The sequence below is a fragment of the Garra rufa genome, chromosome 20 (assembly GCF_049309525.1).
Source record: "Garra rufa chromosome 20, GarRuf1.0, whole genome shotgun sequence".
NCBI lineage: Eukaryota > Metazoa > Chordata > Actinopteri > Cypriniformes > Cyprinidae > Garra > Garra rufa.
Genome location: NC_133380.1, coordinates 15,567,924 through 15,712,102, shown reverse-complemented (window position 1 = coordinate 15,712,102; position 144,179 = coordinate 15,567,924). Strand labels below are relative to the sequence as shown.

The following is a 144,179-nucleotide window of genomic DNA, read 5'->3' as shown; positions in this document are numbered from 1 at the left end:
GCTGGAACGGCAATTAATACACAGAGAGACGTAAATCACTGACAAGCTACGCCAAATCGCGCTCAAAATCGCATTCGATTTTGAGCGTGATTTGGCGTAGCTTGTTAGTGATTTACGCCTCTGAACGCTCCAGCTGAACGCAGCTGAACGCACGTGATGGAGATTTACTACTAATCAAAGTACCGGCTTCATTGACTAAACGCGCCTCACAACATCGTTCGATTAATCGTGCAGCCCTACTTATATCCTAAGGATTTTTGGCATAAAAGAAAAATTGATCATTTTGACCCATACAATGCATTGTTGGCTATTGCTACAAATATACCCTTGCTACTTACTAGGGATGGGTCACGATTTTCGAATATTCGATTAGTTGATTTAATTACCGAATAGGTTTGTGCGATTATTAATTTCCCCAAGTGTTCGGTGATGATGCGCGGGGGAGGGTGGCGCCGCCAATAACGCACTTCAAAGCTGTCAAGGACAACAGAAGAACATGATTTCTAATTCTAATAAAATGAATGAGAATGAAGTGCAGTGCAAACTCTGCCGTGCGAGGCTTGTTTATCATAGTTGAAACACAATGCAAAGGCTGTTCTCTGCGGCCGGAATATCTCAAACAAAACTCTGAATGGAAACGTGAAGATGCGCATGAATTGAAAAAATGCGCATAAAACGTATGTGCAAAATTAAGTAGGATAGACTTTTTGTCCGATAAGAAAAAAATGTGCATAAACTACAATAAGAAAACTTTAACAGAATAAATGCGCTTTAAAAAAGTCATGTGATTTTGCACGACGGAACGGGATAACTTGACTAACCATCTTGTTGCACAGCAATGTTGTTTTAGTGATTCTGAAATGCTTCCTGCTGTCACTTGCCCACCACGGCACCAGCCCCGCCGTCGTTTTGATTATTTTATTTTTAGTAATAAAAATCATTTAGTTCAGTTAGAGAACAAACAGTACAATTGAGAACTGAACGCGGCTGCTCAAAGCAGTCTAGTCGCATCTGGGGCAGGAGTCTGATTTCATCACATGAGGAGTGCAAGTCGAGTGAGGTGAGAAAGGCAATATGTTGGCAAAAGATTTAGTTTTTAAACGAAATGCAAAAGTGTCTGTTTTAAAAATAATTTGACTGCTGCCGTTTATCTAAAAGGTGATTTTGGAAGCTCATTGGAAGAACATTCGTTTATTTATTTGGTTCCACCGTGTTTGCTTATGTAACAGTTATTTTATTTTTGTTAATAAATGAATAATTCTATGTTTGATATAGACTAAATAATTTTGTCGTACTGTTTTGTTGATGTCCATTCAATTAATTGACACCGAATTGACGCTAAATCGAAAGTAAAATGCTCACGGTCTATTTAAAGCCATTTTAAATCAAAGGAAAGCGTGGGAACGAGGGAAAACTCTAACGAACTATCCCCAGCATTTTTTTTAATGCTATGAATGTTCATGCTCATTTTTAAAACAGAAATGTCTTGGCTTATGAGCAGCTGAATGCTAATCGATGGACTGTTACGTTAATAAGTGCCATAATTCGTTTATGTTTATTTATTATATTAATATTTCAGCAATCATACATTACAACCATTTAATGGCTTATGTTAAGACAGATTTGTTAAGACAGATTCTCAAATGAATTAAACAGTTTGTTATCATACACACTGAAAGTGTGAATGGTCTCGTGTCCTCTCTCTGTTTATGTATGTGCGTGCATACACGGGAGGGGTGCGATTTTCGAATAATAATCGAATAATACCCTGCGATTATCGAATAGTATTTTTGCTTAAAATGCCCATCCCTACTACTTACGACTTGTTTTGTGGTCCAGGGTCACACATATTCTCACATGTTGGGAAGAAAATATAAACTATATTTGATATTAATAAAAAAACTATAAATCTAATTTCAGTAATTAGTTGCATTGACAATATTTATTACTCATAAGCACATTATATAATTGTAATATTTATTTTGACATGCTTTGTAACACTTACTGTATACAATCTGCATTAAATGAAAGCACAAAACCAATTTAAGACAGGAAATGTTGCTCTTTGATAGGCTTGAATTTACAATTGTTTACAGAATTCATTAGCAGGAAAAATATGCCACATATTGTCAAGCCGTTTCATATGCACAGCGCACATTGAGACACATAAAAAGACTTCTAAAACCAAATAAATAAACAGAGAGACACTCTCCTACTGTGAATTAACAATCATTATATAACTCCAAGCCTTGTCATCTCATTAAATCGTATGCCATCTGCAGCACACTTTTTAAAGTTCCTTACTTTTCCAGATCCTGTGAGGGTTCTTAATTCTGGGGCGAAATATTAGAACGCTAAGCCCCAGCAACACACATTTTATGACAGGAGTTCCAATTTGCAACTAGTTCTGCACCAGTAAACAATATCCCATGCCTCTGCATTGCAACTAATAGATCGATGCCATGAGCCATAATAGCACAAAAAAGCAATATTACTCAAATATCCACATATCAGCAGAGGAGTGGATGGATGCATTTTCCATTTTCATGCATTCACTTTATCCTTTATATCACAACCTCGACTTTTTATTTTTTTGTGTGGTAATCAACATTATACCACAAATGCTACTAATTAAATTTAACTTATATTGAACCCAGAATATTCCTGTGAGCCATAGCTACCTGTGGTTCACATTCTTCTAGCCCAAGCTTCATCGAACATATTTAATATACACAATCACATAGAGTATTTCCAAGGGAGCAATTTTACCAGTCACACATGCCTTCAATATTTCATTGCCTCACAGCGGATCTCGTGTTTGTTTACTCCTCTCATCTTAGTATTCAAATGGCAGTGTTACACGGCCACCCAAGGGTTTCACAGTCCGTTCTCCACTATCCGAGATGGATGCCGCTCCTATATGGAAAAACACATCACGGCCGGCACATGTTCTGCTTCTGCCCAGGGCTACTCTGAATCCTATTCATACACTTAATTATCCATCACGCTGGAGATTGCAATATGCCATTTGCAGCCATACAAGCTGCAGGTTGCTGAACCTGAACAAACATTGTAAGCATGCTACCGCTTGCTACGCTTTCACAAAGACATTGTGACATTGATGTTTTCTATGGAATCATTAAACGACTCATTATATTTCTAGGAAAACATATAGGTGACCTGTTAGATTGAGTGATTTTATAATCTACCAGACTAAAAGAATGAAACTTTTTTTATCAAAGAGAAGGGAGAAGTATATTTGCAGCCAAGGATATGCACCACCTCTGGCAGCAGTGTACTGTACATCTGCCAGCCATTGATTTTGAGTTAGTGATGTTAGTACACTGCATAGTGAACGGTATGAGATTCTAGGCAGTTCCCTTGAGCAATGTCTCCTCGTCTAATATAAACTTGGCAACAGTGATATTTCCCTTTAGGAAAGTACCATACAAAAATTGGCTTCGAAACGAGTGTAATTTTTTTGTACTGTCATAAAGGGGATTACAAACTAAATCTAAGCCTTTGTTTGGAAAGGAATGGGAAAAATGTCTTCAAGGGGGTGGTTCACCCAAAAATTAAAATTCTGAAAATTTTCAAACTTAAAACATGAAACTTGTTCATCATCACAAAGCATTTAAGTAACTTCAGTAAACCTGGATGCTCAATTCTGGATTACATGGATTACCCTGGATTACCAAATATGGATTACTTTGATTTTTTTTTTTTTTTCATTTAGTTATTTTGATGCATGAAAGACTTGGTTGTACGAACTTTCAATGGAGCTCAATATTAAATACAGAAGAATATTTAAAAAATATCCTTTATCTATATACACATACATACATTTTTTTTCATCAGATTTTCACTATTCCTTTAAAGGGATAGTTCACCCAAAAATAAAAATTCTTTAATTAATTGATCCTTTAGAACCCCCCCCCCCCCCTTAGATACCGTTGCTATGTCCGACAAACAATGTGCTTTCAAACAACACGTTCTCACGCAGTGAAAAATACATTGCAGAGCAAAGAGGAAACTGACAACACACCGAAAGACAAGAAAGGTTAATTCTGGTATGAAACAAGGTCTCAGCTTTAAAATATTGTAATTTAAGAAATTGTGTCTGTTTAACATGTTGTGACAGATCACTGTATTGCCTTATTAGATCAATCGACACAAAAAAAACATGAATGAACATCAGAAAGTATGTTTGTTTCAACCGCAAAACGACATCAAAACACACAATGTTTCAGGTTTAAGTCTACCAAAGTTAATCTACTCTCCTGTCTGATTTGTTTGTCAGACAAAACAGTGAATTCGGCATTATGATCAAGTTGTTTGCGAAGGGTCAATTGGCAGTTTATAAAGTTAAGGCGTCTTAATGATGGATTTGTTACTTGCATGCAGCTTTTTAATTCACAAGATGTTAATTAATGGACTTAATTAATGAAGTCATATGGATGAACTCTTATTGGGTCATTCTGTGTCAATTCAACCAGAGGTCCCCAGCTCAAATTTTTCATTTTGCTAATATTTATTCTGAAGAAAGATAAACATGTATAGTGCTGAAAGTCAAAATATTAAATGTCATGGATAAATAATTACTGGGTAATCCACTACTTTCGAAATGGCAATTTTCACCTTAGATTTAGAGTCAAGTTACAGGGGGTTAAAAATTACTTCCGAAAGATGGCAGCATCATTATCTAATTTTTACACAGAGATCGGTAGTTATATTAGTTAAAATTTGTTGACTTTAGCAATCTTAGTTGCATTATGTGCCAATGGTGACCATTCAAAAATAGGGAAACAGCACCTTTCAAAAAATTCTCTCCAAAGGTTGCATGCCTGTAACTCAAGAAGTATTAAAGATATTTTAATGCCCTTTTAGATACTGAGTCTTAACAAACTTTCCTTTCGGCATCTTTATTTTTAATGCCCTATGAGATTTGGTTCCAGAGATATTGGAATTCCAATTTGGCTCCAGAAGTAAATTGTTAAAATGTACACATTCAGTGGTCAAAAACCAAATGTTTGTCAGTTTAAAAAAATATGATACTTCTTTTATTTTAAAGAGTAATGTCTGAAGAACAAATAATGTTATAACTGGAGATGTATCTTGTTTCTTTCTGTCAAGACCACTGCATTGAATATACCTGGCTGAGTGCCATAAATATACTTTTTACAATTTGCATGCCTATAACTCAAAAAGGAAAGATACTGCAATAGGATTTTAGATTCTAAAAAAATGCCATTTTGACCTCCCTCTACAAAATAGTGGACTACTCAGCAAATATTTATCCATGACATTGAATATTTTGGTTTTCATCACTATACATGTCTATCTTTCCTCAGAATAAATATTAGCAAAATCTAAAATTTGAGCCGGGGAAGTTTGTGAAATTTGGTTGATTTGACACGGAATGACTGTATTCTGACGGCACCCATTTACTTCACTATTGCTGAACAAGTGATGTAATGCTACATTTTTCCAAATCTGCTCTGATAAAGCAGCAAACAACACATTTTCACTATTCCTTTAAAGGGATAGATCACCATTCTGTCATCAATTACTCACCCTCATACTGTTCCAAATCCGTAATACCTTCGTTTATCTTTAGAACACAAATAAAGATATTTTCGATGAAACCCGAGAGCTTTCTGACCCTGCATAGACAGCAACGCAACTGCCACGTTCAAGGCCCAGAAAGGTAGTAAGGACATCAGTAAAATAGTCCATGTGACAAGACTGCACATCGAATAGACAGAAGAGAAGAAATTGTTGAATACAGTCTTTTTTTTTTTTTTGCACAAAAGTTTTCTTGTAGCTTCATAACATTATGGTTGAATCACTGATGTCACATGGACTGTTTTAACAAAGTCCTTACTACCTTTGAGAACCTTGAATGTGGTAGTTGCACTGTCTTGCGTTATCTTAATTTGTGTCCCGAAGATGAACAAAGGTCTCACGGATTGGAATGACATGAAGGTGAGTAATTAATGACAGACATTTTTGGGTGAACTATCCCAATCCAACCAGCTAAAATGGCAAAAGTTGAACTTTTGACTGCTACGTCCTATACAAATATTTACTGAGGAAGGTGCCACTTTGCGAATATTAGATCATTCCACACAAGCATTGTATCAAATGACATTTGTATACAAAATCACCTAGAGATTCTTCACAAGCCATTTCAGCCTATGCTACAATTGCCAGTTTGCTGCGGTCAGCACAAAGCCGTGAGCTGACGTGGCAAAGTGCTTCGTGACACGAGGGCCAGCAGTCGGCTGCAGCAAAAAACGCCGGTCTTTTAACTCTCCACAGCATTGTGCAGAAACAATGCATACCAAACACAGTCCCCTTCTAAGGTGAAACGCAACACACAAATCATTGGCTGAAGTTTCATTGCCTACTACACTTCCACGCTCTAAATCACGGTGCGTGCTTGCAAGCAGTCACAAGCGATAATGGCACCAGCCTATGAAAAAAAATATGGAGCAGCTAGGAAACAGATTGTCAGTGCCGAGCTGCAAGTGTAGAAATGCTCTGTTATGACTTGGCGATCTCCCTGTCAGAGACACTGACTGGTGGTGCAAGAAAGACCAGCCAAGCTAAACACATGCTGCTTCCAGCTTTGATTTCGCTATTCAACATTCAGACCCCTTTCAGAAGTCGACAAACTCATATATGTTTAAAACATAAAGTGCCAACAGAACGAAATAAAAAGACCTGTCTGTTTTGACATGAATAGCACCAGAGATTTGAATTTTTTTAAGGCAGCAAGCGAACCAAAAAGCCATTTCTGCTGCAAGAAAAATCTTTGTTATATGTTTGTGGAAAACATCTGATAGTGATGCATTGATGTAATCGATTTGCCCACAAAACAAAATTTATCAGTGACAACTTCGCCTTTGTGCAGATGTACTGTAGTTACCAGTCAGAGGACTGTTAATGGACAGCTGTGCCAAGAAACCACCCCTCAAGAAAATACTTTTGTTGCAATCACCTGGATGTTTTAAACATCTCGAGTTAAGCTATACTGACAATCCTCCAGTTGCTCTGCAGTTGTGAGAAGCTGCAGAATAACCACAGTGGTCTTTTTTCTAATTCTCCTTTGGTGTTAAACCCAGAGTCCATCAAATCATAAGGATGTGGGAAGATTTAGCGGATGATCTTTACAAATCCTCATGAATTGAACTACTCTGGGTTTAACACTGTAGGAGAATGAGGAAAGGGCAACTATATTGACTACCATCTATATTTGCTTGCTATATTTTGAAGATATTTTGAAGAGTGCTGGTTACAAGTCAAGTTGTGTCTGTGATACTCTCAACACTGTATCTCAAATGTGGCGTAATGTGAAGTCATCTTTCCCCTTTTTCTTTTGGTATTAGACCCAGAGTCTTCAGATACTGCTACATATAACAGATCTAGCTTTGTGACTATGCATGCCCCTCTCAAAATATGCCAGTTCTTCACACTTCTAGTTATTCTTCTGTTTAACTTTGGCTGCAGAATAACTAGAGTGTTTTTTTCCTCATTCTTCAGTGGTGTTAAACCCCAGGGTCAAATCATGAGGATGTGAGACGATCGGAGAGGATGATCTTCTCAAATCCTTGTGAATTGAAGGACTATGGGTTCAATACCAAAGGAGAACGAGCAAAAGTACTTCACATCACAGGCAATCCCAATGAAGCATGCATTTAAGATGTACTGCCATAAAATCACAGATACAGCTTTGTGACTTTGCACGTTCCTCTCAAGTTATGCCGATTCCTCACTCCTCAAGTTATTCTTCAGAATACGTTCAGCTGCGGAATAACTGGAGTGCACTTTTTCCTCAAACTTCTTTGGTGTTAAACCCCAGAGTCAAATCATGAGGATGTGAGAAGATCTGAGAGGATGATCTTCTCAAATCCGTGTGAATTGAAGGACTATGGGTTCAATACCAAAAGAGAGTAAGAAAGAAGGCAGAGTTTTTCACATCACACACAATCCCAATGAAGCATGCTTTTAAGATGTATTGCCATTAAAACCAGATACAGTTTTGTGACTTTGCAAATTCCTCTTAAGTTACAGCGATTCCTCACATTATTCTTCAGAATATGTTTAGCTGCAGAATAACTGGAGTGCTCTCTTTCCTTAAACTTCTTTGGTGTTAAACTCAGAGTCAAATCATGAGGATGTGAGAAGATCGAGAGGATGATCTTCTCAAATCCTCATGAATTGAAGGACTATGGATTCAATACCAAAGGAGAGTAAGAAAGAAAGCAGAGTACTTCACATCACAGGAAATCCCAATGAAGCATGCACTTAAGATGGTTTGCTATAAAAATCACAGATACAGTTTTGTGACTTTGCAAATTCCTCTTAAGTTACAGCGATTCCGCACATTATTCTTCAGAAAATGTTTAGCTGCAGAATAACTGGAGTGCTCTTTTTCCTTAAACTTCTTTGGTGTTAAACTCAGAGTCAAATCATGAGGATGTGAGAAGATCGAGAGGATGATCTTCTCAAATCTTCAAGAATTGAAGGACTATGGATTCAATACCAAAGGAGAGTAAGAAAGAAAGCAGAGTACTTCACATCACAGGAAATCCCAATGAAGCATGCACTTAAGATGTATTGCTATAAAAATCACAGATACAGCTTTGTGACTTTGCACATTCAAGTTATTCATGACAAGTTATGCCGATGCCTCACTCCTCAAGTTATTCTTCAGAATATGTTCAGCTGCGGAATAACTGGAGTGCTCCTTTTCCTCATTCTCCTTTGGTGTTAAACTTAAAGTCCTTCAAATCATGAGGATGTGAGAAGATGATCTTCAGAGCGGATGATCTTCTCTAATCCTTGATATTTGAAGGACTCAGTTCAATACCAAAGGTGTCTGAGAATAGAAGATAAATTCACATCACAGCCAATCACAATGATGCATCCATTTAGGGTACACTGCTAAGAAAAACTTATTTTATGAATAGAAGCACTTTTCCACCTTCAGTGGTTCCAGTTTGTGGTTCAGACGGGTACAATTACAAACCATTCTCTGCTCAGATTTTTCATGTTATCTAACCATCCACTGTTATGAAACACCTGTAGTGATGTAAAGATGTTTTGCTAGCATAATACAGCATTTTCTATGCACTTTTCATCATCATCTGCAGATGTTCTTCTTAACTAATCTGGGAATTTTTTTTAGTTTCTATGTGTTCATCTCTGGTTAAACACATAACCCCTTCTGCATTTGATGATAAACCTTTCATCTTTTACTCTCTGCTTAACAGGTGCTGTGTCTTTCCTGTGCTTTAGCAAAATTAACACACAAAAAAAGGAAAAAATGCAGGCTTAAAGCCTGGAACGTGATCAGCCTTGATACAGTGCTCACTCTAATGTTTACCAACAGGACCACGCCATCTACAACACTTGCATCACCCAGGGAACAACAGACATATGTTTAAAATATTGTAATCCTGATTTTGTAGCACCGCAGTGAAAAAAGAAGCTACAACATACCAGCGAAAACCGTTCAGGAAAAAAGAGACTAAAGCGAAGTGTGCGCATATTATGAACAGAATTGTTTTGACATTCAAGCAGGCACAGATAAGTGAGGCATATGCAAAAAGCAAATAGCAAGTGGGAAATAAAAATGAATTGCTAATGTTACACCACAGAGCTCAGTCATTATAGAGCCAGGAATAAAATAAAATTATATCTTCCCTGATCTCAAGAACGGTACAGAACAGATACAGTATTTCACTCTTAAAGAATCTGCACTCCTTATAAGAAAGGTGAAGGTGAACGCCAAACTTTCTGCCTCTCTGCACTGAATTACAACACAAGCTATTGACAAAATGTACTGTAGAAAGTGCAAGTGCAGCTCATGAAACAGCCCCATCTTCTTTAAAAGGTTACCGCTTTGCAGAATAAAACATGAATTCACAACATAAACTGTAAAAAAAAAAAAAAAAAAAAAGGAGAGATCATGATTGATCAGCCAGTGCATTTGCATTACAAGGTCTAATGTGAACACTGCATGCTCACATACAGCTAAAATCCAAATCCACATGAGGCTTAGAAATGCCACATGTCTGGGGAGAAATGTATGTTCCTGCCTCATCCAAACACTCATGTAAATTTCCATAAATATGCCAGATAAACACTTATCTCTTGCAATGAATCCTCTTGGAAATCCTAACACTGCAGCAAGCCAGCAAACCCATCATGTAGTGAGGCACCAGAAGCTATGTGAGCTCCTGATTGTCAACATAATAAAATAATAGCAGATTAGAACACTTAGGACACCATCTTCAGAATAGCATTGTGACGTAACACTCTAGTACAAATGGAATCGAAAAGGAATTCCTAATGGGGAGTTCATCTCAAACATTCACAACAGGCCATAATACAAGCCATAAAAATACAGGCCATAATACAAATAGAAACATCAAGAGCTGACAAGAATATAGATCATTTTCATGACACATCATCGATCAGCCATATTGGCAGCACGGAATGTAAACAATGCCACTGAACCGAACAAAACTCACATATTTTGCTGATTATTCCTGCTAAAAATGTCATTTATTGTCATGTTTTAGGCTTTACTAATTGGTTGGACTGGGGAAAACATTAGGAGTAATATAGACTGCCAAAAGTTAAAACAAATCAAAGAGAAAAATGCATATAACTGTCTGGGAAACAAAAGGCATTTGTGGTTGGCCAAACTGAACCAGGATTTCCAGAACAAGAATCTTGACAACATTTGTGTTTGTTCTTATCATTTCTGGTTAGGTACGTGAAATATTAGGCTAATATCTTATTTAATACCACTCGTAGGTATCTTTACCACTTATTAACTTTAGTTTGTCAAAATATTGCCCCATTCCTGCTTACTAAGTACTTCTCTATATGATTTGGCAGCTTCCACACTTTTTTTCAATGGTAAATTAGCCGAACATATTCAGAAGACAATTAACCATGAAATCCATGCTGTACATCCAAATACCGCTAATATTGCTGTGCATCCAGGTAATGCTGCCCTAAGTGCAAACCCTCTACTAAATGAAACTAGCAAATGTTTGCCATTTCAGTCAACATATTACGTTAGTCTCGTACAAAGACTGACTGAAATCAATTAAAACCATCGCAGCTGCAAAACAGATGTTTCGTGACCAGTTCTCCTAATTAAATCTTGCGTTTTGTTATAAAAAATAATTTACAATTACTTTTGTCACAATAAACCTGGCAGCTTTCTTACTGTTTACACATACTGATATGATACTTACTTAAAAATGCTTTCATCAGCTTACAGATAACTCATATAATTTTTTTTTCTCAGGCGGATCTCTTTAGGGTGTTTTCACACTGCACTTAACCCTGGGTTAATGCATTTTCAAACCTGGGTTACGCTGCTTTCCACCCTGGGTTATACAACCCTTGTTCTTGAGAGACTGTAGCCTTAACACGTTGTTTAGCACCTGGCAACCCAATCAAGATTTGCTTCATTAAATATTCATGAGCTTTCTACAGTTCGCAGAACTTTCACACGCTGTTTCTGAGGGAAACATTAAACATGTCAAACTGAAAATGAAGAAGACACTGTATTTTTGCTGTACTATATTTTGTAAGGCTATGGGATCTACTTGGCAACATTTCCACACGTGGACACGCCGTTATTAAAACAGGTCGCTTGCCGTGTTTGTCCAATCATCGTTGGCTACCTCATAAATATGCAAATAAGAACATTAACCTGTGCGCAATCTCAAAACCTGACAGCCCAGGATTAATTACTAACCCTGGATAAAGTATGAACAACAGTGTGAAACACGGAACAAAACAACGTAGGATTACGTCTGCAGAATGACGGTGGGTAAACAATTTCAAGTGTCAAAAGCCCATTTTAGTCTTGTCAGAACTGAACGCCGTCGACATGGGGTGTGTGTCCACGCAAGCTGCCTATGTACTATGTGCCAGCATTTTGTGCGTCGGGAGGGACCGTATTATGCTTTTAATGTCTTTTCTAACTGACTGCTGTGCTCCCTAATATATTCACTTTGTTAATATAGACATGCGTTTTATATAAATAAACACGCCCGGTGACATTTGAGTGGTGGCATTTACTCACACCCAAAGCCGTCCCGCTAAGCGAGTCCGTCCATTGTCGTTGAGACCCACAAATAAACACTCCTGATCATAACTAGTATTCAAATAGCGCCATGTACAGCTGACATGTCTGCTTAGTTATTCCATTCATGCACAGTCCAAACGAAACAAGCAGTGACAGCTTGGCAAAAGTGGGACTCTTACTTTTCTTGGATCACATTCTCCTTTATGGACCCCAGCGTGGGGTGACTGTTGCCCTGTTGTTGCAGTCTGCAGGTGGCCAGGTGCCTCTGGTGCTGATCCTTCAAGCACGCGTTCTCTTGACAAAGATCACACACTTGCTGTTCGAGCTCTTCAATCCGATTCTTCTGCTTCTCCAACAACTCCTGTTGGGTTTCGATGATTTTATTCAGCTCTTTCAGGTACTCCGCCGCCTTGCTAGGGTTTTCGGTCGGGTTCTCCATGTCGATGTACGCGAAATGCCCGTCCATGGGGCAAATTCGATCCGCTGAGCTGGGTTTACAGCCGCTCCGCCATTGTTTATGTTTGCTGGTACTGCTGACTGCTGTCGGCGCTCAGTACTGAGTACTGAAGTTGCGCTCAAGCGCTCGTCCGCTGCAGCGCGCCGTCCAGAGGCTCTGCGCTGCGCCACAATAACTAACCCGCTCCGTGGATGGTAAATCCGTTTAACCCTTCATTGGGAGGACTGCTAAGGTAAGCAGTGTTTACTGCACTGGCAGTATCTCTATTTATCTTGGTACATTATTACATATCAAAAGTAAACATTTTAAAAAGTATGAACAAACATGTTTGTTGGTTTTATCTGGTTCGAGATGATGTTCACCAAGGCTATTTGGTCAAACGAGTCTGCTAACTAGATCAAATGCTATAGCCTACAACTTATAGAGTTGTTTGCGTACCAAAGTAACGTTGGCAAGCTAATCTTCCTGAATATATGAAAAAAAAAACTCTCAAACCAGTCTAAGATGGTCTTAACTGATCTCCAAGCTTCAGCAAATGAAAACCAGCAAACAAGGTTTAAGATGTTGTTTCAGTAGATATTGTACTGTGAAGCCATAATAAATCAATGTGAGATCAGAGGGATCTCATGAGCCCAAAGTAACTCATGTCAGCTCTTTAAACAAGTGCACTACTCATCCTATCCAAACATCTCCTGCAACAGAAGAGAGGAGCCAAGAGAGGAGTTACATTTTCATGCAATGACTCATTTTCTCTGGCACACTGTCAGTGAAATTATGTTCCGTGCTCGTTAAATCATAAATGCTTAAACTCCAGCTATTGCTTGTCATCTAAGAAATGTATAATTTATAGATCAATGTACTCATATATTCTATTTATTACAGTACCTGCAAAATATATAGGGTTAAAATAGCATACAATTGTACACTATGCCAGCAGCTCCCTCTGTGTCTCAGTCCTACAAAGTGCCCTCTGGTGGTTGTCTTTGGCAATAACAGAACGGGATTGCCCATTTAAGATTGATCTTCATGCCAGTTGGTGCAATGGCATAATGAAACCAAAACTTGATTTACTTGATTTATTTCTCAATCTGTCTGCATGGTGATTGTCTTATATAATTCATTACAGTTACAGTTGAGTTTGCTTGGTTAAGATGAATAAATAGTTACATGCCACCATCTGAGTGTTTCAAATAACAATGAAAGATTGAATTTGTAGCATAAAAGAGAGAAATGACTAGGCCTGGGAATCTAATTATAACATGTGTCCAGTAAAACGCATAGCATATGCAAGCTGCCAAAAAAAAAAAGGATTAGGGGAACTGTTTATCTTTCCAATTGTCGTGATAGACAGTGCCGAGGCATATGCTGTTTGGTGCTCCGGTACCTGTGCGTTGTGCTGCTAATGAGGGAGAGACACCAGATAATGTGCATAATTCACACTTTATCCTCTGTGATCACTAAGAAGCTGTCTTCATCAAAGCGTCTGCAATGATGACAAGGATAGGCTGAGTTTTACCGTAAGACAGTCTGCCTTCCTCAAAAATGAATGTATTTTTAGAAGCCTTTGTCTTCTCTTGATTCATTTTTCAAATTTTTGGATTGTTTCTAATTTTCTTTAGCAGATTATTTCATGCTTTGAAAATTAGAACTAGGACAGGAAAGGTCATGCGTTGTAAACACTCACTCACACACACACACACACACACACACACACAAATCTTCTTCCTCATTATGACCAGTCACCTTTGAAAAAGGTACCTTTCCAGTAATTAAAGATTCATATATCAAACTGCCCAGCTGAATTCCTCTGTATGCATTGATAACATTACATAAGGTCATAAAGTGCCAACAGCCATAACAATGAGCTTAGTCTGCATCGATCCAGACTTAACTTATGACCTTAAGGGAGAACCAATGCAGACTAAATGAAAAATTCTGTCATTAATTACTCACCCTCATGTCGTTCCAAACCCGTAGGACCTTCATTCATCTTTGGAACACAAATTAAGATATTTTTGATGAAATCCAAGAGCTTTCTGAATAGACAGCAACACAACTGACACGTTCAAGGCCCAGAAAGATAGCAAGGACATTATTAAAATAGTCCATTTCCAAAGGTTCAACTGTAATGTAATGAAGCTACGAGAATACTTTTTGTGTGTGAAGAAAACAAAAATAACTAATTTCTTCTCTTCCGTTTCAGTCTACGACGCTTGTTGATGAGAGTACCATGACGCATGGTGCGAAAGAGAAAAAAATTAGAACTATTGTCCTAACTACCTTTCTGGGCCTTGAACGTGGTTGTTGCATTGCTGTCTATTTAGGTTCAGAAAGCTCTTGGATTTCATCAAAAATATCTTAATTTGTGTTCCAAAAATGAACAAAGGCCTTACGGGTTTGGAGCGACATGAGGATGAGTAATTAATGACAGAATTTTAATTTTTGGGTGAGCTATCCCTTTAAAGCAGTGTAATTTGGTGACACTAATGTCACCAAATGGAGCCACAAAAAAATTTACAACCACATAATTGTTGGCACTGGCTATTTTAAAATTCTAAATCAAGTACAGCTCAGTTTGGATGAGCTGCCTAAGGAAAAGCACATCATATCTTTTACAGCTTCTTAAAATGTGCATATGCTATGATGAAATTGTGTCTCAGACTCTTTCAATGCCTTTTTTTATTTTCAGCATGGTGTATGTAAGCAATGGCTATAATGGCATGCAATTCAATTTCAAAACAGGAATTATTTTCCAACCTTGCTGTTGTGCTGTCTCAATCATTGAGAGGCAACACCAACTACTGCATCTCAATGTCTGATGTTTCGAGCGCATTTCCTCTGTCTGATTCCAAACAGACTGTAGCCTGAAGGGAAGCTGTCATCTAACCGCCTTCCATCTCTCTCCCTGTCTATATCCTCATCTTCTCAGCCTGAGCTCTTATGCCATCTTCTTCAGTTCTTTGAGTAATTTAAACTCAGCTAGAGTTCTCATTCTTAAGCATTTCATTAGCCTGACATTCAGATGGATGAGCATTTACAATAGCATCATGTAAGTGCACTTGTTTTGTGCCTGAATACAAAAACTTGCTTAATTGCACTTGATAACAAAAGTGAAAAACTGTATTATTCTTGTGTATATCATTATAGCCGATCATATTTGAAAAGCTTTTACGGACTTGTTGCTGCTCATGGCTGTGTTTGCATTATAATTTTGTTTTTAATTTAACAAAATCACAAACATTTACTCTAGATTTATATAAGTGGTGCTCAAGGGCACAAAAATAATCACATTAATGGCATACTGTTTTTACCGCACCTCTTATTGAAACAGCATTGATTTTTCAAGTAATGGTGTGCATTTTTACATACTGTTCACAATGGCATTTCCAAAGTGCAGTGTCTATAGGGCATACTGATATGGGGCAACAGAAACTAAATGCACCCGGTGCTCCTTTGTGAGACTGACAAAGCACTTCAGAATATCCTCATGACTAGGGCTGGGTATCGTTCCAAAATGTTCGATACCGATACCGATACCGATACCCTGAATTCGATACCGGTTCCGAACGATACTTTTTTCGATACTTTTATTTTAAGAAATGTATTTTAACAAGATTACTTTTTCAGGATGTTTGTGACACTTTCACATCAGGCTTATCTCTAAGACCAATAAACAAAGGAACAAAAGCACAAAATGAACAAAGTGTAGTTAATACAATATAACAGTGAATGTTTTTTTTTTTATAAAGTTCAAACAGTTTTAACTCAATCAGATTTAAGTATTTGTGAGGCTCACTGCTGCTTAAAGGTTTAGTTCACCCCAAAATTTAAATTCTGTCATTAATTATCTACAAATGAAGATATTTTGGATTTAATCCAAGAGCTATCTGATCCTCCCATAGATAAATCTTTGAATAAAGTTATTTTTGTTTACTTTGCACACAGAAGTATTCTCGCAGCTTCATATAATTATGATTGAACCACTTATATCACATTGACTTATTTTGACTATGTTTTTGGTTCCTTTCTGGGCATTGAAAATGCATATCCAGTAAATATAGGAGGATCAGAAAGCTCTTTGATTAAATCCAAATGATCTTCATTTGTGTTTTGAAGATAAACAAAGGTCTTATGGGTTTGGAACAACATTAGGGTGAGTTATTAATGACAGAAATTCATTTTTTCGGTGAACTAACCTTTTAAGATCACCTGAAATCACTCAACAGTTCTTCAGAAAAATTAGCATGTAGCACCGATATTGATTCTTCATGGTCGATTTTGATTGCCGATGTTTTACAAGCAAATAGGCTGATTCTGAAAGCCTTTTTAATATATTTAGTTCACACCTTAAGCAAGGGACAAGAATGAATGATAATATGAGTACATGAACAATGTTTATTTTCTCTATTATAGGTACAACCATTTAAATTAGAGGCAACCACTGCATTTAGATTAAAATCTAAATAAATGACAAAATATATTACAGTATAAATAACAAAAAATAAACGACACAGTTCTTTCTTAGTCGTGTAGACAATAAATACAGCTATAATCAAAATAGGCTACTCTTTCAAAATTCAAAGTGCAAACAGAGACCGAATCTTCAAGCATGATACAGAGCTATTAATAGACAACTACACAATTTATTAGCCCACATACTAATAACAGCTTCAATATTTTATGTAGCCTAATTTGCGCGCATTGGGGAGTCGTTCTCTAAACGTGGGGTATTAAAATAGCTTTAAATGCGTGTGCGCGTGTTACTTTTGGTTTCGTTTCAACGATCCCGCGAAACTCGGCGGAGATGAGCGTGCATTCTACAATACAAGAGATTACTTTAACAAAACCTTTTGAAAGTGGGAGGACACACACGGGATTTTGAAAAGCGTGTCCCCAGTGAAAATTACGCCCCTGTGTGAGTGCAGCTCTGCCGCTGAGTTATCGTTTGATGTGAATGTATGTCGCGTTGTACCTATACTGAGACTATATTGAGACTGAGGCGCCAGAATGTGTCTGGTGTTTTCTCATATTTGACGTGTTGCCAGTCTTGGACGCGATAACCTTTTTACAAATATTGCATCGCACGCTGTTGCCGTCAATATTGGCATAATGTAGCAATACTTTTGATCGCTTATACATCGTTTGCGTTAAATTTATGCTATGCTTTAAGTATAGTGTACATTACAGCCTCACATTTGACAAGCTCTGGGCGAGTGGGCGTAACCGCCGTAAACTATTGATTTTCAAGGCAGCCTCGCCGCAGCTAATCACCAGCATTTGATCTGGGCAAGTTAAAGATACCGCACGTTTTCTAGCTCACTGACGTTGACAAGATTATATCCTTGGGTATCGAAATTTGGTACCGAACGAAAATGATTTTTTCGATACTCGATAGTATCGAGACAATTCGGTCGGTGCTTAAAAAGTATCGAACTCGATACCCAGCCCTACTCATGACATTGCCAGGGAAAACTGCTTTTCTGTCAGTCATGTTTGACTATTTGAACCACACATTTAAATATTTACAGCCATTCATTGTCTGTAATGTAAAAGAGGAAAGCATTTTTTAACTTTCAATTTTCTTTTCATAAACCAGTGCTGTCTGGCAGATGGGCCTGCAATGAATGCAGGCCAACAACATTAGTCCAACAATTTCTGAACGAGATAGATAATGTCATGTTTTTTTATTGTTGAACTAAGACGCAAATGCAGAAACTCGGTCTAATTTACAATACATTCTTCTTAAAATGTATTTTTAAATTATGTTTACACATTGATATTAGCTAAATCAAAATGTATCCTATTTAGTCTTTTAATATGCACAGTTTGTTACAGGAGAAGTTTACTTCCAGAACAAAAATTTACAAATAATTTGTCACCCCCTAATCCAGGATGTTTATGTCTTTCTTTCTTCAGTCATAAAGAAATTATGTTTTTTGAGTAAAACATTTCAGGATTTCTTTTCATATAGTGGACTTCTATGGTGCCTGTGAGTTTGAACATCCGAAATGTAGTTTAAATGCAGCTTTAAAGGGCTCTAAATGATCACAGCCGAGGAAGAATGGTCTTATCTAGTGAAACAATCAGTTATTTACAATTTATATATTTTTTAACCTTAAATGCTCTTCTTGTCTAGCTCTGCTTGTACTCTGTGTATTCTGGTTGAAGACTGTTAAACTGCATTTTCACTATATGGAGAGAAATCTTGAAATGTTTTCCTCAAAAAACATAATTTCTTTACGACTGAAGAAAGAAAGACATCTTCTCTTGGATGACAAGGGGGTGAGTACATTATCTGTAAATTTTCTTTCTTTAAGTTTGTAGTTTATATGTAACCCTGGAACACAAGACCAGCTATAAGTGTCACGAATTGAGTCGTCCTGTTATTAACTCTTGCACTACACATCATGGACTTCAGCCCCCACAAGCCACTGCACTAATCACTGCATTCACCTGCTCCCTGTTTCTCACTGCACTGATCACTGCTCACACCTGCAGCTCATTCACACACACACACACAGCTGCAGCTCATCACACGGACAGCTTATATGCCACTCACACACACAGCTTCCTCGCGAAGTCTTGTATTGCCCCGGCTGCATTTCTAAGCGTTTTCCCAGTTTCCTAGTCTCCGTGTTTTCAGAGTTTCCTAGTTTATTCCTGGTTTTGTTTCCTGTTTTGCCTTGTTTTCTCTGTTTGTTTCTGTTGTTACTTTGGACTGCCCATTTGGTTTTTGACTCACGCTTGGTTACTGGTTTACTCTCTGGATTATCTTCGCTGTTGTTGTTTGCTGGTGTTGACCCTGTTTGCCCCGACTACGATCTTGACAATAAAATGCTGCAAATGGATCCGCACGTCTCAGTCTGACTCCCTGTTACAATAAGGGTCAAGGGTGTTTTTAAATTGAGATTTATACATCATCTGAAAGTGTTAATAGCCTAAGCTCTCTACTGATGTATGGTTTGCTAGAATAGGACAATTTGGCCGAGATACAACTATTTGAAAATCTGGAATCTGAGGGTGCAAAAAATCGCCAAATGAAGTTTTTAGCAATGCATATTACTAACCAAAAATTAAATATTGATATATTTACGGTAGTAAATTTACAAAATATCTTAATGGAACATTATCTTTAATTTATATCCTAATGATTTTTGGCATAAAAGCAAAATTTATCATTTTGACCCATACATGCATCGTTGGTTATTGCTACAAATATACCCGTGCTACTTATGACTGGTTTTGTGGTCCAGGGTCACATATATTAGGTAAAGCTTTCCTTTCTTTCTCAGTGGAAGGAAAATATTGTAGAATATTCACTCAGAAATTGCTAGTATATTTCACAATGAAATACAAAGAAACAGCAAGTAACAATAAATGAAACGATTAAATTTTAAAGTAGAAAGACTGAAATAGTATTTTCTTGTAAAACATGCTCCAATAACTCTGTTGTATTTATAGCTACTAAAAAATATTAAGTGCACCAATACCTCTTATTTTTCAATCTCGCCATACAACCACATATCTTGTAGTTACCGACTAGCGAGTTTCAGCCCTGATGGTAAAATACACCATTATTTAAAAGTGTCAGTATCACAAAAAGCTAATACTAGCCTAAAGAAAAAACTAAATAAATCTCAATAAAAGCAATAGGACAAAAAATCTAAAGTAGAACAAATAAATAAGAAATGCTACATACATTGTATAAAGAAATTAAATGTATAAAAACACTGCATATTCCTCACTGTGTAAATTAAATATACTATATAGTTCTTATTAAAGTTACAAAAGTGATTTTGTCAATAGCATTGAGAGATTCTCTCTTTTGTTGTTTGATTAACATAAATGATAGACAGCAGGAATAAAAGACTGCCGTCACTTTAAGAGCTGCCCAGATCCAATATACTGTTACACATGTGTTTTCTTTTTCAGCTGTTTCAAACCTAAATTACTGTGTTACAAGGATACTTGCGAAGATGGGCATTTTGACACATACAAGTGTGTGTATTTAACCACTCAAGGCCTATAAATCAGCAAAAATAACTCATTCAATACTCCCGTGCTATATGTGCTCTTAGCCGGCATGCACATATAGTGAAATGAGTTCTCTTTCACTGCTGATTGCATTTGAACTACTTAAAAACACTTGTTTTTAAACCGCAATGCTTAAAAATGTGTGCAAACGATTTTTTTTTGTGACCACATAGCTCAGCAACATCATAACTGTGATAGAGACAATAGTCCAAAATCTCAACTGGCTGACAAATTTTTACCAGTTAATCGTGTCTACCGGTATACTGCCCATCCCTAATGTGATCAATGTTTCACTAGTGATCTTTTTTCTTTATCCAGGTCATGTTTTCCTGGACTGCATTCACCAGCCAAGCAACAACCATAGAGATGAAGTGTTATGCTAACGAATAGATCTCCAGGTAAATTAGACCTCTCTGCTTTCCTTCATTATCTAATCAATTCCTGATGAATAAAATTAACCCCCGTCCTACATATTTCCCCAGTTTCATTTAGAAATACGTCAGATTAAAGAAGTAAAATGGGATGCGAATGGCGTCATGTTGACTTTAAGTTTCTCAGTGTTGTTTATGGCCTAATTGAATCTTCACTTAGACTATTACTCTACAGCAACCTGCCTAAACAGCTGTCAGACTCACATAACAGACTCACATCAATCCTGTTGGCACATTAGCGCGTTACTGCAGTCTCTGCCTTTTTATGTGCATTGAATTCTTTAGCAGCATCTCAGTGGAAGACTCATTTGATGTGGAATCTAGAGAAATGTTCAAAAAATACTGATGAGATTTGAACCAAAAATCATTTTAGAGTGATTACGTTGCTTCTCTTATTTATCTATATGTGTTTTATCCAAGTATTGCACAAAACAGAATTCACAGCGTTTTATGCAACACAATTCTGCATTGCTAATAAAAGAGGGCTGTGCAAGACATACTATAGTCTCCTCCTGACCGCACCAGACATTGGCAATCCTTCTTAATCGAATGCAATGAAGCCAGTTCCGCACTGCCCATCTGCTGTTGTGCAAAAACACACTCACGGATCAATTACGGCTGAGGACCTGTAGGTATATAGAAAATGAGAAAATGAAAAATGAGGTACATTTTACTAACAATCATTAAGAGGAACTAAATGGTACAGATTCCATGGAAACTGTAGCTGTATTGCAACCGCAGCGAGGCCTTTTGTGCTTCTGTGGCCCTACTGACCTCTATAGTGAACATGAAGAGAGATCCTGGTTAGGCATGTTTATTCATGTTTTTCCCCCAGCCTTTGTATCATACATATCTCTAGACTTTGCTTTCATTGCCTGCTGTTGCAGCGACAGGATACATTCAAGTCTTGAGACTAGAACAGTGACACAAGGTTGTCATACATTATATAGAACATAATACTGTTGGTTGTGTGTGGTTAGATTAAAGGTACTCTAGGGTTGGGTTTTGATGTCACGATTCAATTCTGATTCACAAGCCTGTGATTCAATATTGATTATTTTGGATATATATCAGGTACAGTACATGGCAAATTTTCTCAAGGAAAAATAAATCTCTCAACTAATGTTGTAAAATATACATGAGAGGCAGTTGGTACTATGTTACTATAATATTAATTAACTGATTTGTATACAAACACATACATTACACTCATATAATAAAGTTACAATTACATAATATATTTCTACTCCAATTCGTTTTTTCAAATATTAACATTTAAATGGTGGCTGTCATCAAAACTTGACGGATTTATTTAAACAGGCTGAATTAAACACTGAAGAACAGTACACATTTTAATGAATATGTTATATTGTCCATATGTTTAGCAAAATACTCCTTTCTAGAGTTTATTTTTATAGCTGACTAGCGTATGGTCAGCGAATATATATTTTTTTTCTGAGGGAACGTAAATGTGCCGTTACTTGACACATTGTTTACGAACTGTTATATTGACTGAAACCCCGATAGAGCGAATACATGAAACGGGATAAGGTTTTCAGTAAGTTGTACGCTTTCCTTTTACATACCTTTGGATGTTTATTCATGTTTATGTCGTGCTGTAAATGTTTGAAGCGGAGGAGATGATCAGTTCACGTCCGCTTCGTGCTTCCGCTTGTCTCGAACTGAGACTCTACAGCGACCTGTCAATCATCATTAAGAATGAAGTGTATGTAAACTTATGAACGGGGTCAGTTTTATCATTTCAACTATTATTTTCTTTGGTCGACTATATGTAAATATCTTTTATGTGAAATATCTTATTCATGTCAGCACTAAATAAAAAAAAAAAATAACATGCATTTTGTATGATACCTCTTATTTTGGTAAAATAGTTTTTTTTTTTTTTGGCAGAATCTACAAGGTGTAAACGTTTGACCTTAACTGTATATTAACACGTGAAATCAAACTGGTGGCTTGCAACCAAAGTTCATGTTGAATGAAAATTAGAAAAAAAACATAGATGTGAGCAAGTGGTGATTTGTTGCTGTCCATTTATTAAACCCACATTGCATGACTGTGCCTCAACCTCTGATGTTGGCAAAATTTCATCTGAGGTAAAATTTGATCACAATTTGGTCATTAACTGGCTGTCGGCAAATATGTCAAACGAGCATTTAAAGATTACAGAGTTTTGCCTAGGAACAGAGAAATCCTTTAGAATTTGCAAAAAAAAAAAAATGTCTCAGATGGTTAAATTGTGGCTAAAATCTTAGAACATGAACCCAATTTACTGTAAGAAAAGTCCTTAAAATACAGCCCATTATATACATATTGACATTAAGGAATATTCCCACAGATTCTTCACAGGTGTTTTCCATTTTTTTTAATAATAAACCGCATTGTGTTGTTGAAGGAAGTGTCCATAAACTTTAAAAATAAAAATTCATTTTTATTTTAGTCATTAATTACTATCTTTCTGGGCCTTGAATGTGGTAGTTGTGTCGCTGTCTGTGCAGGGTCAGAAAGCTCTCGGATTTCTTTAAAAATATTTTAATTTGTGTTCCGAATATAAACAAAGGTCTTGCAGGTTTGGAACGACATGAGGGTAGATTAATTAGCAACAGAATTTTCATGTTTGGGTGAACTTTCTTTTTAATGGTATTTTTCTGTCAGGATATTCTTCTTATTTGGATTTGTTTTCTTAAAATTCATATAAATCCTCAATCTGGTTTCAAGTCTTAATCTGTTACCTTCATCTCATCTATTTAATTGAAATCAGCATGTGATCTCACAGCTGATCACGCAGACAGACCGCTTCAATGTTACTTGTTGTTTTGTTTTTTCTTTTTGTGGAGATTGCTGTGCATGTCACACCCCCGTTCGTTTTACTGTGTTGCTTGCTGTGTGTACTGATGTTAGAGGTAATGTTGCATTTAAAAAGTTTCTTTTCAAAACTTACTATGGCTGTTTACCAGCTTTTAGTTTCCCATTCTTGGTTTTATTCAAGCTGATGGATGGTTACCTCATGGGGATTGTATAATGCCTTCTAGTAGACATACTGAGAATAATGAAGCCATTAACTGGGAATCTTGTGCTGTTGTTCAACGTCTTTTTGCAACCTACAGTACCTAAGTACTGTCATGTGCATAATGTTTTAGTCACTTGAACAGTCTTATATGGCTGAAAAACTAATTTTCAACCATTAGCACAGGCCCTTCAAAGGGATAGTTCACCAAAAAATGAAAATTTGATGTTTATCTGCTTACCCCCAGGGGATCCAAGATGTAGGTGACTTTGTTTCTTCAGTAGAACACAAACGAAGATATGCCAGACCACGTTGGCGCGTTACACATCAGCTGTTGTGAATGCGCTCAGGACAGTTGGACATTGTGGTGGATCAGAGGTAAAGAAAAAAATATATAAATACTGTGTAGTTTCTTATACAGACTGATTGTTTTGTGTGTTAAGACCTCAGTGTATCGTCACGAGCCGCAGAGTTTAATTTGGTTTTGTCTGTGTATGCTTTTTTGACTCTCAAAGCATTGGATCCCATTGACTACCATTATATGACTGATAGACTGCAACAGTTTGAGTTAAAAATCTTAGTTTGCGTTCTACCGAAGAAGGGGTAAGCAGATAAACATTACATTTTCATTTTTGGGTAAACTATCCCTTTAAATCCAGTGCATGACTGGTTTAGAACAAGACCACTGTTCAAATCTGAGATCAAGGTGGTCTAAATTTGTGTTAGAAAAGCAATTTTCTTCATTCGCACCTTCACTCTGAATCATTTGTCCTTTGTGTTTGAATGAAGTCTTTAAGTAGCTGTGCAAGTATGGTTATGGCCTAAAAATTTACTTTTAGTTTGACAAACGAAAATATAGGTTACAAAGCACTGTGACGCATCCTAAGTTGTTTTTTTTTTCTTCCCCCAGTGTGACATAGTCAAGTGAAATTGCCATGACTCTCACAACACATTCAATTTTTATGAACATTTTGATAAAAAAAGTGCCTAAAAATCTCATCTTATTCAAAAGGTTTGCATATGAAATCTATTCCTTTTGTGAACGCAAGATTTGGATATTCAAAGCTGCAATTTAGTGTGATTACTGTAATTGCATCGGGGTGTCATTGAGCACAATGTTAAAAATGGCATCCTCTCGAGCACAGTGGAGGCATGGCTGAAACAGCAATATAAGTTGAAGATAATGGTGATATATAGTTTTAAACTGAGTCAGCAAGTTACAATGAGGACTGCTACTTAAAATTGAGACATATATCATTTGAAATTGCAATTCAAAGAGGAAATACAACAGCATGAAAAGTTCCTGTTTTGAGTGATTACATTGTAGCACAACACAAAGCAAACTAACTGCCTGCCTCCTTGCCTGGAGAAACGATTCACTCATCAGCTAATCAGGCAGCTTGATCTTGGCATAGAAGCTGTGTTGGGAAAGCAACTCATAATGTAGGTCAACTACAGTTAAACTACCCTTTTAAGAAGTAGTTAGATAATTAGATAATTTATGTGACACACACAAAAATATAATTATGGTAACAGCTTTAAATTAAGCATTTACTTAATTAACTTCATTTTACAGTAAATACATCTAATGAAACAAGACTTCACATAAATGTTTAATCAAAAACATTGGCTCACCTTCATGCCCTAGCATTTGGACCAGTTCTTACTATTAAAAGGATAGTTTACCCAAAAATCATTAATTACTCACCCTCATGTTGTTCCAAACACATAAGGCCTTTGTTCATCTTCTGAACACAAATTAATATATTTTGGGAAAAAAAAGGTGCTTCACGATGCCATAGAACAGTGTTTCTCAACTCCAGTCCTCGGGACCCACTGCTCTGCACATTTTGTATGTTTCTGAGTCTGACACACTCAGTTCAGTTCATGAATCTTTCTACTAATGAGCTGATGATCAAAATCAGGTGCCTTAAATGAGGAAGACATACAAAATGTGCAGAGCAGTGGGTCCCGAGGACTGGAGTTGAGAAACACTGCCATAGAAGAACCTTTTTGTCCAAATGGTTCCATAAAGAACCTTTAACATCTGAAGAACCTTTCTGTTTCTCAAAAGGTTCTTTGTGGCAAATAAGGTTCTTCAGATTATAAAAAGGGAAGCAAGAAATGGTTCTTTTAAGAACTTTTGACTGAGTGGTTCTTTGTGGAACCAAAAATGGTTCTTCTATGGCATTGCCTAAAGAACCTTTTGAAGCACCTTTATTTTTTAAGAGTGTAGACAGCAATGTTCAAGCCTTAGGAAGGTAGCAAGGGCATTGTTAAAATAGTCCATGTGACATCAGTGGTTCAACCGTAATGTTATGAAGACAAGAATACTTTTTGTGCTCAAAAAAACAAAAATAACAACTTTATTTAACAATATCTTCTCTTTCGTGTCAGTCTCCAACACGCATTCAACACGTGCGTCACTACTTAAAAATATAGTTACTAGTATAGAAGATATTACTATGCTTTTTTGTTAGCTGCTCCCCAACGCTCCTTAGGAGGTACAACCAGGAATTTAAATTTCATAGCTGTCAGAAAGAAAGTTAACATTACAAGGAAGCAAACCGAATAGAGTTCCACCAAATTTTCTTTAATGCTCCCAACATACTTCACACCCTCAAAGCATGTTTAACAGGGTGCAAGAGTTGAGCGGCAGTCAGCATCTCCTCTCTGACCTTGTACAGATAAGAAATTGGCTTTGCCTTTGCTGAGTGGAAGCTGAGAAGTGAAGCTTGTCCAGGTTTCCCTTCACAGGAAAGGACAAAATGTCACAGGTCGCAACGACTCGTCTCTCACTCTCACAGCAATTCAGTTCCTGGTCAGGGTCCAGTGGCCGATTGATAAACTAATGTGACATTTCTTTGGATCTCTGCTTCAGATATAAACCAGCCGTGTCTAATATCTAAAGGTGTTATCATCGCTCAAAATATATATAGGCGCTATGTTCTTTTATCAGAATCAGAATGAGCTTTATTGCCAGGTATGTTTACACATACTAGGAATTTGTTTTAGTGACAGCAGCTCCACAGTGCAATAGAGTGACAGTGACAAGACAAGACATAGATTATAAAAAAAGAACAATATACAAGTACACAAGACAAAGTGCAAAGTGCAACATAGCAAAAATACAATATACAGAGTATGCCATTACTAGGTACGGGTATATTAGGTGCAAAATCGGATGTAAGTAGTTATTAATAAATACTGAGTAGATTAATAAAGTGTCTAATAGTGCTGCATGTTCCACGTTTACTGACAAGTGTTCATGAGATGGATTGCCTGGGGAAAAAAACTGTTCCGGTGTCTGGTCGTCTTTGTGCTCAGTGCTCTGTAGCGCCGACCAGATGGTAACAGTTCAAAGAGCGAGTGTGCTGGATGTGAGGGGTCCAGAGTGATTTTGCCAGTCCTTTTGCGCACTCTGGATAAGTAGAGATCTTGAAGGGTAGGAAGGGTTGTACCAATGATTCGCTCAGCAGTCCGGACTATGTGACGTAGTCTTCTGAGATCAGAATTGGTAGCTGAGCTGAACCAGACAGTAATTGAAGTGCAGAGGACGGATTCAATGATGGCAGAGTAAAACTGTTTCAGCAGTTCCTGTGGCAGGTTGACCTTCCTCAGCTGGCGGAGGAAGTACAGTCTGTGCTGGGCCTTTTTCACAATGCAGTCTATGTGAACATCCCATTTCAGGTCCTGGGAGATGGTATTGCCAAGGAACCTGAATGACTCCACTGTGTTTACAGTGCTGTCCATGATGGTGAGTGGGGGGAGAGCAGGGGGGTTTCTCCTGAAGTCAATGATCATCTCCACAGTCTTGAGCGTGTTGAGCTCCAGGTTGTTATGACTGCACCAGACAGCCAGCTCTTTAACCTCCTGTCTGTAAGCAGACTCATCACCATCTTGAATGAGGCCGATGAGTGTGGTGTCGTCTGCGAACTTCAGGAGCTTGACAGAGGGGTCTTTAGAGGTACAGTCATTCGTATACAGGGAGAAGAGCAGTGGGGAGAGAACACAACCCTGAGGGGCGCCAGTGCTGATAGTACGGGTGCTGGATAAGAATTTTCCCAGCCTCACTAGCTGCTGTCTGTCTGTCAGGAAGCTGTTGATCCACTGACAGAGAGCGGTGGGCAAGGAGAGCTGAGATAGTTTGGGAAGGAGGAGGTTTGGGATGATGGTGTTAAAGGCTGAACTGAAGTCTACAAACAGTATCCTCACATAAGTCCCTGATTTATCCAGATGCTGCAGGATGAAGTGTAAACCCATGTTCACTGCATCATCTATGGACCTGTTTGCTCGATAAGCAAACTGCAGGGGGTCCAGTAAGGGTCCGGTGATGTCCTTCAGATGAGCCAAAACCAGTTTTTCAAACGACTTCATGACGACAGATGTTAGCGCCACAGGTCTGTAGTCGTTGAGTCCTGTTATTTTGGGGTTTTTTTGGAATGGGAATGATTGACGAACGTTTGAGGCAGTTCGGTACTTCACACATCTCCAGAGACCAATTGAAGATTAGTGAGAAAATGGGGGCCAGCTGGTCAGCACAGGTTTTCAGACAGGCTGGTGTCACACCATCAGGGCCTGGTGCCTTCCTTCTTTTGTTCTGTCTGAAGACCTGGCGAACATCTCTTTCACTGAAGTGGATTGTCGGAGTGGGGGAGAGCGGTGTTGTTAGGGCTGTTGTTGGAGGTGTGAATGGAGTTTTTTCAAACCTGCAATAGAACTCGTTCAGGTCATCTGCCAGTTGCTGATTCTCTACCATGCAGCGGGATGGTGTCTTGTAGTTAGTGATGGCTTTCAGGCTGTCCCACACCGATGAAGAGTCACTGGAAGAGAATTGATTCCTTATCTTTTCTGAATAATTCTTCTTTGCCACTTTGATCTCCTTTTCCAGTGTGTATTTGGCCTGCTTATACAAGACACTGTCCCCTTTCCTGTAAGCATCCTCTTTGGTGTGACAAAGCTGTCTGAGTTTTGCAGTGAACCATGGTTTGTCATTGTTGAAAGTTAAACGAGTCCTGGTAGGAATGCATGTATCCTCACAGAAACTGATATATGAAGTAACAGTGTCTGTGAGCTCGTCCAGATCGGTAGCAGCAGCTTCGAAAACACTCCAATCAGTACATTCAAAACATGCCTGTAAAACCTGCTCTGTTTCGTTGGTCCATCTCTTCACAGACTTTGCTACAGGTTTTGCCTGTATGTTGGTATAAGATGAACCAGGCAGTGATCAGAGAGTCCCAAAGCTACCCATGGGACAGAGTGATATGCATTCCTTATTGTGGTGTAACAGTGGTCCAATATATTACTGTCTCTGGTTGGACATGTAATATGTTGACTGTATTTTGGCAGTTCACGGGAGAGATTTGCTTTGTTAAAATCACCAAGAATGATTAAAACAGAGTCCGGGTGTTGTTGTTCCGTCGCGGTGATCTGATCAGCGAGTTTCTGCAAAGCCAGGCTCACGTGCGCTTGCGGAGGAATGTAGACGCTCACGAGAATGAACGAGCAAAACTCTCGCGGCGAGTAGAACGGCGTGGTGTCTGTTCACACGAGGCGTAAGCGTCAACGCTTCCCATTGACTTTGAATGGGTGACGTCAAGCGTTGTCGAATAGAATTGTGGATCCGTCGGCGGCGCTTCACTAGCGTTGCTCGCGGCAGAAGTTGAGAAATTTTTTCCGAATAATCGAAAGCCGGTTGAAAGTTTTGTGGTGTGTTCTGCCGAATGTTCAGCAGTTCGTCCCGGGTAAAACTGATTGTGTTTGCAAAACAAAAAACAGGAAAAACGAACAAAAACACAAAAACAACTGGAGAGCTACGCACAGAGGCTGCCATCCGTGGCGCCATCATGATGACATATGCATGTGCATGCATATGCATGTTATCAGGTTTATGTTGTTCTGCAGAGTTGGAATAAAGGTGTAAAGTTAACACTACTTATATATATATATTTATATATTTATATATTTATATTAGGGGTGGGCATAGATTAATTTTTTTAATCTAGATTAATCTAGATTAAATCTTGGAATTAATCTAGATTAAAATGGCTAATTTGAATTCTGCTGAAGGCATTCAGAATATGTGTGCTACCCAAATAATGACTAAAAGTAAGTCTTCGAGAACGGGCCAGGTGGCGCATTAGATCAGGCGCTCATCTCCTGTTTCCAAAGTGCATCACAAACTGCTTGACAATTGCATTTACAACATAATTACCTATACAAACTTGTGTAACCAAGTACTTCTGCGCAAAAGGCTGCACGACGTGCACGTTGCCGTTAAATACACAGACGCGCACGGGCATGGATTTCTGCGTGCAGTCTTCCATTAAACTGCGTTGCTTTTAGAAGCGTCAATTCAGTTGTTGCATATAGTTTAATGTCTTTATTTCGGGATTATCAAAGTAAATTATAACTCACGTGCCCCAGTAAAAAGGGTCTAGCAACGCACCTGCCCTGAAGCGGCTTCTGCATCCATGTTTGCACGTCTCATTTGATGTGGTAATTTCACAAAAGTTGAAGACTCGTTCTCGCCCCCTACAGTGCAATTCGACTAGGTATACGTCATCCGCGCTAAAATATCAAGGTGAAAGTCATCATATCTTGCGTAGTTTAGACCCAGCTCCCAACCCAACTTTGAGAATAGATTAACGGCGATATTTTTTTTATCGCCCGATAAGAGTCTCACGTTAACGCAGCACGTTAACGCCGATAACGGCCCACCACTAATTTATATATATTTATTCAGATAGTAGGGCTGGCCATATTGGCAGCACTGAATGTGAACAATGTCACTGAACCGAACAAAACATGCATATTTTGCTGATTATTTTTTCTGAAAATGCTTAGTTATTGTCATGTTTTGGGCTGTACTAATCGGTCAGACTGGGAAAAACATTTGGAGCACTATAGACTGCCAAAAGTTATAACAAATCAAGGAGAAGAGTGCAAAAAACTGTCTTGAGGAACAAAAGGTGTTTGTGGTTGGCCAAAATATTAGTCTAATATCTTAATTAAAACTGCTCTTCATATCATTACCACCTATTAACTTTAGTTTGTCAAAATACTGCGTCCTTTCCTGCTTACTACATCCTTCTCTATATGATTTAGCAGCTTCCACACATTTTTTCTGTGGTTAAGACAGCAGAAATTGCAGAATAACGTATTCAGTAGTACATTAATCATGCAATCCATGCCGTTGTTTACATCCGAGTATTGCCAAGTTACTTTTGATATGAAATAAAGTCCATTTTATTACAATATTCAAACAAATGCCATTTTGCCGCTATTTAATACTGTGTTTTTACCTGAATGATCCACAACTGTGTTTTTTGTTTATTTGTTCAGTGATAGTTGTTCATGAGTCCAGTTCAGTGTTTGTCCTGAACAGTTAAATTGCCTGCTGTTCTTCAGAAAAACCCTTTTAGGTCCCACAAATTCTTTGGTTTTTCAGCATTTTTGTGTATTTGAACCCTTTCCAACAATGATTGTATAATTTTAAGGTCCATCTTTTCACACTGAGGACAACTGAGGGACTCATATGTAACTATTACAGAAGGTTCAAATGCTCACTGATGCTCTAGAAGGAAAAATTATGCATTAAGAGTCAGGGGGTGTAAACTTTTAAACCGAATGAAGATGTGTACATTTTTCTTATTTTGCCTAAATATCACTTTTTTACAAAACAATAAACACTGCCCTTCAGAAGCTACAGAAGATACTTACATGTTTCTCAGAAGACAAAATAAGTTTAATTTACCCTGATCTTCAAATTCAAAAAGTTTTCACCCCCCGCTCTTAATGCATTTTATTTCCTTCTGAAGCATCCAGTGAGTGTTTAAACCTTCTGTAACAGTTCCCTGAGGACAAACTCATGAAACAAGGGACTCATGAACAACTATGACTAAACAAAAAAAAAAAAGAAGCTGTGGATCATTCAGGTAACAACACAGTATTAAGAATCAAGTGTATGTAAACTTTTGAACAGGGTAATTTATATAAATTCAACTATTGTTTTCTCGTGTGGACAATATGTAAATGTGTTTTATGTAAAATATCTTATTCAGGTCAGTATTAAATAAAAAAAAAAACATGCATTTTGTATGATCCCTCTTATTTTGGTTAAATAATTACCATTTAGCAGATTCTGCAAGATGTATGTAAATGTGACCTCAACTGTAGCGCACCGTCACCAAACGTGTCACGGATTGATGATGTAAAACTCAAGGAAAATCTTCTTGCGTAAATTAACGAGTCTTTACTGTCATACAGTTTGACATTAATGACAACTGAGATCCCACAGTGTGTCTTGGCTAATAGCTGGGATCATGTTTGTACAGTCTGACAAGCAACAGTAAAGGATTTTACAGTGTGCACCTGGCTTTATATCAGTTCAAACTACAGTCAAGAGAAAATTCTATTCCACAAACATGAAAAACTAACCTGAAACAAAGAATCTAAAAGGCAAACCAATAACAAAACAGCCAGGTACAGTAGATGAGAACCACAGTAAAGAAAACTGTTCAGAATTTCAGTAAGAAAAGCTCTATTTATACATGAAATGGAAAACAGGTACGTAATATGTCATACCACATATTGTTTCAGATTAAATGCTGATTGCTTGTCTGATGTTCGTCACTTTGCCGTTAAGCTGGTCTGATTTCAGGCCTGGTGACGGTTTTCAAGGTTGAAATACAGTGCCTTCACAAGGAATTTACCCCCCGCTGATTCGTTCTCATCCTGCTGGGCTGCAAAAATCAAATGAAAGCATATAGATGGGATTTTTCCACCAGTCCTGTAGAAGTTATTCTCAATGTCAAAATGAAATTACTATTTAGATGTTTTAAGATCAGTGATCAATTGACAAATACAACATATTCAATATCAGGAGTTCAACCACTGAACTAAATCTCACAAACTGATTTTTTTTTCTTTTTTTTCTGTATCTCACATTTAACTTTTAATTTTTTGTCATAAAAGGCTTCCATCATTTTTTTGTAGTAGGAACTGGAAGAAGAAACTACAAAGGAAGGCTTTTGTGCATTTATAAATGAGAAACGATGTATTTTGCCTTTTCAGGGCTGGAGGAATGAATGTTTAAACATACTGATTTCAGTGTGTTCAAATTTGCAGAGTGACAGGAATAAAATGTGAAAGGCAAACCAGTAAAGGCTCTCTGTCACTCTATAAATCAGCTCTAGGAGCTGGAGAGTCTTGACCTTTGGAGGTTGAGGTGTTGTTGAGGGTAGGTTCAACAGTATGCTAGTGTACTCAGGGGTGAGGGGTCCCGAAGTGCTAGGGACCTTTTGCCTTCCTCAATTTTAGTCCTACACTCCCCATTAAAATCAATTCGAACCACTTTCTCTGTGAGCCTGGATGTAGGAGGTAATAGCTCAGTTTTTAACATCTAGACCTCTACTTGTCACCGGGCCAGTCAATATTGAGCGAGTGTGGCTTAAAGATAGACAGCTGCAAAATGTACCCGTCTGTTGGCTTTTTGAGTCAAGATGGAAATATTTTCTCAATTTCAGTGTGTGTGCCTAATTTAATTTCTACAAATGGAACAATTGGGGTTTTAACACTTACTAATGATCAGCTTAACAGGACAGTTTATACAAAAAAGGGAAATTTAGTCATATTTATTCACCCTCATGGCATACCAAACCTGTATGATTTTCTTTTCCTGTGGAAAACTATTTGCACATATAATGAAAGCCAATGGGGTCCAAATTCAAACTATTTTATTTATTGTTCTACAGAAAAAGACATATAAAAGATATTCTAATCCACCTAGTCTTCAGTGACACATGATCCTTCAGAAATCATTCTAATATGCTGCTTTGCTTTTTAAAAATTGTTTATTATTATTACTAATACTGAAAACAGTAAAATCATTCTAAATATGCTAAATCTGCTGTTTTTTAAGTAACGTTTATTATTATTACCAATATTGAAAATGGTATCAGTATATGGAAAATATAATTATTTATTATACAAATTTAAATATATTTTAACATATTACTCCTTTAATCTAATTATTTAATATACAAATAATATTTATTTCATATATTTGGCCTGTAGCATGGCCAGAAAATAAGAAAATTGCCATTTTGGGGTAAATTTTTCATTTAAACTGAAAACTGAATGGGAAAAAAAAAGATAAATCATTTAATAATCATTATATTATTACTAGTAGTATTATCATTACATTAAATAATATGTTTCTATGACATTTTTCTTAAACCAAACTTTTATTTTGGCAGGTTGCTGTGAAAAACTTTAAGTTTCTGTTTGTATATGATATGATGATAGTTTTTTTTTTTAAAGAAATGTAAAATTCTCATGAAGTAACTTGTATATTGATATGGCAGGCGCTGAAAACGTCATGCACGCCTCACTATGTGTGTAGTAAACAAAACCATGTGTTTTTGCAGCTTAATATTGACAGACACTAGTCCATATCTACTTTTGATTTATTCATCCAACATTTAGCAAATTCCATGACATTCCATGTTATACAGTAAATTTAGTTTTTATGTCTGCGATTCCATATTGCGGAAATTATAGGGCCCAACTTACTATATCTCCTCCATGTTTCCACATCCTTTGCAGAATGGTTTAGTCATTACTTAGACGTCGTCTAGCAGTATACAGTTGACACAGGAGCCAGGATAGGCCAATTACAGCAGGACCGTTACTCAACCTTATGATCCCTAGATCTCACCCTCATTAAACTTCTACCCTCTTTCACATCAGCATCCCAACAGAAAGCCAATGTGCCCTGCCAGTCTCTTTTCCTCCAACCTGGGAACTGTTTAGGCAAGCTTTTATCTTCAACTCAAGACCACTGTGGTCTCAGAATGAAAAACGCCATCACTGCAGATTGCTATGTTCATTTTCTGAAGTCTTGATTCAATAAAAATTGCATTTTGCACTGCGAGGCTGCTTAGAAATTGCAGGATCATTACAGTCTAACATGATGGTCAGAGAAAACGCTCAAATTGTGCTCTGCAATTCAGAAAAATCAACAGTATATAGCAACAGTTTCTCTCCAAACACTTAAATCATTTCTCTGTCGTGAGTAATCCTAACAGCGTTAGCACTAATGCCTGAGCTCAGTGGAATCCCTGACTCATGTGATCATCACTAAAGGATTACTGATGAAAACCACTTCACACATGACTATGCCAATAGAATGTGGTGCCCGTGATTTTGCCAAGTAGGACATGCTCCTGGGTCACATGTTTTGTTCTGCATGAGGGGGCAGGGTAGTGTTGGTTAGCAATAACCTCCTGCTGGTAGATGTCATAACTACAAACTCTGACAGCAAAAATGTTCTTCATAAACAGACATTCAATTTTTTTAGGGGTTCGACGTGTAGCCTATTGTAATTGTGCCCAAGCAGGATTAGCAATCTCCATGTAAAAGTGATCAAACTGTAAATCGTACAGACTTGAAATTTTGAGGGATGTAGTACTCCCACCATCTACAACTTCACCAAGGCTCGGCCCAATTAGCCTGACGGGGGTGATACAATGATCAAAAGTAGTATTTTGCCTTTTTTTGAAAAACCTACTTTTGCGAACTAGTCCTAGGTTTTTCGCTCAGTCGAAACTAAACCAGTACAGGAAGATTCTCTGGAGAGTGAATATCAATAATTATCCAAAAAAAGTGGAATTTTCGACTTCCCGTCGAACAACTTTGCCTCTAGAACAACTGCTGTCAATCAAACTGTTAGTTAAATGCTTGATAAGTTGTGAAAAACCTACTTTTGCGAACTAGTTCTAGGTTTTTCGCTCAATCTGGCAAAAACACTGCAGTCTCTAGAGTCTCTAGGTTAGTAATTGTCCAAACAAATGTTGAAATTTACCCTTTGGAAAGCTGTAAGGGGGTCGTTTAGGAAAGAGGCCTGTCCAAATACACCCAAAAGCCTATAAAGCCTAATAAAAACTCAAAACTTCACGAAAGTTTTGGGGAAAACAGACCACAGCTGCCACTATAACAGTCATGAACATTAAAAAAACAGTATATTTCTGTGGCAAATTACCTGTATTTGCCAAATATGCTTTTTTTTTTTAAATAATTGATTTAGGTGGTTACAGGCTTGCAAATAATAGGTAATGTCTTTTTCATATGTGCTTAAGTGCCTTAAAGTGCTTGAACCTCGGTAAAATGTTTTCTTTACAAATACCCTTTTGGTCAGTAAGATTTTTTAATACATTTATTATGCAAGAATGACTTAAATTGATCAAAAGTGACAGTAAAGACATTTATAATCTCTATAATATTTACGGTTCGTAGATGCTGCTCTTTGAAATTTATTCATCAACGAATATTAAAAATAATAAAAGACTAATTATAAGAAATGCTTCTTGAAAGCCAAACCAGAATATTAGAATGATTTCTGAAGGATCATGTTGTCAGTATTTTGTCCTGTCTTGTTCTGTTCTCCTAGTGTTTTTCTCCCTATGTTTCCAGTTCTAATGGTTTAGTCCTTGTCTCCCCCTTTAGTTCTGTCTCATTTGGTCTAGTCATGCCCATATTTGTATTTCCCCCTCGTCATCCTATTATCTCGTTTGTAACCACACCCTGTCTTCAGTGTATTTAAGTCTGTGTCTGCTCACTACCCCTTGTCCGTCGTTAACGTTACATGTGCTCGTTTCTTGCTCCCGGTTTTTGTTTGTTTGTATCATTTTCAAGTGTTTTGTTTAATAAACTGTATTTATTCATTTACTCCGGTTCTCCTCCTCCATCTCCACTCCTCAACCCAGCCAGACTGTGACACATGTAACACTGAAGACTGCAACTCTTGAAAATTTAGCTTTGCCATCAAAGAAATAAAGTATTATAATTTTCAAAATTATGTTTTTATATATGTTCTAAAAATAATATTTAATAATGTTACTGTTTTTACATCAAAACATTCAATGTACAGTATGTCTATAAGAATACTTCAGCTGTTTCATAATTCGCCAGCATTACAGTATCTTAAAAAAAATAATAGCACAACCCTCCTCAACAAGCCACATGATTTGAGGTACCATTAACATCCATAGCTCAAACAGGGACGAATTATATGCAATACCTAAGGTAAGTGCTTTGTTTAAATCCCTAATTGGCCTTATGAGTAATAATAATAGCAATGTTTGCCTCAGCAAACTTTGCTAATTAAAATGAATAAAAGCAGAAGTTTAATTATCTTTATTAAGTTATAAAGTTTGCACTTTATAGTCCATTTTATGCTTATATGTGGAAGCTGTCCTTAAAACTATATCTAGTATTTTTCCATAAACATATCTTATACAATAGCAATTGTTTTCTCTGATGAGGGTGTAGCCTGGAAGGAATTTACTACAAATAGATACAGATCCACCAAGCAGAAGCCAGGAAACCTGGATCCATACCGCCGCTGCAATTGTCGATAACACCATTGTTAAAAGTCCTCAAAGCAAGCCTAATTAAGCCTGTGTTCAGTCTGTTCTTCAGTGAAACCTTGTCAGCCAATTCCAGAGGGGGTCTTTGAGAGATAAGCAGGCGATATGAGGAGTCACGTGCCTCTCTGCAGAGCGCCTTCAAGGTTTTAAGATTCATCCATTCTGTGTCTCTCTCTTCTGATCTCTAAATGAGGCGAGAAGCGATTTGAGTTGGTTCATCCCATCTGACACCACGTCCAACTAAGTAAATGAGGGCTGATGTTCCCTCCAGATCTCAGGAAATGAGGTAGCTTTCTGCAAATGCCTGCTGTCAGGCAGGCATGTGTAGCCCTTGCCATCAAAAACACTGAGCTTGGTCTTCTCTCTTTTAACAATTACGTCTTAAATCCCCATCTGAGAAAATGATGGCAGCCCTTATTATGACAGACTTTGAATCTTAATGCAAGGATCATCACGTTAGTCAATAAAAAGGGAGAGAGAGACAACCGTTAATGTGAATCAACAGCGGATCTCCATTACTGTATGACACTACATGACAAATGTTTACATTCTAGATTGTTCCCTCATTCAAGGAGGTTAAAAGCTTGGTCTCTATCATCCACAAGCTTCTGCAAATTATATAGAAGGGCTTCTATTAACATTTCATAAGCTGCTCATCGAACAGATCAAAAGAAGCGTTTGATTCAGCGCATTTGCTTGTGAAATTAATGCTGAAGCGAAGTAGCCATTTCAACGGACTGGGTCTTGTTCATATTCCCATACAGAGTGGAAAGAAATGTATTTTCTCTTAAGAAACTAAGCATTTATGACTAACTAAAACAGATGACCTTCTTTGTCTTCAGAACACAAATTAAGACATTTTTGATGAAATCTGAGAGCTTTCTGACCCTGCAAAGACGGCAACAATACTACCACATTCAAGGCCAAGAAAAGTAGTAAGGACATTGATAAAATTGTCCATGTGACAGCAGTAGTTCAACCGTAATTTTATTAAGCTCTGAAGCAAACATAACAACAAAAATAATCACTGCTGTCAATCAAACTGTTAGTTAAAGGAGTAGTTCACTTTCAGAACAAAAATTTACAGATAATGTACTCACCCCCTTGTCATCCAAGATGTTCATGTCTTTCTTTCTTCAGTCGTAAAAAAATTGTGTTTTTTGAGGAAAACATTTCAGGATTTCTCTCCATATAGTGGACTTCTATGGTGCCCCCGAGTTTGAACTTCAAAAATGCAGTTTAAATGCAGCTTCAAAGGGCTCTAAATGATCCCAGCCGAAGAAAAAGGGTCTTATCTAGCGAAACAATGGGTTATTTTCTAAAAACATTTACAACTAATCCACTTTTTAGATATATAAGCTAGACAAGCTAGACAAAAGGAGGATTTGAGGTTAAAAAGCATATAAATTGCAATTTTTTTTAAAGAAAATAACCCATTGTTTTGCTAGATAAGACCATTATTTCCTCGGCTGTGATCTTTTAGAGCCCATTGAAGCTGCATTTTGGAAATTCAAACTGGGGGGCACCATAAAAGTCCATTATATGGAAAGAAATCCTGAAATGTTTCACTCACTGGGGGCAGCCGCGGCCTAATGGTGAGGGAGTTGGGCTTGTAACTCAAAGGTTGCCGGTCCCACACCTGCCGGATTTGAAGGTGGGGATTGTGAATGAACAGCGCTCTTTCCACCTTCAATAGCATGACTGAAGTGCCCTTGAGCAAGGCACTGAACCCCCAGTTGCTCCCCGGGCGCTGGAGCAATGGCTGCCCACTGCTCCGGTGTGTGTTCACAGTGTGTGTGTGTGTGTGTGTGTGTGTGTGTTTGTTCACTTCTCACTGCTGTGTATGTGCACTTGGATGGGTTAAATGCAGGCTGCCAATTTCGAGTATGGGTCACCATACTTGACAATACGTCACGACTTTTCAAAAAACATAATTTCCTTACGGCTGAAGAAAGAAAGACATGAACATCTTGGATGACAAGGGAGTGAGTACATTATCTGTAAATTTTTGTTCTAAAAGTGAACTACTCCTTTAAATGCTTGGGAAGATGTGAAAACTTTTGCGAACTAGTCCTGGGTTTTTCACTCAATCTGGAAAAAAACCCCACTGCAGTACAATTCTCTGGATTCTCTAGGTCAATAACTAAAACAAATGTTGAAATTTACCCTTTGGGAAGCCTATAAAGCCCAAATGAAAACTCAAAACTTCACGAAACCTGGTGATAACATGCGACAGATGATTCTAAACAAGCAAAGTTTTGGGAAAATCAGACCACAGCTGCCACTATAACAGTCATAAACATTAAAAAACAACATATTTCTATGGCAAATTACCTGTATTTGCCAAAAATGCTTTTTTAAATCATTGATTTAGGTGGTTACAGGTTTGCAAATAATATGTAATGTCTTTTTCGGTAACACTTTAGAATAGGTAACACCTATTAACTATTAACTATGACTTATTAGCTTGCATATTACTAGAATATTGGCCATTTATTAGCAGTAATTAAGCACCTATTAATGCTTTATTCTACATGACCTTATTCTACATCCCTAATCCTACCCAATACCTAAACCTAACAACTACTTTACAAACTATTAATAAGCAGCAAATTAGGAATTTATTGAGGGAAAAGTCATAGTTAATTGTTAATAGGTGTTACCTGTTCTAAAGTGTTACCTCTTTTTCATATGTGCTTAAATGCCTTAAAGTGCTTGAACCCCAGTAATCGCTGCTTGTTACGCTTGCAAGTAGTCTTGTGTAGCCAGACCTTCAGACTAACAGCTGAAGGTCTGGAATTCATGGCAGCTTTCATTGGCCAATGCCGGCCCATAAGGCCGTTTGACCGACATGTCAAACAACCAATCACAGTTCGTTTCGTTCAGCGTCACGTTTTGGTGCGTGGAAATGCCCCCACAACAACAGACTGGCGTGCAACAAGTCAGTCATTGAAATAACCAGCATTGAAAGTTAACAAAGAAGAGGGAGAACAAGCAGTTAGTCAGTAATTTGTTTGCGAATGTCGCAAATGTGTATAACAACAATGGCGTCTGCATAAGCACATTTTAGCAAAACGCCGTGTAAATCAGTCTGCGCTGTTTCCCGGCGGACCGAAAATAAACACGACACTCGCGTCTCCCGGAAATCCGATCAAATTCAACTAATCAGATGACGACTTCGACATTCCTGAAGTGTTTCCAGTTAAGTGTACCATATGCATCAGACGTTTAGCCAAAGTTCCGTGGGCGTGATGTCTGAGGCTGAGACTAGCTTGCAAGTAACATTTAATTTACACATTTTTGTATTTAAAATGTTTTCTTTACAAATACCCCCTTTTTATTTTTTATTGGTCAGTAAGATTTTTTAATACATTTATTTTGCAAGGATGTCTTAAATGGATCAAAACTGACAATAAAGACATTTATGATGTTTATAATATTTACGGTTCATATAAATGCTGCTCTTTGAAACTTATTCATCAAAGAATATTGAAAATAATAAGAACAAATTATTCAACAATTTTTTTTTTCTGTGTGAGTACAGATAAATACCTAAACGTCTAGACCAGGGGTGGCGAACCCACGGCTCGCGAGCCGCTTGCGGCTCTTCAATCCGTCCACATGTTCTGTGTTTACAATCGCAGTTTATTTTTAAAATGTCGAAACTTAATTTTGGAATAAATGGATATGTATTTAAATGCATTTGCCGAATCTGATCGATTTTAATTTTTAATTTTTTTTTTTACTCAACCTCTCACGCGATTTAACATACATTAGCCAATTGACTAACACGAGTGACGTGCAGTTCATTAATATCAGTCGTCATGGCAGAGTCAGGGAAGCGTACAGCTAAGCGTAAATACGAAGATGAGCGCAGAACATTTTTATCTGTATGGAAGGATTTATCGCTTTGTTCTTACTGACACACGTGAAAGAGTTACTACGAGTAAGACCTGAAAAAGATTGTGGAAACCAAGGAATGTCAGGTGTCCCACTGAGTCAAGTAAAAGGAGGTAGGCTAATTTAAATCCATGAAAACTATTGCGTTATATAATTAGGTGTATAAGTTATTGTGACAGATATACTGTTGTTTGCGCATCTGTTGTGTGGCTCTTTGCAGTGATATTTTTTATTTTTTTTGGCTCATCATGCCAAAAAGGTTCGCCACCCCTGGTCTAGACATTTATATCTAAGAAAATAACATTATCTTAATGACATTATATTGTAATGGTCAGAATAAAGTCTTTTGTACAAGGTTCATTACATCAAAAAAACAAAAAGCAATCAAAGGCAATCATTAAACTTTACTTCTGAGCCACAGTTGGATGCTTAGCAGCATTGCATGGGATTTTTTTTGACCTGTTTGCTTAAGCTTAACCATTAAGCTCAAACTCCCAAAGAACGTCCCTTTGGTGCTCCTGCAAGCGCGTTCATTTCCGATACAACCTCCCACTTAGAGGTCCCCCCACTAGCGGGTTCCATCTCCACACTTACATACAGCACATTAGCCAATTGGTGAGCTGTCAGATGCCTGAAAACAAGGCGACAGAATCAATTTTGAGTGTCAATGCATCAGAGGATGCCCGCATCTGAGCTCTTTCCATCCTTTAACATCATGTACCCATTCCCATTACACTCTGCTGCCCATTAATTTGGCTTAGCCAAATGGAGAGAACTCATTGACAGGAATCAGGGCATGAAGGAGAAAGTGTTTAAATCACTGTAACCTAGGCTGGTTGCATTATTAGGTATCTGACACACGGCTCTGATAAGATGATTAAAAAGTAGAAGAATTGCCAGTGAAGTGCTCAATTAATCTGAAGTTCTGTAAAAGTGCTCGTCTTGCGTGCACATGAATGGTTCTCATTAAATTCCTCTGTGGATGTGAACCGTTTTAGTATGTACTACAAGTGGAGCTGTTCTGACAAAAATGACTTTATATTTCTGACCTAAGTTCACAAATATTGTTCTATAATACAGCAGCAGCCACGGCTGATGAATTGAAACTGGTGGAAAAATTATATAATGTGTCTAACTGTGTGCACGAGAGAAAATTCAGTAATTAGTCACAAGAAGTCATTTCTTGTAATTGAACAGCGACTCTCGCTATTTGGCATCTCGTTGTGAAAGCTGCAAATCCATATGCATCTATTTAAGACATAATAATGCACTTCTAAGACAAAAGTTTCTCATTTTATCTCCCTAAGGCCTGCTAATATAAATCCACTCATGCAAATACAGTAAACAATAAAAATGACTTATGGCCCAATATAGTCAGCTGTCACTCCAGTCGCTTTTTCAGTAAAACAAACCGGCAAATCTGCCTGCCTCATTATTTCATGCCCCCAAAACTGATAAACAGCCTCATAAATGAAACTACATTCATCTGCTCCTCCACAAAAAAAGTTCATTTTAGCTGCATAAAAATAGGTCCTCTAAATAAGCCAGTATTTCAGTATAATGAGGGCGAGCAGGACGTTTCAATATTGTCGCTCTTCTTCACAAACTCATTGTGCATGTATAACACGTCTTCCTTTTTCACTAAAGATATTATTTCTTCACACTTATATATCTGCGTTATTTGATTCTGAATGCATTTTTATACTGAGATGCTCTGTCACCTAGAGTTCTTTATACTCTGTTTACTCAAATTAAATGCACATTGTGTACAAGAACAGCCACGTCCAAGTCCCTTGAGAGCACAGATTTTTCAGTCGATATAATTTAGTCACTCTGAATATGTAAATTAACTAATTAACACAATCAGGTTAAGTGTTCTGTGTTTCAGCATTGAGTACTGTGACTGTAATAATCTACTGGGATGTTTCCCTTACAGTAACTAGAGAACACCCACATGTACAGGCATACAGGTTCCTCCCTTTTCAAAATTTTCAATCAGTGCGTGCCTTATAGGGATAGTTCACGCAAAAATGAAATTTACCCCATTATTTACTCACCCTCAATTCATCCTACAGTGAGGGAAAAAGTTATTTGATCCTTTGCCCACTGACAAAGAAATGATCAGTCTATAATTTTAATGGTTGGTTTATTTGAACAGTGAGAGACAGAATAACAACAAAAAAATCCAGAAAAACACATTTCAAAAAAGTTATATATTGATTAGCATTTTAATAAGTGAAATAAGTATTTGACCCCTTTGCAAAACATGACTTAGTACTTGGTTGCAAATCCCTTGTTTGCAATCACAGTTGTCAGACGTTTCTTGTAGTTGGCCACCAGGCTTGCAAACATCTCAGGAAGGATTTTGTCCCACTCCTCTTTGCAGATCCTCTCCAAGTCATTAAGGTTTCGAGGCTGACGTTTGGCAACTCAAACCTTCAGCTCCTTTCACAGATTTTCTATGGGATTAAGGTCTCGAGACTGGCTAGGCCACTCCAGGACCTTAATGTGCTTCTTCTTGTCATGCTGGAATAATCATCCACAACCCATTTTCAATGGTTCTCACCCAAGATTTAACAGTACATGGCTCCGGTGCATTTGTCCTCTCCCCTTAGCAGAAAAACACCCCCAAAGCATAATGTTTCCACCTCCATGTTTGACAGTGGGGATGGTGTTCTTGGGGTCATAGGCAGCAGTCCTCCTCCTCCAAGCATGGCAAGTTGAGTTGATGCCAAAAGAGCTTGATTTTGGTCTCAAAATCAACACTTCCACCCAGTTCTCCCCTGAATCATTCAGATGTTCATTGGCAAACTTCAAACGGACCTGTACATGTGCTTTTTTGAGTAGGGGGACCTTGTGCTGTGGGGGACCTGTGTGCTGCAGGATTTTAGTCCTTCACATCGTAGTGTGTTACAAATTGTTTTCTTGGTGACTATGGTCCCAGCTACCTTGAGATCATTGACAAGACCTTCCTGTGTAGTTCTGGGCTGATTCCTCACAGTTCTCGTGATCATTGAAACTCCACGAGGTGAGATCTTGCATTGAGTCCCAGACCAAGGGAGATTGACAATTATTTTGTGTTTTATTTGCGAATAATCATACTAACTGTTTGGCGATGGTCTTGTAGCTCATTTCAGGATTGTGTAGGCCTACAATCTTGTCCATGACATCCTTGAACAGCTCTTTGGTCTTGGCCATGGTGGAGAGTTTGGAATCTGATTGACTGATTGCTTCCATGGACAGGTGTCTTTTATACAGGTAACCAGTGTTGGACAGTAGCGTCGCTACAAGTAGTGACACTACTAGCTTAACTACATTTCTCAGTAGCGTGGTGGTAGCGTCGCTGTTTTCTGAATCAAATAGCTTTTCAGTAGATAAGCTATTATTTTGATCAAGTAGCGCGGGAGCGTCAACAAAAGCTACAAGCTATATAGTTTTCTATACTTTAAGCTCAAATCGGAAATATAACTGCTACGGATCAGTGATCCTGGGTCAGTAAGCGGCGCCACCGCCACTAAACCTCGTGGCGCCATTGGCTCGTTAAACTGTCAGTCAAACCGTATTATTCCTCCCGCCTCTCTCGTGAATGAAGTGCGGCGTGCAGTTTGAAGCATCTCAGCGTGTTTGCAGACTTGAGGTAAATAAAGAAGTGTTGATTGAAAAGTACATGTTTTCTGTATTTATAATACAGCACTGTATTTATAAAGGCTAATGGGGTTTTTTTGCATTCGAGGAGATGAGAAAAGTGTGTCTTAGTCTAGCATTTGTTGTCGACACAACCAAATTGCTATGTGAAGCGCTGAATCTTTATATTTTAGCTAAATGTCAGAAAAAAACTGAGCGCCCACATAGCAACAGAAAACTGTATAATCTGCAATGCAAAACGTAGTATTAGAACTAGTGATGTAGGAGATGGGTGTCAAATTCATTGCGAAAGGCAAAATGTTTCGGTTCGTTCTTAGCAAAAACAAACAAATTATAATAATCTTTGCTAATATTCGTGATACTTCAAACTGTTTTGGACTTTGCAGTATCGAATTATGCCTTTATGACCAAAATGACAGAATATGCTATTCAGCTGTTTGATCGTGCCGGTGTCTTATGCGCACACTATCACTGCAGCCTGTTCATTTGAAAAATAAAACACAGTCACCCAAAAGTTACACTAGTCAATTTAAATAGTGTGTATTACATGCAGTTCAGCGTGACCACCGGTCCTGTGGCACATTTTTGCTCATTTCCGTCGACGTGCATGAAGTACAAAGCTTACCCAATGCATAATAATTTCGCTACAATTCAAATACATTGCAAAAATGGATCATTTGTATTTGTGGCAAGAGAGGTAGTCTACATAAGCCCAACTTTACTTTCAGTTTCGCATTTAATTTGTTTTGGATTGTTTAGGCAAATTTATTTATTTCATCATTGTTCTGTTCTGAATAAGGTTAATGTTAAAGGATTTGTTGTGGAATTTTTTTTTTTTTTTTTTCAAGAAAGAATTCAACCCCCCAAAATATGAGATAAATCCAGCCCTGTACATGATACTGATTTTTGTTGCCAAATTGGTTTGGAAGAGTGGTTGAATAAACAATTAAACTGAACTTGTATGCCTGTATGACTGACAATTTAATTGATCACTGAGAGAGCATTGACTTGGTATGATGTTGGTTCAATAGAAAAATGAAATTTATAAAATATCTTAGATGTAGTGAACTACTTTTGCCATGATGCTGTAGCTTAACTTGCTACATTACCCAAGGCTGTAGCTTTAGTGTAGTTAAGTTTAATTTAATGAGGAGTAACTTAATGTTACTTAGCTCACTACATTTTCCAAGTAGCTTGCCCATCACTGCAGGTAACAAGCTGAGATTAGGAGCACTCCTTTTAAGATAGTGCTCCTAATCTCAGTTTGTTACCTGTATAAAAGACACCTGGGAGCCAGAAATCTTGCTGATTGATAGGGGATCAAATACTTATTTCACTCATTAAAATGCAAATCAATTTATAACTTTTTTAAATGCATTGTTCTGGATTTTTGTTGTTGTTATTTTGTTCAAATAAACCTACCATTAAACTTATAGACTGATCATTTCTTTGTCAGTGGGCAAACGTACAAAATCAGCCCACTGTAAGAGAGAGAGTGGTATTCCAATGGATGATGTAGGTAAAGCATAAGCTTCGGTGAGAGTATGCTAGTCTCATGAGAAGCAAGTTTTGTTTACAGTAAAGAAAAAACTGTCTTCTGTTGGCTTATAATGAAGCGGAAGCTACAGATTATGGTTTATAAGTTTTAATATGGATATTTTCCTACACAAACATGTTGATTCACTCCAAAAGGCCTTTTTTAACCCAGAGCTGCATGGAGTACTTTTTATGATGGATGGATGCACTTTATTGGACTTTAAAACCTCAACACCTATTCACTGACATTATAAAGCTTTTTTTTTTAATGAAAATTATATATAAATGTTTTATTAAAACTCCAATTGCATTAGCCTGAAAGAAGAAAGTCATATACACCTAGAATGGCTTGAGTGAATCATGGGGTAATTTTTTATTTTTGGGTGAACTGTCTCTTTAATGCCTGCCACATTAAATTGAAATAAATTCAGTTTTATAAAAGCAGCTTGAGACCATTGGTTTGGTTTTATTATGCTCTATTAATGTGATAACTTGTGTTATTTGTTTCAGTTTTTGATAATTTTTGTTTGTTTGTGGATAAATCATACACAATATAGCCCATGAACCTGTATTAAGAGACCAAAACAGGAATGTTTTAGCATTCACTGACAAGATTTTTCTTCTACTCCACTTTATAATGGAGCCTGGATATAAACCCCATAAATACGTGTTGCTTGAAAGTTTAAGTGTGACCTTGAGAACTACATGAGCATGAGAGTTTGGTAGGCCTATAGAAAACATTCTAATCAGATGCTGAAAGTGAGTTTGAAGGATGTCAGGTTTAATTAGGTGTCCTTGTGAATGCGAGTTCTTGTTAATAGCATTCTCATTATGGAGGTTAGATCTGTGTGTTTGTGAAATTCTGTTTACACGTTCATAGAGAGGAAAATGCCATGACCTTCAGCCGTTCCGTAGTGAACATTAAAAAGATAAAAGAGTAACAAAAATACCTATTATCGCTCATGCTGTCAAGGAGTTTGCAATGTAACTCAATGTACATAATTTAGTCTATATTTACTCAATGCCGATACAGTGATTCATACATCATAGAGGTCTCACATGAAGCCAGCCATCATCACAGGCCACAGCAAGTGCTCAATTGACCTTAACCCAATGCACTTCAGTCTCATAAATCAAGGAGCACACTTGCTCGTACTACAAGATGAAGTGTGCTTCAAATCAATATAAATCTATTTGGATTTTTGCACAAAATGCCAGCAGCCTATTTGTGGCTAGGAGTCCAACCAGCTGTTGTTTTGATCTTGGCCAATTTCCTTTCAGTTCTTGACCACAAAAACCAGACTGGAGGATCTTCCTTATAGCCTGCAGTGGGATTGAGGTACAACAATTGTATGAGACTGACAGATTACATCCGTATAATACATAGGGGTGGCAAAAAAGTCCAGTGAAAGATTGGCTTGCTCTAATAACAGGCACAGGGAACTAAACGCATGGTCAGCTTGCAATAGGGAAATCAATCGCAGGGATGAGAACAAAAGTGTTGATGGTCTTAAAAGGCATTTGTCAACAGTGAAGTGCACACTTTTTTCCAAACGCTGTGCACAAACATTAATAACAAGCCAAAGTGCTCTGTCTGTCCTTCTCTCTTCATTTTACAATCTTCCTCCTTCTTGCTTTCACTCTCTTTCACTGAAAGTGAGTGATCAGTTATAAAGGCAATGTGTGAGAGATTTCATTGATACGCTTTGTTCTGATATAAATGTAAAATTAATAGTGCTGGCCTTTCTGTTTTTGGTTACAATACAGCGCTGCTTTTAAAGAAATCGTTCACCCAAAAATGACAAATCTGTCAGAATTTACTCTTGGAAGCAAGCATCATTGGATGACAATAACTAACACCAATGTTTAAAATGTACATAATGTAAGATTTTGTTATTAAAATATCCAATAATCACTAGAACATTGTTATATATTTTGTTGACTTGTATACTTACATTATCCCAAATGTTTCCAAGAATGTATGAATGCATAAAATGAATGCATAAAAATAAAGATTTTAACTAGTGGCCCGTCCTTTTTTCCCCCAAGTGAAACTAGTGGCTCGTCCCTTGTCATCGTGTCACATGCCAGTGATGTTATACACCCTCGATTTCCGTTTTTATTTTATCGAAAACATGGACTTTCCATTTTCAGCATTTTTGTGTATTTGAATGTTTTCCATCAATGACTGTATGATTTTGAAATCCATCTTTTCACACTAAGGACAACTGAGGGACTCGCATGGAATTATTACAGAAGGTTCAAATGCTCACTGATGCTTCAGAAGGAAACACAACAGATTATGAGCCAGGGGTGAAAACTTTTGAACCGAATGAAGATGTGTACATTTAACTTATTTTGCCTAAATATTATATATTTTTTTTCATTTAGTACTGCTCTTCAAAAGCTATAGAAGATACTTACATGTTTTACAGAAAACAAAATAAGTTGAAATCCCCCTAATCTTCAAATTCAAAATTCAGCATATTGCATGTTTCCTTTTGAAGCATCAGTGAGCATTTGAACCTTCTGTAGTAGTTGCATACGAGTCCCTCAGTTGTCCTCAGTGTGAAACGATGGATCTCAAAATCATACAGTCATTGTTGGAAAGGGTTCAAATACACAAAATATGATTTTTTCTGAAGAACAGCTGGCAGTTTAACTGTTCAGGACAAACAAGGGACTTATGAACAACTATCACTAAACAAAAAAACACAGCTTTGGATCATTCAGGTAACAACACAGTGTTAGGAATCAAGGGGATGAAAACTTTTGATTGGGGTCATTTTTTAGAAATTCAACTATTATTTTCTCCTGTGGACTATATGTAAACATATTTTATGTGAAATATCTTATTCGGGTCAGAACTAAATAAAAAATAACAGGCGTTTTGTATGATCCTTCTTATTTTGGTAAATAAAAGTAACATTTAGCAGATTCTGCAAGGTGTATGTAAACTCCCATGATTCCACTCTCAAAAACGGTGTCATTAAACTACGTAGTTGTTTCTTTGTTTGTTTTGAATATGCGCCCTCTAGTAGTGAAAATTACCTGTTAAATGTATAAATAATTATCGAAAAAAAAATTGTAATATGATTCATAAGTGTGTAAAAAAAGCTTAAATGTAATGCACCAAATGACATGTCAATGACTCTCAGAAACATTTTTTTTTTTAGAAGAAGGTATCTATGATTTAGCCAATCAGCAGGTGAGCCAATAAGGCCATTTCTCTCGGAGTTGGGCCATTAGAGCTGTACCACATTACCACCAATATATAACAAAGTACAGCCCGCAGCCCATCAGTCAAATGACTCCAACGGAAAATAAACAGAATCCATCACATCCCACAGCACCGAAGAATAGAAAAAGGCACATTAAAAAAAGGAGCAGACTTTGATTTGTAACACACATTATGCAGACCATGCCAGAGAGAGTCTAGGTGAACAAAGCTGTGCAGTAGGTATGAACAATAAATAAGATTTAAACTTAAAATAGTGTAGAGCAGGGGTTTTCAAACCTGTCCTGGAGCCTCCCCTGCCCTGCACATTTTGCTTGTCTCTCTCATCTAATACACCTGATTCAAATCATCAGCTCATTAGTAGAGACTGCAAGACCTGAATTGGGTGTGCCTAATAAGGGAGACATACAAAATGTGCAGGGCAGGGGAGGCTCCAGGACAGGTTTGAAAACCCCTGGTGTAGAGCAATGACTCCACTTCAGGTCATAGACTGAAAGTGAATTGGTTTTTGAAACGATATGGAAAAATGAGATTTGAAAAAATAGATTTGAGCAAAGAGGAGTTCATAAGGTCAGATGTGTCATTAAAGTGTGACCGCGGTGGAGATGAAGCATTATTGATGGATGATGACCAGAGTACAATCTATACTCTGCTCATAATAGGCATAACTAGACTTTTGTGGAATAAAATTCATATTCTGATATCCATGAATATTCACAAGCAATAGGCTGTTAATTCAATCATTCTTTGACACGCTTTTCATTTTGTATTTATGCGGAGAAATCTCTTCGGGCCCCAATTTGGCAAGAAAACATTCGCAGTAATCAGCGGATAATGGAAGATTTTAGGTCTGAATCCTAATACCGTGGCATAATGATTTCCACCTAGTGCTTCTCTGAGATCTTCTTTTGTGCAGTTCTGCTTCTTTGCTTTCGGAAAGTTACTCTTCCCTGTTTGTTATTAACAAACCCACACAGCAGAACTCATTACTCTCATAGTGGTTCAGAAAGATATTAGAGAAATCCCTAGTTCCCGGAAAATAAGCTATTGTGTTAAAGGACTCAGAAATCTATGGTGTAAGAATGGCTTCCTGCTAAGTGTGAGTGTGTTATGCTGAAGAGGAACAGTCTGTCATTTAAATGGTGGGAAGCTTGTTTATCATCTAAATGCAATGGGCCTGTTCATGGAAAATGTGACTGTCAATTGTTAAGATTACACTGTAAAAAATGGTTTTTAATTTAAGAAATGAATTGAAAGACTGACTTACTATTTTGAATTTTTTCAGGAACGCATGTAATGCTTCTCAGTGCACTGTCACCTTATTACATATAACTTAAAGCTTCTAGAATAAAAATTTCCTGATAATTTACTCACCCCATCTCATCCAAGATGTTCGTGTCTTTCTTTCTTCAGTTGAAAAGAAATGAAGGTTTTTGAGGAAAACATTCCAGGATGTTTCTCCATTTAATGGACTTTAGTGGGGATTTTCACCCTACCCTATGTGTGAAGTCTCGGAGCATTTGTGGTTAAAAAGTATATAAATTTTATCTTTTTTTTAGAAAATGGACGATCGCTTCGCTTGATAAGACCCATGGCTTGGATTGTGTAGAGCCCTTTGAAGCTGTCTTGAAACTGTAATTTGGACCTTCAACCCATTGGCTCCTATTAAAATTGACTATGAGAAAAATCCTGGAATGCTTTCCTCAAAAACCTTTCTTTCTTCAGTCGAAAAGAAATTAAAACACCAGCATCTTGGATGACATAGGGGTGAATTAATTATCAGAAAAATTTTATTCTGGAAGTGATCTAATCCTTTAAAAACACATTTTATAGGTAATTTAGAGGAATTTGCATAATTTGTGTAATAAAAGGAATTTGCATTTTTTTGAAAAATAATTTATTTGAAAAAGATCAATTTAACACATTTTTACTAAATAAAGGTATTCATTTCTTTAAATATATCATTTTAACTTAGTATTTTAAGCTCAGTGAATACATTTACCTTAATTAATGCAAATAGCTACCTCTAAGTAACACATCGAGTTCACTGCACTTCACACGCATCCAAAAACCACTTGAGTTTTACTAGTAGTGGATATTACTCACATATCAAGGGGTTTTGTATGGAGGCCTTTGTGACAAGTACATGAGCAAGTAGGTAGGTTGTGCGATGAAACAATGATAATGAAAACCAGGGCTTTAGTTCTTTCCTTCAGTATTATTTGTGAGTAAACACAGATGTCCATAACAGCTGTTGAGCTTTGTTGCCATGTTGTCCTATAGAGATTGCCATATATTCATAACAGTACAAAGGGTGGATGTATGACTCAATGAATCGCTGTCTCCATGTAATTCTACTAATAAAATCATGCACCTGAAATTTAAGTGCTCATGAGTGCTGTTTGCATCCACACTGCAGCCTGCCGCTCATTAACTGTAAGTGGATACACCTACTCTTCCCTACTGAGCTCATTACTGGCCATATCTCTTGTTTGTTTGATGTATTGTGAGAAGGTGGACATCCACAAATGTCCAGTGCGACATGAAAGAACAACTATGCATCTTTTAAAGGATGTTTAAAACAAATGATAAGCACTATAAATCACTCAGGCGAGACAAATGCCATTTTATATTCCTGTACAAAGTTTTATGCATCGTTGAGGTGTAACAATGCCTACACACCCACCTAGTTAAATGAATACTTGCTCATTTGGCAGGTGTTTCTGGCCCTTGCTACTGCTCATTTGTTTAACATCCGGCAGCGTAGGTGGGCTGTGATCTTTTCACAGATCGACAGTAATGAACCTGCTAACTTCCTTTTCTCTGTCCCAATTTGTTAGAACCAGCTCTTAACTCTGCTTGACTATACAGCACTAGGTTTCCCTGCATCTCCTAAATAGGTCAAATACATATAAATGTGCTGTGATAGTCTTGTTAATGCGCGTTGAACATTAAAGGCCGGGACACACCAAGCCGACGATTGGCCTTCTGGGCGTCGGGTTGGTGTTTCTTTGCGCACAAAAGAAGACAGAACGGGACATGTTAAGCACACGCCCCCTTTTTAAATAGCCAATAGTGTTTTGTTTATGTCACAGCTTGGGCCAGAGGCTTTGAGCTCAGTAAAGCTGCATTTGACAGCATATGACAGTCACAATCACACCCATATTGCTATAGACGTTTTTCCTGAACATGGAAGTAAGTCCGACTCTTAACTGAAAGAATGCTTTGCATTTCCGGTCTGCATTGTTTCTAGTCAAATTAGGGTATATTCCGAGCTAATAAACTAATGTTAAACCTATTAAAATGTTTTTAAAAAGCACATGGCTCCATAGCGCCATTACTTGGCAATGTCGCAATGACCGTCATTTGTCAGTGCCTCACTTTAATGAGTGCGTAGATGACACGAAGCAGCGGACGTTAGCTACATTAAAAACAGATGGACGCTATTTGAATGGGTTCCTATGGAAACCGGAACAGAAAAGCATTCAATCTGACGTTAGAATTCGTAATGGTGGCGCTCATCGTTTACTCAGGAAAAAGGTCTATAAGATATAGCATTCTGTGTAGAATTCAAATGTGTCAAATACGATTTGTGGTTTGCTTCAACTTACACATATGATCCACTCCGTGTCTCTGGACTGGAGCAGGCTTCATTTGTTCCACTGGAACGTGTGTATTTATACTGTGTGAATTGTTCCCTATCCCCTATATAGTGCACTATGTGCCATTCACCATACAAAAGACAAATTCTGTGAAAAAATTACCAATATCAGCCGCAGCTTATTATATACTTATAGTGTAGGGGGCGGGATGTTTTAGATTCTAAAGAGCATTTGATTGGACAGAAAGTTTGATGAAAAACTAAAGTGCAGGGTGATGGTTTAAAACCGTTAATCCACATTAGCGGAAGTTAAAGAATGTAAGTTTTGAATGCTTATTGTCGCACTACGGTGGAAATGAATACACAAAGAAGAAGATAATGCAAATAGTCATTAATAATACACAAGAGGGTAAATACAGGACGGACAGGCAGGAATCACGTGTGGAGACTTAGTATACCGGACGACAAACAGTGAACTGAACACAACTAATATAGTGGAGCTAATGAGGATAATTAACCAGACACACCTGAACCAAATGACAATCAAAAGAAGACAGAAACTAGGACAAACCCGAGCACATGGGGGAAAAAACACAACAAACAGTCCTTGGATCTGACAGTTCGGCCCCCTCCCAGAAGGCATGACCACGCACCGTAGGAACAACAAAGAAAATACTCAGGATGAAGACAAAATAATTGATGTGGGATGGTGACACGGAATGGCAAAGGTCTGGCAGGAAGGCAGGCAGACAATACTGGAAGAGGTTCAGGCGGAGGACGGACACCTGGGAGGAGGATGAGGGAGTCCAGGGTGGTGATGATGGAGGGACTTGGAGCCGGAAGAGCCAGGGAGGACCCAGGATGCAGCCATGATGGCAACACACGTTGGAGCCCACGGAGGGTGGAGCCATGGTGGAGGACGGGCTGATGATTCCAGGGGGGCGACCGACGGCGGTGGAGCGGGTGGTGGTGGTGGAGCCTGGGGCAGAGACGGAAAGCTGATGAACCTGGATGACGGGGAGGATCCGGAAGGCCAAAGCAGAGCAGATGGCTCCGGCGACCGAGGTGGAGGTGGGGATCTGGAGGGCTGCAGTGGAGCCAGAGAGAAGAAGGAGCCTGACAGAGCCGGAGGGGCAAGGTGTAGCTGGAGGAGTGGAGTCCCGAGGTGGCGGATGGTCAATGACAGAACAAGGTGGACCCAGAGGGAAGAGGTAGCTCGGTGGAGCCCGGGATTCAAGAGACTGGAGGCGGAGACATGGGTTCCTCCAGCCATGATGCCGATAACACTGAGGGAGAGTTGAGGGGCTGCCAGGAGACAGCAGTGGCAGAGCTGAAGCTGGGATAACAGGAAGAGGCATGAGAGGGAGGGTGGGTCAGAAATCCAGGCAGATAGAGGGTTCAAGGAGTTCGGCGGACAGGGAAAAGACCTCCGTGGTCGTTTCCGGACAGACTGACAGTTCAGGGCAGACAGATAGTTCAGGGCAGGCAAGGAGTTCAGACGAAAAGGAATGTCTGCATATATATCCAAATCATAGTCCACTGAACTCGGCTCACCCTCATGGTGTTATGGATAACCAGAGAGCAGCACTCTACCCTGTGGCGAGCTCAGTAGCCGGCTCTCGCACCTAGTCTGACGTGTTGGACTCTAGCTCCAGGGCGATCCTCAGCTCGTCGGTCGCAGTAGGCTCTGGCTCTCCATTAGCAGTGGGCTCAGGAGTCAAGTTGCGTTCCGGATCAGGGCCGGACGCTCTCCCATGGTATCTGGGAGGTCGATGGGGCGGTGGCAGTTAGCTCCAATCTTGAAAAGGGACTTCAGCGTCTCGTTGTTGAAGGCAGTAGTGACGTCGAAACATTGCAAAATCGTCTAAATAATGGCTTCTTGGAGCCAGAGCAGCGAATATTACAACAAGCTCCATAAAAAAAAAAAAAAAAAAAAAAAAAAAAAACGCGGGGAAACATGTTGCGCACTCTCACTCTTGGTCCAATCTTCTGTCACACTACGGTGGAAATGATCATACGAAGAAGATGAAGATAATGCAAATAGTCTTTAATCATCCACAAGAGGTAAATACAGGATGGACAGGCAGGAATCACACGTAGAGACTTAGTAAACCGGGCAACAAACAGTGAACTGAACACAACTAATATAGTGAAGCAAATGAGGATAATTAAGCAGACACATCTGAACCAAATGACATAATCAAACAAAGACAGAAACCAGAGCACATGGGGGGAAAAACACAACAAACAGTCTTTAAGTCTGACGCTTGAATCTTTTAAATGCTAATTTTGTCATTGTTTTGGAGCACACTAGCTTATAGATAACCTTAAGGCTAACATATTCATACTAAAAGCCAAAAAACCTCAATTTTGATTTTTATGTGGACTTACAGTCACACTAAAATGTATGAATTTCATTCAAGTAGCCTAGATCAAATATTGAGGCATATTGAAATGTAGCTGTGCATTCTGATAAAATATATTTAGTTTTCTTTGCAGTCGATCATCACTTAATATTTGCTTATATTAAATGTTATATCCTGTACTTTTGAAGGCTTCGAAAGTGTGAAATGAAGTGGCATTGAGATAAATGGCACTGATAACAAACAGCTTTCACCATGTATTGCAGACCTCTCTGAATGTATTGTATGTGTGTGTATTATGGGTTTGAAAGCATTTTGGTTGCTAAGGGAGACTGTACTTCCAACCTTGAGAATATGGTCTTTAAGAACTCCTGTATGTATGTCGGTTTGAGAAAAACATGAAAATCCTCTGCATTTTCAAAATATTTCATCAGTTTCACATATAAAAAGAAAACCACAAGCCGAAAATGACATTTGACTCCACAGCTGTGAATAATCACAGAGAAGGCAAATCATTAGGCGAGTGAAACAATTGATTGCAGTACTAAGAAAAGGCCGTAAGCCCCTAGAATCAATTCTGACAGCACCAGTGAAAACGGCAATCAACATGAGAAATCTATTAAACACAAAGTGCACAACAACAAAATCATATCCACAAGTTCCATCTTGGATACTGCAGAACATCGCAAAGCAAATGTTTAGCTCAGGCGCTGTGAGTGTAGGCAGGCCGTATTGAGGGGACTCATTGTTTCGTGGTCACATGTCATTGTGTTGTAGCAGTAGGCAGTGGAGTTCAGGGCTTGGTACAGGCAGGGTTGGGATGGGAGGACAGAAGCTTGCTTGACAAAGCTTTGGACTTTGCCCAGCACCAGCTGCCAGCTCCAAAATGCTCCAAATGTCTGTGACAGCCTGTGGCATTTGATATCAACCACTCTGATTTCGGTTGTCCAAATTTTTGGGAGTTTAATTTTAGCAATGCCGTGAAGACTATTTTATGAAAAGGAAAGAATGTCCACTACTTTTGTTGGTAGTGGGTTATTTTTAAGGGTGATGTTGTCATCTATTAGTTGTATGCTCATTTCAAAAGAGGATAACTGCAATAATAAAAAAAATCCAGATAATTTGGAGACCCTATTAAATATACAACAATTAGTTTATCTTAAATCTCACTGGTCAAGCAGGGCTCGTTCAAAGAGTGCTTTTACCAGTAAGTTTTATACAGTAATACCTAAAATTGCATACGTACTGGTCTCATCTGCATCCAGATATTTTTAGCTGTACAAAACGGCTTGTTTTGCTGCTTGATATTGCAAATTGGTGTCTCTTACAATGTTATTTTAAAGTATTATCTTGATTTTGAACACATTGGTTTTTAGTGCAAACAGTTTTACCATTTACTGTTGGTATTTTTTTTTTGTTATTTCCCTATAGCAGCTAAACCAGTCTAGTCTCACCTAGGCTTTCTTCCACGTTAAAGAAAAATGTGGATATAGCAGGTGAAAAACAGTATAAGAACAGAGTAGTCTATGTCTGAATTCATAAAACAATAGGCAGTCTCTGGATGACCTACTATTTCCTGTGAGATTCTGAAGTGTGCATCTAATGGACACTTTACTATCCCATGAGGCCACGGGAGAGGATTTGTGAAAGATACTGTCACAAATGACACGACCGATGCTGGTAGTTCACATGACTTTAACAACATGATAAATGTAGTCACTGTGGGTTACATTCATAAACTAACCACAATCATACTAAAAACAACATACTTTTTTAATGGTTCTTGAGTAATTACAAATTAAAAAGTAGTAGTATGACTTCCTGCTCCTCAGGATTATAAACATGAGGAACACAAAGGCCAAATTCCCTTAATTATCCATCACAGCGAGTAAAACCAAAAAATATACAGTTGAAGTCAAAAGTATACATACACCATGCGGAATCTGCAAAATGTTAATTATATTAACAAAACAAGAGGGATCATACAAAATGCATGTTATTTTATTTTATTTTATTTTATTTAGAATATGATATTTTCCATAAAAGACATTTGCATATAGTCCACAAGAGAAAATAATCGTTGAACTTGAGCCCGTTCAGAAGTTTACACTTGATTCCTTATTGTTACCTAAATGAGACACAGCTGTGTTTTTTGTTTGGTGACAGTTGTTCAACAGTTAAACTGCTCGCTGTTCTTCAGAAAAATCCTTCAGGTCCCAAATTTTTCTTATTTTTTTCCTAAATATCAATTTTTTTTATTATTATTATTATTTAGAATGGCTTTTTAGAAGCTGCAGAAGATATGCACATGTTTCCCAGAATGCAAAATAAGTTAAATTAACCCTGATCTTCAACTTTTAGAAAAAGTTTTCACCCCCAGCTCTGCATTGTGTTTACTTCTGAAGCATCAGTGAATGTTTAAACTTACTGTAATACTTGCATGTGAGTCCCTCAGTTGTCCTCAGTGTGAAAAGATGGATCTCAAAATCATACAGTCATTGTTGGAAAGGGTTCAATACACAAAAATTCTGAAAAACCAAAGAATTTGTGGGATCGGAAGGATTCCAAGGAACTGCAGGCAGTTTAAGTGTTCAGAACAAACAAAGGACTCAGGAACAAATATCACGAAACAAAAAAAACACAGCTGTGGATAAATAGAGTCATTTTAATAAATGTAACTTTTTTTCTCTTGTGGACTATATGTGACCCTGGACCACAAAACCAGTCTTAAGTCGCTGGGATATATTTGTAGCAATAGCCATAAATACATTGTATGGGTCAAAATTATTGATTTTACTTTTATGCCAAAAATCATTAGGAAATTAAGTAAATATCATGTTCCATGAAGATTTTTTGTAAAATTCCTACTATAAATATATAAAAATGTATTTTTTGAATAGTAATATGCATTGTTAAGAACTTAATTTGGAGAACTTTAAAGGTGATTTTCTCAGTATTTTGATTTTTTTGCACCCTCAGATTCCTGATTTTCAAATAGATGTATCTCGGCCAAATATTGTCTTATCCTAACAAACCATATATCAATAGAAAGCTTATTTATTGAGCTTTCATATGATGTATACATCTCAGTTTTGTAAAATTTAACCTTATGACTGGTTTTGTGGTCCAGGGTCACATATGTAACTGTCTTTTATGTGAAATATCATATTCAGATCAGTACTAAAAAAACACATTTTGTATGATCTCTCTTATTTTGGTAAAATAATTAACATTTTGCAGATTCTGCAGATGTATGTAAACTTTTGACCTCAACTATAGTTCTGATGTGCAGAACTACTGATGTGTTGAGCTACAAAATAGAAAGTGTCTGTAAGAAAATAGTTAAGGCATTGAAAATCCCCATTTTCACTAGTGCAAAAATTGATAAAGTTATAAAGACATTACAAATCTGCTTGGAAGATGACGTGTGTCTATATCATCCTAATGCACCGTGAGGAGCAGAGTTTGAGTGGTCAAAGACTCTCCAAGGATCACAGCTGGAGAATTGCAGAGATTAGCTGAGTCTATGAGAAAGCCAAAAAAAAAAAAAAAAACAGCCTCTAAATCACCACATGTTGTTGGGGAGGGTTTTCAAGAAAAATTCTCCTCTCTCATCTATAAACAAACTCCACCACATTCAGTTCTCAAACAAGACTGGAACTTCAAACGGGACTGGCCTATGGTCAGATGAATCTAAAAAAGAGCTTTTTGGCAGCAAACTCACCAGATGGGCTTGGTGAAAACATGGATACAAAGTGCCCCATGCCCACGGTTAAATACAGTAGTCAACATTTGAAGTGGATCAAAACCTTACATAAAAAGTAGTCCTAAAACCAAAACAATACCAGTTCTTGTCTTAGGACAACTTTGATGAACTTTTTTGATCCACTTCAAATACTGCTGGATCTTTAATGTTGTGGGCCTATTTTTCTGCCAAAGGTCTTGGACATCTTGTTCAGATACATGGCATTATGGATTCTACAGAATGTAGAAGGACAATGATAGACATTAACAAAACAAACATCAAAATCAACACAAAATGAAGCTTCTGCCATGGCCGTCTCAGTTCCCTGACCTGAACCCAATAGAAAATGAGTGGGAAAAACTGTAGAGAAGAAGCACCTATGGAGCTAGGAATCTGAAGGATCTGGAGTGATTCTGTATGAAGGAATGGTCTCTGATCTCTTGTCATTTTTTTTCCAAACTCATCAAACATTATAGGAGAAAACCTAGAGCTGTTATCTTGTGCCAATAAATGTGGCCAATGGAAACAACTAGAGATTTTTTTTTTCATAATGAGATCTTCCCCCAACTTTACATTGTTTTACTTCAATGATAGGATAGAATTTAGTGAATTTTATGAATTAAAGATCAAAAGGATGAACAATGCAGGTTTATTTTCACATCCACCTTCGCTCATATTTACCAATGGTGCCGATATTAATATCACCTCTCAGTGTCTGTGGTTGACATAACAGACTCGTTCAAAACGCCAAAAAAGCACAGCAAATCCCACCTGCTCTTTACTGTATTTACTTAAGGATCATGTTGTCACTGTTGACCTTGGGGAGGATTTGATTGCAGATGGCTGAGCTTTCTTTCAAAAATCTCATGAGCCCCTTTAGTATTGCTCAACATAAATCAAAGCATTCCTTCGCTCGGCAGAGAGACAGTACTTTTACTTAAAGATGAGGTCAACCCCACTGAGGATAGCTTCTTTGCTCCAGAATGTGATGAAAATGCAAATCTCCGTTTTTAATTATGTATACGGGTAACATATTTAAAACTAGCATATTTGACATAGTATCCTCAATTCACACATGAAACAAATCCCAGAAAGAGTCTTCCATAAACTTTTCAAAATAATATATTTAGCATAGCCAAATCCATTGCATAATGAAGAAAAATAAAGCTACTGTAGCATAACATGGTCTAAAATAATTAGCACCTTTATATGACATCATCAGAAGATAATTACTTCCTCGAGCCTCGATGGACCCCCGTTTATTTTTGTAGTATCCATTTGTATATTCTACAAACGGTAGCAGAATCTAGTTAATTATTCCCTGGCTGTCCTTAGCAAACAAAGCCTCAGTGCTTTAAGACAAAGAACAGATTCTGTTAACCAACCATACATTCGAATTATAAGATATAAACTCACAATTTTGAGTTATAAAGTCAAATTTGCGAGACATAAACTCACAATTGCGAGAAATAAATTCAGAATTGCGAGTTTATATCTCACAATTCTGACTTTATAACACAAAATTGAGAGTTTAAATCTCACAGTTCTGCACTGTAAAAAGTTTTCACCAGTTTCAACTTCAAAACTTAAGTTTAGCAGCTGCCTTAAGATTTTAAGTTAAATCAACTCAAGTCATTTAAACTTACAAGTTATATCAACTCATTTTTATTGTAATAAGTTAAAATGACTTGTAGTTTTAAGCTGATTTAACTTAAAAACTTAAGGCAGCTGCTGAACTTAGGTTTTTAAGTTGAATCTGGTGAAAACATTTTACAGTGTGGGAAAAAATCAGAATTGTGAGTTTATATCCCGCAATTGCGAGAAAAAAGTCAGAATTGTGAGATATAAACTTGCAATTCTGACTTGCGTGATAAACTCACAATTGCAATATTTTTTTTTAGATTTGCAAGTTTATATCTTGCAATTCTGACTTTATAACAAGCAATTGCAAGTTTTTATCTCACAGTTCTTGTAAAAAGTCGATGGACCCCAGTTTATTTTTGTAGTATCCATTTGTATATTCTACAAACGGTAGCAGAAACCAGTTAATTATTCCCTGGCTGTCCTTAGCAAACAAAGTCTTAGTGCTTTAAGACAAAGAAAAGATTCTGTTAACCAACCATAAATTGTCAAAACCAGGATTATTTTACGTTTTGCTGAGAGTGAGACAAAACTATTCAAGGTCAAACTAACTCATACCATTCTCTGGAAACTGGAAACTGCAATCAGCTGTGCTGAAATGTTACAAAGGCCCTTGTAGAATGACAATCAGATATACTGAGCTGATCTTTAACTCTTTAGCCGTCAAGATTGTGAAGTACAATGATCTAATCTTGAGTCTAAGGACTAAGGATCATTCTCAGACCACTGCCATCATATTCCTGTATGGCAAGACACTCCTTTATCTTCCTCCTAGCCATGGTGCATTCAAACCCTACATTTTAAACAGAGCCATTTATCACACAACTCCGTCACATAGAGCTTCCAGACAGAACCTGGAGAACAAAGGATTCATATTCCATGCAATGCTCCGATGGCAACCTTTGATGTTTATGTCGCCTCGCAGATGAATTGCACCAGCCCTCAGTATGAGAGTTATTCCCTACTTCCTTTAAAGATCTGAAAATGAGCAGAGTTCACACCCACGAACGTATTACTTTTTTTGGTCACCTTTAGCAATCTTTCACTGTGAGAGTCCTCGAGGAATAGTAGCTGCAGTAACTCGGAAAACAACATAAGCGACTCCGCGGAACGGCTTGTCCACACTTTTGTGGTCAACAAAGGAGCACAAAGCCTGGAACATCCACTGTAAGAACCAAGCCGCTGATGATAACATGGACAGTTGCTGTCATCTCTCTTTGACTGTCGTCATGGAAACTGATCAACCGGGTATCGGAGGCCAGGTGAAGTGTCTGCTTGCCTCCAGCGAGCCATCTGAAAAATGACAAAACAGTACAACAGATGTTTTACAATCATCCTTCTCTGACAAATAATCTGCTTAGGAATCAAAAGATAATCAATTATAAGAATTGGAAGCAGACTTTGCTTAAGCTGATTGATTTTCAACCTTCCGTCTGCTCAGATGTGGTAATAACAATGAATCACTTTAAATGAATGACTATAACTTTTCTTAAGTTTCTCGTTGATTGTTTCTTTAATGTGCTGGTTTGTAATTGGTCTGTCTTTCAGAGGAACAGAAAGAAAATTAAATTAAATTTGATATGCCAGGTTTGACATCATGGATACTAAAATGACATTTTAAAATGCCATACTAAAATTGGTTCTTGTGTTTCATTACCAAATGCAACATGCCAGCGCAGGGCAAGATTTCCTGTGAGTAGCAATCATATGGAATCAAAAGCCTCAAAATATTAACTGTATGGCTCTTTGTGTTCTGAGTCGTATGGTAATTTTTTTTTATGAAAAAGAGCTGCAAAGATTAATCAAATATTCTCTTTTTGTGTTCCCCCCACACATGCACACACAAAAACAGCATAAGGGTAAGTAAAAACAGACTTTTTATTTTTCTTTTGCATGAAACTGAGAGTTATAAAGTCAGAAATGCGAGACCTGCATGATATAGACTCACAATTGCAAGAAAAAACTGTAAATATAAATTGTGATCTCGCAATTCTGACTTTTTCCTAGAAATGTGAGACATAAACTTGCAATTCTGACTTGCGTGATATAAACTCACAATTGCAAGAAGTTTATATCTTGCAATTATGACTTTATAACAAGCAATTGCGAGTTTATATCTCACAGTTCTGGAAAAAAGTCAGAATTGCGAGTTTATATCTTGCAGTTTTGACTTTATAACATAATGTTGCAAGGTAATCTCTCACAATTTTAGGAAAAAGTCAGAATTGCAAGTTTATATCCCGCAATTGTGAGAAAAAAAGTCAGAATTGTAAGATACAAACTTTTAATATTGCAATTTTTTCTCGCAATTGTGAGATATAAACTTGCAATTTTGAGTTATAAAGTCAGATTTGTGCGATTATAAATTCACAATTCTGCTTTGCGTGATATAAACTGACAATTGCAAGAAAAAAATGTAGAATTGCGAGTTTATATCTCACAATTCTGACTTTCTAACACAAAATTGCGAGTTTATATCTCACAATTCTAGGAAAAAGTCAGAATTACAAAATATATCCTACAATTGTGAGAAAAAAAGTCAGAATTGTAAGATACAAACTAACTATTTTTTTCTTTGCAATTTCGAGTTTACATCTTACAATTCTGACTTTTTCCTAAAATTGTGCGATATAAAACTCACAATTTTGAGTTCTAAAGTCAGATTTGTGTGATATAAACTCACAATTGCGAGAAAAAAAAAGTCACAATTGCAAGTTTATATCTCACAATTCTAGGAAAAATTTGGAATTGCAAATTATATCCCGCAATTGTGAGAAAGAAGTCAGAATTGTAAGATATAAACTCTCATTTTTGAGTTATAAAGTAAAATTTGTGTGATATAAACTCACAATTCTGCCTTGCGTGATATAAACTGCTATTTTTTTCTCGCAATTTAGATTTTTTTGTAAGATATAAACTCACAATTTTGAGTTAAAAAGTCCGAATTGTGAGATATAAACCTACAATTGCAGAAAACAACAACAACAAAAAAAAAGAATTGCAAGATTTAAAATTTTGAAGAGAATTTTGAAGTCAGAATTGCGAGTTTATATCTTGCAATTCTGATATATAACAAGCATTTGCGAGTTTATATTTCAAAGTTCTGGTTAAAAGTCAGACTATTAACTTTTTATTTTTTATTCAGTGGTGGAAAATGGGCTACCTTACTTTCAAGAATACAAACATCTTAAAAAAGAGCTTTCTGTTCACTAGCGAATGTTAATCTGGACTTTATTTACTGGCAGTTTTCTATTACACTCCATTCTAGTGGATATGCATATGCTTTTCGCCATGAATGAATTGGAAAGTTTTATTCTAAACACACTATTTAAAAAATGTATTGAAGGAGAAAAACACTCTGATAGTAACTGAGAGTCACTCGGTCTCAAGGACTTTTATTCTGGCCTCTGTGCAGAATGTGGAAAATGTGCATATTTGAATGACTCATCAAACTCTTTGTAAGGTGAGGCAGAGAGAGAGACAGAATATTCTTTGAGAGACTAAACAAGATGTCTCACATAACCAACATGTTGAGCTGTTTGATGGGGGCAGAAATGTGGCGCTTTAGAGAGAAATGCAGATGAATCAGTTTATGAAGGGGTCATAAGTGTATTAATTAAATAAAGGACCGGATGGGTTTTCATTTTGAGGGGGAAGATATTTCTATACTCTCAGTTTCTTCAAATAAAAAAACAGACAAGTCTGAAGTCTCAATTTATGCAAAAATATTCCATTATAGAAAGAAGCTACTCAGGCCATGCCATAGGCTGCCTCAGCTTCAAAGAGCAGCCACAGTGAGACTGTACTTTGTGAGGAGTGCAAAGACCCATTACATTACATGCTAGCAGTGGGTGCCTTTAGATTACCACAGCCTGTGAAGGAATTAGGATACTGATAAAACTGCTAGCAATGAGGGCAGGGACACACACGCTGCCGTCTATTCTCTTTTATCTATTGTACTCTCTTACGTAACGCCTGGATGACGCTTTCTACTCACGGGTTACTCTGAGCTGGAAGAAACAGCTAGTGAGTAAGAGATACAGCTTTGCTTCATCTCTGACGTCACTGCACGAGTGCTACACGCACAGATATATTTTTAGTAACTACAACTCTGGGGACAGCGGCTAGGGGACATGTTTACCCTATGAAATAAATGAGGTGAAGTACAAGTGTCATCTCTCATAAATTATTGGAATTATGCTGATGTGCATCAATGCAAATGCATAGATTCGAAATAAGACTATTAGTTTTTCTGACAGGTCCTTTCTAAATAACATCATGTTATGTTGTCCTCAGCTCGATTGCCTTAGAGATCCTCAACTGAAGGGTTGCAGGTCTATTTTGAAAAGAAAATGAGTTATAAAAGTGCACCTTTAAAGTCATTAAACTATGTAATTACTATTTTTTTAGTATTATTCTAATAGGATTAATATTCAATGCATTTAAAAAAGCAACAATATTTGTATATACCAACGTCATTATTATTATTGCTGGATTAATATTAAATTATGAAGTTATTTTTCTCTATTCGCCTCAGTTTAACTCTAATTAAAAGTAATTTTAGAAATTTTAAGAGTTTAGCATTGTTGTCAGTATGACGTATGAGGGACGCGTACATAAGGAGCGCAGCTGGCCGACAGGAAGGGAGGAACTACAAACAGACGATTAAATGTGCGCACAATCCTCTTGTCTGCAAATGTTTAAGAGAAACAACAATATTATCCATTAAGAGGATTGTTGCAAGTGTTCTGTTACTATAAAAACGCCAAGACGACGAATAATCTCACCGTAGAAATAAGAGAAATATAAAATGGCTAGCAGGTGAGTCGTGCAGATTTATTTATTTTGCCAAGGAAATCAAAAAGAAAATGCCTTTGTGAAGTTGGGTCCGGCTGTGTCTTTCAACGAGTATTTTAGACGACGCGTCAGGTCCATTTTGTTTATCCGGAGACTTCGGGAAGCATATTCTAAAGCGAAAATATTTCCTGCACAGTTGCGTCTTCTAAATTTCTAGCGCGCCTGCGCAAGTCACGCAGGTCATTCTGGGATGTGTAGTTTTTGCTTTTGAGAACGCCAGGGATGAGCTTGATAATACTAGACGTAAACAACAACAACAACAAAGATGTACATTTTTAACAACAATAATATTATTCTTGACATTATAACATATCTGACAACCATAAAAGTGCTTACAGAGTCCTCACAGAAAACAGTGCCACACAAATAGTGGCTGTCTTGCTCTAATGTTGTTGTTTGATGTGTTTAAAGCTGAAAATTGCTATGCTGTGGCCACAATGTCAAAAAAAGAAGATTTGGAAGGAAAGAAAAGGTATGTATTGTTTTCCAAAACTTTATGTGCTGTAATGTAATGTAATAAGGGATAATGTACATTCTAATGGCCATTATTGCAAAATAACTCCTGAGACGGTTATTGTTTACACACTCTTATATGCTGCACATGAGCATGATATTTACATTACACATTTATTTTTCCACAGTTCTCACCAAACGGAGCTTTACGCAGAGGTACCTGCGACATGCCTGCCTATTGTTTATTCCCCAGAGTACAACATCACCTTCATGGGTCTGGAGAAGCTGCATCCCTTTGACGCTGGCAAATGGGGCAAGGTCATTCGCTTCTTGAAAGGTGCGCAGCACAACTGCAGGTGGAGTTTGCCAGACAGGCACTCTGACCAGTGTGTAAGGTGATCTATGAAATGCAATACAAAAAGAATTGGGAAATCAAAGAACTGTGAGTCAGTACAGGAATGGAGGGTGGAGGGGAGGTATAGGTGGAGGGATGAAGAGAAGGATAGAGAGAGGAGCAATCAGTGAGGCAGAGATAATGAGGGAAGCTGAACTCCCCTCGGGAACAGGAGCAAGAGGATGTTGGCTTTTCAGCTGCTGCTGCTGCTGCAAGGTCAGGGGCAAAGTGTAACTCTGGCAGCTCTTCAGATAAACTAGTCAGCAGCGCAAGCTCTTTTTCCTCATTAGTTCACCTAACGGTTAAAAATTTGCTGAGCTTCCACGGCTCACTGTGTATTTTTATTCGACTGTCAGATAGTCATGTTCACATTCATTGTTGCTTTCATATGATACATTGATTTGTTTCCAGAGGAGCAGTTCATCACCGATGAGATCATTGTTCTAGCCCGGGAGGCCAGCGAGGCGGATCTTCTCGTGGTTCACACTGCGCGTTACCTGAACAGACTCAAGGTAGAAATGCGGTGTCTGCTGTGCCCATGGCCTATCTTATCACTTCTTTTCCTGGCACCCATAACTCCATACACTGATGGCAAAAGGTTACTATAAGCAATACAAACAGCCAAATATAAAAGCAACATTTGGATTTTCTAATTGGCTTGTCCCTTACTTCATACTGGCTTGCAATAAACTGCAAATGGACTTATTGTAGACCTTCTATGAGATCAGTGCCAAAAGAAGAATGAATTTTAATCTGTTATAGCCCGGTTATGACTGTGCGGACATTCCCTACTTTATCAAAAAGACATCTAGACTTCTCATTTCATCTCACCAGCAATGAGCCAGTGATGCACAGAGGAAGTGTACAATAGCAAATTGCACTGGATTACTCAGAGCAGGCCTTTATTTCAATCCAAATCAATCAGTTCGCAGTATTCTGCAAAGATTGCAGTCTGCCAAGAGGCTCTTAAGCACCCATGAGTCAGCTGCCCCATCATGCAGTCTGCACAGTAAGAACAATTTAAAGGAGTGGCTCACAAATAAGTAAAAAGTAATTATTTACTCATCCTTGTGTTGTTCCAAAACCATGAGCTGTATAAAAATACCAAAAACTACAAACTAAACTAGTTACGCTATATGTTTTTGAGTCACTAAAATGACTGACTCATTTGTTCGTAAATTATGCTGATTGTGCTTTTTGTTCTGATATACTGGAAAAAAAAACACTTTAAAATTCCACTGAAGTGCTTTGGAATATGCAGCATTATTCTATGTGTTGACGTAATTTCAACTGAAACAGGAAGACAGGGCATAAGGGTCCCGCCCCCTTTTTAAAATAGCCAATAGCATTTTGTTTATATAACATCTTGAGCTCAATAAAGCTGCATTTGACAGCCACAATCTCATCCATATCGCTATGAAATATAGCATTTTATGTGGAATTCAAATGGGTCCGATATGTTTTGTCGTCTGGGCCGATTCACGTACATGTTGCGCTTCGTACTCTCATGTCTCTAGACTGGAGCAGACTGTGTGCACGCTGCGGCGGTTCATGTGACACAGCGCATAACCAGACTTCTTTCACCCCAATAGAAAGCATATTTACATTGCCATAATCGTTCACTATCCCCTATGTAGAGTGTTTTGACAAAGCGTCATCCATCAGCCATATTGGCGGCACTGAATGTAAACAATGCCAAAACTGGCATTTTTGCTGCTGAAAATGGTCAATTATCATCATGTTTTGGGCTGTACTAATTAGTCGGACGGTGGAAAACATTCAGAGTACTTAAAACTGCCAAAACCAACCAATCAAGAGTGCAAAAAAACTGTCTGAGGGAGAAAAGGCGTTTGTGGTTGGCCAAACTAAACCAGGATTTCCAGGGCAAGAATCTTGACGACATTCTTGTTTGTTCTTACCATTTCTGGTCATGTAGGTGAAATATTAGGCTAATATCTATTACTGCTTGTATGTATCTTAACCACCTATTAAAGGAGTAGTTCACTTCAATAACAAAAATTCTGGGTCAATACAGTTGAAAAACTCCCATCTAATTTTCTCCTCCAACTTCAAAATCTTTCTATATCACCGTTTTACCTTTTTTTTTTTTTTTTTTTTTTTTTTTTTTTTTTGTAAAGGGCGTTTAATCTTCTTTGCATGTTCACATTGTAATGTATTCAGTAGAACATTAACCATGCAATTCATGTTGTTGTTTACATCTGAGTATCGCCAATATGGCTGTGCATCCGGGTAACTGACCAAATACTGGTGAAAGTTAGAGACTTTAAGTTATGAATGCTTATATCTTCTAAATGCGAATTTTGTCATTGTTTTGTCACACACCCCTGTTGAAAAAAATAGCATTTGCTGGTTAGGTAGGTTTTGATGCTAGAATGCTGGTTTTCCCTCTTGTTTAGGACCAGCACATGACCAGCTAGCTTACAAACAACCTTAAGACTAACATATTCATAATAAAAGCCAAAAAACGTACATTTTAACTTCATGGGGACTTTAATAGAGTCATTTGTTTCATGAATTGAGCCTAATATTGTGATTCACTAAAAAGAACCAACTCAGAAGAGCCATGGGGTTGTGAATCAGACTACACTGGTTGTGCTGTGTTTTGATTCACTAAAAATAACTAGGAGTCATTTGTTTGTGAAAGCTACAACAGTTGAACTGTATGTCGCTGCAAGCCGTAAGGCCAAAAAAAAAAAAAGGAAAATTTGCTGTTATTTTGGTGTATAGTCCTTTTTATCGTATTGAATACAGTTGATTTGTTTATGCCTTGGTGCTGTTTATTCAGTACAGATACAGTACATTGTTGCTGAAAAGCAATATGGGAATACTGCCATAAAAAATCGAGATTGTTTGAATGAAGAGCACTATTAATCACAAAATCAATATTTTTATTCAGCCCTAGTAAGAATGAATAGCATTTTACATTATGGCATTTTAAGACGTGCTCAGTGTGCTAGAGAACTGAAGATTCTATAAAATTTCTCATTTTGTGTTCATGGAAATAGGGTGAGTAAATAAATACCAGTTTTAATTTGAAGGTATACTTATTTCTTTAAGTTAGGTGTTCGATTTCTCAAAAATCCATATATGAATCTATATTTTGATGCATGTGTTGCTTCACTTGTCGCTTATACTGTAGCTGAGTCCTGCTGCTCTCTGCTCACTTATGAAGGCTTATCGTACAGCTACTTGGTCACCCTTTAAATCGGCTCTATGTATGTATTCTCTCTTTCCCTTAATGCATGCAGAACGCTATCTTGGAGGGCTCCAGAGAGGTATCTGAGTTCTACTGTGACTGAATCTTTTGTACTTGCTTCACACTTTTCACTCTGTAATATGCATTAGTACAGTCTATTTATCCTGCTTTAACATTTTGCCACCAGTTTGCATTTCCACTAAATTACCCCCTGAATATTTTTCACTCCCAGAGCAAGATTAGAAACCTGATGTATTGTACAATCCACCATCATCCCCTCAATAGCTTTCTGTTTTGATTTCTGATATTTACAGCATCACCTTTTGTTTAAGTGTCACAATATCCAAAAAGTTATGTCACAATATTTGTTTATTATTATTTAGAAGTTATAGTAATTGTCATTTAGATCCAGAGTAGCAAAATTGCTCACCTTGAAAAATGTGCATGTGATTTCTTCCCTCTCAGTGGTCGCTCGTGGTTGCCACCATCACCGAAATCCCACCTGTCCTGTTCCTGCCCAACTTCCTGGTACAGCGCAAAGTTCTAAAGCCTTTGCGAACGCAAACAGGAGGAACCATTATGGTAGGTTTCAAATATCCATTTTACCCAGAAATGTATATGTGGAGATTAAAACATGCTCAATATAGGGAATTTATGAATTCATACTGAACTCTTTTGTCCAGTGGAATGGCATGTGGATTCAGATTTAACGAAAGGATTCATATCATAATCCAGCACTGTTATCATGTCAAAGACTGTTGTCCTCAGGAACTTATAATTTTTCATATGAGATGATGTAACAAATACTGTATTTCTTTGGTTATCAAAGGGATCATACAAAATGCATGTTACTTTTTATTTAGTTTTGACCTGAATAAGATATTTCACATAAAAGGCATTTACATATAGTCCACAAGAGAAAATAATAGTTGCTTTTATAAAAATTGCCATGTCCAAAAGTTTGCATACACTTGATTCTTAAAACTGTGTTGTTACCTGAATATTCCACTGCTGTTTTTTTTTTGTTTTTTTGTATGTTTAGTGATAGCCGTTCATCCTCAAGTACCCTTTTTGTCCTGAACAGTTAAAATGCCTGTTGATCTTCAGAAAAATCCTTCAGGTCCCACAAATTCTTTTGTGTTATTTTTTGTTTATTTGCACCCTTTCCAACAATGACTGTATGATTTTGAGATCCATCTTTTTACACTGCGGACTACTAAGGGACTCATATGCAACTATTACAGAAGGTTCAAACGCTCACTGATGCTTCAGTAGGACAAATAATGCATTAAGAGCCGGGGGTGAAAACTTTTCGAATTTAAAGATCCGGGTAAATTTAACTTATTTTGTCTTCTGGGAAACATGTAACTATCTTCTGTAGCTCGTAAAGGGGAGTACTAAATGAAAAAATATGATATTTAGGTAAAACAAGAAAAATGTAGCCTACACATCCCTATTCCATTCAAAAGTTTTCACCCCCTGGCTCTTAATGCATCGTGTTTCCTTTGGAAGCATCAATGAGCGTTTGAACCTTCTGTAATTGTTGCACGAGTCCCTCAGTGGTTGTCCTCAGTGAGAAATGATGGACCTTAAAATCATACAGTCATTGTTAGAAAAGGTTCAATTACACAAAAATGTTGAAAAACCAAAGAATTTGTGGGACCTAAAGGATTTTTCTGAAAAACAATAGTTATTTTAACTGTTTAGAACAAATAAGGCACTCATGAACAACTATTACTAAACAAAAAAACACAGTTGTAAATTATTCAGGTAACAACACAGTACTAAGAATCAAGTATCTGTACAGGGTCATTTTTATAAATTCAACTATTATTTTTTCTTGTGGACTATATGTAAATGTCTTTTATGTGAAATATCTTATTCAGGTCAGTACTAAATTTTAAAAAGAATAGCAATTTTCAATCAAGAATCATCCAAACATAATTGAAAACATAAGTGAGATATATTTTGGAACCTCTTGCACATCTGGGTGTTCAAAAGCAAGTGCATAGGACATAGTCAATTCAGTGGGAAAAAATTGAAAAGGTCCTTCACACTGCTGTAGCAAATGTTTATTAGTGCTCTTTGATCAAAATGAGATTCTGAGTGAACTTGGGCATATGTCTGAAAAAGGTCCTTGAAAAAATTGTGACTTTATAATAAAGGCTTTCAAGCTACAGCTTGAGACCTTTTCTATTTTAATAGAAAACAAAGTTCTCAGTAGGACTATTATGATCAGCAAAAGCATAAAATTCACCTGTAACACATCAAAAGGAATAAAAAAAACATTTAGGATTTTAAAGCTTTATGGCTACCCAAGTAATTTGCCTTTATTGTCCAGCAGCAAGACATTTTGTCAATACAATACAAATAGAATTCTGATTGATGACACATCTTTACATACTGAATAAAAATCCCTGCAGTTTATTTAGTTATCTCATGTGTTCCTGTAGGTCTTAGGAACCTACAAGCTCTAACAGGGTTTTATTCTGTTTATGCTGCAAGCACAGAGAAATTTTAATAGAAATGGTGTACACATTGTTTTAGGATTTTTTTCAGTAGGTTTTGTGCAATGCCAGGTGTTATACTGCTTGGAGAATGTAATACAGTGAGTCATCATTTCACTCAGGCTCCAGCTCCATGGAGTATTGTTCAAAGTTTTGCTAGAAAATAGGAACATTTGGTGACAGAAAGTTGTTTGTGAGGGCCTAGTTTAGGCCTCTCATTGGCATAAGTTGAAATAACCTGGGGAGAAACAGCCGGTAGGAAAGGCTCTGAACATCTGTGATAGAGATGCTCGGAGGAGTTTCTCACAGGTAACACAGCCACATTAACACTAACAGCCTCTTTTGAAGCTATCATAGAAACAGACACATTACTTGCTGCTTTTCTGCTTTGGAGTTAAGCAGAGGGACGAAAAAGAAATAAAGGCTGAGAGTGCTACTTTAATTCCTAATGAGTTTCAGTGTTTTATTTCTCAGAGGAAGTTTCTGTTTTTGGATCTTAATAACCTGCTTGGATGTTTGTGCACCTCAGCCCATGACAGTTTTCTCTGTAGGAAACGCTTTCTGATGTTTAAATTGTTGTATTTAAATATTTTAGTTGCTTAAATTTAAGCTGTAAGTAGACAATGAGAACACAACTGAGAATTGCTACCACTTTCAAGACCATTTGATATTTCTACCTAGTAAAAAAAGTGTATCACAGTATTTATCTATAATAATAGCAATAATAGATTTTTACATTTTCTCAGGAAAAATCTATTTTGTCTTTGTGAAACTTCAGAACAACTGAATCAATTCTTTTGAAAAGGATTCACTGTTAATTCAAATAAATGTTAGTATTGTTAAAGCAACAAAGACTGTGTAAATACAACAAGAACCCAGCAGAAATATATTTAATGGCATGTTTCCCAAAACAGCTGAAGCATTTGGGCATTATGGACCACCTAAAATGTATTTTGACTTGCGTAATATTATAATAATAATATTAAAATTGTTTTGACTTGCAGCAAACATAGAGATTACAGTGATGCACTTATAAGGTAAATGAATGGGGGCCAATTGTTTCAAGATTTAAAAACAGAAATATGAAGCCTCTAATTTTATACTATCAAAAGTTGTCAAAAATGATTTTTTTAAAGAATTCTCTTCTGCTCACCAAGCCTGCGTTTATTTAATCCAAAATATGGCAAAAGCAGTAATATTATGAATATTTTTAGTATTTAAAATAACTGCTTTCTATTTGAATATATTTTAAAATGTAATTTATTCCTGTGATCAAAGCTGAATTTTCAGCATCAGTTCTCCAGTCTTCGGTTTCACATGATCCTTCGGAAATCATTCCAATATGCTGATTTGCTTTTCAAGTTTTTTTTATTATTATTATTATCAATATTTGGAGTACAATTTTCAGGATTCTTTGATGAATAGAAGGATTTTCAAAATTCTGTTTAAAAAATAAAAAGCTTTTGTAACATTATACACTATACCATTAAAAAGCTTCACAATTGATTTTATTTTTGGGAAAGAAATGATAGAAATCAACCATTTTAGCAAGAATGCTTTAAATAAAAAAGTGATGATAAAGACATGATAATTTCAGATAAATGCTGTTCTTCTGAAGTTTCTATTCATCAAAGAAACCTGAAAAAATTAGACTCATCTGTTTTCAACATAATAATAATAAATGTTTTTTGATTAGCAAATCAGATTATAAGAATGATTTCTGAAAGATCATGTCACTGGAGAAATGATGCTAAAAGTTCAGCTTTAAAATCACAGGAATAAATTACATTTTAAAATATATTCAAATAGAAAATAGTTATTTAAACTAGTAAAAATATTTCAAAATTGTACTACTTTTGCTGTACTTCAGATCAAATCAATGCAGGCCTTTTTTGTTTTAAAAAACATAAAAAATCTTACTGTTAAAAAACTTTTGACTGGTAGTGTGTAAGCAATTAACATACATTTTTCTGTTAACTGTAATATTAAATACTAATTTTTACAGTTGGTTTATGGTGTTACATTATCATGCTGACAAAGTTGTACAATTAAAAGCCTTGTGGCTGTACTATTAAACATTCACCTGAAAGTGCCTCGCTGTAACCCAGACTTTTGCTTTTTAAAGAAAATGATGGACACGTAAAAATTTATTTTATGGTAATCAACATTATGGCAGAAATGCTGTTGATTGAGCTGAACCCAGGAAATTCCTCTAAGGCATGTGGGTGTCAATCTTCCACCAGCATTAACGTCTTGAGGACGTTCTTCCCTACTTTCTATCCTCCCTGTTATTCCAGTGATGTAAAAGACTGCAGTAAATTACTTTGCGGTATGCCAGGTGTTCTCCACAGTGCATCTGCGCTCTGACAGACCGCACTGCGCGGCAGACGAACTCGCGATGAGTGTGCTCCACACGTCCCTCTCAGCCCGAGAACATAATTATACCTCCCATTGAGCCCTTCTCACGGCCTGCTAATTGACTGCCATTTCAGTCAGCAGTCGACAGGCTGGATGGAGCTGTAGTTCTGGTTCGAGGAACATGGGAGTATGTGCGGGCCGTCACCGTCTTAGGTAGTGCGCAAGGAAGTTCAAGGTTAGACAACATCCGCTGTGTAATTGTGGGCGTTTGGGAGGAATTATCATAATGGGCAGACTCGTATCATTAATCTCTGTTCTGTTGTTGTGGATTTGTTTATTATCAGAGTGTTAATGTGATGATTATGAATGAGATCAGATGTGCACACTTGTCTTTGCTTTAATAGGACTACTTCAGTGCGGTCGAGCTTGAGTTTAGAAATGCAGAATGTGGCGGTGGATGTTTGTATAAATTGATGCTCTTCACACAGAGCGGTCGTGATGTCATTTAGGTCGTTTGACTAGAAATAGCATTGATATGAGCTCTGTTTTGATTCTGAGGAGGATACATTTGGTGCGGCACATATCAGAGTTTAAAAATAATCATGGCCCAGAGCCAGTATGAATGAGCGAATTCTAATCATGTCTCAGGAAACTGAGTCATTATTGTCCCAATGTTTAGTAGATGAGGATACAAAATTGTGTTCGGTGTATACTAGCACACTGCTTAGGGAACTAGGGAGTGAATTGAAACGCAGGTGGGAATTTGTCAAAGTGTCTTGTGGTATCTTTGCATCAGTTGAAAAGTGTTGGTATAAATAAATCAATAATGTTTTGCACTGCATTTCATCATATTCCAGCAAAATCTGAACAACAGGGATGCATTATAGCTGGCATAAAGTATTTCTTAAAAGAAAATACATTTATAATAGCTGCTATTATATATTAAATATTTTACAATATTTATGTATTTACTGTATTTTTTAAGAAACAAATGTACCCTTGATGCGCTTTTCATCATTTATATGTGTGTTTATCTATATCAGCTGAACTATATGTGAACTACTAGCCCAAAAATCCATATTTCGTTGAGGCATGAATAGACTTTTTCCATGTTGCCTTTTCTGTTTTTGAGAGCACTGGATAATTTAAATAAAATATTAATCATGAGTAAATTTATATGCACTCTGGTCCTTGAATTGATTGAAATGATTGCAGACTCAAACTTTTTGATGCAGTTTTTCTGATGGATCCCCTATCAGAAGAAACCCCGAAGAGAGGGAGAGCAAGAGAAAGTTAAAAAGGAAAGATAGAGCTGAGTTGAGTTTAGCTGTGCCTCCTAGGAACAGCTCAGGGCTCTAGGCTCACTGATAACCTTCTCCTTATGCAAAGCCATGCACTGGCTGCAGCCAAGGGATTGAGCTCAAGAGCAAAGTGTGTATGTGTGTGAGTTTATACATGTGTGGAGCTCTCCTCTCAGTTTGACACGTTACCTCACGAGTGACTGAAAGTAGCTTTAAATGCACTCAGAGGAGAGTGTCGTGAGTGTACTGGATTGTATATCAATTCTAGATGGAGTTAAACTGGTGTAAAATTATCATTAGTTGGTATCCCGGAGTGTGTAAAGGTGTAATAATATATATCTCAGGGGCGTTTCTTCCAAGGAGGCAAGGGAGGCAGTGTCTCCTCAAAATATTGGATGAGGGGGGAAAAAATTGTAGTACGAAAATAAAACAGCACCAATGTTACAAAATGTAACATTAAAAAGTGTAAAAATCATTTGTTTGATTTTTGTTAAAACATCCGCGTTTCTATCACCTCCCCTGGACCCATTAATTTTTAACAGACCCCCTAAAGCATGCGATGCATTTGTTGGGTGGTAATTTAGAATGAATGAGGGAAAAAGTGTAAAAATCATTTGTTTTTTTGTAAAGAAACATCTGTGTTTCTTTCGCCTCCCCTGGGCCCATTAGGTTTTAACAGACCCCCTAAAGCATGCGGTGCATTTGTTTGGGGGTAATTTAGAATAAATGAGAGAAAGTCACATGAGAGGAGGCAATGCCTCCATTGCGATATGATTGGATATGACTGGCTATGTTCAACTGTGATTGGTTTATGTGGTAAATCCCGCCTCCTGTGTTTGTGCATGTTCTGTGTTTGCAAATCAGTCTGAATGAACAATATAATGGTGTTAATGTGAAGACTAATTTAAAAATGTAAGTAAACAACTCACACACTTTGATATAACCACTTTGTTATGTCAAAATAAGACTAAAATGGCATGAAAACATGATCTGTGGGAGTTTTTAGTGAGTATTCAGTTTTGTGAAATTTAAAGTAAATCTCTGTGCCTGATAAATGTAAAATGCTTCATACATTACTATGTTAATGTAAAAATTAGGGCTGCCCTCAAAGTCATTAATTTCAACTTTTCAAGCATTAGTTGACTATTAGTCGCACGTTTATTAATAAACCATATAAATCATAATAATAGCCTATATAGCTTAATAAGCGTTCATGTGCATGCAAAAAAATGTCATAATCTGAAAATATTTGTTTTCTATTTGAATTTATTCATTTAAAAGTAAACATTTCACTCTATATAGATAAGTTTTTTCATGTCTGTAAGGCAAGTATACACAGAGTTTCGAAGTTTCAAAGTTTTTTCGCTCAAGTTCACAGAGACTGTTTGCTTTAATTATTTTCAAAAGCGCAACATTTCGTTGTTATTCTGAGTGACACAAATAGACGTAGAGTCTTTACAGATTCGAAAGATGTGCTACTTTCATCTATATGTCCAAAAATGAAGGAGTATTTTAAGAGCAAGTGACCTCCATCTCTCATCCAGTAAGCGCGCTACTGTTCAGCTTCCACACTTCACACAGACACTTCAATAGTGCACGTTTTCAAGGTTAACATTAGATTGAGTGGCCATGTAAAGTTGCTACTTACATATTTCAGACGAAAAGCCATAATTGAGGTCAATGAATGATAGGTGAGCATTTGGATGTAACAGTTAGTTCACTTTTAGGAGACAGCCCCAGTGAAAATCGAGACTCGCGTGATGCTGAAGACTCATGAAAAAATGTGCACAATAAACTATTTATGAAAAATGCCCTTTAATGTAAACTATTCGTGGCTGTACCACTCTCAGTGGTACTGTAGTGCTAAGAACTCAGAGCTTCCAAAGACTCATGAACGCAACTAGATTACTTTTGACAAGAAGAAATGATAAAAGAAAACACGATCTGGACTCATTTTGAAAGATGAGTGAAAATCTGATTATTATTTCAACAAAGCAGCATCAGGTTTTCTTTTTATTGCAAAGCTCATTGGAATGCGCCACTCTTTGACGATGGTCTTATCTGTGATAGACAAATGGATAACCCTCGCTGTGACAGAAATGCTATTTTGAAGACATTTCCTGTTATTCCACTGGCATTAAATGTGTTCGATAGATTGTATTTTCCCTATGTTCATGGGAGATAATAACAGAAATGCAAAACCAACCAGACAGATAAGCAAATAAAGGAAAGAATATATGAGAAAACCATTAACAACTAAAATAAATGACTAAACCGAGTGTATTTAAATATTAGAAACGCACAGTCTCTATAAAAAGCTGCATAAACCCCTCCTAAACCATTAGCAGATGATATATGCTCAGAACTTCTGTGTGAAGTTGAAAGGATTTGTAATCAGAGATGAAAGAAGTTCAGATATTATTGTATCCTCCCTCAGTTTTAGCGCCAAGTTACTCTGCTTTTGATTTATCCGGCATATGAACAGATTTCTATTTTTCTGTTAATTTATTGATGACTCGAAAGGGGAAAAATGCCAGCTGAAAAATGAAACCATGAAAGTAAAGTGTTCTCTCACTCACTTTTTCCTTTTTACCTAGGCTGGAAAGCTGGCAATGGATCGAGGCTGGGCAATAAATGTGGGTGAGTTCTTTTTTCTAATGTTCCCAATCATCAGTCGAAAAACAATTGCCGAGGGAATCAGTGCATCTTACTGTGGCTTATGGATTTTCTGTGCTCCCTGCATATTTGATTCCATCTCAGACAAACTATTGACAGTGTTGCCAAGTCTGTGGTTTTCCCACGGAGTTTTTTTTTTTTTTTTTTATGTCTGCGGGTTGAAGTGACCCCCAATAACATGATTACATAATGTTCAGTGCTGCCAAAATGAGTGCGTTAATGTAGGCGATTAATTTTTCCCATTTTAATGGCTTTACAAAGTATTTAATATTTACCTCACTCACAACTACTGCTTGTGTCTCTTTTTTTCTTGACAAAAATTGTTTATTTAGTCGCAGAATGTCTTTACGACCATATCAAACAGGAAAGTTTTTTTAAGACACGCATTCCATCTTCACTTACAGTTGAAAAGAACAGGTGGCGAGAAGATTCAGTAAAACAACAGTGAATTGCAGCCAGATAAGATGTTGTCAGGCCATATGTCAGTAAAAACAAATGTAAAAAAAAAAAAAAAAAGAAAGAAAGAAAAAAAGACAGCAAAGTAGAAGGAGACAACGGCAGAAAAAGAGCAAAATCAAAAGAACAAGAATCACAGCAAATTAATAAACAACGAAAAAAAGAACAAATGGAAGAAAGAGCAACATTTAAAAAAGAAAGAAGAAGAGAGAAACTAGAAAAAAAAGTTTGTCAAGACAAACTTTAGGTTGGCTTGAGAAAGCCTAGCTGGAAAATTTAAAGCAGCTGTAAAAGCTGTTTTGAACTTAGATAGATTAGATGATTAACATGTTGCTAGCATGATTAGAATGTAGTTAGCATGATTCTAACATTTTTTAAGCATGTTTAGTATGTTTCTAGCATGATTAGCAAGTTACTAGCATGTCATTAGCAAGTTGCAAACATGTCTCTAGCATGATTAACAAATTGTTAACATATTGCTAGCATGTTTCTAACATAATTAACATGTTACTTGCATTATTAGCATGTTATTAGCAACTTGCTAAGATGTTTCCAGCATGATTAACAAGCTGCTAACACGTTTCTAACATGATGAGCAAGATGTTATCATATTTATAACATTATTAGCAAGTTGCTAGCATGTTTCTAACATGTTTCTATCATAATTAGTGTTTCTAACATGATCTAACATGATTTTCTAGCTTGTTGCAAGCATTATTGGCAAGTTGCTAACATGTTTCCAGCATGATTAGCAAGCTGCTAGCATGTTTCTATCATGATTAGTGAGTTGCTAACATGCTTTCAACATGATTATCAAGTTGCTAGCACATTTCTAACATGTTTCTAGCATGATTAGCAAGTTGCAAACATGTTTCCAGCATGATTATCCAGTTGCTAGCATGTTTCTAGCTTAAAAAAAAACAAAAACAAATGTACCTGTCCTGTCAGCTGTTATACTGTGCTCGCATGCTACAGTTGCACACACAAATGTGACCCTGGACCACAAAACCAGTCATAAGGGTCAGTTTTTTTAAATTGAGATTTATACATCATCTGAAAGCTGAATAAATATGCTTACCATTGAAAATCTGGAATCTGAGGGGGGAAAAATCAAAATATTGAGAAAATCACCTTCAGCAGTGGCAGCTCTTAAAGTAATAGCAGCCAAATAACCTAATAACCCAATTGCTGTGATGTATATTAATCAAAGAAATCAATAACTTTTGCAGCTTTAAGGATTCAATTTCTGTATATTTCCTACTTGCTGAAGGACATAGGTATTTATGGGTTTATGTGAAGATTGTTTTAAATTCATCTAAATTAGTTGTTGTTATTAACATTTTAAAATTGCTCTCAATTATACTGTCATGTTGAATAGCTATATTCAATTGTTAAATATTAGGGGGGGAAAAGAACAATTTCCGAGACATCAGTAATATTGGTATCAGTAATATTCATCTTCAGTCATAAAAAATATTTAACAAATATTAAAAATATACTGACTTTGTTTTTTCTACATTGATTTGAAGACTGAATGTGAAATTATTGCAGTATGAAAGTATATTTAAATACATTAAGGTGGGATTAATCACAATTAATTAAAAAAAATTGCAAGAAATTTCTTATTTTTCGTAATCGATTGACAGCACAAATTATATTACATTCCATTATAGCGCGATTGGACTAGTTTTGGGCTAGTTTTGAGTAACAATTGGGTGGGTTTTGTTATGAAAACCTGGCAACCCTCACTATTGAACATTTAAAGTAGTGATTCTCAAACATTATACTATTATAGTATACAGGCACTATATATGTATAAATATTATATATAAAAAAAAAAGACTAGATAAGACCCTTATTCCTCGGCTGGGATCATTTAGATGCCTTTCGAAGCTGAATTGAAACTGCATTTTTAACCTTTAGTCTGTTGAGCACCATTGAAGTCCATTATGTAGAGAAAAATCCTGGAATGTTTTCCTCAAAAAAAATTCATTTCCTTATGACTAAAGAAAGAAAGACATGAGTATCTTTGAAAATTTTTATTCTGAAAGTGAAGTAATCCTTCATACAGTATATACAGTGGATAACAAACAAGTGAAACATGGAAAAAGAAAAATAGCAAATTAAATATTTGGTAATTGCATAAAATAAATAGTAATCATTTATTTATTTATTAATAAATATATTTTTAAAATAGTTGTGTCGTTAATATTAAGATGAAATAGGTTTGTTCTCTTAGTAGCTTCATTCAAAATCCCCCAAAGACGGCTACATATCACTGCATTCACTATTCTATTCTCTTTCTCATTTCTGAAGAAATTGGGAGAAAAAGCGTGGCTCCTGCTAGCTCAGCCATTTCCTCCTTGCCGCTGAGAAACAGAGCACCTGTTTGCCTCTGCATTGCTAAACATTAATAGACAATGGCCGACTGTTCATTCAAATGTGCACGTTGTTCCTCGGAGGGCGTTGCACAGTAATTGAAAGGTGTGAATCAGCAAGCGGGGTCGTGTGAATAAGCAATAAATGCTAATCAGCAACCGGCCTGCTCCCGTAGAGGAGTTTCCGGAGTGCAAAGTCATTTAATGAGGCTAAATGTGGCAGGTCATGGGAGGACAGATTGGATCTGTTGCCTGAATGTATAAATATGATCCTAATTAAAACCTGGTCTCTCAATCACCAACATTTTGAAAGAACATTCAGATGGAAATCTTCCGGTGGCACAGGAAAACAGGCGCCATTTTTATACACCATTCACAGTTTTAAAGGCTCTTTTCTGCTTCTCTTGCAGGAGGAGGCTTCCACCACTGCTCCAGCGACAAAGGAGGAGGTTTTTGTGCCTACGCTGACATCACACTAGCTATCAAGGTGGGATGTTTGCATCAGAACATTAGAGATTGCAGAATGGACCTCTATAAGCAATTTAGTAGTCATCTAAAATGGTTATAAATAATATGAATGCATTATGAATAATATGAAACATTTACAATGGCTTAAACTGATTAAAGGTGACCTATTAGGCCCTTTTTACAAGATGCAAAACTAGTCTCTGATGTCCCCACAGTGTGTTTTGAGTTTTAGTTCAAAGTACCCAACAGATCATTTTTATTAGCTTCCTAAAATGGCCACTTTTAGGGTATGAGCCAAAATGTGCCATTTTTGTGTTTTTCCCTTTAAATGCAAATGAACTGGTGCTGCCGACCCCCTTTTTAGAAGAGGGCAGAGCTTCAAGAGCCGGCAAAAACAAAACAAGACAATCTAACACACGAAAAATTTCAGAAACGTTTGTATTAATCCCTAAACATATCATGGAATTTACAGATTTTTTTTCATGGACATTTCCTTCGATAAAATTTAACCAAAGTTATCTCAGAGGCTCAGATGGAGGGAGTCAATGAAGAGACTTCTATGTTCATTGGTGCATCCCAAAACACAACATTGTAATGCCTCTTTGGCAACCTCCAGCAGCTACCAGCAAGAAAACAGTAATGGAGATCGTCACAATTGGGCAGGATTTCTCCCTACAATAACGTGTGCGTAGGGAGAAATCTAGAATTGTGAGTTTAGAGAGACTGTTTAGGATTTATTGGAATTATAAAAAATGAGTGGGTGGATTTTTAGCATTATAGGCTGGTTGTTTTCTCACACTGCAGCCACACAGCTGTGTTCAAAAAAAGGGAAAATTCCTTTGTTAATTACTCACCGTCATGTCGTTCCAAACACGTAAGACCTTCGTTCATCTTCAGAACACAGATTAAGATATTTTTGATGAAATCCGAGAGCTTTCTGAGCCTGCGTAGACAGCCACACAACTAACACGTTCAAGAACGTGTCCAAAAAGTCCATCAGACATCCGTGGTTTAATCGTAATTTAATGATTCAAACACCTGCTGTTGTTACTTGCTAAAATATTTACATTAGAAATAAGTATTTTTGAGTTGTGGATGTGCTTAGATCATATCGCATGTCGCTCTTTGGTAATGTTAAAAAGTAATGTAATTTCACTCCATTTAAGAAATAAACAGACTAAAGATAAGAGGATTACTTACATAAACATGTCATTAAACCTTTTACTTTGCGCACTCATGTAGCATTTCTCTCTCAAACAATCTAGCCTCTGAGTTTATCCTTTCATTAAAAAATCCTGCACGGACTCGTGGGTATGGATATCAAGTTCGGTATCTATGTACCATCTTTTTTTTTACTGAAACTCATCCATTGATTTCTTTTTTTCCTCACATTCATTCCACTCTCAGATTGTTGCCATGTCATGAGATCCACAAACCTCTTTGCGATTTGTTCCTCTGTCAGGCACAACCTAACTGCCTCCCTTGTGTGTTTCCCTCCGCAGTTTCTCTTTGAGAGGGTGGAGGGAGTTGCCAGGGCCACCATCATCGATCTAGACGCCCATCAGGTGAGCAGTCCTTTTCCCAACTCCACTCTGTCAGTCAATGCGATTGACGCCGGAGACGAGATAATACCCCCTTTTTGGAGGTGAAATCAATAACTCTGCACTCTGATTACTTATATGCAACAGCTTTGACTCTTCTGCAGCTGAAACATGCTTTCTTCTGTTGTCACGGCTCCGTTAGTGTTGGCTTTTGAGTGTGTCATTAAGATGATTGCCATGGCGATCACTAAAAAATGACGGCAAGGCTACTTTTTTGGGCTATCAAGTGTGTTATGATATTGTACATGCTCTTATAGTGTGTCATGAGGTAATGGCTTTTTCTGAAGCCCTTTTACCAACTTGTAAGAGCATTTATTTTAAAAGATCAATAATTTTTAAATTTTGCATTATATGCCCCATTATAGATCAGATATGAATATTGTAAGAAGCCACTCTGTTCCTCTTAGCAGCTGTATATTATGTCATATCCAATGCAGTGCTGAGATGCTAAATGATCCCGCTCTTTAATAAAATATGACTCTTCTTTAATCATTCTCACTAAATTACGGGTTTTATGATCCTTAACTGGGAGTGTAGACTTCACATGAATATCTGCCATATGCCAGTTAATGATTTATCCTCATCGCCATGATATTTGCTTGGTCACAAGTGTATTTATAGGCTGACATACAAACTAATTAACACCAAAGCTAAGCACTTGTGGGACCGCATGTTCGTTGTGATCTAGCTTCTCTCTGTGGACATTGGGGACAGTGAAGGTGAGCAGAAAATACTTAGTTTGACGTCATGCTCACCCGAGCGAGAGAGAGAGAGAGAGCTGGATGAAGCAAAAAAGAGACAAGGAAGTGTTTGAAGAGATAACAGAATGAAAAAGAGAGCTGTCTCACAAGCAAGGACTCTGAGGTAAAGAGTTGAATTAAGCAGCAAAACTCTAAATGCGCAATCAGCTACAAAGAGTTTCAGATGACGGCTCAGTCACGCTCATCAACTCTGAGACAGATGTCATTCTTTATGTTGTCAGGTCAGTGTTGGTTCTTATTAATGTTGTCAAAAGTACCAGTCTGTACTGATATTTTAAAAACGTCAATTTTCCGCTAAAATTTGAGTGGTGTTGAGCCTATTCTTTATATATCTTATATCTATTATTTATATATTCTTGTATATCAGTAACAGGCAGATGATTAAAAAATATGACTCATTAAGGCAATTCTGAGTCGACCATTTCTTTTTAGAGACGATATTTTTACACTTTTTTTAGATGAGCAACTTGGCAGACTGTTTACATTGAAAGATAGCTACGTTACAAACTGATATTTTTAAAAACCCATATGACCTGCTCTTTAAAAATAGCTGATTAGCCATAGTTATTTTAGCCATAGCCATTTTAAAAATTAAACTTTTGACAACACTGTTTCTTATAAGATACGTAATTTTTAATCTCTAAACTTCTAATGAGCTGATTTTGTGCTTAAAAGGAATAGTTCACTCAAAAAATAAAGTTACCCTGTGATTTACTCACCCTTAGGCCACTCTAGGTATATGACTTTCCTCTTTCAGATGAATACAATTGCAGTTATATTTAAAAATGTCCTGGCTCTCCCAAGCTTTATAATGGCAGTAAATGTTTCCAATGTGTAAAGTATAAATATTAGGGCCGGGACTTTAACGCGTTAATTTAGATTAATTGATTACAAAAAAATAACGCGTTAATTTTTTTAACGCATTTTAATCGCACTTAATTTTGCACCGCGGAACGTTTCTCACTGGATGAGTTTCGGCGGACCGATTATACTGGAGCACCAACTAGCACATAAAGCCTCAAGTATCACCTCAATGTTTTTACAGAAGGTCTACCTACCTATAGGGTACCAGAATTTCTGAAATGTAGGCTAGTATATTTCTAAATATCCCAGTGTTTCCCCTACCATTATCTTAGGGGGGCGCGTTTACAATGTCTCCTCCAAGAAAACACGGACTGGATCGCGGACTACATTCATAAAAACCGAATTTACTATAGCGCGGAATGCCACGTAAATTCGTAGATTTTTGGATTGATTAATCAAAAGTTGGTCTGTCACTTAATTCAAATCGCGATATGGACTAGTGTCTGTGAAAACTGAAATGCAAAAAGACCGTTTTAATATGAATCCTGCATGTTCCGTTTGTATCTGTATGTATGAATGGTGGAGACGTGTTTTTTTTTTTTACTACACGCATACTAACTAGCATCATATCATACTTTACACACAGAAACTTCACGGCAACCTGTCAAAATAAAAGTACGGTTTAACATGAAACAGAACAATATTCCTATTTAAATAATTGACAAAAAAACAATATATATGATAAAAAATAAATATAACAACAATATTAACCACTTAATTGTAGAAAAAAATACTACAATTATTATTTAAATGTTAAATTAATATTATTTATTGATTTTAACAGCAAACCTCTGTTTGTTTGCCAAAAATGAAAAAGGTTTATTTTTCATTTGATTAAAAATAAATAAATGTTTATGCTTTCATTTGATTATGAGAAAAATTAAAACACACAAGAATTTCTTAAAAAAAAAAATAGCAAAAGATTGTAAAGCCCTATTGTTCAAAATGTTAAAATAGAGAGTTTTGGACTTATTTTTTCACTGAAATAAATGTTTTCCTTATTACACAAAGTAGGGTAAAGTACCGAGAAAAAAAAGTATGGAAACCTAGGGGAAACACTGTATCCTATTGCTACACTTAATGGCAATATTGCACTGGTCTGTTGGACTAGGTTGAACAAAAATAAACCATTTTGTTGCTTAAGCTTATGTATTCAGTCATTCTTCAATGGTATACTAAAAATCCATATGAAAAAACTTACTTCTCACTGTTCTCAGGTCAAATATTTATATGCGATTAAAATGCGATTAATTTCGATTAATTAATTACAAAGCCTTTAATTAATTAGATTAATTTTTTTAATCGAGTCCCGGCCCTAATAAATATGGATAATTTTCTTGCACAAGCACATCAGTTTGCTTCAGAAGGCCTTTATTAACCCTCCGGTGGATGGATGCATTTTATTGGACTTTAACCCTCTGGGATCTGAGGGTGTTTTGGGGGCCCTGAAGAAGTTTTGACATGCCCTGACACTTGTGTTTTTTTTCTGTAATCATTGTAAACAGCACACATTGGGCTACAATAATATGTAATCAGCATGAACTGGATGTAATAGGCTAGAATTTTTTACTACAGAATGATGTGAAAATCATCTTGTTCACTCGTTTAGAGAAAACGATATATATTGATGTAAACTTGTTTTGTGATTGAATGGGAATATGCGAAGGAGTGGCAATGAGCCATGAATATTTAGCAATTCACACCTGAGAGACAAAGAACCCTCCCCTAATGGTCCATCAATGAAACTCTGACTGTCAGGTAAGAAAGAATGTGAGAAGATTCAAAGAATGAAGTTTTAGATTATTTGTATTTATTTACAACACAGTATAATCAAAACAAAGGTCAAAGGCACATCATTGAGCACCCTGATCTAACCACAGAGATGTTAACAGACTTTGCGTCATTTCTGAAAACTATTTTCTGAATTCTGTTCAACAAGTGAAACAAGTAAATCATACCTGATATTTAAGTGCTTGCAAAACTCATCATTAGTAGTCAAGGATCTAGTTTTACACTAGAATATCAGTGTAGTTGAACATCCGAAATTAGTGCAGCACTCGTAGAGGAAAATAGTTGAGACTCAAGTGAAAGATTCATCTGTTGAGCAGGTTTCAGATCACTAAAAAACAAGCTATAAAAACAAAACATCTGTGAATATCAGGAGCAATCTCAAAAGCCATTCACTGTCATTATTAAGCTTGGAAGAGCCAGGACATTTTTTTAATATAACTCTGATTATATTTGTCCGAAAGTCATATACACCTAGGAAGGCTTGAGGGTGAGTAAATCATGGGGTAATTTATATTTTTGAGTGAACTATCCATTTAAGAATCATTTCTTATTACCAATGTAGAAAGGAGTTGTGCAATTAATATAAATGAATCCTTACTGAATAAAAGTTTCAGTTTCTTAAAAAAATAAATAAAAATGTATTGACCCAGACTGAATGATAGTCATTATGATATCCAGCCATATTAGTCAACCAGTACTCTTAACACGTCATATGCTTCCTTTAATTAGTGTAAATCAACATGTTTCCATTAAATTTGCAGTTTATTGCACTCTCCTTCCTAATGAGTCACCTCCTCTGCTAATTAGCCCAGCCTATTAATTAAGTTCTCATGGACCCAGGAGCTGTTGTTCCTGATAATTTTGGTGCTACCGTAGCACATAAAACTGCCATAAGCATTTTTAAGTGTGGCTTGATTGTAATTATAGTCTTTTGCTCATCGACTAAGCCAACAAGATCAGATCAATACAATTGCCGGCTGAATAATTCATGGAGGGCCACAAGCAGAACAAAGGTGGGAATCTTCATGTTGGCATATAAATGTGGCTGAAAGCGCTGTCTCAGCTGGGTTTAAAGGCTGTGAAAATATCGAGAGGGGAGAAGTTGGCGTTAAAGCTCCAATTAAAGGCTTAAAATGATGACATGTAATGGCAGACGCTGGTCTCTGTAGGCGACAACTAGTGCATATATGAATTCATAACTGTTTGCTAATAACCAGGATTAGGATCAACAATGAGACCACAAGTCGTTAGTCCCTGTATGATGACAGAAATCAAAGTGCTAAAAGTAGTTGTTCGCACACCTGGGAGGTTACATACCCAACAATAACTTATAACAGGCTGGTACAACAGTCGTATTGAATTTGAATCTATAGTGACACCTAGCGGTGTGGATGTACTTCAGCATCACACAAGGTCAAAAGTTTTAGCTAGTAATGTCATCGCTGAAATGCAAAATTTGCAGTGAGCTGTAATAAATTTGCTCCACTAGCAAATGTATCCAATAAGAGGAGGGTTACAGGGATCAAGTGAGTGTTCAGCTAGTCATATTTTCAAAAGTATGCTATTACTCATATTATATTAATAAAGGAAAGGAAAGGAAAGGAGGTGAAGTGAGGCCAAGTATGGTGACCCATACTAGGAATTTGTGCTCTGCATTTAACACACCCGGAGCAGTGGGCAGCCATTGCTGCGTCGCCCGGGGAGCAGTTGGGGGAACGGTGCCTTGCTCAAGGGTCTCACCTCAGTCGTGGTATTGAGGGTGAAGAGAGTGCTGGTTATTCTCTCCCCCCACCTACAATCCCTGCCGGACCTGAGACTCGAACCTGCAACCTTTAGGTTACAAGTCCAACTCTCTAACCATTAGCCGTGGCCTAATATATTATTATTATATAATAATATATCGGTGAAGTGACAGGACATTAAGATTCAGAAAATGTATGAGATGAATTATTTCTAGGTTTGCTCTTTTTCAGCATTATTTTAGTGTTAAAGTAAATTTAAAAATTAAATTTAAAATTAATTAATTTAATTAAATTGTTTTATTTTAAGTTAGGTTTTAGAACTTAAAATTGTTTTTGTCATTTTTATATATATATTTTAAATAAAATTAAAATAATTTTGAAAATTTTATTAAAATAAATAAATAAAAATGAAAAAATATATATACACACACAACACACACACACACACACACACACACATATATATATATATATATATATATATATCTCAATAAATTAGTTTTGGTGTTTTTTGGTGTTTTTGTCATTTCATATATATGTATGTGTGTGTGTGTGTGTGTGTGTGTGTGTGTGTGTGTGTGTGTGTGTGTGTGTGTGTGTGTGTGTGTGTGTGTGTGTGTGTATATATATATATGTGTGTGTGTATATATATATATGTGTGTGTGTGTGTGTGTGTGTGTGTGTGTGTGTGTGTGTGTGTGTGTGTGTGTGTATTATTTTATAAATTAGCAATTTATAATAATATTATAATATTTAATATAAATATAGCCTTTATTTAAAATAAATGTATATATATATATATATATATATATATATATATATATTTTTTTTTTTTTTTTTAGAATTTATATTATTTGCTATGTATTTATTTCACATATATTTAAATCAATTAAAATTATTTTCATAGTTAACAATAAAATTGCAACAATATTAATTTATTTTATTTTTTAAACTATATTTAAACTTTATTTAAATTAACAGAAATAGCATCAATTGTTAGATTAACTTTTTGAGAATTTGAGAATTTTTAAATATTTCCAGTTTATATATTTAAATTAATATAAATTATTTTAAAAACAATAACATTGCTCTCATTTAAGTGCCACTGTAGCTTGCGTAAATTTCAATAGGCCACTGTCTTATAAAAATTATATTTATTAATATTTTGAATTGGCTTGTATTGTTAGATTATTATTGTTTTCATTTTAGATTATGTTTAAGATTTTTTTTTTTTTTTTTTTTTTTTTGTGCCTTAAATATTGAAACAAAAATATTGCCTTAAATGAAAACAATGAAATGGCCCATCTGACATTTTCAGCATGTGCTTTTATTAGCAAACAAGCCACTGGGTGTTCCAATTCTAAGGTGATTGCAGACTTGATCTGTGATGCAGAAATACTGTACCTTCCATCCTCTGGTCTTATAATAGCGTTGGCGCATTAGATAATATTACCGTTCTATAACAGTTCACCTCTACTAGAGACCATCAGTGCAACTTAAGGGCTTGTGCATGTTCAGTAATCACTCCTGTATATATTATTAATGTAAGCTGCCTGTTAGATTTCAGAGGACCAAACTCAAAATTGCTACACGGATATCTTTTTGCCAGCAGCAAGGTTTTGCTGCTTGAGTGCACAGATGGTGCAGACAGGAGAATGTGAATGTGTCCCTAACGCTCGGTTCATAGTCTCGTAATTGGCTAACGGTCTCTGTGAGCAGAGAGGCAGGGTTGTTTTGGAATAAGAGGCTCTAGTCGTACACATGAGTTGTGGGCCTTGCAGCAGTTTTAAATTAAAAGTGACAATAGCCAGACGCTGTACGTGACAGATGAGCGGGATGGAATGAAGAGAGATGGAAATGTTATGTCTTCAGAAAACACAGCTCAATACTTAGCATTTCCGAGAGCTAAGGAAAAGCTCATCTTCAAATCTCTCACTGTCAGTCATGCTCTACTTCAAAAACAAAAACAGTTGCATTCACACTGGACGCATATAATGCTAGGCATTATAGTAACTGTTGTTGACAAGCAGTTTGGAGATTTTTATGAGCCGACACTGGGTGAACAGTTTTGTAATACACATAAAATACAATAGTTATAAAATACATATCTTTGCCCCAAATATTCTGTCATCTATCTGCTGTTTCCATCATCTCCATGGGATACACTGCAAAAATATTTTTATATTTGTGTTGTTTTCATCATACATTGCCAGTAAAAGTTTTGAAAGTTTTTTTTTTAAAGAAGTCTGCTTACCAAGCCTGCATTCATTTGATCTAAAGTTCAGCAAAAACAGTACAATTTTGAAATATTTGTACTAATTAAAACAACTGTTTTTTATTTGAATATATTTTAACATTTAATTTATACCCGTGATTTCAAAGCTGCTTTTTAGCATCTTTACTCCAGTCACATGATCTTTTAGAAATCATTCTAATATTCTGATTTGTTGCTCAAAGAACATTTATTATTATGTTGAAAGCAGCTGAATAGAATTTTTCAGGTTTCTTTGATGAACAGTTCAGTTCAGAAGAACATAATTTATCTGAAATAGAAATCTTTTGTAACATTGTAAATGACTTTATAATCAAAAATATATTAAACTGTTTTAAATATTGATAATAATAAGAAGAGATGTTTCTTTAACAGCAAATCAGCATATTAGAATGATTTCTGAAGGATCATGTGACACTGAAGACTGAAGTAATGATGGTGAAAATTTAGCTTTGATCACAGAAATAAATTACATTTTAAAATATATTCAAATAGAAAGCAGTTATTTTAAATACTAAAAATATTTACAGTATTTACAATATTAACAATATTACTGCTTTTGCAGAAAATAATTCTTTAAAAAACATTTAAAATCTTACTGTTCAAAAACTTTTGACTGGTAGCATGTATAGTAAAAATATCTAAAAATAATTAAAACAGTTTTGCTTCAAGTAAGTTTATCTCAAGTTTATTCATTTTAACTGAAGAGCTTTCTAATGAAAATTTGCAGAAATATGCTTTCTTTGCAGTATTTAGTCAGCAAACTGTCTGCTGTCTCCATCATCTTAATGGGATACACTCCAAAAATAATTATTTTATTTTAGTTGTTTTCATAATATATAGTAAATATAACAACAACAAAAAAATTAAAACAAGATTAATTAACTTGATGCAAAATTAAACTGTAATATTGTGATTTATTATTTCAATGTAAAATAACTGTTTTCTGTGTGAATATATTTTAAAAAGTAATTTATTCCTGTGATGCAAAACAATTTTTTTTGGCATCATTACTCCAGTCTTCAGTGTCACATGATCCTTCAGAAATCATTCTAATATGCTGATTTATTATCAATGTTGAAAACAGTTGTGTTGCTTAATATTTTCTTGGAACCTGTGATACATTTTTTCGGGATTCTTTAATAAATAAAAAGTTAAAAAGAACAGTGTTTATTAAAAATAGAATATTTTGTAACAATATAAACTACCATTTAAAAGTTGTGGTCAGTACATTTTTATTCTTTTTTTTTATTTTTTTTATTTTAAGAAATTAATACTTTCATTCGCCGAGCATGTGTTAAATCGATAAAAACTGATAGCAATTGTTTTTAACTGTTTATTCATCAAAGAATCCTGATAAAAGAATCACAGGTTCCAAAAAATATTAAACCGTTTCCAACATTGATAATGAAAGTAATAAATCAGCATATTAGAATGATTTCTGAAGGATCATATGACACTGAAACCTGGAGTAATGTCTCAAAAATTCACCTTTGCATCACAGGAATAAATTAGATTTGAAAACATATTAAAATAGAAAACCATTATTTTAAACTGTAATAATATTTCACAAAATTACAGTTTTTTCTGTATTTTTCATGATCAAGTAAATGCAGCCTTGATGAGCATAAGAGAATTTAAAGGAAAACAAGAAAATATGCTTTCTTTGCGGTATTCTACAGTTTTCCACAGAATTTGAGTCCTCATCATTCAAAAGAGTCATTCTTTGCATGCTGGCATATTGAATATTCTAATTTAATATAGTAATTTCATCTCATTGTAACACATTTAACTGTATTAAAGTCCATTATGCAGAATCCAAAAACCAGGTGCAAAATGCACATAAAGACCTGAATATCTCCTAGATAAGCATACTGGTGTTAACCACAAGACCATATCTTTAGTATATACGTTTAACGCACTCTAGTTAGTGAAACTAGCAGCAGCATTAGTCTCAGTTGCAGTTATTCCCGTAATATGATCTTACATATGCTCCTTGATGTATATTGCAGGGAAACGGCCACGAGCGGGATTTCCTGGAAGACAGACGCGTTTACATAATGGATGTCTATAATCGCCACATCTATCCAGGAGATGGATATGCAAAGAGTGAGTAAATGTGCATTTGAGGGTGTAAATGGGGATTTGAAGTGATCCTGATTATGTAAAGATATCCTGTCCCACAGATACGAAAAGCCGAAGCGCTTTGGATCATGGTTATCTCACTAATTTAGCCTGGACTTGCTCTTTATTTGCATATCTATACAAATTCACACCTACACATTCTCGCAAATAATGGCACACTGAGGTGGAGGCAGATGAAAGGACATGAAAGAATGCATGAAGAATACCATCTGGGAAGCAGATAAAGTACTTTTGCTCTCCTACAGGGGGCAGTGTCCTGCAACCCTCATGCTGTCTTGTACAGTACTGTATGGTTGTTATTTTCCATAATACAGATTTCTGTTACTTGTGTTTCTTTTTTATACTTTCTGTATTTCCTCACATCTTTGCAACATTTGAAAGTCTTACAATACAGTATTCAAATTCTAATTAGCCGTTGATGTCATTGTTACATTTGCATACTGAATGCTGATTGGTCGTCTTTTTCTGCCTTGCACGCACTGATATTTCCTTCAGGAAATGTTTTGATTGATATGTTGGATATCAAAGAAACAGCCTACAGTGGTTTGAAGAAATGACTGACAACACGCTTCAGCTGGCACCGATATGTTCACATTATAATCTTCGTCAATTAACGCATCCGTTATCTGCACTGTTCTAACTCGCTCTGTCAAACATTTGAGTAGGAGTGACAGAAATATTGCTGTTCTGTTCGGCTTCAATGCACGCCGTGCGACAACTTGTCAAACCTGCGATGATTTCATTAATGCATTTACGTACCGTAACCAGCTAAACACAAGGTTTTCGAAACCTATAATGTTCTGACTTAAACTTCCCCTCGCTCTATTGAAGGCACATCCTGGCTTCTCATGATAAGTTTTGCATGGCCTTAGTTTCCTTTAAATTTTCATTAGTTTTTTCTAAGCCATTTTCCCTCTGTGACTTCTCAGTGGGTTCAAAAGAGAACGTACCTCTGTTTTCTGACTCTGTATTTGTAGTTCTCTCATCAGCCTGGAAAGGCACAAGAGACTAATTAGGTCTTAAAAGCCTTAGAGAAGGCAAGGTATTGTGCTCTATTTGCCTTGAAACCAGGCTTAAATAAACGAAAGAACACCTTACATTAGTTTTTACTCTTTTAAGGTAAATAGTTAGTTCTTTTCAGTTACATACACAGCGAATTTGGTGATAGAAGAAAGACAGAAACACCCCTTAGTGAATTTTCCCTTAAGGTTTTAGAAGGATGGATTATTTATTTAAAAACGGGTACAACTTAAAGGACTCATTCACCCCTAAAATGAAAAATCTGTAATTTACTCAGCCTTATACTTGTGTCTTGTAAATGGTTTGTGGAATATAAAATTGGAACATGAAAGTAAATAGTTGTGGCTGCTCTTTTACATACAGTGAAAGTGAATAGTGACCATTGATATAAGGCCCTATGAAATCTTCTTTTGTTTTTGTTTTTTTTTTTGTGCCAAATTCAGTTTTTTCCCTAGAGAAAATGAATCAGAAAGCATGTCTAATTAATTGAAATCATGAAACTTGCACAATTTAACAGCAATTAATTACAATTTTAACAAAAACTACATTTTAAGGCCCCTAAAATACATTTTCAAATTCAGTTATTTATTTATTTATTTTTTACCAAATTCTGTTTTTCCATTAATTTTCTAGATCCATTTTAATGGTTTCATTAAATTTAAATGGTCATAAGCATCTCTAATTAATTGATTTTATAACAAATATAAAATATATATGCCAAAAATGTATCACGGTTATTAAAAAAGATAGGCAATGTTTTTTTGTTTTTTTTTCCAACACCAAAAATGTTTCTTGAGCACCAAATTCACATGTATATTGTAAATAATTTAATTAATCAATTAATTAAAATGCATGCTGTCTATAAGAACATATGGAAGCCCATTTTCCCCTTTCACTTTTTAGCTCACAATTCTGCCTTTTTTTTCTCAGAATTGCGTGTTGCAAGAAATAATGTTGCAATTCTCATAAATAAAGTCAGAATTTCGAGATATAAACTCAGAATTCTGACTTTTTTCTCAAAATTGGAAGTTTATATCTCACAATTGTGACTTTTTTCACAGAATTGCATATTATAAACTTGTAATTGTAAGAAATAAAGTCGCAATTCTGAGAAATAAAGTCATAATTCAAAGATATAAACTCAGAATTCTGACTTTTTTTCTCAGAATTGGATGTTTAATTGGACTTTAATTGTGAGAAATGAAGTCAAAATTCTGACAAAGTCAGATAAAAAATTGCAAGATATAAACTCAGAATTATGACTTTTTTTTTCAGAATTGCATGATATAAACTTGCAATTATAAGAAATAAAGTCACAATTCGGATAAAGTCAGAGTTTCAAGATATAAACTCAGAATTCTGACTTTTTTTCTCAGAAATGAAAGTTCATATCTTGCAATTGTGACTTTTTTTTCTCAGAATAGCATGATATAAACTTGCAATTGTGAGAAATAAAGACACAATTCTGAGAAAAGAGTCAGAATGCATGAAATAAACTTGCAATTGTGAAAAATATTTGCAACTCTGATAAAGTCAGTTTGAATTGCGAGTAATGCGGTTACATTTTTCTGGTAAATAAATTTTGTTAAATAATTCTTCTGGTAAATATTCCTTTATGAATATTGCTTTAATAAAAAATGTATTATTAATAGTATAATCATTGCATTAAGTAATATATTTCTGTCAAAGTTTCCTCAAGTTAAACCAAACTTGTAATTTTGACAGGTTGCTTTGCAGACCTTTAAGTTTCTATTTGTTTTTGATTTGATATGACCATAGTTTTTCTCAACAGTAAAATGCTTATAAAGTGACACTTAGAGCAGTTTTAGAAATGTTGTTTGTGTTCATGTACTCCTATATTGAGGCAGCAGAGGCTGAAAATGTGAAATAAACATGTAGTAAACGAAACTGTGCGTTTTCGCCATTCATTCACAGAGATACGCTTAAAATTGACACTAGTCCATATCGTATTTTTGACCTACTTTTGATGCATTAATCCTAAATTTGGCAAATTCCATGACATTCCGCGTAATACAGTATACGAATGCGGAAATCATAGGGCCCTGTCAGTGATATCCAGCACTTTTTACTTATATTTTAAAAATATATTATATGACTTCGGAAGACTTAGATATTATTTATATTATAGCATGACAGACCCTGGTCCCCATTTGCTTTCATTATATTGAAGAGAGCTGAAAGTCTTTCATAAAAATAGAAAGTAGTATAGGTTAGAGTTAATAATGACAGAATGTACATTTTTGGGTTAACTATCTATTTAAATAGGTCTCTTTGTCTAGTATTTAAAGGTAACTTCTCTGAATTGCTGTTATCTATTCTGTTGCTGACACTTTACCTCACTTTGATGAAAGTTGATGAAAACCTAATTTGGTCTTCATTTTTGACTTCAGGGGCGATTAAACGAAAAGTGGAGCTAGACTGGGGCACAGAAGACATGGAGTATCTACAGAAGGTGGAGCTCCATTCAGAAGGGGCGCTGAATGAAATACGGCCCGACATCATCATATACAATGCAGGCACGGACATTCTTGACGGAGACCCTCTCGGAGGACTGGCTATTTCCCCACAGGTATATCTGTCACTCATATTTCCTTTCAGTCCACCATATCAGATCTGAGACACACTGCTTCCAGCTCTAGCCTGGTCAATAAACTCCTGTATCAATTATTCAGGCCTGCTTTACAGGATGAATGGCCAGAATGTCTTCATTTTGAAGATTTGGAGGGAGATTAGAAGAAAGACTTTTTTATTAAAATCATACATCATATAGTGGATTAACAGTGACAGCGTTTGATATGCCTGTACATGAGGTTACCCTATGCCATCGTGACCTGTTATGTCTCATAAATCAAATGCTATCAGCAAGTTTATGTACTTTTTGTATTGCACTTGCACGTTATTGAATCTTCAATATTACATGTTTATGTACTTAATTTTTTACTCTGCAAAAAGCGTTTTTGCAGTCAAAGTAGCTTAAAATGTATAATCTATAAAAAAGATATATTTGCTTAAGAAACAAAAGTGCATAACATATTAAGAGTTGTTTTCCGATAATTTATCTGTTTTTTCTTAGCCCATTGACTTTTTTTCTTGTTCTTAGCAAAAACTTTTTTTTCTCCCTTGTTTGTCCTGAGCAGTTAAACTGCCCGCTGTTCTTCAGAAAAATCCTTCATGTTCCACAAATTCTTTGGTTTTTCAACATTTTTGTTATTTGAACCCTTTCCAATAATGACTTTATGACTTTGAGATCCATCTTCTTACTCTGAGGACAACTGAGAGACTCATATGCAACAATTACAGAAGGTTTTAACGCTCACTGAAGGAAAAACGATGCATTAAGCCGGGTGGTGAAAATTTTTGGAATTTGAAGATCAGGGTAAATGTAACTTATTTTGTCTTCTGGGAAACATGTAAGTATCTTCTGTAGCTTCTAAAGGGCAGTACTAAATGAAAAAAATATTATATTTAGGCAAAATAAGAAAATTCTGTTCAAATGTTTTCACCCTCCGACTCTTAATGCATCAGTGAGCGTTTGAACCTTCTGTAATTGTTGAATATAAGTCCCTTAGTTGTCCTTAGTGTGAAAAGATGGATCTCAAAATCATACAGTCATTGTTGGAAAGGGTTTAAATACACAAAAATGCAGAAAAACCAAAGAATTTGTGAGACCTGAAGGATTTTTCTGAAGAACAGCAGGCAGTTAGGGCAATAATATTTGTGACCCTGGACCACAAAACCAGTCTTAAGTCGCTGGGGTATATTTGTAGCAATAGCCAAAAATACATTGCATGGGTCAAAATTTTAGATTTTTCTTTTATGCCAAAAATCATTAAGAAATTAAGTAAAGTTCATGTTCCATGAAGATTTTTTGTAAAATTCCTACTGTAAACATATCAAAATGTAATTTTTGATTTGTAATATGAATTGTTAAGAACCTAATTTGGACAACTTTAAAGGTGATTTTCTCAGTCTTTTTGATTTTTTTGCATCCTCAGATTTCTGATTTCAAATAGATGTATCTCAGTCAAATATTGTCCTATCCTAACAAACCATACATCAATAGAAAGCTTATTTATTGAGCTTTCATATGATATATAAATCTCAGTTTTGTCAAATTTAAACTTATGACTGGTTTTGTGGTCCAGGGTCACATTTTAGGACAAACAAGGGACTCATGAACAACTATCACTTAACAAAAACAAAACAAAACACAGCTGTGGATCATTCAGGTAACAACACAGAATTAAGAATCAAGTGTATGCAAACTTTTGAACATGGTAATTTTTATAAATTCAACTATTATATTTTTCTTGTGGACTATATGTAAATGTCTTTTATGTAAAATATCGTATTCAGGTCAGTAATAAATAAAAAAATAACATGCATTTTGTAGGATCCCTATTAGTTTGGTAAAATAATTAAAATTTTGCAGATTCTCCAAGGTGTATGTAAACCTTTGACCTCAACTGTAGCTCTGAAAAAAGACACCAAATATAACCATTAGCTTAGATATTTAGACCAATTTATTTACAGCTCCTCACATAATATTCATATATTCAGATATTTACACCTCTTTTTCAGGGTATCATTAAGAGAGATGAGATCATCTTCAGGGCAGCCCGGCGACGAGGAATCCCCATCCTTATGGTGACCTCAGGGGGCTACCAGAAGAAAACCGCCCGCATTATTGCTGATTCCATCCTGAATCTGCACAGACAGGGTTTGATTGGTGAAGAGGCTGTAGATGGTGCGGGACCCTCACATGTACCGATCATGATGAGCATATCTGTGTCATCAGGGGCCATTTAAACTCAGTGCCATTTAAACTCTCCTGATCTTGGACCTTGTCAAGTGTGTCAAACACGCTGTTTATTTACCTAATGCAAACATTTAGAACTAATATATAATGTTCTGGTCAGGGATCTAATGGTGGTTTGAACCGAGATTGACTCAGGACAGTTTTTGTAGTTCATTGATTTGAACTAATTAACTTGTATGTTGCATTTTTGTGATAGTTTTGGAATGAAATCTTGGGATTGGGTAATAATATTTTCCATTTTTTCATAATTTCTTAAGGGTATTTTATGCGATGCTTGTTTGCACATTACGTTTTCAGAGGAATAGTTTAACCAGAATTAATATCTTTAAACTTTTTTAGTTGGTGCCCACAAGTTGGCCATTGGAATGGAATGGATTTCTTCAAAATTTCAAATTTAAAAATCAAATCCAAAAGATATTGTACATTCATACGTTCCTCTAGAAATCCCCAGTTTGAGATACACACACAAGACAAACGTACCATATCCCAGGAGATGACTTTATTGAGCGATTTGCGGCAGCTCTCTGCAACACTATATTAGATTTATTCAGAATTAAATTACAGCATTATGAATCAATTTTGGATTCATTACAAATTCCTCATTGCGTCGACCTGCTCTGCTATCACGCCTTAAATTATTCTGTGACATTAAATGGAAGTTGCTCATAGGACGTGCTTTTGTGACCAGTTGGTTTTAGCTGCGCACAGGAATTCTCATTTGTGTGCATCAGCAGGTGGACCACTGTCAGGCTGAGTGCTTTCTATCATATTACGCCTGGCAGGCTTTTGAAATGTCTTCAGGCTGAGGCCGGGGCTCTCTCTATTAGGAAATGAAACTCTTCATTGGAGAGTCTGAGAGACACTGCAGTTGGTTACCAGTGACAGTTCTAAAGCCGTGATCTTGTCTGCCTCAATTTAACAAAATGGTTCCTGTCATCTAGAGAATAGAGTAAATAGGAGATGATGACAGTTTTCTTCTTTTGTTCAGATTTCAAATTCTAGTTTGAAATCAAGATTCTCAGTATTTTTATTTTTAGACATCAAGTGTAGAACAGTCTACTATTTTTACTCAAGAAGTTCATTACTTCATACAGATATACCATTTGTTAACATATTGACAATATAAGCTTTGAGTTTATTTAAAGATATTTAAAGACCCAAAAATAGTCAAAATTTTTCCCCACACATTTTTCCAAATCTGTTTGACTTTTTTCTTGTGGAACACAACAAATATGAAGAACATGATGGGAGGAAAAAATGACAGAGACTGATGATAATATATGGATATAATATGTTGTGGGAGGAAAAAACTATATTTCAGTGCTAATGGAAGAGAATGCAAAGTTTCTTGAATGGAATAGGGTCATTCTGTGTCAAATCAAATAAGTTGCAAATTTGTGATTTTGCTATTATTTTTTTCTGAAGAAGGATAAACACGTTGTAACAAAGTTCGTAGACTGTCGGAAGAAGGAGGCGGGAACCGGCAAACATTTAAACACTTTAATAAAATAAACAAACACAAAAGTAAAGCGGCAGCCCCTCACGGACGACTGCCGCACACATAACACAAAATAAAGTCCAGGCCTGGTCCTCTCTCGTCCTACGCTGTCGTCACTCCTCCTTTTATCCTTCCGGAGCTCCTCAGTGGGACTCGAGACCGGTGAGTGGCGCAGGTGTCGCTCATTATCATTAACTCCACCGGCCTCGCTCTGTTCCCACTGCTCTCGGCCCCGCCCCACTCACTACATACCCCCATCACCCCTCGCAGGCCGGGGGGTACCCTCGAGACTGCGCTCTACTCCCCCCCCACTCCCGGGGTGAACTGGAGGTAAACAGACGGGGCGAGAGAACAGGAGACGGAAGGAGAGGAGAGACAGCGACGAGAGAGGGAGAGAGGAAAGCAAAGAAAAAGGAGAAAAAAAAAAATTGGTCCGGTTCCCCGACACACTGCCACTCGGTCCTCAACCGTCCGAGAAGTTTCCACTCGTGGTGCCATGCAATGGCACTGGACATCCTCTGGTGGACCCACTCGATGCTACTCCGCCTCCTGGCGGAAAGATGATGGGTTCCCCCTGTCTGAGGGCAGCCGGCAGTGAGTCCCCGTTCTCTGCTCCTCCCCAATCATGGCGGACGGCAGCAGACTCCGGCCTCCTGGCAAACGGCGCCAACTCCTCCGCTCCCTCTCGGGCGTTAACCACTCCTCCTCGACCCCGGAGCACGGCAGTGAGCCTTCCGTCCACATTTCCTTGCTCCAGTACCACTGCCTCGGGCAGCCTCTGGCGATCTCCGCTTCTCTGTGCTGCCCGATCCTCAGCACCGCGATCCCCCTCGGCAGCGAGGGCTTCTTCTGACAGCGTGTCCCTCCTTCTTCCCGGGTTTCGGCACCAGTGTAACAAAGTTCGTAGACTGTCGGAAGAAGGAGGCGGGAACCGGCAAACATTTAAACACTTTAATAAAATAAACAAACACAAAAGTAAAGCGGCAGCCCCTCACGGACGACTGCCGCACACATAACACAAAATAAAGTCCAGGCCTGGTCCTCTCTCGTCCTACGCTGTCGTCACTCATCCTTTTATCCTTCCGGAGCTCCTCAGTGGGACTCGAGACCGGTGAGTGGCGCAGGTGTCGCTCATTATCATTAACTCCACCGGCCTCGCTCTGTTCCCACTGCTCTCGGCCCCGCCCCACTCACTACACACGTATAAGGACAAAAGCCAAAATAGTAAATGTCATGGATGAATATTTACTGAGTAGTCCACTATTTTGTAGAGGGTGGTTAAAATGGCAGTTTTCACCTGAGGTTCAGAGCCAAAATGACTTGGTTTTCAGATTTCAAGAGGAAGATTTCAAAAGAAAAGTTCATTAAGAACTAGAATCTAAAATCATGTTGAAAATCAACGTTTTACTCCTGGAGCCATATTGAAATTTCAATATCTCTGGAGCCTCACCACATAAGGTATTAAAAACAAATATGCCAAAAGGAAAGTTTGTTAAGACCCAATATCTAAAAGGGCATTAAGATATATGCCAATGGTGACAAGCACTTTTCTGGTTTATTTCTCCAAAGTTTACATGTCTTTAACTGTAAGTATTAAAGATATCTTAATGCCCTTTTAGATATTGGGTCTTAACAGACTTTCCTTTTGGCACATAATGCAACAAAGATTGGTAAAGTCAACAAAATTAACTAAAAGACCTGCCAATCTTTATCCATCTTTCTGAATAAATTTTTAACACCTTGTAATTTAGCTCTGAATCTCAGATGAAAATTGCCATTGTGACGCCCCTCAATAAATAGTGTATTATTCAGTATATATTCATCCATGACGTTTACTATTTTGGCTTTCATCACTATATATGTCCAACTTTCTTTAGAAAAAAAGTATAAAAATCGAAAACTTGAGCCGAGGACTCTGGTTGAGTTGACACAAAATGGCTCAATACTTCTGAGCGAGAATTCAAATGTTTTGCAAGTCTTCCAGGGAAACAAAGAAAGGTTTCCATTGGTATGTAAAGTTTCTTTAGAAGTTTTATAAGTGAACGTATTGTTTGTTTATTTTTATTTTTTTTGTGGGAACACGCAAAAGCATTGAAATATAACTTTTCTTTACATCTAATATTTTTCCATCACAAACCCTGGTTTCTGTCCACTTTCATTGTGTAGAAGCGACCCATATTTACATTCTCTAAAGTATCTCCTTTTCAGTTCTGCAGAAAAAATCAAACAGATCTAAAATAAAATGAAGGTAAATAAATGAACTTTCCTTTTTATTTAGTTTTATTTCAAAGCTCAAGGTTGGTATTCAGAGGGTTGTTCTCTTTATGAGCGAGGTATGAGCTTTGTGGTAGGCACTTATCCTCAGGTTGCAGGTTTAATGGTCATGGCTATGTTCTCTAGCGACATTGTGTGAGATTTGTAGAAACTAATTCTCCAACCTTGTTCATGTGGTGACTAATAAAGCTTTACAGGGAGGTGTTAGTGGACCTTCAGACCTTTCTGCATTAAATTGCTCTTAGAGCACAATGAAGTAAAAACATTGCTCTGTTTCTTTGAGCATTCCAACCACCCCTACGTAGCAAAATTGCATCAGCCAATGGCTTGGATCTATATTTCTGTTTAGCTATATCCAAAATCACAAACTCTCTAAATAGGTGATTGTTTTAAAAAAGCAATTAGTTTGCTGTTAAAAATATGTTCTAGATAGTGTGAATGTAATCTAAACATCATCCAGGCACTATTAGCCTACTGTTTTAGGAATGCTGTGAGTTCTGACACACTACTTAGTTCATTTTCAGTTGTTTGCTCACTATGAAGTAGGGAAGTATGTGGTTGCAGATGGTACAGAAACTACATTATCACCTTTAAGAGTGAATTAACATTAACAATTTACTTTTCGAAACCTACTGAAAAAATATGATTGTTGTTATTTATTTTGTGATTTGTTTACTGTGATACCTTCCATTCCACATATCCACATATCCTGGTTTGAAACTTAACATTATGAAAGTTAAGATAGAAGAGCACTAATTTAGTGTGGTGTTTACTCTTTTGGGAACGGCAAAATTTGAACATTATTAATGTTTTTTTAGGTCTCGGGTTGAGGTTATGAGTCTGATATTGCACTTGGGTGCTGGAGGGATCTTGGTAATGGACACTAATGAGTGTAGTAGGGCTCTTTTTCGTTCCTTTCCTTTCTTTTTCTCTTTAATGAAAGCCGTCAAAAGGCTGAGTATGGAGGTCACTTGAAAGACGTGAACCCTTTAGGTCTAGCCAGCAGTTTAATGGATCCGTACATGAAAAGACCCACCATGATCCTTCTTGAACAAATGACTTACTGATGAGTATTTCGTGTGCATCTGTGCATAGACCTAAATGGGATTTCAAACTTGCCTACTTCACTGGTAACATTGCATAATAGATTTTTTTCTGTCTGAACACTAAACATCTTACGCACTTATTGTGATTTGTGCCACTTTATGAAAGATGTATATTAATTTCAGTTATTTTGATATAAAGTTACTTTTATTTAACTCATTAATCATATCTTATCTATTTAAACCTGTTTTATGTATAGAAATACTTCATTACTTGGGTACAGTACATTTATACATCAATCTATAGAAATGGTGCTTTGTTACCATCTAACAAAAGTGCCAAATTCACACTGGCTTTGTCGTGTTCTTTGTACCTGGCACTTTTTATTTAATACCATTTCCATGTAAGAACAGGGAAAATAAATCAAGTCTAACAATGCAATTACCGAAGACCTCATGTTTATTGTATACTATATCTGTTAACATTTTATATGATTTATATGACTTTTTTCCATCAGCATGACATCTTCAAACACCTGCTGGTTTATTGTTCGAAAGCCTCGCCACAACCGGAGAAGATTAATGTTGAAAGCAAGTGCTGAGTGGCGAGACGAATGTGCTGTATTATTCATCATCTCTGCTTTCAGTCTCTTTTGTTAGTGTGTTTGTTTTGCAGTGCAAAAGCAGATATCATCTATTTATATGACGTTTCAGCATTTGTGTTCCTGGGGAATCAAACCCGTAACCTTGCCATTGCGAGTGCCAATTGAGCTAGATGCCCGTGACGTGGATATGCTTTCAAAAGAACTGAAGGTGAATGATTTGCCACCACTTATTCTACATATACATCTTTTTTCCAATCTAAAAACTAAAAACTACACCCACTGCTGTGAGTTTTCCGGTATGCCAACCTTATGTCCTTCCCATGCTCCACCCTCTAGTGTTGTAATGAGTTATTTCAGGAGGTGTCTATGACTCAGCGATCAAACGTCCAGAGCCCAATGGCGTCATGCGAGATGTCTGCCGGAGAGCTACAAAAGCATCTCAGATGTCTTTATACAGACGCCCCATCGCCAGCGTTTTACAGGCTCTCATTAACCGTTGCTATGCCCTGTTTACACAGTCTGAGGTAATGAGTATGGGTCCCTTGTTCCTTACTCTTCAGCATGATTAAGGACTTTCTTGGGCGTTCTTTGAAGGAGAGATGCTAGAGTGGTCTTGACTCATTCAGGCATGGCCATGGGGAAGCTATGAATCCTTGGGATTACTTTTAAGTGGCATTGAACGAAAATGCGATGTTGTTGGATGCTGAGTGCCTTGCGGGACTGTGCAGTCGCATATGTCTGCCTGCATTTATTGATTTATTTCAGTGCGTTTTATTTATGAACAAAGTTTACAATTCCGCCGTTCAGTCACTCATGGCTTGAGCTTTATTATATCAGTTGCTGAATTGAATTCAGCCTTGGAAACATCTTACAATCTCAGTTGAAGTCTCAGGGGGCTGTTTAGCTCCATGTGAAGTGGTTTAACCTTGTAAATGTACTCTCGGAATGAAGTTTTACTGAAATTACAGTAAGTGGGAAGAGATTTTTGATCTCAAGAATGTGTCAAAGACAATATTAAATAAAGGATCTGATCTCGTAACAATGAACATTTTACATTAAAGGTAAAATAATGTTTCTCCCGTGTGGGTTGTCAGATTGAGGACACGCAATAGAGACAAGCACAGCTGACAATGGAAGGCAATGAGCCTTATACTGCAAGTTTATGAGTTGATTTATCTGTGGATTAATATGCCTCTGGTCATAAAGTTTTTTAGATGGATGCAGAGACTTTTTGGTTGGGTAGAATCTGCGATTTTTGACCTAGTTTGTTTACAGCCTTCAATTGGCTTCAATACGCTGTGTTTTCCACCAACTGGCAACCCATTGTGTCGAAATACTGTTGGTTAAACTGGCAGTTTAACAGACATTTGGACATTTGGATATGGAATGCTCATTTTCAAAGTAATGTGAACTTAACATGTTTTCTAAATACCTTTGAATGTACACTACCAGTCAAAAGTTTTTGAACAGGAAGATTTGTAATGTTTTTTAAACACTGCAAAAAATGCTTTTCTTTCTTAAGATTTTTGTCTTGTTTCCAGCCAAAATATAAAAAAATTCTTAAATCAAGAAGGATTTTCTAGACAATTAATTTTTTTTTCTTGTTTACAGAAAAAACATGTCAGAATTAAGTGAGTTTTTGCTTAGAACAAGCAAAATTATCTGCCAATGGGGTAAGCAAAAAAAAAAAACTTATTTCAAACAGAAAACAAGATTATTTTTCTAGTTTCAAGCAAAAACACACTTAATTTTGACTTGTTTTTTCTGAAAACAAGACAATAATTTTTACTCATCTGGAAAATCCTTCTTGATTTAAGAATTTATATTTTGTATTTGTATTTTGTATTTATATTTTATATGTATTTTGGCTGGAAACAAGACAAAAATTCTAAGTAAGAAAAGCTGAGAAGAATTTTGGAAGAACGGTATTTATCTGAAATAGAAATCTTTTGTAAAATAAATGTCTTTGTAATCTCTTTTAAATGTGTTAATTTCTATCATATCTTTCCCAACTAAATTTCTGAAGAGTCATGTGACATCGAAGACTGGAGTAACGATGCTGAAAATTTAGCTTCGATCACAGGAATAAATTAAACTTTTAAATACATTCAAACAGAAAGCAGTAATTTTAAACAGTAAAAATATTTCACAATTTTACTGCTTTTGCTGTGTTTTGGATCAAATAAATGCAGGCTTGGTGAGCAAAAGAGAATTCCTAAAAAAAAAAAAAAAAATCTTACTGTTCAAAAACTTTTGACTGGTAGTGTATTATAGTTTTTTACACTTAGGTACAGTCAAAAAAATTACATACAGCACCTTTGCATCTTCTGTAGCAAATGTGTTTTTACTGCCATACTCCAAATGCCAAAAACAAATGAAATCAGTTCTGAGTTTTGAAGCCATACAATAGCCTGTGTTAAATTTATGTAGTGTTTAGCCACATTACGCTAGGTTCGATGTCACTGACTCATGTTCCATCGTGTGACCAATCGTAAAGTGGCAAGGTTGAAAAACGTGACTACAAATGAAAGTTGATAGCAACCACAGAGGAAAAGATTATCATTGAACCTTAGCGACCTAAACGTTAGGCTGTTCCTCACATCTATCATATAGAATCCGAAGGCTTGACGTATTTTTATGGTACTTTTATAGTGCTAGTCATTTTTAGACCGTAGCAGTGTAAATCACAATCCAATTCCTTTGTGTGGAAAACTCAGTCTTCCAATAACATCTTTTGGTTTTCACAGAGTAAAGAAAATGATAGTAGGTTGGAATTACTGTATATGAGGGTGAGGTTTTGGCCAAACTATACTTTTAATATTAGAAACGCACTGTTCTGTGGTTCAGAATCGTACTATGTGGTTCACAATATCAAGAGGAGATGCAGGGTAAAAATTGTAGTGAGATGTTAACTCGGCCAAAAGTGCACAGCTCAGTCTCCAGATGAACCGAGGTGGGAGATCTCCGCTCTCGGCCAATTTAACACCTGACCGTCATCCATTTCCCACATAGAAGGAGATGACACCGTTAAGGAAGGCCACTCTTCTTCCCATGTTACTCATGGATGGATCAGCTCATCCACTGGTATAATGGCTAACACCCATTGAGCTGTGCATATCGTAAAGGCAATTCAATATAGATGGAAATGAGATTAGACTGTGTTATTAGATCGCACTTTTCCAGTTCGGCTATGGCAGCGGGTGCCCTGTTACTATTCAAGGCTATTCTGCAGATTTGTCTGAGGGGAGCAGGTGCATAAGTTATTGTGTGCATTCAATCTCTTGTTTGAGGTAAACACATTCGTAGGGAAATATTTTTGAGGCGGAATAAATTTTCAATTGCATTCTAAAATGCGCCCATTCATTAAAGTGCTGTCAGTCATTTTAAAAGACATTTCTTCAGCTTTTTGCCCATGCTAAATTTAGTGCGGAGGACAAAGAGTGCCACTTCAAAATAAAGGAATCAATTATCCATGCATTTTAATATATTTTAAAATATCATCTATTCCTGTGAAAGCAAAGCTGAATTTTAGCAGCCATTATTCTGGTCTTCAGTGTCACATGATCCTTCAGAAATCATTCTATAATGCTGATTTTACGCTCAAGTAATATTTATTATGTTGAAAATGTTGTGTTTGTGCTGCTTATTATTTTGGTGGAAACTATTTGTTGAATAGAGGTTCAAAAGAACAGCTTTTATTGGAAATAGAAATCTTTTTAACATTATAAAAATCATTACTGTCACTTTCGATCAATTTAATACATCCTTGCTGATTTATAAAAATAAATAAATCTGACTGACCCCAAACTTTTGAATGGCAGTGTACTGAATATAAATCACTTTTCAAAATTTATTGTCTAAAACATTATTTATATTCATATTTTTGTAATATTTAAAAAAATTTTAGTATTCACACAATAATAGCAAGTATTAAATTAATTCAATCATTTTTAACTCGTATAGGTAAAAATGTAAATATTATTTAAAATATGTATTTATTGGGCAATTTATTTATAGTTTACATTTTTCAATTAATAAATAAATTAATTTTTAAATTTGTATTTATTTTTGTTATTTTTATTTATTATAATTATACTTATATACACTGTCATTTAATAGTTTGGGATCAGTAAGAATGTTTTTTTAAAGAATTTTTTAATGCTCATTAAAGGTGCATTTATTTGATCAAAAATGCATACAAAAATGTAATATTGTGAAATATTATTAAATTAAAATCTAGTTTATTCCTGTGATCAAAGCTAAATTTTCAGCATCATTCCTCCAGTCTTCAGTGTCACATGATCCTTCAGAAATAATTTTAATATGCTGATTTATTATCAGTGCTGGAAACAGAATTTTGTTGGAACCTGTGATAGTTTTTCAGGATTCTTTGATGAATAAAAAGTTAAAAAGAACAGCATTTATTTAAAATAGAAATCTTTTCTAACAATATACACTACTGTTCAAAAGTTTGGGGTAAATTTTTTGAAAGAAATTAATACTTTTATTCAGCAAGCATGTCTTTAATTGATAAAAAAAAAGTGAAAGGAAAGACTTATATTGTTAGAAAATATTTATATGTGTATATATGTTGTCGTTTGTTATAGTCAGACTGAATTTGTATTTTTTGAGCCCAAGTGTGTCGACTTTTTTCAATTTTTATGATCAGTTTTTTTGTCGAGCACCCTGTTTGAGAGTTTTTCCAGAGATGTGCGTGCTTTTGTTTTGATTTTGTTCTTGTTTGTTATTATTGAATATATAGTGATCAAATATTGCAGCCTGTTTAGCCTTCTCTCCTGTGAAATGACATCTGTGTTTATAGGGTCTGATCCTGGGTTGGTCGTTGCAGATTGATGTCAAAGTGATTGGAACAGCTGGGCCTTCTAACTGGGCTTGACGCCAGCTCTCACACATCAGCTCTCAAAAGACGGTCCGTCACCCTTGATAAGTGGCACCTGGATGAGACCTGGAGTGCAGAGATGCAGTCTGTGAGAGCTATTATTAAAAACCTGTCAGGGGGGACTTTCCTGTTGGCCAACAATATTGACGGTACCTTGTTTTCTCCAACATGTCAGTTTTTTGCTGAAGTTTGTCTTGTTTTAGCATCACCACACCCGCAGGACACGTCATCGTTTTTTGCTAATGCTGCTGGTTCTTTGATAGTACATCATGTTGACTTGTTTGACATGAAATGGAAGCAGAGAAAGATCTAGGAAACCAGCATCCTGGGTGCTTTTAAATGACGAATGGAGGTAACCTTTCAAGGGGTGATTTGTTTTGAAGGTGTTGTCATGCTGTTGTAATTCTGACATCAGATCTGTTGATGATATAAAGGCTGCTTTAGGGCCAACTGAAATATCCTGCTCACATTCGTACCCTGTAGTTTGTTTTGAGGAAGCTACTTTGAAACTAGCCTACCTATGTACATTCTACAAAATTGTTATATGCGGTATGAATACAGTTGAGGTCAAAAGTTTACATACACCTCGGAGAATCTGCAAAATGTAAAGTATTTTACCAAAATAAGAGGGATCATACAAAATGCATGTTATTTTTTATTTAGTACTGACCTGAGTAAGTTATTTCACATTAAAGATAATAACATATAGTCCACAAGAGAAAATAATAGTTGAATTTTTAAAAATGACCTCGTTCAAAAGTTTACATACACTTGATTATTAATACTGTGTTGTTACCTGAATGTTTGTCCTGAACCGTTAAACTGCCCACTGTTCTTCAGAACTCTAGGTCCCACAAATTCTTTGGGTTTTTAACAATTTTGTGTATTTGAACCCTTTCCTGCAATGACTGTATGATATTGTGATCCATCTTTTCACACTGAGGACAACTAAGGGACTCATTTGCAACAATTACAGGAGGTTCAAACGCTCACTGATGCTCCAGAAGGAAACACAATGCAATAAGAGCCAGGGGTGTAAACTTTTGAACAGAATGAAGATGTGTACATTTTTCTTATTTTGCTTAAATATAACATTTTTTTCATTTAGTACTGCCCTTCAGAAGTTACAGGAGATACTTACTTGTTTCCCAGAAGGCAAAATAAGTTAAATTTACCCTGATCTTCAGATTTGAAAAGTTTTCACCCCCAGCTCTTAATGCATAATTTTTCCTTCTGAAGCATTAGTAAGCATTGAACCTTCTGTAATAGTTGCATATGAGTCCCTCAGTTGTCCTCAGTGTGAAAAAGATGGATCTCAAAATCATACAGTCATTGTTGGAAGGGGTTTAAATACACAAAAAAACACTGAAAAACCAAAGAATTTGTGGGACCTGAAGGATTTTTCTGAAGAACAGTGGGTAGTTTAGCCATTCAGGAAAAATAAATAAATAATCAACTTTTTGCAAATTCTGCAAGGTGTATGTAAACTTTTGACCTCAACTGTATAACAGTGCCTTTTTCAAATTCACTTTTCAAACATATTATATTATAAAAAGCTAATGGTCAAATAAATCCAGTTGAACTATATCTGTGACCTCTTTAGTTTTGTACCTTTTCCAGCAAAGTCTCAACTCACAGATTCTACACATTGTGCTTCACAAAATCTAAGATGTGCAAGTTCTGTCAAAGTGTTCCTGTCGCTTTCTCGGCTGGAGGAGCTCTCAACAGCTGCTCATTTTAGACTGTAATCAAATGCCTTTTATTTAACAGTCTCCCCCTCTCTTCACAATGTCTCATTGAAAGGCGAGTGAAGTACATTGAATGCTGGAGATTTCAAGCACCCTGGATATGCAATATTATCCTAGCTTTTTCTGATGCATTTTATGTGCACTCCTTTTTAATAAAGTGTCCATTATAGAGCACAAGAGAAATGTGATTCTGAACTGAAGCGCCTTTAAAGGGATAGTTTGAGTTATGCTGGCATGCAAAGGTTTGCCAGTCAAAAAAAGGTGTCTTAAAGGGATAGTTCACCTAAAAATGAAAATTACCCCATGATTTACTCACCCTCAAGCCATCCTAGGTGTATTTGACTTTCATCTTTCAGACAAATGCAATCAGAGTTATAATTAAAAATGTCCTGGCTCTTCCAAGCTTTATAAATGGCAGAGAATGGCTGTTGAGATTTTGAAGTACAATATAGTGCATCCATCTATCATAAAAAGTGCTCCACATGGCTCTGTAAGCTCCATACAGCATAGTTAGGCTCTGGTGAGAACCAAGTTTTGTTTACAGCAAAGGAAAATCAGCCTCTTCTTAGCTTAGATCGAAGTCCTCCGACATTTTTCTTGTGAATGCAAATACAACAGTTAGCGAAATCTAGAAATTATAGTTTATAAAGTATAAACATGGATATTTTTCTCACACAAAGACATCGATTTACTTCAGAAGGCCTTAATTAACTTCCCGGAGCTGTGTGGAGTACTTTTTATGATGGATGGATGCACTTTTTGGGCTTTAATTGTTTTAGGGTTCTTATTAAAGTCCAAAACATACATGAACCCATCTCTTCTATGGAAATTAAATTTAATGTGTCTTTTTAAGGTGTTTTTTCCAGACTAGTTCTTAATGGTCAGGAAAGGTGTTGGACACTTAGCTGATCAGAAACCAGCTGAATACTAGTTTGACCAGGCTAGTAGACCAGAAAACCACCCTAGGCTGGTTTAAACTACTCAGCAGGGTCTAGTAAAGAGCTATGGCAAAAATAGATATTATGTCTCTTGCCACAGTCCTTCATATATATACAGTATATATGAATTCAAAGGAGAGTGACAAAAGAAGCGGATCAGAGAGATCCTCTTGAAAGGAAATCCTGGTCCATGTTTCTCAACACCATCATGGCGCTTTCCAGCAGTGACCATTTCCATTAGCGAGACAATGATGGTGAGATCTTACTCTGCTTCTGCCTTCATTCTGTCGCTTTCTTTCTCTTAAACTCTCTATGTATCCACTTAGCTCTCAAAAAGTGTGGGAAGGAGAACTTAGGAAGGAGAAAAGCAGGATCAAATCATCATGTGACACACATACACTCTTTAAAAAAAAAAAAAAAAGCTTTAAGTCCCTGGCCTGCTCAGGATTGTAACTGGTGTTTTGCATTCAGGAGGCATAAGCAGCTACTGGAAAATGCCACGGACTCTTGATTTCAAAGCAAAACATTTCATCATGAAAGGCACCACACATTATTTACTCTTTTTTTTTTTTTGAGTATGTAGATATATTCATAAACTAGTTATTATAAAAAGTGTTTGTTTTGTAAAATATGACATGTCTGTAGAGGTCTGGTGAAAGCTGCCGTCTTTGCTCAAATGGAAATGATGCAGCTGTATTTTTATTTTGTTAATTGTGAATGACAGTGTACAGTATCAGTTTACTTGTTTTGCCTGTTTTGTTATTGTAGATGGTTGTCTCCAGATGGACATGCATTATTCATCAGGACTGCAATATAAACAGCGGACCAGCAGGTGGCTGCAGGAGGCGAGTGTGTATGTGGACTGCAGTCCCACGCAGCACATGCTTCTGTGAGCAGTTGCTCCATATGGGCAAATTCAAGAGCAGTTTATCTCCTCAGGCCGGTAATGCACTTGGTGGAGGACAGAGCTGAGAGAGTTTTTGAGACTAGAAATCATTTGTGTCATGGTCACGAGTGTTCATATGATGATATAACAGCGATGTGATTGATTTTCTGCATATGTAGAGCATTCCAGTAAATCTCTTAGTTGGGTTGAACACTGAGAATCTTTTTCAAAAACACCGGAAGCAAACATCATTTATCGTAATGATTGTCGCAAGACCATTCTTCTGCCAATGCAGACAGAATAATGTAAAATACTTAGAGTATCAGTGGCATCCACTACTAAATAGACAGCATGATCATTATAGTCCGATTTTTGAATGACTCTTATGAGCTGGTTCTTTTGTGAATCAAACTGAAACATGTGCAACATGATTACATAATGAATAACTCAAGTAATTCTAATGAATCAGAATTGTTTTGTGAATCAGACACATAGAGTACAGCCAGTGTAGTACAATGCCCAAATGAATGATTCCTATGAGCCACTTTTTTAGTGAATCAAACAAAAGCGAACACAAGAAGTGTAGTCTGATTACATAACAAATTATTCTAATGAGTCAGTTCTTTGTAGTCAATCAAAAGATGCAAACACAACATAGTCTGATTACACAGTGAATGATTCTAATGGGTTGGCTCTTAAGTGGATCAAAAACATACAACGCAATTAGTATATTCTGTTTTCTGAATGCATTCTTAGGAGTAAATTCAATGTAGAGAATCAAATATACTTTGCAAACAGCATGGTCTGATTCAGACACATACAGTTTGCTGAGACCGAGATTTAAAATTCATAAGGCAGTGTAGTTACTGACTGGCTGTTGTATGTAAATTCAAGCCTGAAATTATTGATACCCCTGGCAAATTCTGACTTAAAGTTACTTTTATTCAACCAGCAAGTTTTTTTTTTTTTTTTTGACCGGAAATGAAACACTTCTTCCAAAAGATAATAAGACGATGTACAAGAGGCATCATTGTGGAAAAAAATATTTCTCAGCTTTTATTTACATTTAAAAAAAAATGTCATGTCCAAAATTATTCATACCCTTTGCAAACTGTCACAGTCTATGGGGAAATCCAAAGTTCTATACCATTCCAAATAGTCCAAGCTGTTCTAAAGCATCCTAATTACCCTGATTCATTGGGAACAGCTGTTTTAATCAACTCAACAGGTAAAAAAAGGAAGCTCTCTGCTGTTGGTTTGTGGACAGTCATGGCTAAGACAAAGGAGCTTACTGAGGACCTGCGGCTGCGCATTGTGGCTGCTCACAAGTCAGGAAAGGGCTATAAGTCCATATCTAAATGTTTTGAAGTTCCAGTGGCTACAGTGCAAAGTATTATTAAAAAATACAAGATGTTCCGCACTGTAAAAAATCTCAGAGGACGTGGTCAGAAGCCAAAAGTGACACCTGTGCTGGCCAGGAGGATAGTGAGAGAGGTAAAAAAGAATCCAAGGATCACCACCAAGGCTATCCTGATGAATCTGGGCTCTGCTGGTGGCAACATCTCAAGGCAGACAGTCCAACAGACACTGCACACTGTTGTGTTCCACAGACGCAGACCAAGGAGGACACCACTTCTCCAAATAAGGCACACAAAAGCCTGCTTGGCCTTTGCAAATGCTCATCTGGACAAAGAAGAAATCTTCTGGTCTTCTATTTTATGGTCAGATGAAACAAATATGTAATTGTTAGGCCACAATGATGTAGCCTTCATTTGGCGTAAAAAAAGGAGAAGCCTTCAACCCTAAGAACACCATCCCCACTGTCAAACATGGTGGTGGGAACCTAATATTTTGTGTTTTTTTAGCCGGTGGACCAGGGAACTTAATCACAGTAAACGGCACCATGAAAAAGGAGCAATACATCAAAATTCTCAACAACAACATCAGGCAGTCTGCAGAGAAACTGAAAGCACCAGTGGACATTTCAGCACGACAACAACCCAAAACACACAGCAAAAGTGGTGAAGAAATGGTTAGCAGACAAAAACATTAACATTTTGCAGTGGCCCAGCCAGAGTCCTGACTTAAATCCAACTGAGAATCTGTGGAGGGAGCTAAAGATCAGGGTGATAAAGGCTTTTCTATTGATTATTGAGAAGGGTATGAATAATTTTGGACATGCCACTTTTTGTTGAAATGTAAATAAAAGATAAGTAATAATTATTCCAAAATGATGCCACTTGTACATCATCTCATTATCTTCTGGGAGACGTCTGTGTCATTTCTAATCCAAAAAAAAAAAAAAACTTGCTGGTTGAATAAAAGTAACTTTAAGTCAGAATTTGCCAGGGGTATGAATAATTTCCGGCTTGACTGTATATACAAATTGCATTCATTTTTTTCAAATATTTATTTCTTAAAAATCTGCAGTAATGTAATCTTAAGGAAACAGGATTGTTAATTTCTTTGCTGTTCCCATGAGGTTCCATTTCAGTTATGCTGTCTACACTACAGTATGTAGGCTACGAGACGGCTCTCTAGGTTTTTAAAAAATTATGCTGTTTGAATGAACTCACTTGAGGAAAACAACAACTAAAGCTCTCTGTGTCCTGCAATCCAAGTTATGACAGAAGTTGTTGCAATTGCTCATGTATCTTTGCAGCCAATTTTTGCTTGCATCAGAAAGAGTTGTTCAGCTGTCAAATCACAGTGCATTACTCTATTATCTCAATTCATACTAGGAAACAGTCTGTAAATTCACAGTAACCCTACTGTTTCTAACCTCCCCATGTTTCCTCTCTCCTGTATGTGGTCCATTCACAGCGTCCCAAAGGAGTACTACGGCAACATTGCTTCAGAACTTATTACTGTGTATTTCAGCATGTCATTGGAGCTCAAATATGTTCTGCTTTGCAGCTGCAGAAAAGGCGTTGGCTGTGGGATATTAGAGCGTGATCTCTCGGCAGAATTCCACGGAGAAATATCCAAACGTTCCGTGATCTCCTATTGTGATGGTTGGCTCAATTCAAGAAAGACGCCTTTCTTTTTTACCAGATAAACATACTCCTCCATATAAATTAATGAAAGGTGGCATTCGTAGCAAACAGTCTGTGAACACACCAATGTCTAGCATACTGTAAATTGTTTTTGTTGCAGTCTGCCCCGTTGGGTGGAGACGGCGTTCCTTTTTTTGTAGCTGAAAATACGATACGTACAAAATGAAGGTATGACTGCGATGGAAAAAGCAACAGAGACTGCAGCGCTGCAGGCTCACAGACTCACAGACCTTCAGACACAGCTTTCATCATTAAAGACCCATCAGAGCCAATGAACGGCTCTCACCTCTGGAAAAAAACCAAATAATAATCAATCACAAGGCTGACCGGCCAAGACACACAAACACAAAGCCCCTGTTTTCCCTCAGAGAGCGGAGAACTCATGCCTTGAAGGTATACGACATGAAATCTCCATGAAAATGGTGAGTTTGTTTTACTTATTGCTCTCTGGCCCATTTGTAGGTCACAAAGATATTTTAATTATATCGACCTTGTCTACCTTTCATCAATGTTTTAGCCCTTTTCAGTCCAACCAATTTTAATGAAAAGTTAATGAAAAGGTGAGAGAATGAGTGATTGTGCATGTGGCCAAATGGGTGATATTAAGATCTGAGATGGGGGAGATTGAGGCTGGGGGTCTGGATGACAGAAGCAGAGGTCAGTTACCCAATTCATTAAGATTTCCACCTGTTAGCTTCCACCAAATTTTGTCAAAAAAGTCACATCTCAAGCTCTGTGAGGTAGGCCTCCATTCTGCCTTCATCACACGTGACCATTTCATGTAATGCGTGAAGTTGAGCTAGTGCAAGACAAGCATTTGTGGATAAAAATCACAAAGGTTTTGCAAATGAATGCAGAATTTCTTGAGGCGATACAATACTTTTGTCAGCAACCCAAAAAGCATTTAAATATAATATTTCCTCCCATCAAATTTTGTATTCTATCACCATGTCCCTTTAGGGGCTCTGTAGTTTTGAAATATTTTGCAACAGAAAACCTAAAGCTGAATACTTTGTAATCCCTTGAATGCCTTGTCTTATCCAAAAGTTCTGACAGCTTAATCTCAACAAGCCCCATATTCCAAGATATCAGTTTTTTTTCTCAGTCTAATTGCTGTATTGACTTACATTTCAGTTCTGGTGTTAATGTGACAGCAGCATTGTCACTAGCATACCCCAATTTACAATTCTGTGCTTGTGGACTAGAAAAGATACATCACATGACTTCCTGCTTAACTGTGCAGCACACATTTATTTGGTTACTGCTAATGTGCTGTTCATTATGGAAGGAGGAACAAATATCCTATGTACTGTAAGTATAACACTCATGTATATCCTTTGCCTTTTGCATGGTATTAAAGCAAGCCAAACACATCCAGATGTTGATCATGGCAACATCTGCACTGGGAGGAATCAGAGGTTCACCATGGGATCGTCTGAGTTGTCTTGTCTTTCGGCAGCTCTTCCAGTCTGTGGAGGAATTCCTGGCAAGACAAGACAGAAATCGAAACCTGCCGCTCAATGAATTGAAGGTATGTCAGGAATTATTAATGGACGGAGCGGGGCTTGCGTGCAATGCAACAGTGTTTAATATTCTCGGTGCTTATGAATAGTGGCTTATTCAAATTGATTTTAAAAAATCATATACAGTGGCATGCGAAAGTTTAGGAACCCCTTGTAGAATCTGTGAAAATGCGAATAATTTTAACAAAATAAGAGATATCATACAAAATGCATGTAACTTTTATTTAGTACTGTCCTGAGTGAGATATTTTACATAAAAGATGTTCATTAGTCCACAAGACAAAAAGAAAATAGTTGAATTTTTTTAAAATAACCCCCTTCAAAAGTTTGGGAACTTTTGGTTTCTAATACTGTGTGTGGTTACCTGGGTGATCTATGACTGTTTTTTGGTTTTGTGATTGTTGTTTATGAGTCCCTTGTTTGTTGTGAACAGTTAAACTGAGCACTGTTCTTCAGAAAAATCCTCCAGGTCCTGCAGATTCTTCAGTTTTCCGGCATTTTTTGCATATTTGAATCCATTCCAGCAGTGACTGTATGATTTTGAGATCCATCTTTTCACACTGAGGACAATTGAGGGACTCAAACACAACTATTAAAAAAGGTTAAAACATTCACTGATGCTCCAGAAGGAAACACAATGCATTAAGAGCCGGGGGGTGAAAACTTTTGAACAGGTTGAAGATGTCCAAATTTTTCTTATTTTGTTGAAATATAATTTTTTTTTCCATTTAGTACTGACCTTCGGAAGCAACAGAATATACTTGCATGTTTCCTGGAAGACAAATTGATCTTCAAATTCATGAAGTTTTCACCCTCCGGGTTCAAATATGCAAAAGATGCTGGAAAACTTAAGAATCTGCAGGACCTGGAGGATTTTTCTGAAAAACAGTTCTCAGTTTAACTGTTCAGAACAAACAAGGGACTCATAAACGGCTATCACAAAACAAAACAAAAAATGTGTAGATCATCCAGGTAACCACACACAGTATTAAGAATCAAGGGTTCCAAAACATTTGAAATGGGTTATTTTAATACTATCAGCTATTTTTTTGTCTTGTGGACTATTTGTAAACATCTTTTATGTCAAAGATCTTATTAGGTCAGTATTAAACATAAAATAAAACGCATATTGTATGGTCTGTCTTATTTTGTTAAAATTATTCACATTTTTACTGATTCTGCAAGGGGTTCCCAAACTTTCGCATGCCACTGTAATATTAATAAACTGTTCTTGACATGACATTCCATCTTAAAGGAATGGTTCACTCATCCAAGATGTAGATGAGTTTGTTTTTTTCATCAGAATAAATTTGGAGAAATTTAGTGTTACATAACTTGCTCGTCATTGGATCCTTTGTAGTGAATGGGTGCCACAGAACGAGAGTCCAAACAACTGATAAAAACATCAAGTAATCCATTTCCACAGAAGATTTTGTAATTTATAATTATTGAATGGATTGCTCTGGACAGTAATAAGCTTCTGTTCATTGATATTAAAATAATATATTGCATGCTAAAGCCACATTGTGATAACTATTCAATGCTTTAGTCATCCGCCACAAAAATACTTCAAAATATCTTCATTTTCATGAATTCAATTAACATGATTAATTAAACAGCATATCATCTAATTAATTTGCTTAAATATGCAGACAAGACAATTCAGTGCTTTCTTGTGTAAAAGTGGGCAAATATAAACACAAAATGTTTTTCTTTGTCTCTTTGATTGATGACCTTGTTCAACCTGTTAAAGTATATACACCGGAAATTATAACAAGAAAAATATCACGCTTCAAATTTACATTTCTTTTTCATAAAACCTACTGGTATGAAAGCAATGCATTGCATTGTTGTAGTGTAATCAAAATGAAAAATGTGTTTACCTGGAACCCTTAAATTATAACTTGTTTTGTGTGCACACAGTTGTGAGAGCATGTAAAGCTGTTTTTATTAGCTGAAAATACAGAGGAAGATAATCCCTCCAGACATGCACAGCTCCCACTTGCACAATATCTGGCAAAAGCAGGCGCAGCGAACAGATAGTCCTCCCATCTAATGAAGGCAAGAGAGAAAAACAGACACCTTCGGTGTCCAGATGGGAGTCCGACATCATTTTCATCAAGACATTCATAACAGTTAATAGTTAAACACCGAAAATGTCTCCACAACAGTTTGATTACCTCACACAGATGCTGGATATTTCTGGGGGTTTTAATGAGATCGAATCAAATTGCCCTTCAGTGCCTTTGAATGAAAGACTATTTCAGGTCATGGGTTGTTTAAAGTGATTTTAATGTGAGCGTTTAGCGAAGCGCTCGAGCTCGAGCTAAATGTAAAATCCATCTTGTGGACGAGGTTGAAATGAGATCAAGTATAATAAAGGGTTTCCACAGATTTGATAGTCTAATGATGACTGGCCTTCTGCCCTGCACTCAAAGCAAAGTGTGTTTAAGAGCAAGTGAGTCATTTTAGGGGCAAATCTGAACCCTCTAACTGTACAAAACATCCTGTCAAATTTACAGCAAAAACTGTTTGATGCGGTTGCGTGAATTTCACATTCAGAATTAGAGTTAATAAAGTATTTACTGTATCATATAACAGCTTTAAAGACCTTCGTTCATCTTTAGAACACAAATTAATATGTTTTTGATGAAAATACTACCTTTCTGCTGTACCTTTCTAGTCTTGAATGTCCTGTCTATGCCGGATTTCATCAAAAATATCTTAATTTGTGTTCTAAACATATATGAAGGTCTTACGTGTTTGGAACGACATGAGGGTGAGTAATTAATGACAGCATTTTCATTTTGTGGTGAACTAGCTCTTTAACTATTCATTCTTGTTTAGCAGGAGAAAAAATAGAGGTTTGGAACGACATGAGGGTGAGTAATTTTTATTTTTGAATGGACAATCATTTCAGTGAAAGAAAGAGCCTCATATTAAAAATGACGCACATCTTACATGTGATATGTTCTATATTTAAACTGTAGTCTGGCTGCTTATGTCAAAAGGCACATTTTATGTGGTGATTTTGAGCTCTTTGGCCCAAAGACAAAACATCAGTGTTGCATTAATGGAGTCGACCATTAGCCTCCTAGTGACAGGCCTGATAACAGTATTAAGGTCAGAAATTAGCCAGGGCTTGGGGCAAAAATGCCACTGAGAGTGACAAAACGGCCCTAGATATTTCAGATGTGGGAGCAAAAATTCCCCCATGGTTTGATAAATTTCTCGCCATGGGTTAAGCAACCGTAATGCCTGTTTGAATTAACTGATTCAACTGAAGTATTTGACATACACCACTTTTCAAGTGTTTCTTGAGCACATCAGCATATTAAAATGATTTCTGAAGGATTATGTGACACTGAAGATTGGAGTAGTGGCTATTGAAAATTCAGCTTTGCCATTGCAGGAATTTTAAAATACAGCTGAAGTCAAAAGTTTACATACACTTAGCAAAATGTTAATTATTTTACCAAAATTATTATTATTTTGTTTTTTAAATTTAGTACTGACCTGAATAAAATGTTTCACATAAGAGATGTTTACATATAGTCCACAAAAGAAAATAATAGTAGAATTGATAAAAATTACCCCTTTTAAAAGTGTACTTGATTCTTAATACTGTGTTGTTACAGTTGCTGAACAGTTAAAGGAACTGTATGTAAGAAATTTATTTCAGTTAATCATAAAATGGCCCTGACATGTCACTAGACATTAGGAAATCATGTTCATTTCAAATACTTATATCACTGACAACAGTGGTCCGGCCAGGATATTGTCATTTAAAAGTGAGAGTTGCAGCCCTCAACTGATGTTATTATTGTCATTTTGTGTTTTGGTCTGAGGCTCCACCCTCCAGCTATCTACCAATCACGAAGTCAGTAGAGTTTCGTCATCCGGGTTGCTAGCTCAGCTGCAGTTACGAACATGTCGGATAAAACATGTATAACCTTACGAAACCTAAAAGCCTCGTTATGAATCCGAAATATGTCGTGACAAAGTCCGAAATAACACAAGGATTTGTATAGGAGATGCCTTTGAAAGATGCAGATGGCAGAAAACGGAGAAGAATTTGAAGACAGACGCTATCGTTGCTGATTTTCTCCTGGACAGGTAAGATTCATCTATGTTTGGCTAACTTTGCTTCCATACACAGTGGATTTTCCACGGTCGTCCGTGCTAAATGCGTTCATAAAAAGCTTTATATCGCAGCACTAGCAGGGTATGAAAACAATCTATGTTCCGACTGAAATGTGGTATTACAGTACATCTTTACGAAGTACTTCGCTAATCGCCATTAGTACATTTTTGCGATACATAATTACTTTGAAACTTCTGTAATAGTTGCATATGAGTCCCTCAGTTGTCCTCAGTGTGAAAAGATAGATCTCAAAATAGTCAATGTTGGAAAGGGTTCAAATGTGTCACATAAAAAAGCCCTTAAAATCAATCCCCTAATCTGCAATTGTTAAACAAGCCCAGTAACACTGGTTGACATCATTGCAAAGTATTACTTCAAATAAACCTTAATAAAGTTCTGAAGTCACTGTCAACAGATTTGGTAAACCTTTGATTACCTACCCTGTCTTGTTGGCACACAATGAAATGATTAATGTCTACAACTCTGAGCTTTCTGAAGCTCATCCAACTCCTTGATTTCATTTCCATTCTTTTCTCTCAAGCACCATATATTGAAATAAACAAGCAGCCTTAATGGTTTGCCATCTAAAATGATGCAAAAACTGCCCAGTTCCAGTGGAGCATCAACATTAGGAGGGGGAGAATGAAAGAGGCAGGCAGAGCAACAGCCTGAAGCTATGTTTGCTCCCTCTGCTGCCCATATGGCCAGAGATCTGCTTGTTCTTTTCTTAGCAAACATATCTTCCCGTCTGTGTTTAAGATGAATACTGGTCCTAAGCTTTTCCTGAGGCCGTTTATGGCTTCCAGTGCGATTTTGACCACAAATACCTTTTTTAACTATTAGTTTCAGTGAGTTACCCCATTTAAAGGCAACTTAAAGAAAATGGAAGGCTTTTGAAAGTATATCACAAATATCACACCATGTGTGTGTATAGGGTGGACTTTTGACTGTTTTATTAAATATGAGAGACTACGAGAGTCGTTATGCCAGTAATAGATAATATGTCAGGTGGAAGGAGACACTGACCTCTGGGTTTGACTTTTACTGACATTTTGAAACTATTTAGAAAGTTCTCCTGTTATGATCTTTGTTATTTAGCAGGCGCTTCCTTCGATCAGAGTGATTATGTACTTGGTACAATACGGCCAAAACTCCACAGCTTTAGAAGAGAAACCTTGAACTTTTTATGGAAAATAAATAAGCATGACATTTAAAGGTCTTTCTGAACCATACCTTGGAAGCTATACCTTCCGCAGCAGATTTGGGGAAATGGAAGGAACTTTTTGCGCATGGAGCTTTTCACTGACAGTTTAGGCTGAAAGAATCCATGCATGAGATTGTATGGAGCAGCTGGAAAGAGAATTACCTCAGTGCAGAGTGAGTGGCCATAGATGAAGCGTCTCAGCAGATAATGCATCGCTGTAAGAGATGAAAGAAGCTGTTGTCAAAGAGAGACGAGTGAGAAAAGGTAATCACATAGGTGCTTTATGACTGCATTTCCATGGGGTTTCATCATTAATTTTTCAAATAGTATAGAATTTTAATATCAGTTTAAATGCATGTTGATCTCTGGCTATGAAGTTCTGTCACATCCAACCTGGTCGCAAGACGAAAATATGTACCACCATGTACATTTCTAAAATATTCAATGTGAAATGTTCATTGGGTGGCACTAAAAGAGTGTTTGTTTTTTCCCCCAAAACAGATGAATGTACATGCTACCGAGCAAGCTTGTTACGTCTAGAAAACCAAACATATAGAGCTGTAATCATAACTGTGTACGAAAACATTTACAAGTGCTTGCTGTTTTACCACCTCTAGTGTTCATTTCTGTTGGAAACTGCAATATGTACTTATTGGTACGTATTTCGCGTCTTGCGAATAAGTTCCCAGAGGTACGTTTTCGTCATAAGCCCAGGTAGGTCACATCACACTGGATTATTTCTTCAACTTTGACAAAGCTAGGAATGCACATTCTTCTTTGTATTCTGAAGCAGTTCGGTTCGCCAGTAGTTGGGTAGTGATGGCAGGTTATCCTGACAATGAATCTGCGTTTTTCAGTCTTCTCTAACAATAGGGATAAGTGATTTTGTAGCAAGCCACAATGACAATGTTTTCCCAAGAAATCACAGTGTATGGAGTCGGTAGGATCACAGATCTGTATTAGAAAGTCAGAAGGATTGCTGCCTGTCACCAACTAACTGTCAACAAAATCATACGCTCCTCTTTGACACCTTGTGCATCCCAGAAGTTTCTTTTTGGAAGAACTCGATGTTGCTGGATTCTGTCAGTTACTTAAAGGGTTCGTTCACCCAAAAATGAAACTTCTGTCATTATTATTCAGCCTCATGTTGTTCCAAACCCGTAAGACCTTTGTATATCTTCTGAACATAATTTTGACAAGACAAGATATTTTTGATGAAATCCAAAAGCTTTTTGACCTTGCATAGACAGCAGCGTAACTACTGTGTTCAGTAAAGACATTGTTAAAATAGCATGTGACATCAGTGGTTCAGCTTTATTCAACAATTTTTTTTTTCGGTGTCAGTCTTCAGTGCATATTCATGAGTGAACCAGCAGTGCTTCGATGCAATGAGGTGCTGGATCAGAAAACAGGCATAGAACTGCAAAGATTCCTGATCTCTTGATGAAAACGTACCTGTGGGAATATTTTTGCAAGACACAAAATACATACTAATATGACTGCAGTTTCCAACAGAAATGAACACTAGAGGCGGTAAAACAGCAAGCACTAATCGTTTTCGTACACGGCATTTACTACACAGAGCCGTAGTTCACTGACAGGTTACGTGAAAAAATTGCAGATGATATTATTACGCGATTATGAATTCGAAGTATTCATTCACGATAATGACGGCTGTTTGCGTAGCTTCTCAATGAACTATGGCTCTGTGTAGTAAATGCTGCTACATCTGAAAGCATGTGAAAATACCAATAATGTCAGTCGAGTGAGATGATGTAGCTTTTTACACAGAATAAGGCACACAACATATTTTATAGTATTCTAAGCTGAGATAAAGGCATTGCATTATAAATAAACTTCATTATGATGAAAATAATAATAATAAGAACTCAGATAAACCATATATTGTTGTAGTTGTGTGTTTATTAGTCACACTGAATCAATGAAAGCAGTTAAATCTTCTGTTTATTCAGCTGCAGCGTATTTGGCTTTTCCAAGCGAGAGCGCCCTCTGGCCTTCGGATGAAGATTTACTACTGATCACAGAACCGTGGTTCACTGAAAGATACACTCGACAATCGCTATTGCGATTTCATTTCGAGTTATCGTGCAGCCCTACTCCAAATGTTTCACTTTACGGATGTATCAAGCTCACTCGGTAGCTCAGCTGGCATGGAATTGAACTTAGGATGCAAAATCCCTGGGTACAAATACTCATGATGAAAGAGCTGAAAGAAAACAAAGCTAAAATGGCATGCTTGCAATTGCATTTTAAGTCACATTCACTTTTGTCCTTACTATCGGGTAGGTTTAGATGTAGTGCAGATGAAGAAGACTTTATTTTAAAACGTCACAGAGCGGTAGACTTACAGCGCAACTCAAAGGACATTTCAAGTCAGAACTGTGGTGAAACATACAAAACCAACATCACATAAAGCAAAAAAAATGAACACTCTTTTAGCTCCACTCAGTGAACATTTCACATTAAATATGTCACAAAACGTACATGGCAGTACGTATCACGCATCTTGTGAAAAAGTTCAGAGAGGAACGTTTTCATCGTGAGATCAGGTTGACAGATTCATGGACAACAGTTCTGATGCACAAGAGACACCGATTTCAAGTCCTGTATGATTTATACATCCTGTCTGCATCTCCCACCGCACTTCGACACACCCATATCCAAAACAAAACAATTCCCATGCTGAGAGCCCACAGGTAGAACATGAATATTTCATGAAATCAGGAGTTGATTAAGTAGGGGCCACAACGTTCCTACTCAATGAACCATTCCTCACAGGCACAAGTGGAATCTCTCCACAGGCATTAGTCAAAATATGAACGCAAGATGTGACATTTGCTTCAGGCCTTCAGCTTGATGATCCTTCCATGGCTTGCGAGTGTTAAAAACTCCACTTATTTTAAATATGGGGCTTAAACCACCTCTAGCTGTCATTGCGACATAACGAAAGAACGTGTTTCATAGCTGCTCGCATTACGGATGCTAGCGGACTGCAGCGATAAGGTTACTTCATCAGGAAGAAATTAATGAGCTGTCAACTTAGCCAGAACACAACGAACATCAAGATTTGCTAAATCGGTTCAGAATCTGATCGCATCAATACCTTAGATCAACGTAGCTCCTTTTTGTCACTTAATAATTCAACCTCGTTTGTCTTCAGTGAGTGAGCCGAAAACACAACACACACACACACACACACACACACACACACACACACACACACACACACACACACACACACACACACACACATACGTGCTAATGTTAAAGTAGTTTCTTTGTCAGATAAAATAAGAGACTCTTGCTTGTTGAAGAATTTCGCCTCAAACTGGCTGGAGGCAACAGTGTTTATGTTTTATATTTCGAGCACATTCCTGTCACTCGAGGTCAATGTTAGCGGGAACGTTCTTACAAAGACGTCAAGACCCTGAAACACATTTTGTGCACTCAAGTGTAGTCACTGCCGTTACAGAGCAAACATCAGAAGCTTTCTGAAACATCTCTCCTGAGATTCTGACCCTCAGCTTGTAATGCCATTAACAAAGAAGAGCAGAACATGTCGTATAATGAAGTTCCAGCGGTGAGTTGGACAACTTTTTACCCTACATAATTATGCATAGATGATCTTTTAGACTACTACATGAAATCAAAATTAGGGTCAATTTATAATCTTAATACACGGGTGGTGTTGTGCATAATTCATCATTTGGAATTATTTCAAAGTTTGTACTCACTTTGGCTGTTTTATTTTTAAGTCTGTGCCTCCAGAGGTCGCATTTATCGGTCATATACCTCATCAACAGTGCCTCATTTCAGAAAAGTAATGATTATAAAATTGACTGTTATTTCTCAAATTACTGTAATTGCTTTCTTAGTTAAGAATGTGATGGTTACTTTTCTGAAATGAGGCAGCCTCAATGACCAATAAAAGCGACCTTCAGAAGACACGGCCTTCAAAATGAGAGAGAACTTTTGCCTCAATTTTTTTGGCTGATATTAAGCTGATATTTTTTTACTTCCAAGATAAAGCTGAGCCATTAAGATGAATGCGAATGCTAAAAGATATCTTACTTCAGGTATTTTTGAGCACCTCAAGCCACAAAGCCCATATTTTTCAACACCTTCACTCCAACAAAAACTTTAATGTCTTTAGACTGTTCAAGGGCCAATCAGTTGCTAATAGCTAAAATCAAGTCCCAGTCCCACCCTACGTTTTTTTGCCAGTTGAATATGCTGTTTTATCTGGTACATCACATTTGATCACATCAGATTTCATTTTTCAGGAGTCTTTGATGAATAGAAACTTCAAAAGAATGTGAAACAATGTGAAAGACTTTACTGTCACTTCTGAAGAATGTAATGCATCTGAATAAGTATTCATTTTAAAAAGTTTGAATGATCCCTGTCTCATGTTTATAGAACTCGAACAGTTTGATTTCTGTCCCGTGCTTTCTGTGTTTCTGAAAGACATCCAAGGCTTATTAGCTCGTTTGTTCAAATCATCATAATTGGCAAATTGAAGTGAGAAGATCAGAGGTCTGGCTGGAGTCCACTCAACCTCATGAACATACTGTACACTCAACTCTGAAACCCAGTGCAGGCACGACAGATGAGTGTTCTGCATTTTTCCTTCTTTCTTTTAGGCCTCTTTCTCCCTCTTTCATCATGTTTTGTCAAGCTGTGCTGCCCACCCAGGTCTCCCCCACCACTGTGTTGACAGATGCCTAGCTGGAACAAGAAACTGGCTTCAAACATCCTCAGAAGTAGGTTAATAATTTACTGCTTATTAGGCATGTGCTGCTTATGTGTGAAGCTATTCAATTCTGTGGTATTGTGTTCGAATCACTCAACAAACCTAATCACAAAACTTTTCTGTTTAATAAATGGTAGGGATAACTATGACACGTTTTGTTTTTTGCTTATTTATTCAGAAAATGGGTAGCACTTTACAAAAAGGTTTCATTTATTTATGTATTATTTGCTTCATGCAAGAAATTCAATATTTTCAAGGGGACATATCATGAAAATTTGACTTTTTCTGTGTTTAAGTGCTATAACTGGGTCCCCAATGTATCTACCAACCCAGAAATGGTGAAAAAAGACAACCCAGTAACTTTCTTTTGGTAAGTGTTTCTCTGCAAGCATGCAGAGTCTTTCTCTTTCCACCCACGGTGCTGCCATTTTGTTTTCGCAAGCAACAACAGTGTACCAGTTTTAACGCCATGACAAAAGTTAAAGCAAAGCATGTCTACTGTTCTGTCATTGTCTGCACTGATGAGCACAGAACACTATATAGAGTCCTAACCTCAGAGGAGACGAGAGAGCAGTGGATTTATTAATTTATTTACTGTATATTACGCTGCTGCCACACAAATCTAATATAAACATGCAATTTCTTTCCCAGCTGTTTACCTTCACAGACATAGCCAACTGTTTTTGTAACTCATGTGTGTTTTTAACATAAACTTGCGTGTATTTAACAGTTAAAGCGCAATAAGACATGAAAGAGAACTTTAGTTTAGTTCTCACATGTTGTGTGACAGCCGCTTTGTGTGCTTGTTGTGTGCTTCAGATGTATGCGCTCCTATTTTAGAAGTTTAAACCGATATGGTTTAAAACACATGATTTCGTTGGGATAGACATGATAATCAAAACCAAACTGATGTTTTTTAGCAGAATATCTGAGGTGTGAGCTGTAAAGGCACGGCTCTATTCTGGAAAAGGGGGCAGGGGCAGCAGCTCATTTGCATTTAAAGAGCCATGCACGAAAACTCTGTGGGTTATTTTGAGCTGAAACTTCACAGACAAATTTACCTAAGACTTATATTACATATTGTAAAAAGGGGCATAATAGGTCTCCTTTAAGTTAAATGTAAATTATACACCTGGATTGCAGTGCTGTTGAATTTGTGTTTGAATATTTTATGAAACGGGACAGCTTTCTAAACTTTCCACGGTTGCTAATGTGTGGTTTCAGAGGATGTCACCAGAGCCTACGGAATATCTTCCACAGTTATAATCTGCGAGTCATGTGCATTAACAGAGTGGAAAAAATGTTATGGTTATCTGAGCGGTTCTTGTTAATGTGTGCGCTTCAAACACAGGATATGTTTTTATGTTATTTTTACCCTTCCCCCCTGCTGTTGCAGTACATTCGATTGCTTTTGTCAGGATCATGGTTACCTGTCACATTGCTAGGAGAGGCACTCCAAAACACAGTGCTCTATACAGATGGAGTGTGGGGCTGATGAAGATTCCAGAACCTCCTGCTACACCCACTTCCTCTCTCTCTCCCTCTCTATTTCTCTCTAGGCTTTCTCGGTTTTTCCCACAATTTACAAGCCCTTTAGCACCACTGCATCACAAAGATAACCCGCTTATTGCTAGGCCACACCAACATGTGCATCATTGTATTGGGTGGTCCCCCTGTATTATGAGACCTTTGGGTGACACTGTGTTTTTCCTGCAGGTTTTCATTAGAAAGAGATAAAGGGGTCAATGAGAGATCAGATTTTTAAGGGAGGCAACAGAAAACAGAACATTTATCATAAGTGTACAATTTTTCATCTCTCTGCATTGAGTACAGGGATTATACACAGGAGAATTCATCAAGGTCACCTTTATCTGCTGGTTGTCTTCCTTATAATGTGCATATTATATTAGAAAGCAGTGGGGTCCAGAAGTCTACATTTAAACAATCTGTGATTTCATGTAGATGTAAAGAGTTAAGAGCGTATAAATCACTTGTTTTTTCTAAAGTAAAACTTCCACAGCGACACCAGCAGGTAAAGTTACAGCGGGAGTCTGTGTTTCTCTCACCTCCCATGAGCCCATCCAGTTTTAACAGACCCCATAAAGAGTGAGGTAAGTTTGGTGGGATATATTCGAGAATGAATGGGGGAAAGTCACATCATGCCTCCATCATGATATGATTTGAACATATAATAAATGGGTTCATATAATAAATTCCTCCTTTTGTGTTTCTGTGCTTTCACGAATCAATCTGAACAAACAATATAATGGCTTTAATGGGAACACTAATTTAAAAAAAAAAGTAAGTAAACAACTCGCACTTACATATCACCACTTTGTCAAGTTAAAATCACTTGGCCTGAAAACATGATCTGGGAGTTTTTTTGTGTGAGCAACCAGCTTGTTGAATTTTAAAGATTGAAGACACATTTTCACGTCTTTGACCAGTGCTTAAAGAACGTCACTTTCACGGTTTTGTCAGTTACCCGGAATATTAGACATACTCGGATGTAAACAACAGCATTGATTGCATGGTTAATGTACTACTTAATATGTTGTTCTGCTAATTTATGCTGTCTAAACCATGGGAAAATGTATGGAAGTTGCTAAATCATATTGAAAATGACAGTAAGCACTAAAGGGCATGATATTTTGACAAGCATACATAGTCTATGAACAGTATTAATTAAGATATTAGCCTAGTATTTCACCTACCTGACTGGAAATGATGAAAACAAACACAAATGTTGTCAAGATTCTTGCACTGGAAATCCTGGTTCATTTGGCCAACCACTAATGCCTTTTGTTCCTCAGACAGCTCTTTGCACTCTTCTCCTTTATTTGTTTGTAACTTTTGGCAGTCTATACTGCTCCAAATGTTTTTCTCAGTCCGACCAATTAGTACAGCCCAAAACATGACATTTTAAGCAGCAATCATCAGCAAAATTAGCGAGTTCCATTCGGTTCAGTGGCATAGGGTGCGTTCTGTGTTGATGACGCGTCGTGAAAACACTCCATGTTGGAATAGCCTAAATGTAAAATGCTTAAAACACTAAACTTATTCGATTTACACTTGGTTTTAATGAACCGAATAGCCTAATAATTACATTGTTGTTTTTATTCTGGTAGTGTAATGTTTATTTAATCAAGAAAATGTGACTGGGACATGAATTTACATTTGCGAACCATGGGTTGCGGCTCAGTATGAGTCATTTGTTAAAGAGTCCGATTTAACTTATTACACTATATTTTTGATTCAATAAAAATGTTGACTCACAACAGTAATTTGTTCATGAATCAGACTAGCCTACATTTTTTTTACTTCGCTTTAACCGTTTTCTTTTATTTAGACGCTGATGATTCAGCAGCGTGGGAACGGCGCTGTTAAAAAGCATGCAGGAAATATGGACACCCCGTGTCTTTGTGGCTTGAGGTGCCCCGTGACTGGATTTCACAATCAATAAATTGAAGGTAACTTTGAAGGTTACAGTATACCAATACATTATTTTTCTTATTTCAGAGCTGTCATAGCAAAGACCTTGACCTTATAACTTTTATTATAAACATGCAAAAATCTATCACAGAGGCTGCAGAATTGATTTGAGAACACTATTCGTTCTTTTCTCTTCCAGAGTTTTATGATCTGTAGAATATTGCATAAGTGGATTAATCCAGGCTCAGCAGTAGAAGTTTACAGCAGCTCTAATAGCAGTCCCAGATGCTCTCCTCCATGCTGAACAATTGGCTTTTATGCGCATAATACACATGGGAATGACCCGTCATATTTCGAGCAGTTTGCGGTGCTGAAAGGTATTTTAGTTTTTTAAACCAACCTAAAACTCAGGGAGACAGCATGATTCAGATACATCTCTTCTAGACCAACTTCTAATGAAAGTGCCATGTGCCACAGATTCACAGAAGCTCTCTATTTTTCAGAGGAGCCAAGCGTGGTATGTATTGTATTTATATAAATCCTTTTCAACCTATCCCCTCTGTGGTCATGCTATCTCTTCTTGTTGACTTTTTGAATCTGTGTCTGATAAATTCTTTTAGAGATCAAATAGGGAATCCACAAATCTCACTAGTATGCCTGTAAGCACGTCTGTCAGAGTAACACGGTCAGGTCCCACAAACACCTTTTTGATTATTGCCCAAGTCAGTAAATGTCTCTATAGGCCTTCTTCTAAACCAGCTCTGAGTTCTGTATTATTTGACAACAAAACAAACTTGGTAAATGTCATTGCACTGAACGTCCTGAATTAACTGGCACTGGATGTTCATTACAGCTTTGCATTTCAGCACATTTGCTTCAAGAACTAATCCTGCGTTAATGCGCATTTAACGCTGGACCTTTTTTGCTCCAGTTGAGCGAATCAAAACAGAGCATCTAAATGCATTTGAAAGTGTGCTAATTTCACTGTCTCATCCGCTTGCTGGAGGAGTGTAGACCTGGAAAGAGAAGTATCAATTACAAGGATTGGTGAAAAACTCATTAATCTTTGCAGCAGACAGCCCGCACTGCTTTCCTAAAGCCTGGCCATTAGAGGGGCCTCATTGGAGCCCAGGGTCAGAATCCTGATCAGGTCAGTGCCTGAGCAACGTCATTTATATCCATTCAAAGACAAAAATTCCACCACTGAAATTCCTACCAAGTGACAAATTTATGATACCCTGCAGATAAAAGACAAGGCTGTTTGAGTATAACGTTGAAAGAAATGCTTTGCTTGGCTTCGAATGGTGGAAATAATGATTTAAATAAGTGTTTCCCAGACTTCCTATGTTATGTACCCTCAGCCCCATCAGTAAAGCTCAAGTACACCTCGAAAGCTGTTTTTTGTGTGCAACAAGTAAAACAAATCTTACATAAATTATAACAACTTACATAAGAATGGTTTTCAGAACAGTGTTTTATTAATAAAATCACAAGACAGAGCAAGTTACTTTAGGTATGAAAAGTTTAATCTTTTAAATTTTGTTATTTTTAAAGAAAAGTCAAATACCAAATGTTTGTGGCTCTTTAATGTGTGACATGGCCAGGGTTGCCAGGTTCACAAAACAAAACTAACCCAACCCAAATGCTTCTTACCACTATCCCAATCTTTTTTTTTTTTCCGTGGTTTTCCTCTTTGTCAGATGTCCCTTCATCGAAATGTGTTCCAGGGAGATCACTTTAACCTGCGGTCTTCAAAAACAACCTGTGGTGACACTGTAAAAACATCCCAAATCACAGACTTGGCAACCCTGGTCATGACAGATCGCTGTGGTGCCTCAGTTCAAGCAAGCACTTGAACAGATAATTTCTTTCTCTGTAGTAGTTTAGCATGAAATAAACAGAAATTAACATCAGAAGGTACACCATTTTCAAGTTAAAGTCTACCAATGTTAATCTACTCTTCTGTTTTTTTTTTTGTCAGACAAAAATGGGAGATTCTGTGTTATGATTAGTCAGATTGCCTGTCAGTCAAACTCACTGCTTGCTTTAGGTATGAAACAAAGTTTCATCTTTCTAATTTTGTTATTTTTTAAGAAAAAATAAAAACTGTTTTGTGGCTCTTTAATGTGTTTTGGCCAGGGTTGCCAATTCTGTAAAACAAAATCAACCCAAATGCTCATCAAAACTAGCCAAATCTTTTGTTTTATTTCCATGCTTTTTTCCTTTGATGGGTGTCCCTCCATTGAAATTGCATACCAGGGAGATCACTTTAACCTGCAGTCTTCAAAAACAACCTGTGGCGACAGTGTTAAAGTATCCCAATTCAATGATTAAACCACAGACTTGGCAACCCTGGACGTGACAGATTGTTGTGGTGCTTCAGTTCAAGCAGAACGTAAACCGATCATCCCTTTCTCTGTATAGCATGAAATAAAAATAAATAAACATTAGAAGGTACACCACTTTTAAGTTCAAGTCCACCAACGTAAATCTACTCTTCTGTTTTTTTTGTTGTTGTTGTTGTTGTTGTTGTTGTTGTTGTTGTTGTTGGACAAAAATGGGAGATTCTGCATTATGATTACTCAGATTGCCTGTCAATCAAACTCGCTGCTCGCTTTAGGTATGAAAGTTTCATTTGTCAAATTTTTTTTTTTTTTTTTAAGAAAAACAAACAATAAAAACTGTTTTGTGGCTCTTTAATGTGTTTTGGCCAGGGTTGCCAAGTTTGCAAAACAAAATCAACCCAAATGCTCATCAAAACTGGCCAAATCTTTTTTTTTCTTTCCATGGTTTTTTCTTTTGATGAGTGTCCCTCCATTGAAATTACGTTCCAGGGAGATTATTTTAACATGCGGTCTTCAAAAACAACCTGTGATGACGGTGTATAAGCAACCCAATACAAAAATTAAACCACAGACTTGGCAAACTTGGTTGTGACAGCCTCCGTTCATGCAGCTTGTTAACCGATAATATCTTTTGCTGTATTTATAGCATGAAATAAACATAAATGAACATCAGAAGGTACACCAATTTCAATTTTAAGTCCGCCGACGGTAATCTACTCTTCTGTCTGTTTTTTTTTTTTTTCAGACAAAAATGGGAGATTCTGCGTTATATTTACTCAGATTGCCTGTCAATCAAACTCGCTGCTCGCTTTAGGTATGAAAGTGTCATCTTTCAAATTTTATTAATTTTTAAGAAATTCAAACAATAAAAACTGTTTTGTGGCTCTTTAATGTGTTTTGGCCAGGGTTGAAAAGTCTGCAAAACAAAATCAACCCAAATGCTCATCAAAACTAGCCAAATATTTTTTTTTATATTTCCATGTTTTTTTCCTTTGATGAGTGTCCCTCCATCGAAATTGCATTCCAGGGAGATCATATTAACCTGCGGTCTTCAAAAACAACTTGTGATGACAGTGTAAGCATTCCAATACAAAGATTAAACCACAGACTTGGCAACCCTGGTTGTGACAGCCTCGGTTCATGCAGCATGTTAACCGATAATCTCTTTTGCTGTAATTATAGTATGAAATAAACATAAATGAACATCAGAAGGTACACCAATTTCAATTTTAAGTCCGCCAACATTGATCTACTCTTCTGTCTGGTTTGTTTGTCGGACAAAACTGGCAGATTCGGCGTTATGATTGGTCAGATCGACTGTCAATCGAAGGACCGTATGTTGGGACTCACAGGTTTAAATAATTACCTTCAGCAATATATATATATATATATATATATATATATATATATATATATAAAATCCATGATGTTAAAATATATGAAATGCATGCAGGTAAATATATATATTTTTTAATACCAGAAAAATAATATTCGCTTTGTGTTAAATGAACTGATTGAAATGGTTTCTGGATGTCTTGAGATAGTCAGGACATTCCATTTGTATACAGTTTCTGTGATGCCAGATGTATTTATTGTACTGCATTGTGTACTGGCCTGTAAACACTTGAGAATGGAAATAGAAAGTCATATGGGCTCTATTTGTTTGAAACGTTTCTTCTTCCTGCCTGAATTTCCTGGCAAAACTAAGAACTAAATGTGAATTTTGATGGATTTCTAAGAGTCGAAACTCTAGAGAAACATATATTAGATCACAAAGTTCTCAGGAATTTTTAACCAATGTGAATAATTTCACATTATTCCTTTGATGTCATATTTGTTTAGCACATAGGGTCTCATAAGAGTGCAACACGATAATACTTCTAAAGCCACTGAGTGACCTGATGAGGCAAGGACTAATGGGAGTATAGACCGTTATAGAATAAACCATTGAGGTTGCCAGGTTTGTATTGCTGGTTTCTTCTCATTGATAATCAATTACTTCAGGTCGCTTTCTTGCTGCAAATTGCTGACAGTGTGAATGCTCGTTAAAAGCTGTGCTTTTCAATGTACAGTATGCCAACATGTGTTTTTAAATGTAAATTAATTAAATTATCAAGTGGGAGACAGACAAACTCAAGTGGCAGTATAAGCATAAGGTCTTTGTTTGAACAAGCATGACCCCTGCTCTTAAGAGGTACATGTAAGGTCCCTTAAAACACCATTGTGGACAGAAGACAAGCTCATCATGGTGTCGATTTCCAAAAGCCCAAAGCAAACTTGGCTTTGAAGTGGAAAACCGGAGTGCAAAAGTAACAATTTAACAAGGCAAACAAAACTCTCCTGAGTTTGGTTTGTGGTGTAAAGAATTTCACACAAGTGTTTCAGAAATTCTGCTGAGCTGTCCAGACAAGTCTTTTAACTAAGATTAAGAAGAGCTACGGTCTGTATTTACTGTATCAAAGAATAATGCTAAGGTGGCCGTCCCGATTTACTTGGGCATACAATAAAATGAAAGCTTATAAATAATATTAAAAGAAATAAAATGACATAATGTCTATTTAAATTAATGCAGTAAAACTGAAGTTTTCTGTGGTATTTTTTATAATAGTATCAACTGTTTAATCGTCTGATTAACGGACTTATGGTTGAGGTTTTTATGTTCTTATGTCAACGTTGTATGAATGGGCTGCTTCAGAAAGTAGGTACCGCACGTATGGAGGTTTCCAACTTTGTCCCTCCCCTTACAATTCTCACCGCTCTCTAGGCTGCACTGTGTAGGCTTGGAAAGGCAAGTTAGTTGGCTCTAACTTCTAACCTATGGACGCACGGACTCCAGCGAGGTAAAACTTGAGTTTTTTAAACGCTTTTTATATTATTTACAAAGAGCGCTCCCCTCACGTGTATTTAATCGATGCTCTGCATAATAACCACAAACAAGTTTTGTTGCAGTGGCAGCTTGTAAAGTTAGACGACAGACATCAGTGATTGTACAGTGTTTTTAGTGTTTATTTATTTATTTTTAGTTTTGCGCGAATCCAGAGTTGAAGTGAAACAGAACTGGTGCTGCGTTTGGTAACGTTACTTGAGGGCGCGCTTGAGGTGTCTTTCATATCCATTAGTATCTGTGACAGCGCTTACCATAATTTACCATGGTAATCACGGATTTCGCCAGAATGTTCGTTATTTTGTTATTGCTTCTACTGTAAAGCGATAATACTTTATTCGTTCTCAAGTAGTTTTAAAAACATAACAGTGTTGGCTACCTAGAACATTTTACCGGGTTTTGGCAGAAAATGTGGTATTTTTTTTTACATAGAGGCAGCTGCAAAGTTTCTGAAGCACTTGCCATCTTTGTAGTTTTAAAATTATTTGACTCATATCATTTCATATGCTTAAATTGAATGAGTACACATTTAATAATTTAATGAAAAATAAATAGTTTGGGACTTATTTCTGTAGACGGTCTAAAACATAAAAACGTATTAAATATTAAATTAAATGACATGAGGGTGTCATGTGCTGACTGTCTTTCTTCTGTAGAACACAGAAATTAAGTAAATGAATGAATTTGAAGACTAAAAGATTTACCATAAAACTTTAACTAAAGTGTGTCTAATGCTCTATTTTTGAGGTCATGGTGCTTGTGTTAGAAAAGCTTAATTTATGTTGTCGTTCAAGAATCTTTCAAACCAGTGAGCTGTTAACCAAACCATTGCCAAGACTTTGTAAGTTGAACCTGAGAACTAGATCAGTGTAATTCATGAACAAATCATTCGGACCATTTTATTGTAGCTTTATGTTGAATTTGCATCTCTTTGGAAGCTTGAGTCAGGGACCATTCATTAACATTCTTCAAATTTCACTTTTTGTGTTTCGCAGAACAAAGACATCAAATAGGTTTTGAAACAGCCTTAGATTGAGCAAATAAGAACAGAATACATTTTTTGGATGAACTCTCCCTTTAACTTTTCATACAGGTTATAGAATTAGCCAGAGCAATTTTTATAAATCAAAGGTAGCCTACAATTTTCAGATGGCATGTTGGCAAATGTTTTGCCCAGACGTCAAGATATTAAGGTTAATGTTGTTTTTTTGGAAACAATTAAAGCAGTTCCTTTCATCTGCCATGAAATCTAAATGTTCAGGGCCTCGGGACTCCAGTGGTTTTCCAAAGTAAACAGAACGTGTTTCTCAGCTGCTGAATGGAAAGCAATTCAGTACAAATGGTTTAAAACATTAGAAACAAGTCTTGTACTGCTGTAGTCATCGCTACTAGAGAAAAACACAGCTTTGCTGAATTATTTTAAATCCCCTCTATGTTTAACCCACAAAACACCTCATCAGCTACAAAAATGGCTTTGTGTCAGCACTGAATGCCTCAAATTGAGTCCTTTCAGTTGGGTTTTCTATTTGCAAATGAGAGTTCAGTATGACTTCCTTCATTATAGACCTGCACTAACTGAGGCAAATCACAGTTGTCCCATAAATGTCAAACAAATCAGAAAAAGCAATCAAAAATAATAGAGAAATCGTATGGTGTGGTACAGGTTTTAAGATCCCATCAAATGGAATATTTCAAATTTAATGCAGCTTAATACACTGTTCGTGTGGCAGTTGCGTAATGGTAATGAGCTTGAATGCTAGTGCTTCATGATTAAGGGGAAACTTGCTCATGAGATCAGGCTTGGACAACCCTGTGATTTTAAAATGTGGGATGGTCTTAGAAGGGTGAGCTCAACTGTGAAGCCAGATGTTGGCTTTTACACAGTGACTTTGGGCTGGCTGGAAGAACTCCACAGGAAATTTTCAGAGTGCTCTCTAACTTGCGTCTCTTTCTCTTTGTTCAAGGTTTCACTGACTGCTTGCAATTCTGATTGTTTGGGATCTGGAGAGGTTGGACTGTACTTGAAACACTTATCGGCTGTTGACACACCAGGTACCAAGTCAAAATGGCCCGTGGCCTCTTGAACTTGGTGTTTTTGCTGAGTATAACCGGCTGCCTTTGTCAAAAGGATTGCACCGGTGTGAATTGCCCTGAATTGCATAACTGCATCGAAGAGGTTTTGGACACCGGAGCGTGTTGTGCTACCTGCATGCGAACGGGCTGCATGTGCGAGGGTTACCAGTATTACGACTGTCTCAGTGCTGGCTTCAGATCAGGCAAGGTTCCAGAAGGAGAGTCGTACTTTGTGGACTTTGGGAGTACTGAATGCTCCTGCCCGAAAGGAGGTGGACGTATCAGCTGCCATTTTATTCCATGCCCTGAACTTCCGGCAAACTGCATAGAATTGTCAGAACCATCAGATGGGTGCATTCAGTGCGAGCGAGTTGGATGTGTTCACGATGGGCAGAAGTATGAAGCTGGACACTCATTCCAAATTGACCCTTGCCAAGTATGCCATTGCCCGAATGAAGGCGGGGACCTGATGTGCTATCCCATTCCAAACTGCGACCCAAATCTAGTTTCGAAACCTATGCTGACCACAACAGCCGAGGAAGGCGTATCAGAGAGACGCAACCGAGACCCTATACAACACATTTTTAACCATCAAGGCTCTAGAGGTCGCTTTAACAAACACTTACCCTTACACAGTGATAGCAATCTTCCTTTTAAGCTACGTTTGAGAAATGTAGATGAGAAGGAAGATGATGACGAAGACTATGATTATCCACCCACCGATTCCTTAGCTCCATCTCTGCATGATTTTGCGGCTCCCACAGAGTCATCCATCATCTCTGTATCTCGTCCAGATAATTTTACCCCCCGCCGGGGTGTGCACAGGGGAGCCAAGCAAGAGCTGAGAGAGATGTTTGGTATTCGCAAGTCCACAACAGACAGGCCACAGTTTCCTTTTCATAAGGACAGTACTGAGAGGATGAGAGTCAGGGTTCATAACGACAAACCAAAAAATGAGCTTTTCAATCCTCTGAAATATAAAACAGACCGGGAACGATTCATCCTTCCTGTGGAAACGACAAACAGGGTGGGATTCTCCACACACAAAGATGCCACAGAGATCCAGAGCTTTAGTCTTTATAGAGACAACTCCAATCAGGATGCCCTCACAGATGATGAACAGCTTGAATTTCCTTCAAAAACTACTGAGGGGGATACATATACCTCACAGGAAGACACCACATACAGTGAAACAGTTACTGACTCTCCGGAGCCAACTACATCTCCGCTTTGGGAAACCACAACTTTGTTGCAAACCACTTGGGATGGTCTCTCAGAGACAGAGAGACAAGTTCATTTACTTCACATTCAACCCAATACTGTGGAAACAGATGACTACGAAGAAGAAGAAGAAGAAGAAGAAACCATCACAAGAGAGTCTACTAAAGAAAAAGCAGCTGTTTTGAATGAAACCACTAGCAATGATGAGCATATCCTAAGCAGTCCAAACCCAGTTAAGCAAAGTGTGACCATCCCTACCAAAACTTTAACAGAACATGGAAAATCAGAAGCAGAACTTGAAGAGGAACACAAAAGGCTTTCAGTAGACCACAAAGAACCTTCTGAACATCCTGTTGAACACATAAAACCCCTTGAGCGCCAAAAACCTGAAGCAGAACATGTGCAGACTTCGGGAGAACACAACGTCGAGTTGGAGGGGACACATCAGTGGCAGGTGTTCTCTCCGGTTAAGTTCAGTCCAACCAGTCCACCTTCAAACAAACAGTCCCACAGTCTGTTTAACCTCAGAGAGGAGGAGGAGAAAGAGGCAGACAACACCCTCACAACTCATTCTGGGATAGAGGAGGGTGAGTTAACAAGCAACTGCTTGTCATTTATTCAGTGTTTCAAGTGTCGAACTATTATGCTGAAGAGTTTTAGTGCATAATTAATGCTAATGTAATTTATAGTTGACATTCACCTGGTACCATAAACTCTTATTTCGAGTGCTTGGCAACTTGCCATAGACGATCACAGCTGTGTAAAGATGACTGTTATACATTGCTGGGGAATACGCCGGGCCTTGCACCCTGCGGTACGACAAGACAAAACAAACAGGCCCCTCTCGAGATGTCTACGGTGGCTTGTTTTCGCAGATCACATGGCAGGTTACCAATTAAAGTGTTTCTGGTATCACACAGCGCTTATGAAAACTGTTTGCTGTCATGTTTGATTTCAACATGTAAATGGTAGGGACTCTTGCTCGTCCCAGGGATTGTGAGCTGGAGCATAAATATTCAACTGAGGGGGGCCGTCTGGATCGTGAAGCCAAACACCGCACCCGCTGGGAACATCCTCCTCTCTCAGTCATCATATTCACTCACACACCACCTAACACCCTTGTGTCGTTTAGCACGCTCAAAGCTTCAATTAGCAGAAAACATTGCTAGCTATAAACACACCATTGACAGGAAAATGGCTTGTGACTTTGAACCAAAAGGTGTTTATAGGTTTTGTCTGCGTAATTCATCTTGACTTGTACTGGAACAGAAATATTTAATTGGGCCTTTGAATGAGGCACCAAGGTAACTCAATATGTTCCCAGTGCCTACTAAATTTTGCGTGACGAAATCACCGACTTCAGATTTTTTATAAGCTCAGATGGCGAGGCTAGACTATAATAGTGAAATTTTTTTTGGCTGCTATAGTATTAATAATATATTGTACTATGACAGTAAATCTAGTACAGTGTGTGGGTGAATATGACTAAACCTGTCAAGAGCATGCCTAGGTCATATTTTATTGCAAAATTAAAAGGAATAAAAAATAATAGCCTGTACATTATTAAATACTGTAATATATATTATATACACTACCAGTCAAAAGTTTTTAAACAATTAATGTTTTTTAAAGAAGTCTCTTTTGCTCACCAACCTGCATTTATTTTATTTAAAATACAGCAATGTGCTCAAGACACATTTTATTATTATTGTTATTATTATGTTGAAAACAGCTGAGTAGAAGTTTTCTGGTTTCTTTGATGAATAGAAAGTTCAGAAGAACAGCATTTATCAGAAATAGAAATCTTTTGTAACAGTATAGATGTCTTTATCATCAGTTTTGAGCAAATTTAAGCATCCTTGCTAAATAAAAGTATAAAAAGTATAATTCTATAATTTTCTATAATTTTAATTAAAAAAATATACTGACTCCAAGCTTTTGAATGGTATAGTGTATAATGTTACAAAAGCTTTTTATTTCAGATAAATGCTGATCTTTAGATCTTTCTATTCATCAAAAATCCTGGAAAAATGCACTCAACTGTTTTAAATATTGATAATAATAATAAAAATCTTGCTTGAACAGCAAATCAGCATATTAGAATGATTTCTGAGAATCATGTGACACTGAAGACTGGAGTAATGATGCTGAAAATTTAGCTTTGATCACAGGAATAAATTACATTAGAAAATATATCCAAATAGAAAGCAGTTTTTTAAATAGTAAAAATATTTCACAATGTTACTGCTTTTGCTGTATTTTGGATATAATAAATGCAGGCTTGGTGAGCAGAAGAGTTTTTTTTTTTTTAAACGTTTTTTTTTTAAACAACAAATCGTTGACTGCCTTTAAATGCCAATAGATCTTGCTACAACACAGTAAAAAAAAAAACAATGTATTATAATAATGAGAATCTGAAGAGAATTACCACTGAAATAACCTCAAAAACATCTGGAAGCATTACAATAATGCAAATTTGAGTGAAAGTGTACTTAATGACCATGAAAACAATGTCACAATGCAAACCTTCTTAATAATGGGCTTTATTTTCTCTTGGTACATTTGATTATTTGATTTTAGAGTGAAATATGACCTGAACATGTTTTCATGGGAATCGCCCAAATAGAGTTTTCAGTTTTGCTCCAGAGGTTTTATGAAATGACGAATCGCTCTGCTGCCAAATGTAAAACTGTTTTTCTAGAACTGTTGTTTGCTTAACATTGATAGATGTAACCTTTGGAATAGCACTGAATAACTCAATCCGTTATCATTTCTTATTGTTTAGTTACTGTTTGGCTGCCAAGATTGGACCTTTTTGTCTTGTCTGGCTTTCATTGTTTAGGCACGGTCACAGCTTGTCTCTGTTAGATTATTGAACTGCTATTTTTGTTGTGACCAAGACAAGATGCTCTAAACGAATGCTGGTAAAGCTCAGTCAAGTGAGTTCCCTGATAGTAAAGAGTTAAGTCTCTGAAAGGGTTAGTTCAGATCATTGTGACAAGGCTACTTAAACCAAAAGGCAACATTGCACAATTAGTTAGATAAGGAGAGGAATTAGTTATCTTGCAGGATGCCAGTTGGCCATTGCTCAAAATAAGCAGCTCTCACCGGATAGAAACACTTGGAGCTCTCAACAGTTTGCCTTTCTGCATTGCATGAGTATGATAATCAGGGAAAGTGGAGGCATACTGTACTGATAATATGTTTGGCAGGAAAGCGGTTTATCGTTTTGCGCATACCGGCATTTGCAAATGTGCACTGCATTTAAAGTCAGAGGTTCAGAGGTAGCAGCCTAGACTGTTTGTGTTACATGATGCATCTTACCCGCCGATCACGAATGTCTGCATTGACGATAAGCATCGTCCAGTGGGAAACTTGTTACTTGGGACCAAATAAGGACTTTTTTTGTTGAAGTGCCACTATTGTGCCATTTCAAATATTACCTTTAATGCAGTCTGTTATGTAGATTCATGTGAATACAAACAATCTGCAAAGTTGTAAAGCTGAAAGTGCATGATAATAGAAAGAATCGACTCTAAACAGCATAAAATGAGTCCTTAGTAATTGACCCTTCGCAAACAGCTTGATTGACAGGCGATCTGACCAATCATAACTCAAAACCACTATTCTGTCTGACAAATCAGACTGTAGATTAACTTTGGTGGATTTAAACTTGAAAAATTGTGTGAATTTACGTCTGACATGCACTGTACACAGTAGACCAATCACAACAGACTGGGTCATCTGACAAATCAGAGCAGAGTAGACTCACGGAAAGGAGCGGTTTAGAGAAACTGAATCTTTGAACAGATTTGAATGATTCGTTTAAGAATCGTTAGAAAATGAAGGGAAATTAAATGCATATTTTGAAAAAGCGAAATCATTGTCTGACCTTGCATGCATGTAAACCTATAGGAGACTCCTGAAACAATATTAGAAACCTTAGAAATGGCATAATAGTGGCACTTTAAGAAAAAAACAACTTTAGCCATATTAAGCCTTAACTAAATCCAAAGAATGGCTGCACAGGACTTTTTAAAGTTAAAACACAGGACAGGGGAGTTGCATTTGAAGGCTCATGGACTGTCTGCCGTGAAGTTTTATTGATCAGTTTTTCCTTGAACCAAGGCAGTTATTAAAAGAGAGTATTTGATGTAATTCCAGCTGGAATATCTGAAACATTTTTATTTTAAAAGTTAGAGCATCTGTGTTTTTGTGCTCTAAGATTGAGCTCCATTACAAGCATAATATGCTAATCGCACGAATGCACCATTTTAAGTCGAGATGATCAAAAATGGAATTTGTGGAGGAAATCTGGAATATGCGTCAAAAACCAAACAGTGGTCTCTTATTTGCTTTTTGT

General features: G+C 36.8%; 3 protein-coding genes across 7 annotated transcripts in view; 2 read left to right on the top strand and 1 right to left on the bottom strand.

The window, feature by feature from the left end:
* Positions 1–12,717, bottom strand: part of iqsec1b (IQ motif and Sec7 domain ArfGEF 1b) — a 252,340-nt gene extending 239,623 nt beyond the window's left edge. For all 3 annotated transcript variants that reach the window (XM_073825319.1, XM_073825320.1, XM_073825321.1), the window contains exon 1: positions 12,301–12,717. In XM_073825319.1, the coding sequence (XP_073681420.1) occupies positions 12,301–12,587 (287 nt within the window). In that variant the 5' untranslated portion in view covers positions 12,588–12,717. The remainder of the gene's footprint in view (positions 1–12,300) is intronic.
* A 53,090-nt stretch (positions 12,718–65,807) lies between these two features.
* hdac11 (histone deacetylase 11) lies at positions 65,808–104,525 on the top strand. Of its 2 annotated transcripts, XM_073826017.1 has the most exons (12): positions 65,808–65,988; positions 66,436–66,496; positions 66,666–66,814; positions 67,283–67,383; positions 70,141–70,167; positions 70,554–70,670; positions 78,852–78,894; positions 82,175–82,251; positions 83,735–83,797; positions 93,276–93,372; positions 96,840–97,018; positions 99,031–104,525. In XM_073826017.1, the coding sequence occupies exons 2-12, from the start codon at positions 66,462–66,464 to the stop codon at positions 99,256–99,258; spliced, it is 1,116 nt and encodes a 371-aa protein (XP_073682118.1). In that variant the 5' UTR covers positions 65,808–65,988; positions 66,436–66,461; the 3' UTR covers positions 99,259–104,525. The 2 variants fall into 2 exon arrangements, with proteins under 2 accessions (XP_073682118.1, XP_073682120.1); XM_073826019.1 differs by lacking the exon at positions 70,141–70,167.
* Positions 104,526–136,405: 31,880 nt separating this feature from the next.
* fbln2 (fibulin 2) overlaps positions 136,406–144,179 on the top strand; it is a 76,699-nt gene continuing 68,925 nt past the window's right edge. For both annotated transcript variants that reach the window (XM_073825960.1, XM_073825959.1), the window contains exons 1-2: positions 136,406–136,478; positions 138,487–140,403. In XM_073825960.1, the coding sequence (XP_073682061.1) occupies positions 138,588–140,403 (1,816 nt within the window). In that variant the 5' untranslated portion in view covers positions 136,406–136,478; positions 138,487–138,587. The remainder of the gene's footprint in view (positions 136,479–138,486; positions 140,404–144,179) is intronic.

Bases quoted from the DNA above. Each gene is read 5' to 3' on its own strand.
- hdac11 (XM_073826017.1), top strand. From the start codon at position 66,462: ATGTCAAAAAAAGAAGATTTGGAAGGAAAGAAAAG. The intron at 82,252-83,734 runs GTGGGATGTTTG...TTCCCTCCGCAG, and splicing joins ACATCACACTAGCTATCAAG to TTTCTCTTTGAGAGGGTGGA. The intron at 93,373-96,839 runs GTGAGTAAATGT...TTTTGACTTCAG, and splicing joins AGGAGATGGATATGCAAAGA to GGGCGATTAAACGAAAAGTG.